This window comes from Xyrauchen texanus, chromosome 46, assembly GCF_025860055.1.
Source record: "Xyrauchen texanus isolate HMW12.3.18 chromosome 46, RBS_HiC_50CHRs, whole genome shotgun sequence".
NCBI classification, from domain to species: Eukaryota; Metazoa; Chordata; class Actinopteri; order Cypriniformes; family Catostomidae; genus Xyrauchen; species Xyrauchen texanus.
Window position 1 is genome coordinate 11,049,490 of NC_068321.1, and position 144,179 is coordinate 11,193,668.

At 38.0% G+C, this 144,179-nt stretch overlaps 7 protein-coding genes and 1 pseudogene across 8 annotated transcripts in view; 4 read left to right on the plus strand and 4 right to left on the minus strand.

The window, feature by feature from the left end:
* The first annotated feature begins 28,189 nt into the window (after window positions 1–28,189).
* LOC127638024 (transient receptor potential cation channel subfamily M member 1-like) lies at window positions 28,190–60,878 on the plus strand. Its single transcript, XM_052119372.1, has 27 exons — window positions 28,190–28,281; window positions 29,679–29,814; window positions 41,170–41,240; window positions 41,779–41,965; window positions 42,172–42,385; window positions 42,580–42,704; window positions 43,301–43,472; window positions 44,057–44,231; window positions 44,952–45,075; window positions 47,737–47,809; window positions 48,139–48,239; window positions 48,808–48,942; window positions 49,140–49,199; window positions 49,278–49,445; window positions 50,621–50,650; window positions 50,746–51,038; window positions 51,565–51,793; window positions 52,062–52,193; window positions 53,237–53,368; window positions 53,499–53,627; window positions 53,768–54,019; window positions 54,359–54,533; window positions 55,124–55,268; window positions 55,649–55,851; window positions 55,984–56,116; window positions 56,368–56,610; window positions 57,214–60,878. The coding sequence occupies exons 2-27, from the start codon at window positions 29,788–29,790 to the stop codon at window positions 57,863–57,865; spliced, it is 4,380 nt and encodes a 1,459-aa protein (XP_051975332.1). The 5' UTR covers window positions 28,190–28,281; window positions 29,679–29,787; the 3' UTR covers window positions 57,866–60,878.
* A 123-nt stretch (window positions 60,879–61,001) lies between these two features.
* On the minus strand, window positions 61,002–73,177 carry LOC127638145 (ras-related protein Rab-8B-like). The gene is made up of 7 exons (XM_052119526.1): window positions 72,990–73,177; window positions 69,899–69,959; window positions 68,807–68,867; window positions 68,476–68,553; window positions 68,173–68,262; window positions 63,176–63,292; window positions 61,002–63,074 (listed from the first exon to the last, which is right to left on the minus strand). Exons 1-7 carry the CDS (start codon window positions 73,111–73,113, stop codon window positions 62,982–62,984), a joined length of 624 nt encoding a protein of 207 aa, XP_051975486.1. The 5' UTR covers window positions 73,114–73,177; the 3' UTR covers window positions 61,002–62,981.
* Window positions 73,178–76,318: 3,141 nt separating this feature from the next.
* rps27l (ribosomal protein S27 like) lies at window positions 76,319–78,333 on the plus strand. The gene is made up of 4 exons (XM_052120095.1): window positions 76,319–76,471; window positions 77,092–77,200; window positions 77,359–77,469; window positions 77,650–78,333. The coding sequence occupies exons 1-4, from the start codon at window positions 76,466–76,468 to the stop codon at window positions 77,676–77,678; spliced, it is 255 nt and encodes an 84-aa protein (XP_051976055.1). The 5' UTR covers window positions 76,319–76,465; the 3' UTR covers window positions 77,679–78,333.
* Window positions 78,334–78,481: 148 nt separating this feature from the next.
* dnaja (DnaJ heat shock protein family (Hsp40) member A) lies at window positions 78,482–83,339 on the minus strand. The gene is made up of 8 exons (XM_052120094.1): window positions 83,226–83,339; window positions 82,816–82,963; window positions 82,334–82,511; window positions 81,605–81,709; window positions 80,121–80,348; window positions 79,809–80,039; window positions 79,597–79,697; window positions 78,482–79,508 (listed from the first exon to the last, which is right to left on the minus strand). The coding sequence occupies exons 2-8, from the start codon at window positions 82,945–82,947 to the stop codon at window positions 79,293–79,295; spliced, it is 1,191 nt and encodes a 396-aa protein (XP_051976054.1). The 5' UTR covers window positions 82,948–82,963; window positions 83,226–83,339; the 3' UTR covers window positions 78,482–79,292.
* A 4,689-nt stretch (window positions 83,340–88,028) lies between these two features.
* On the plus strand, window positions 88,029–94,020 carry LOC127638025 (long-chain-fatty-acid--CoA ligase ACSBG2-like; annotated as a pseudogene).
* A 4,499-nt stretch (window positions 94,021–98,519) lies between these two features.
* On the minus strand, window positions 98,520–109,941 carry LOC127638388 (isocitrate dehydrogenase [NAD] subunit alpha, mitochondrial-like). Its single transcript, XM_052119884.1, has 11 exons — window positions 109,845–109,941; window positions 106,064–106,126; window positions 103,967–104,050; window positions 103,600–103,714; window positions 103,315–103,502; window positions 101,530–101,663; window positions 101,076–101,178; window positions 100,298–100,362; window positions 100,088–100,172; window positions 99,152–99,304; window positions 98,520–98,872 (listed from the first exon to the last, which is right to left on the minus strand). The coding sequence occupies exons 1-11, from the start codon at window positions 109,869–109,871 to the stop codon at window positions 98,789–98,791; spliced, it is 1,101 nt and encodes a 366-aa protein (XP_051975844.1). The 5' UTR covers window positions 109,872–109,941; the 3' UTR covers window positions 98,520–98,788.
* Window positions 109,942–111,535: 1,594 nt separating this feature from the next.
* Window positions 111,536–117,155, minus strand: LOC127638582 (leucine-rich repeat-containing protein 61-like). 2 transcript variants are annotated; one of them, XM_052120162.1, is made up of 9 exons: window positions 116,960–117,155; window positions 115,601–115,696; window positions 115,370–115,516; window positions 115,219–115,279; window positions 115,025–115,110; window positions 114,871–114,936; window positions 114,670–114,738; window positions 112,559–112,681; window positions 111,536–112,261 (listed from the first exon to the last, which is right to left on the minus strand). In XM_052120162.1, exons 1-9 carry the CDS (start codon window positions 116,985–116,987, stop codon window positions 112,155–112,157), a joined length of 783 nt encoding a protein of 260 aa, XP_051976122.1. In that variant the 5' UTR covers window positions 116,988–117,155; the 3' UTR covers window positions 111,536–112,154. The 2 variants fall into 2 exon arrangements, with proteins under 2 accessions (XP_051976122.1, XP_051976121.1); XM_052120161.1 differs by having other exon boundaries at window positions 112,559–112,684.
* A 2,090-nt stretch (window positions 117,156–119,245) lies between these two features.
* The window catches only part of LOC127638572 (calcium and integrin-binding family member 2-like), a 35,523-nt gene continuing 10,589 nt past the window's right edge, over window positions 119,246–144,179 (plus strand). The window contains exons 1-3 of the mRNA XM_052120150.1: window positions 119,246–119,559; window positions 123,680–123,714; window positions 141,480–141,591. Of these exons, the coding sequence (XP_051976110.1) occupies window positions 119,509–119,559; window positions 123,680–123,714; window positions 141,480–141,591 (198 nt within the window). The 5' untranslated portion in view covers window positions 119,246–119,508. The remainder of the gene's footprint in view (window positions 119,560–123,679; window positions 123,715–141,479; window positions 141,592–144,179) is intronic.

Consider the following 144,179-nt stretch of genomic DNA (forward strand, 5'->3'; position numbering starts at 1 on the left):
AAGGAGCTCCAAACGGGAGCTCCTAACCAAACCCTTTCCCTAACCTTGACCATGAATAGAAGTGACGCCCCATTTCGGAGTTGGTGTAACCCCCTTTTTGAATAACCACACACCTTATGGAGTAACTCCGCCCACTTTGAGAGATTCTGCCCCATTTGGAGGTCTCAGGCCTGCAGCTATACCTTCTTGACTTAAATGCAAAGCCCCTTTAAATGCAGTATTATCTCACCTAGGGAACCAAGTGAGTCAGTACTGCCACCAGTATGGGATGTCACCTAAAAAAATATTTATATCTATATCTATGTTGTGTCCTTGATTAATTGGAACACAATTGTATATACTAAAAAAATGGATTTTAACCACTTATTAAGATGCAAATGAAACAATAAGGTGTATTCTACTCAGTTTGAAAATAAAGCCCTCCCCCTTGTCTGCACATTCTTTGTGTGGTGTGCAGCGAGTCAACGGGTTCATAAGTGGGCGAGGCTCATCGGCTGCGCATAATTCAACTCTTTTCTTTTCCTCTAACCCAGATGGCTCGAGACAGGTTCGCGTGTGCTTCGTCTGTTTCTCACTAAACACTCAGTCGCGCCGAACGCATGTGATTCCTGCAAGGAATCGTATATCTTTTCTCGCAACCTGCCTGAATGTTGTTCACTTGACTTGTCCTCAAGTGACCCGGTGCAGAAGAGAGTACATTCCGTTCTTGTGATATTAATAGCTCCCTTGCGTCACCAAATTGTGCTAGACTGCTCTTCTAGACACGCGATGGTACCCGTATGCGTAGCCAGCAAAGATAGAACAAGATAGCGATCGGTCTTCAGATGACTCGGATGCGCGAACGTATCGCCCATGCACAAACGTGATAAGCAATGATTCGACCGGGGGCTTAATGTTAAGGGGTTATCATAATTTTAATATTATTTAACAGGCATCTTTGAAGATAAGTTTTAAAAAGCATTTGAAAAAGAATGCATCTGGATAAATTGTAAACGTTTAGGCTACTGATAAAAACCCTATATAGTTTATATTTTATACATAAAAAAATATATTTTATATATAAAAAATATATATGTTTGTTATGTTATATTTTAATATATATAAATGGTCCGGTGGGAAAAAAAAAAGCAACTTAATTTACTTTACAAAAAATTTCATTTCTTATTCTTTTTCTTTCTATTTTGGTGTGAAATGTGACTTGGACATGTTCTGGACAGGTTTCACGAGATCCACTTAGGTAAACAGGATTATGCATGAAATGTTTTTTCCATAACATCCCACATGAGAGGAGTCCAAAATATAAATTCATACTTGACACTTAAGAATTACTTATGTCATTGTAAATTACTTTTCTTAGCCCTCTTTGGCATCGGTCTTGATCTTTGGCATGATTCACAACTACACCTGTTGTTTTCAGGAAACTGATTTACCATCACACCACACAGTTTACAATTACGTAGGAAAATGCACTGCAGATGCAGCATTGCATAATGTGTATCTGGTGACATTATTAGAATGACCATAGAAATCAACCATTAGCTTATTATAACAATTTGATTCAAAGTAATGTTGACTTGATCACCCTTCACAGTCTTCTGCTGGAGTTTAACACTGGGTTGCATTGGGAGTTTGGCCCAACCCCAGGGGAAAGGGGGAGGATAGCAGACAGAAAGGAGGAGGGAGAGAGAGACAGACGGAGGAGGGTGGTGGATCTTTCAATTGCTGGGTTCAGTATTCTAGTCTGCAGGGAGGTAGAGGGTGTTGATGCATAGAGACAAACCTGACCGAGCTCCCTTGTGTGTACTGCATGCAGACAAACCTTGGCTAGATATTTTCATTTGACTTCAATACAAAGTTTGGAGACTGAATTGTATGTTGCTTTTTAATAAGGGCAACCACAAATTGGGGTTTTGTGTGCTGCTAACCACTTCTTCAAAGATCAAAATCATAGTGACATTATGTGAACAATCTAGCCTTGAAATTTAAAGGTAAAGTGAATCATTTAAGTGCCACCAGCATCACCAAATGGAGTTGCAAAATAATGACTGTTTTCAAACAAGTTTCCCAAACACTCCCACCATCTGTTATCGTTCGGCAAACAGATAGGCCCACCCCATAATCATGCCATTGGGGACCATGTTGCTATATTGGGTGGCTCAAACAAATAAACCAATGTTTTGATAGCGTGAAGCCTTATTCACACCAAATCCAAGACTAATTTGTGAGAAGAACTGCCGATGAAAGATCTACTGTATTCCCACCAAGGCAGAGACGATTTTTTCTCAGGCAAAATGAAAAGCAAATTCACTCCCGAACAATATATGGCACTTAACGAAAATAAATTTTATTCCAGTACACTAGGTGGTGGTGGAACACCCCATTCTGCTGGTGTGACATCCTTCTATCAAGCAGGGGTGGAGAAGTAGAAAACCAAAACACTACTTGCCAGAAATAACAGGTTCTAAACACAAGTACGTTTATTTGAGAATTGTTCTACAAAGAAAATCAAATGGAGTTAGTCAGATGCAGCAACAGCAACAAGGATGAGTATGTTATGGTTCTGATCAGCAAAGAAAAACGAGAAAAAGTTGGCGATACTGGGTACATCCCATAGTGGGGAGTTCCACAAACTTATACAAGTTTTACCACAAAGGTTTTCCTCGGTTCCTAGTTGTTCTTCTTAATATGTTTAATGTCGGTTTGCTGAGAAACTTTTGGTGTCGCCACCAACACACTGGATTTTGTAGTTGCAGCAGATATTTGCACCTTATTGGTGAGTCCATTTTCTTTGCAGTCCGAAGAAAAAAACATTCAGACTGCTTTCCTTTAAGAAAATCTATGGATTTTCCAAATTGTGAATAAGCTTGTTCGCAACAAAAATTCACATGTAAATTTCAGGCTTGGTGTGAATAGGCCTTTACAGAACGACACTTTTCAGGGGGGAAAACAACAAATGGTTTACTTATATTTGTAACTGCATATATAAGATGGGAAATTGCACACTGCAGCTTTAATAAGGAAGTAAAATAGGTGTATTATTACAGTCTATTTATTTCACATTGTTTGAATCACCATTTTCAAGGTTAGCTGCACAAGTTAGCCTAAGTGATTCAGAGTCACCTTTACTTAATCATCCGTAATATCATAGATTCTGTTACTATTATACTAATATTGGGGGAGGTTTTACTTGCTTGTTTTGAATATTGGGGGTTACTCCCCCATTCTATGCCCCTGTACTGCAGTGTAAAATAAGTGTGGAGGAGACCCCTGCATTTCCCCACAAACCCCACATCTACCTCTAGAAACATCCCATGTCAGTTTTGCAGTAGCAAATCAGTAATTACGAGACCCAAGTGACCAACATCACTGACTTTCAGTTCAGTCAGAGCCTCACCCAGACACCAGGCACCATGCAAATTACAGCGCAACCCCAACACACACCCATTTACAATTACCAGTGAGACACCAGCCCATATGGAAGGAGCTTGTTTCCTCTGAAGCAAAGCCAGACAGACAGTAGTACAGGCCTCTTAGTGCGAAGATGAGCCATTAAAGTCATAAAAAGTGGAGGCTCTGCCTATTGGGCCTCACATTTTATTGCCCGTGTCGGGGGCGTTTCAACTGTCATTATATACTCAGGATCTTAGTTGAGCAATATTTAGTCATATCGAAACACGAAACACGACAGGCCGAATGTGCATTGTATTCAAAACATTTTAACATGAAAAACAAAACCGAAAAACTGTGCGGGTAACACAGGAATTTTCATTTTTATAGTGGACTTCTTTTCTAAGGTGTTACAATGTTTGAGGAACTGAAATGATCACTAGAATGCAAACTGGATGTGTTGTGCTATTTAACCAATTTGTTTCAGACACATTACAGTAAAAGGGTCAATTCAGTACTGCTTAGATTTCTTTTTCACTCAGCAAAAGCACACTTTCATTTCCATTCTCTAAACGTGAAGTGAGTATTAGCACATTGTGTTGCACAAGACGTCTGAGAGAGTGGATTTTTAGAGGTTGTGCAAATCTTGTAGCCATAATATTAGGGTATTGTGAGTGGTTGCTATGCATTACTAGGTGGTGTCTTGGGTGTTCTGGGTTATGTTTTCTGGCCCAAGTAAAAAGAGTCCACCCCAAATCTCTTTGATATTCTGGCCTCTAAATATTTCTCGGGTATATTTTATCATCTGACAGGTGAAAGTTGTAAGTCTGATTGCTTAAATAAGTAATAGTAACCTCTCTTCAATAGGCCACATGATTTGATGATATCATTCATGTGTGTAGCACAAACGGTGTGGGAAAATTTATGCACCATAGTTTAATACTTGGGCTAGCTATTTGCTGCAAACCCTAACCCTAAGGTCAGAAACATATGTGTACGCAAATGCGCAGTTGGGTTGAACCAAAACACTCTCACAGTGAAATCGTCAGGATTCATATGACTTTTCTAAATTTGGCTAATTTGTATGATATTGTGTGACTCAACTCATTTGAATTCCACCAACTTTCACTACAGCCGATGACATCGCTGGACATTGTCTAATACGTGACAATTGCTTCTGTCACACACAACAGTTTCCTGTCACGTTTACACACTCTACTGATTTGTTAAGTTTAGATAAGGGGTTTGGGTAAGGGCCTAATAGTAATAAGTATGTTCTTAATGCCTCATGTGCGGAACTCGCGCTTACTTCCACGTTAGACATTAGATCATGGGTCTTTGCCATTAATCTCCTGAGACCCGAACATGACTACTGTGTGCATTTTCCACTTTATTTTTTGATTTGTAACTAGTAGCACCTAATAAACATTTTCTAGAGGAAATGGTTTTCCTAAAAATGTATGTCCACATATGTGGTCAATGAGACTAAGTCGTGAAATGTTAATAATACCAAGCTATAGAAAGTAGAGTTTTTAATCAAATTAGTTGTGTTTCCAGGAGTGATGGTTATTCATGTTGTTGAGATGTTACAGACATTACATCATAATGTTAAAATAACATTCTTAGGGCTGTCAATCAATTTAAAATGTTATCGAATTAATTACATTAATTAATTACATTTATACAGTAATTATTACAATTTGAGGGGCTTATTACATTACTATTAAATAGAGTTCAGAGCTATCCATTTTGTAATTGAATTCATCAATCAGTCTGAAATAGATTTAATATCATGACTTTTCATAGGATGCATCAGTGTACACCTGCATCAGACAGATGCTTTTGGATTGTCTCACTTTGGTTGCATTGTGTCATAAGCATACCATTTTTAGGTCGCTGTGTCAAGTTAAACTTAGATTAATTCAAACAGTTTGAACGCATTGTTATCTTATGTTGTCTGCTCTCGGTATTGTTGGTAAGTGTAGTTTGTTCTCTGTCTGTATAAGCTGTGTGTTGCCCATAGAGCTGGAGTTTTGCTTACTGCCCCCTGAAGAAAACAGGTGGTACTTCAAGCTAGAATTGCTCCAATTGTAGGAATATTCCTTATTACGTTCTGGGGACATGATTAATTGCGTTATTTTTTGAACACATTATCATTATTATATTTTTTTCTATTAATCAAACTAAATTAATGCTTTAAATCAACAGCCCTAACCATTTTATATTATGAATTCTGAATCCATGTACTGATTATTATTGTCATTGTCCCATGTCTGCCAAACATGTTGAGTGGTCCAAACATCATCTGCAGCCTGAAACTGAACTTGTGATAAGAAGTTTGTATTGAATGCATTTTGCTGCAAAGAGAGCTATTTGATGCTCCCTTGCTCCCTATTTAGTGAATGACTTAACCTCCATTGTGCTGTCTATCTGCAGTGGTCTCAGAACAGTATGAAATGCGCCTTATTTTCATCCTACAGGGCTCCAGTCTAAAAACAAATTACTTAGGAGCCATTGGCTCCTTAACTGAAACATTAAGGAGCCAAATGGCTGTTTTTAGTCACCAAATCATATAACTGCTTGATTGTCATTGTTCAGAAACAAGATAGAAAGCAGAAGTAAAGGAAGACAGCTGATAACCCATTAATCTTAGGTTTAATAAACAGTATATATAGTTGAGAAGATATGCAAGCTTGCATTCCCCTTTTGTCTCATCAATGTTCACAGGTTTAGCTATACTTGTGAGGACAAAATTTGTGTGTGTGTGTGTGTGTGTGTGTGTGCTATTGATTTTCTTTTTTTTTTACATGAATGCAAGCTTTAGGTTTGAGGACAAGGCTAGAATATTCAAGTACACAGAGTCTCCATTAAACATACCACATGGCACACACTAATCTTATTTAGCCTTTGCCTATGGTTGAGCAGGTATATGCTGTCCACTCTGCTGAAGCATAGCCAATTACATTTCCTTCCTATTTATGAGCCCCCTTCCCATTTTTGAGCCCCCTCCCAACAGACATACCATCTGTGCCTCATATTGCCTAAATAATAGATCTACAGATAAGATCCCATAATTACAAGACGGCTATCATCAGCAAGATTAAATGAATGCTAATAGGATGACTTTGAGAGGGGCTTTCTCAGACCACTCAATGACTTTGGTGAAAAATACTCTTGAAACCAAGTTTACGCTGACTGTTGTTCACGAATAGAAGAATGAACAACATGATCACACAGGAAGTCGGCAATTTGTTTCCTAAAGTTCTAGTACACTAGGATCAGAAGCATTATGCAGACTTACTGATAAGTGCCACCTCGCATCAGCTATGCGTGTTTACCTTCCCTTGTGGCTCGTCCTGAAACCAAGAAGATTTTGCGTTCGCATAATCCGTGACGAGTGCTATTTGGAGGTTGCATTTTTCCCTCTAGCATAACATTTTTACCACATTGATTTTTAGGTTTTGTGTTTGGGTTGGGGGCTTCAGTTTATAATATATGCGTTCCTCTACACTGTATAACAGCCTGTACATCTGAAAAGAAATAGCTTTACAACTTGATTTTGGCATCCCTCCTTGGATATTTCACCCCTAAAATGGAGCTCATGCGTGCCCATATGGCCAACAACAGTTACGCTTTTTCCACTGGGGGCAGTGGTTCCAATTTTGGGAAGCACTGACCAATTTTAGCCAAAGAAAAGTCAACCTACTGTTTCCAATTTCACTGTGCGATCAGCCTTGAATGTTTAAAAACATTAAGGTAGTAGAGGTACGTAGAGATAAGTATGTTATGCCCCAAGTTGCTCTCATACAAAAGAAAAATCATAAATTAGATCACTTTAATATCTCAGTTGTTTCTCCCAGAAAGCAATAAGATTAAATATAGAGCAAATTTTTCTTGATGCGTCGATCCACGCATCTTATCACGTGGCTTGTTGAGTGCTTTACTGCGGAGATGTAGCATGTGTGGAGGCTTCACAATATTCTCTGCGGCATCCACGCACAACTCACCACGCACCCCACTGAGAGTTGGGGCATTATAGCGACCACGAGGAGGTTTCCCCATGTGACTCTACCCTCCCTAGCAACTGGGCCAAGTGGTTGCATAGGAAGCCTGTTCAGCAAGCCCTGGATTCAAACTTGCGACTCCAGGTGTGGTAGTCAGCGTCTTCACTTGCTGAACTCCCATGATATGTATCTTTTACCACATGTGGTCATATACAACAGTAAGTAATTACACTGATTTAAGAATCACAAGCCCTAAGTATACATAAAACACTGTTGGTTCTCATTTTAAGTTGTACATGACATAAGTATAAAATGAATTTTAGTAACTGCTCCGACTGATACATAGGCCTTGTTATGACTCACTACAAAGAACCAGCTCTTAAGAGTTGTTTGTTTGTCAATCAGACTGCAATCAGACTTCACTGGTTGTGCTGTGTATTTTTGCTTTATAAAAAAGAACGGGCTCATAAGAGTCATTTGTCCGGGAAACAGACTACACTAGTTTCTCTTTTTATTTTTTAATCATTACAACAAAAAAACAGCTATAAGAGTCATTTGTTAGGAAATGGGACTACAGTGATCGCGCTTTATGTTTTGCATTGATTCAGTAATGGTTATGTGACTCCACTGAATAGGACACACTGTCAGTGTATTTAAGTAAAATGTTTTGTGTCTCTCTATCAAAGAATCCACATATAGGAACATAAGGTTCCCTGATTAAAAAAAAAAGGTTGTCAGTTCCCAACCCTAGCTGTAAGAGGACACTCAACTGAGAAATGTTCAGAGATCTACCACTCTGCAACTCTTATCTCTTATCATTACATCTCAACTGTTGCTTGGCGAGTCTGTGCCTGTGTTCCTGTGATAAACAGTAATTGTCTTCACTGTCGTCTCCACAGCAATGTTCTTGCATTGTTCCGTTGACGTCTAGATAATAAGCCTCTTGCATCCATCTTGACAGCAGGCATATTTGGTTTGTGTCTTTTTTCCAGCGGGCCCACAATTACTTGCATGTCCCTGCAGTCGCAAGTGGTAACATCAAGCTTTTAAATTCAATTGCAGGTCATGTCATTGTCAAAAAGTGACAAACGTAACAAGCTGTGAAATGGAAAAATGGCATGTGTAAACAAGAGTGGGTGAAATTGAAATACAACTGAACCAGGACTGTATTTCTGATTTGTTCTGTTAATTTCTGCTGTATTCTGCCGAATGGTGCTGAGGTTCACCACAAATCACCCTGAATTTGGGCTGGGCTATGTGGTTTACATACTCAACACACTGACCCACATTCATCCCCTCCATTTTGCAAATAGGATCTTTGGCTCAACTACCAAAGACCTCTCCAGTTGTAATTTGCTTATGGCATATACAATCAGGACACAAATATATCTACTGTATATTATACTGTTTATATATAAACATATCCTGTATGTTTGTTTGTGTGTGTGTGTTATTAAAGGCACATTCATTTGACATATATTTACATATATACTCTACATAATGAGATGTTCTGAGTAATGGTTTTATTCAGTCATGTCCAGAATGCTAAGTAGCTGACAACAAATACACAAATATTGTATTACAGAATGATCCTGTTCTTGTCCGTCTTTGTCTTGTGGGCCAATCAAGCAATCACAGAGAATGATACAGATCTGAGGTGATTATATTCTATTGTTGACATATAATAGTTGCTTATACCCCCTTTTTACCATTGTAAAATCACCATAATGCATTGCCTCTAGGCTTATTGCTTTTATAAAACGGCAGCAAAATCAATTTGATTAAATTGACCAATTTTCAGTAATCAATGAACTATATGGATTGGTGGTGGTGCAGTGGTCTAAAGCACTAAACTGTTAATCAGTAAGTTGCTGGTTTGATCCCCACAGCCACCACCATTGTGTCCTTGAGCAAGGCACTTAACTCCAGGTTGCTCCGGGGGGGATTGTCCCTGTAACAAGGGCTCTGTAAGTTGCTTTGGATATAAGCGTCTGCCAAATGCATAAATGTAAATGTATTGAACTTTGGCCTATAGCTTGTCCTGCACTGTTATGCACATCTGGTTAGTGTAAACATGTGCACTGTAGACATATGCTTGTCTTCTGAGGAGCAGATAGCAGACTATGTTCTCCATGTCTATTTTTGTACCTGTTGTTTTGCAGACTTGGAAATGGCCCATACAGCAATTTTGTTGTTCCTCTCAGTGAAGTGGTGACGCAAATATCCAGCAAGTAGTTACATAGAAATGCTGATGTGTATTTAACAAGAAATGAGAAATAGTTTAACCATGAATGAAAATTATGCTATCATTTACTCACCCATATGCTGTTCCAAACCCATATGAAACCCAAAGGGAGATATGTTGAAGAATATACTGGCCACTCTTTTCCATATAGTGAAAGTGAATAGCGGCTTGTGCTGCCAAGCTCCGAAATGACAAAAAAGCATAATAAAAGTAATCATAAAATGTTCAATTTCACTCATGCGCTTTATTCCAAGTCGTGTGATAGCTTTCTAAGCCATTTAATAGCTCTCTGAGTAAAATGTTTATTGTTATTCACAGAAAATCTTCCCCTCTGCTGAAGCTCTGAAATGGGCTGCAAAAATAATATGGACTACAAAATGGGACATTGATGTCATTTGATGGCAAACATCATTGGTGCTTGCATGTCCCTTGGCCAAACGTCATTGACAAAAATGGTGCCCTATTTGATTTAAGAGCTATGGTGGAGGGGAAGATGTTCAGAGAACAACTGCTTAAATTTCATTCTGTTTGCTATTCAAAGCTAACGTATGGCTCCTGGAATGTAGTGAAATATATGTCATATGAACTACTTGTTTTTTTTAATATTAGGGCTTGAAAGCCTGAATCTGCTTTGATTTTAATAATATGGAGAAGAGTTGCTTGCACATTCTTCAACATTTCTCCTTTTGTGTTTCACAGAAGAGAGAACATCATATGGGTTTGAAACAACATGAGGGTGAGTAAATGATGACATCATTTTCATTATTGTGTGAATCATCCCATTAACAGGACGTTTGAGAGATTCACAATGGTTGTTTCCCTGGAAGTAACAGCACAAAGAGGAACATCTATAGCTGTTATTTTGATACTTGGAGTTTACACAGCTGACTTGGAGATGAAAAGCCTTAGAGTTTTCTCCTCCCAACTTTGCAAGGCACCTCACCCCCAGTTGAACCTTGGGAGTAGAGTTAGTTAGCACAGAATCTAATACCAAAAAGGCCTCTTCCCAAAGAAAATAGAGAGGCTTCATGAAAACCTTCACTTTGAGGAGAGAAGTCTAGATTAATTCTCCAGTTGAGTTCAGATGAGACAGAATGTCTTCTTAGTTAATAGCCATGGGCACTTATGCCAAAACAACTAATCTGACAGTTTTTTGTTTACTTAAATAACTATTGGGGTCGCCAAAGTTGATCCCTGTACTGAATTTAAGGGCACCCAAAACTCACTAGCCATCAAATCCATCACTAGCCATCAGTTCCAATCTAGTGAGCAGGAGGAAGCCTCTTCAGAGGGATTTCCACTCGCTTGTCCGTGTGTCCTGTTTGGGGGCGCAACCTTTTGTCCAACTTTGTTCTCAGAATAGAAAGGGATTGGAACACACAATTACACGGCTCACCAGGGTTCCCTCTCAGCCCTTTCTACAGGACTCGAAAAGGGGGATTCGTGGAATTTGCTAACCCTGGGAGGGTTTCTAAGAAGTGTTTACCCTGATCGTGAGCCCTGTGCACTGTGGAGGATGGACTCCCTCACTCTGCGGGTAAGAGAGAGAGTGGAAGAGAGGGAAAGAGGAGAAGGGGAAAAAAGTGGGTGGAGTAAGTAGAGTATTTGGTGCGGATCTCAGTGTGTTTGAGGATAAACCAATTGAAAGTTGTGGAAGTGAACTGCTATTCTGCCCTTCAAAGGCAAAATGCAGTAACTACACCAAATGTACTAATTTATAGCGTAGATTTTGTTATTAATGTAAATTTCGAAATCTGTTTTCTTTGAATCTGTACATAGGTGAGTCAAACCAGTCTGTCACCAACATAATTACTGTTGACAGGATCAGACACATTATGCTGACTCACCCACAAGAGTCATCTCCCATTAGACATTTTTGCAACGGCTCCAGTGTGTTTACCTTACCCTGTTGTGCGACTGGAAGCTTTTTGCACCAGCAGCGTGGAAGACCTGGGTTCGGATCCCGCGTTGAAACCAGGAAATAGTTGCATTAGCATAATCAGTTAAAAGAGGGCAATTAGGAATTAGTATGTTTACTCCACTGATGGTTTGGTTTAGGTTTGGGTTGGGGTTGGGGGGTTCAGTTTATAATATATGCATTCCTCTTCGCTATATTACAGCCAGTACAGCTGAAAACAACTCGCTTCACAACTCGCATTTGGTGCCCCTCAGTGGACATTTCACTTGGAAAATGGAGCTCACATGTGCCCATATGCCCATTAACGCTTACTGCTTTTGCCACTGGGGGCAGTCTTTTTGCATTTCGGTAAGCATAGACTTATTTTAGCTATAGAAAAGTCAACTTACTGTTCCTGATTTCACTGTGAGATCAGTCTTCTGTCACAGGATAGATCATACAGTACGTTTACATGCACAGTTAGAATCAAGCTACAGCAGGTTTTTGCATTGTCAAGCTACAGTCCATATATATATGTGGGTTTATATATATATATATATATATATGTTTTTTTTTTTATGACCGAAATTATACTTTTAAAGTGCATGAAAATGTCAGGGGTCTTCGAACTGAGGTCTTGGGATCCTCATGAGGTAAGTGTTCCGATGAACGATGTTCTCAAGTTGGAGTGGTGGTGGTGAAGTGGTCTAAAGCACATAACTGGTAATCTGGTAAATCAGAAGGATGCTGGTTCAAGCCCCACAGCCACCACTATTGTGTCAAGGCACTTAACTCCAGGTTGCTCCAGTGGGATTGTCCCTGTAATAAGGACTCTGTAAGTCGCTTTGGTTAAAAGCGTCTGCCAAATGCATAAATATAGATGTCAAGTTTATCCACGTGTAACCACATGCGTGGACGTTGTATTTTGTCTTTGCTATATGCAATGCATAATTTAAATAAATAAAAGCTGACTGAATACTCTTCACAAGACTCTAGGCTGTCATTTAAAGGGTTAACTTCTGCCGCATTGAACAACACGTGACAACGGCATGTCGTCGATTTCCTTGAAGTGCTCCTACAGATGTAGCACAAACAAAAGTGCCTCAGGTAACAAATCTATTTAAGATTTTTTCATTGAGCCTTGTTTGGTTGAAAGGAGTAGAGTCTCTAGTTTCCTTTGATATGCCACTATAAAAAATCTGTTAATCTGTTCACACCAGAGTGCTGATAAACATGATGTCTACTTATGTGGACACTGGCACTGCATTTCCTCAAAAGAAGAAAAAACCTGTTAGTTATTTAACGTTAAACTCATCATTGGGGCATTTAGCTTTATTTTAATATACATTTTGTAAAGTTTTATTTTGTTATCACTGTAAAATACGGTTCTTTTCATTAACATTAGTTAATGCATTCCTACCGTAATAAACAATTTGATGAAAAAATCTACTAGTTTCAAATCAAAAAGGGAAATGTAAAATGCAAACAGCAGTCACATTTGGGTCTCAAGAGGTTATACAGTACATATGACATTAATAGTGGTAGCAATAAAATAATTTCTCATGATCTTAAAAATCTTTTGATCTGAAGGCGTATGCTTAAATGTTTGAAATTAGTTTTGTAGTCAAAAATATAATTGTGCCACCATATTCATTTATTTCATTATAAAACTAAAATGTAATAAAAAAAAAAGTTTTTGAAATTGATGACCAAATAATCAAGAAAAGCAGCCAATAAGTGCACTACATAGATGAGAACGCCTTCAATACTGTAAAAAAAAGCATCCCAGGGTGATACTTCAAGAAGTTGGTTGAGAAAATGTCAAGAGTACATGTCTGCAAATTCTTGGCAAAGGGTGACTACTATGAAGATGCAAAAATATAACAGTTTTGGATTCTGTTTAGTCACAACATAATTCCCATTGTTCCATTTATGTTATTCCATAGTTTCGATGACTTTACATTATTCTAAAATGTGAAGAAAAAAAAAAAAAAGTAAGTGTTTCAAAAATTTTGACCGGTAGTAAATATATATATTTATATATTTACACACACAGTATATATATATATATATATATATATATATATATATACAGTACATATTCACCGATCAGCCTCAAAATAAAAACCACCTGCCTAATATTGTGTAGGTCCTCCTCATGCCGCCATAACAGCACCAACCCGCATCTCAAAATAGCATTCTGAGAAGATATTCTTCTCACCACAATTGTACAGTCTGTTGTTGCCAGATGGGCTGGTTTGAGTATTTCTGTAAATGCTGATCTCCTGGGATTTTCACGCACAACAGTCTCTAGAGTTTACTCAGAATGGTGCCAAAAACAAAAAATATCCAGTGAGCGGCAGTTCTGTGGACGGAAATGCCTTGTTGATGAGAGAGTTCAACAGAGAATATCCAGACTGGTTCAAACTGTCAAACTCTACAGTAACTCAGATAACCACTCTGTACAATTGTAGTAAGAAGAATATAATCTCAGAATGCTTTTCTAAGATGTGGGTTGACACTGTTTTGGCAGCATGAGGGGGACCTACACAATATTAGACCAGTGGTTTTAATCTTGTGGCTGATCGGTGTACGTGTATATACTGTATATATACCTTCTGTGCTTCTCTTGCAATACATCAAACATTTTCTCCTCCTGAGTCGTTACATAGAAACTGCTGCAGGTAAACAGCAAATTCTAGTACTCAAGATAGTTTTCACGTTGAGGCTGTAAATATAACGTAGTGTCGACTGAAAAGTACAATGTGAAAAGAGACCAGTGAGGGCACGGTGAGAAGGATGGAATCAAACTTAGGTTTGGACCAGGCAATCAAACCAAGTGTGAAAACAGCTTTACACTGTTCGGCCCATTAGGTTTCATGCTTTAGCGCATGGTTGCAGGGGCACACCCCCTCTTTCCTGAGACCCGGAAACAGATGGTGCACTGGGCTGCTCCTCCTCCACAGGCACTTTGCTGTCGTGCCACCAGCCCCCACCATATCTGGGGCATGTAGTGTGGGGGAGTGGGAGAGATACATGGAAGCCTCTACAACTTAAAAGCAGCATAGAAACAAACACCTGCTCAGTTCTGATGCTTCAGCCCTCATCAAGAGTTAGAAACAAAGAAGTGTTTTTACATGTAAATAAAACTGTACCTTTCAACATATTTGAAGAATGTTTTTTTCATCTTTTCCTGACTCGTGAATAACTCATTATTGTTTTATTTACGAAGGTAAGCATCACTACTATTGCTTATACTTTATATTTAGTCTTATGTATTGACTGATGAAGTGATCTTGGTGTAGTGGGCTAAAGCACATAAATGTTAATCAGAAGGTCACTGGTTTGATCCCCACAGCCACCACCATTGTGTCCTTGAGCAAGGCACATAACTCCAGGTTGTTCCTGGGGGATTGTCCCTGTAATAAGTGCACTGTAAGTCACTTTAGATAAAAGCGTCTGCCAAATGCATAAATGTAAATGTATTGAACTTTGGCCTATAGCTTGTCCTGCACTGTTATGCACATCTGAATGATACCTAACATAATGTAGTTTGTAAAGGAGAGTGCTATTACTTTTCCCATAGACTTACATTGAATGGCCATGAACATGCATTCACTGAGCACTTTATTTGGAACACATGTACACCTACTTATTCAGATTATCAGCTAATCATGTGGCAGCAGTGCAATACATAAAATCACGCAGAAACGGGTCAGAAGTTTCAGTAACACCCTAAAAATCATAGCAAACACCATTCATTTCTCAGAAAATTATCAAATATTTGCCTTGTTTTACAAGGCATCTGAGAAGTAAAGCAGGTTGTTTTAACTAGCTGCATAATTTTCAGTTTTTTAATCCTCTTTATTGGCAAATGGATATTTATGAATTATTTAAATTGATAATGACATCATTGTATATCACAATGAACAGCTGAAGTTTCATTGGAAGGAACACATTTTTATATTTATTAACATAGAGTGTATTAGAAAAAAATATATAAAAAAACAAACAGGAAAACACTGTTAACAGCATGGAAACCGCACCACTCATATGTTTATACTTAACATCCTGTGTAATTACAGTAGATCTCTCACGAGAGTAATATGACACCTCGCTCTCTCTCTCTGTGTCTCTGTTTCTCTCCCCTCTCACGCCATCCCCCACAAATCCACACAGGAAACAAGCTGTAATCCTCATTACTGTTGTTTTTACTGCTTTGTTAGGGCTTGATGTGTTGTAGCCAGTCAACACAAAAAATAAATGTAACATCTCACCCTTAAAAAACGAGGACCCTCCCACTAATTGCACAGACATAAACACAACTGTGAGGAAAGATGGGTTGAATTTAGTTAAAGGGGTAGTTCATCTATAAATGAAAAATGAAAGTAATTCCTAAGACTCCGGTGGCTTAATCCATGTCCTCTGAAGTGATCCTAATGGTTTTTTCTTTTTTTGGGGGGGGGTCAAAACAGACTAAAATATAAATCTTTTTACACTGTACATCTCGCCATTGCAGTCTTTAGGCATGATCATGATAATTTCAAGCTCGATTACACTTCCTAGTGCTTGACGCATGAGCAGAGCACTAGATGGCACTAAGAAGTGTAATCAAGCTTGAAATAAACATGATCGCCAAGGAGACTGCTAATGTCAAGATTTATTGTGAAAATAAATTATATTTTTGTCTGTTCTCACCCAAGACCAATTGGATCGCTTCAGAGGACATGGATTAAACCACTAGAGTCTCATATTTACTTTTATGCTGCCTTTATATGCTTTTTTGAGCTTCAAAGTTTTGGTCACCGTTCACTTGCATTGTATGGACCAACGTGGAGATATTCTTATTAAAATCTTTGTTTGTCTTCAGCAGAAGAAAGAAAGTCATACACATTTTGGATGACACGAGGGTGAGTAAATGATGAGAGAATTTTCATTCTTGGGTGAACTATCCCTTTAAGCATTTCATATCTCATATTCATTTGAGGAGAAAAGCCAGTATTAAGCATTTGTTTTATAGTAAACTCTGTTGAGCATCATCCAACACGAGCCTTTGATGAAACATTCCCATCACCCCATTCTTAAATTCGTGAAATCCTCTCAATCAATGATGATTTGTGCCCAGACAACATCAAACAGTGGTAAATGCTGATGTTTTCCACATGCCTTGAGAAATGTGCGTGAGTGTAAACCATCAACAGAAGTACTGACGCACTGGGCTATAGCGGCCTTGTCCAGATCTCTGCTGTTTCATAACCAAATGTCAGTAATAATAATAATATTTCAGAGAGTAAGCATTGGGGTGGAATTATAAGTTATACTGTATATTAGATTTGCATGCTCTAAAGTCATGCAAGTTACAGTTAGACTGTAATGCAATAAAAGAGATGTGTTTAGGGTCAAGTGCCTATGTTCTTTTCCTGTTCATGCCAGTTAGGATTAAGTATTTTCAGGGCAAAAGGATCTCCATAGAATTTCTCTTTGATCCCAAAGTATGTATAAGTACATGCGGGCCATTTCACATGCTTTAGGTTGCAGTCTGTCTCTTCTTTAGATATTGAATATTAAAAAATATGCTCCATTAAAAATTTGCTCATGGCTTTATACAGGTAGGTAACATAAAAAGCAGCATAATTAATATGAAACAAAGCCTGAATGTACATTAAATAAATGGATCTGAAATATGGATTTGAGTTATTCCAATTAATAAAAGTTAATATTTAAAGTTATTAACATTATTTATTATGTGAGAACAAAGAGACCATTAAGTGATACAAAAGACATGAAAGTATCACCTGTATAAAGGAAACTGTTTGCCTGGGACAACATTTATTTAGACAGTTTAACCGTCAGTGTACAAAAATATTGGACTAAAGTATGCCATGATTGACCAATCAGAATCAAGTATCAGAGAGTCGTGTAATAATGGACCAGAGGTTGTTTCTACATCTAAGGGCGTGACAGATTTCCTAAATGTTACTTAATGTCCTAACAAACAATTTAGCAATCTGAAGTATCACTTTAATATCTCAACTGTTTCTTAAGTCTCCCGCTTCTCTTGGGATAAAGGCCACGTTAATATCATGTGTCTTCTTTAGATTACAGAAAATATCTCAACAATGTTAAGGGATATGAAATTCTGCTATCAAAACTCAAGAACTCAAATATTTCTAATTCAAATCTTCCATAACCTAATTTACCTGAACTATGCTATCCACATTAAGTTTACAACTATAGATTCTGTGCAACTATATAGCTGTGAAAGAGCCTTTCCCAGAATCTAGTGCTGAAGGAAAAGACTAAAGGCCACTGACCTCGACTTCACCAGCAGAGAACAGTGAAAGTACAGGTTATATTATGTTTTTCTGAAGGTGTAGGGTGATTAAGAGAGGCACGTGCCTGTGATGGCCTCATGCTGAAAGTATGTAGATGTGGTAATCAACAGGTGGCTCTCTCTCTCTCTCTCTCTCTCTCTCTCTCTCTCTCTCTCTCTCTCTCTCTCTCTCTCTCTCTCTCCACGAGATACTGTAACATTGTTATGGCTCACACTAAAAAGAGATTAATTGTGTATTGTACACTTGTTTTCAGTGTAAGTCATAAAGATAATTTTTATTGAGATCAAATTCAAGGAAATTAAATACAGGGGAAAAGTGTCATGGATGAAGCTTACAGAACCTGTGAGGAAAATGTCCTGATCATTTTTCACTCCTGTTAATCGAAATAAATAAATAATACATTTTAGAAGTAAATACAGCATTATATAATTGTCATGAAAATAATGTCAGCATTGTACAGTAATGAGAATCACATCTGAGAATAAAGTAAAAAAAAAAAATAAGTCCAGTGATGAGAATTTAGGGCGAAATTAGCTTCATTGTTATGAAAACCATATTTACATTTTTACATTTTATGCATTTGGCAGATATTATAGTTTTATTAGCACTTAGAGCTTGCAATTTCACCAAACCCACTTGCGACTAGACTTAGCGCAATCATGAACGAAAACACCAAACTTCATGTTCATGCCCAATGACTTTGCTTGTATGACTAATGGCTTAATGCTGCACTTTTAAAATAGGGCCAAAAGTCACAGTGCTAAAAATGGTAAAGGTCCTACAATAGGCTGTTTGCATATCTTCAGCATATCTATATACTAATATCTTTATTTTTTCTTTTAATTTTTAGGTTGAAATATAACCTGGACATGCTTTTGTGCAATTTCCCCATAAATCCACATGACAGCTTCAAGTCTTAATGACTTGACTAAAATTGTACAAGTGAAATGCACCAGTTTAGCGATTCTAAAGTGCACAAGCAGTGTCTCCCCAGTGTGTTTTGACATATCCAGTACAGTCTGCTGCATTTCATTCAAGATTGGCTTGTTGAACTTGAGCCACAGGTTCACCAAAAGCCCTCCTTTCTCTGCAGGGAGAGAGTTAACATGCCCGATATCAGCTCCGTGTTAAGTTTTTCCTTTCTCTTTGCATTTCTCTCTTTCTCACCCTGCTGTTCAGTCTGGTTGACATGAATTTTGAATGACCCTCTAGGAAAACCCAAACAAAGGCAGACTTGAATCCTCCCACCTGTCTATACTGTTGTACTGAGCTGACATTCTTTTTAAGAATATTCAGAAGACAAAGCGTCTCTGGTGTGCGTGATCTGAAGTTTGTCAAATTCAACAAAGTCCACCTTCCACCCCCCTTTACCAAACACACACACACACACACACACACACAAAGTAAAGAGAGGAAACGCACAACCTTTGTGTCTGCTCTCTCTATAGAAACCAGGTGGGGCTGTGAGCTTCCAGGTAGAGCAGACACCTGCTGCATTATTCATCTGTGCAATGTGTAATCTGACTACACATATATTTACACATTTTCTGCCATGTTCACTGTTATTATACAGTCTTCCAAGTGACTTAACTCCTTTAAACTCTAGGGAACCCTTAAACTTCTTTTCTTTGTTTTGTTGGTTTCTTTGTTTTTAACTTTAACAAAGTTTGGCCTGTTGGAATCTATTAAACTGAACGTTTAGTACATTTCTAAGAAGTGTTTTCCATAGTTTATCACATATGGAGGTAATTTGGGGAATTTGAACCTGCCGGACAGCTGTTTTCTATATTTTCCCTCTTTTTGGTAATGAAACATGTCACAGGGCAAAACATTTGGAGATTAACAAGTAGAAAACAAAACAATGCATGCATGACAGCTGTTGAACATCTCACAAATGGTTCAATGAACAACGAACATGCTTTTTTAGACAGATCGATAATTGGCTGCTCTGATTAATATTCTCCCTGTAGACTGATTAATGATTCGAAAGGATTTTCATAAAGCTTATCCCATATTAACATGAGTTTCACAGTGGTTCTCGTAGACTCCATGAGACAGTTAAGAACCCTGTCTCAACCATTAGCAGTTTACCTTGGCATCTCTTGATAGGAGAGGTTACTTTAATGCCAGCACTTAAAACAGTCACACATGGCAATGTGAGAATTGAAATAAAACTAAAGGAATGACCACTGGCAAGATGCATGTGGTAACTGGTTCCGCAAAGATACCTGATGTAATTTTTCACAATGTTTCCGGACAAATAGAGTTTCTTATGACATGGAGCTACGAAAGGAGGAGGCGTCCAAGTAGGAAGCATTTTCATTTAGTCAGTAGCTAGCACTGGTTGTACTAAAATTTGTCTCTTATGCAAAACTTCCAGACAAAGAGAGCAGGAAAGGCACGTTGACACAAGCTCTTTCTAGCATCAGCAATGAGGGAGAAACAATGCCGTGTGAACGCCCTCTAGTGGTGAAAATATAGTACAACACCAAACACTGAGAGAACGTTGAAGACACCTGTAAGACAGTGACAATAACCTGATTTGAATAAAAAACACAAACAAACAGACATAAAACATAATTAATACAGAAACAAATAATGCAACAATAAATTAAATGTTTACCTTAATGGATAACTAAAACCATATATGTTTAAAAATTAAAATTCGGTCATCATTTACTCACCCTCATGCAATCCCAGATGTGCATGACTTTCTTTCTTCTGCTGAACACAAATGGAGATTTTTAGAAAATTTTGTAAGTTCTGTAGGTCTATCCAATGCAAGTAAATGCTGACCAGAACATTTAAGCGACAAAATGCATATAAAGGCAGCATAAAAGTGATCCACATGACTCCAGTGGTTAAATCCATGTCTTCATAAGAGATTTGACAAGTGTGGTTGAAAAAAAGATCAATATTATTTATATTATTTAGTATTTTTTGCTACATATATGCTTTATATGTTGCAATTTAAACAAAAAAAATGTAAGGAATGTTCTGTCTTCATAGAAGTTAAGCTCAGTCAACAGCATTAGTGTCATAATGTTCTCAGTAAGGCACTTACAATCATTGCTGTGTAAGTTAATAAAAAAGTAATCCACTACTAATGTAAAATGTAATCACATGACTAATTACTTCACTTACTGCACCTTTCATATCCTTCCTGCCCAGTAGGTGGCGAGACGAAGACTGCCAATCATCAAAAATAAAAAAGGTCCTTAGAGTGGGAGAGGATGGTGAGGATTCATTAACATAGACTGTTATAATGTAGTCTGTACAATAAATACAAAAGAGGGCATAATCAAAATATAATGCATAATATTTTGTTATTATGTGAAGTCTTGCTGGTCAGTTCAATTTTCATTTTTGCGTGAACTATTCCTTTAAATACAGCCATTATGTGCTTTTAGGACCTTAAAAATGTTGGTACCCATATTCTTCTAAAAATCTTTGTTTGTGTTCAGTAGAAGAAAGTCATACACATCAGTTAATCAAAAAAGTGATTCACTACTAATGGAAAATGTAATCACATGACTAATTACTTCACTTACACTAACTCAACAAATTCAAAATAATGTTCGTTGTTGCACACAAGTCATACTCAGAACTACATGTTTCTCCCTTACAATTACTTCATACTTCAATGCAACTGTCACCGAAACAAACAGGCGGACATAGATTTTGAACATAATTCATGTTTTAAATGCTTTCTACATACATACTATTATTTTAGAAATTCAGTATGTGTAACCCTACTATGTACTTAAACGTAATTAACTGAAAATCGGTAACTGTAATCTGATTACACAAATTTTAAATGTAGTATGTTGCACTACTTTTTTTTTACTTAAAAGTAATACGATTACAGTGACTAATTACTTTGACATCAGATTACACTGCTTACAATGCAAATCAATGGGGCCAGTCCATAAAGGTCAAAGGAATGTTCTGGGTTCAGGACAATTTAAGCTAAATTAACAGCATTTGTGGAATGATGTTGATTACCACAAATAATTACTTCAACTCATCCATTCTTTTCTTAAAATATGGGTTGCAGTAATGCACTTATGATGGAAGTGAATGGAGCAATCCGTTAACATTAAAATATTCACTGTTTCAAAAGCATAGCCAAATGACATAAACAATATTTGTGTTAACATGATTTTAGTGTCATAAGATTACTAAATAACTGTAACCCGGACACACACACACAAGATGAGACAGTCACAATGTAAGTCAAAAAACTGCTTTTATTGTTAACAATAAAAGCAGGCAAAAGTACAAACGGGCAAATCCAGTGAAGAGTTGTCGAGGGAAGCGTAGGGTCAAAAGCCGGGGAATTAAAGAGAGTAAAGGGGCAAATCCGGGAGAGTAGTCGAGGGGAGCGAGGGTCAAAGCCGGGGTAAACAGGATCGAGAGGCGGGTAAACTAACAAAGGGAGTAGACAGGGGTACTAGGGGAACGAGGAGCTGGCAAGCTAAGAGGGTAATCAAGAGGAGTTCAAGAGGTAATTAAAACTAGACGAGACTAGCGGGGACAAAGACACGGGAAACTAAATACAATAACCAACACCCGTGAAACGGATGTGCTGTGGTATTTATAGGGGAAGGTGCAGGTGTAAACAATGAAAGGTGATGAGACGAGTGCAGGTGAAACGAATAAAGGGGTGATAGAGACGAGTGCAGGTGGTCATAATGTTCTGGCCATTGGAAGCGGGCATGTGAGCCTGAGGAGGGAGACCTGCTACGAGCATGAGAGCTCGTAGGAGCAAAACGAGCGTGGAAGCTCGAGGGAGCAAAACGAGCGTGCAAGCTCGAGGGGGCGGAACGAGCGTGGAAGCTCGAGGGGGCGGAGCGAGGAAGCGGGGTTCGTGACAGTACTAAGCCCTCTAAAATGGACGGCTCCTGAGGGCCGCGCTCGGTTGCGAGGAAGTGGTGCTGGACGAACCCAACAAACAAAAAACCCTGAACAGACAACCCACAAAACACACAAACAAAATTGAGGGCAGTCCAAGGGGCATAGAGGGAAATGAGACAGTCCATGGGGTCAATGGGCAGTATCAAGGCAAGGTCTGGGGGAACATAGCGGACAGGCGGGTGGTCGGGAGATCTAGGGGGCAGCCGTAGGGCAGAGACAGGGTCAGGGGGTCTGGAAGGCAACTGGAGGACAGGGACTGGGTCCGGGGGTCTGGAAGGTGACCACCGGACAGGAATAGGGTCCGGAGGCCAGGGAAGAGGCCACAGGACAGGGAGAGGGTCAGGAAGTCCGGGCTGAGCCGTGAAAGGCGGTGCCGTCAGAGGCGGCACTGTAGGCGGCTCTGGAGGTGGGGTTCTGGAAGGCTCTGGAGGTGGAGCCGAAGGAGGCTTTAGGGGCGAAGGCCTGAAAGGCTCCGGAGGTGGAGCCAATGACGGTGGCACCGTGGGAGGCTCTAGAGGCGGAGGCCTGGAAGGCTCTGGAGGTGGAGCCAAAGGAGGCTTTAGGGGCGAAGGCCTGGAAGGCTCTGGAGGTGGAGCCGAAGGAGGCTCTAGTGGCAGAGTCCTGGAGGGCTCGAGAGGCTTGGGGGGCGGAGCCCTGAGAGGCTCGAGAGGAGGAGGAGCCCTGAGAGACTCGAGAGACGAAGCCGTGAGAGGCTTGAGGGGTGGAGCCTTGAAAGACTCGAGGGACGGAGCCCTGAGAGGCTCGAGGGGAGGAGGAGCCCTGAAAGACTTGAGAGGGGAAGCCCTGAGAGGCTTGAGAGGGGGAGGAGCCCTGAAAGACTCGAGAGGAGAAGCCCTGGGAGGCTTGAGAGGCGGAGCTCTGGGAGGCTCGAGGGGTAGAGCTCTGGGAGGCTCGAGAGACTTGAAAGGCAGAACCCTGGGGGGCTTGGGAGGTAGAGCTCTGGGAGGCTCGAGAAACGGAGCCCTAGGAGGCTCAAGAGGAGGAGCCCTGGGAGGCTCGAGAGGAGGAGCCCTGGGAGGCTTGGGAGGAGGAGCCTTGGGAGGCTCGTGAGGCGGAGGCCGCAAGGGCTCTGAGGGGCGAGCAGAGGCTGGCAGAGCCGTGGAAGACTCTGAGGGCGGAGCAGAGGCTGGCAGAGCCGTGGAAGACTCTGGGGGCGGAGCAGAACCCGGCAGAGCCGTGGAAGACTCTGGGGGCGGAGCAGAACCCGGCAGAGCCGTGGAAGACTCTGGGGGCGGAGCAGAACCCGGCAGAGCCGTGTAAGACTCTGGGGGCGGAGCAGAACCCGGCAGAGCCGTGGAAGACTCTGGGGGCGGAGCAGAACCTGGCAGAGCCGTGGAAGACTCTGAGGGCGGAGCAGAGGTCGGTAGAGCTGTGGAAGACTCTGAGGGAACCTCTGCGGTCTTGAGCACAAGACGAGACTGGGGAGAAGGGGCCCTCTTCCTTCTCCTACGTCTTCGGCCAACAGGGGACGCTGGCGCTGGCTCTGGGGCGGTCGAGGCTACAGGCGCTGGCTCGCTGACCGTGGCAGACATGGGCGCTGGCTCGTTGGCCGTGGCGGGCATGGGCGCTGGCTTGTTGGCCGTGGCGGGCATGGGCGCTGGCTCGTTGGCCGTGGCGGGCATGGGCGTTGACTCGCTGGCCGTGCCAGGCTTCGGGACTGGGGCCGTGACAGGCCTCGGGACTGGGGCCGTGTCAGGCTTCGGGGCTGGGGCCGTGTCAGGCTTCGGGGCTAGGGCCGTGTCAGGCTTCGGGACTAGGGCCGTGACAGGCTTCGGGACGAGGGCCGTGACAGGCTTCGGGACGAGGGCCGTGACAGGCCTCGGGACTGGGGCCGTGACAGGCCTCGGGACTGGGCCGTGTCAGGCTTCAGGACTAGGGCCGTGGTAGGCTTCAAGACAGGGGCCGTGGTAGGCTTCAAGACGGGGGCCGTGGTAGGCTTCAAGACAGGGGCCGTGGTAGGCTTCAAGACGGGGGCCGTGGTAGGCTTCAAGACGGGGGCCGTGGTAGGCTTCAAGACGGGGGCCGTGGTATGGAACGCTGGTTCAGTTTCTGCCTCCCCCACAGTAAACGAGGAACCAGCGTACAGTAGGGCGAGGTCAATAAACTGAGCCAGGTTGAGAGAGCAGCAACCACCTGGCATGAATGATGAGGTTGGCTCATTCAGTCCACATTGAAAAATGTCTTTCAGAGCCACCTCATCAAAATTCACCTGGTACGCCAGGGCACAAAAATCCATAACAAAAACCTCCAAGGGTTGACTCCCTGACGCTAACCCCAAGAGTCGGGCCGCTGGCTCCTTAATGTCGAGGGCGGGGTTATGAGTTACACAACTGCTGCCTCGCATAAAAACCCCTTGGTCAGCGTCCGAAGAGCCAAAAAACCTCTCCGGGGGTGGAGAGTTCACGGCGCTCAAAAATGCATGGGAAGCATAAACGGGCTCAGGGGCAGACACAGGTGATACAGGGTGACAAAAATCAAAAATCGCACGTACCTGCTGTCCCTGGGCTGTGAGCGCGCGATCATGACTCCCATCGGTAGATCCTGTGGCAGAGTGCGCTGAAAACATCCGCTCTAGTGAGCTGCGCGAATTCTCCGCGTGATGCATTGTGACTGTCTTCGGTGAGGTTGGTTATTCTGTAACCCGGACACACACACACAAGATGAGACAGTCACAATGTAAGTCAAAAAACTGCTTTTATTGTTAACAATAAAAGCAGGCAAAAGTACAAACGGGCAAATCCAGTGAAGAGTTGTCGAGGGAAGCGTAGGGTCAAAAGCCGGGGAATCAAAGAGAGTAAAGGGGGCAAATCCGGGACAGTAGTCGAGGGGAGCGAGGGTCAAAGCCGGGGTAAACAGGATCGAGAGACGGGTAAACTAACAAAGGGAGTAGACAGGGGTACTAGGGGAACGAGGAGCTGGCAAGCTAAGGGGGTAATCAAGAGGAGTTCAAGAGGTGATCAAAACTAGACGAGACTAGCGGGGGCAAAGACACGGAAACTAAATACAATAACCAACACCCGTGAAACGGATGTGCTGTGGTATTTATAGGGGAAGGTGCAGGTGTAAACAATGAAAGGTGATGAGACGAGTGCAGGTGAAACAAATAAAGGGGTGATAGAGACGAGTGCAGGTGGTCATAATGTTCTGGCCATTGGGAGCGGGCATGTGAGCCCGAGGAGGGAGACCTGCTACGAGCATGAGAGCTCGTAGGAGCAAAACGAGCGTGGAAGCTCGAGGGAGCAAAACGAGCGTGCAAGCTCAAGGGGGCAAAACGAGCGTGCGAGCTCGAGGGGGCGGAACGAGCATGGAAGCTCGAGGGGGCGGAGCGAGGGAGCGGGGTTCGTGACAATAACCTTTTCTGTGTAAAGTTAAAGGCAATTTTACAACTTCATTGCTATGATGATTTAATGTCAACAAACCCTAAAACGACAGTAAAAATGACGATTTAAAGAACTTTACAGCTCAAATAATAAAAGAGTTTTAACAGAAAAATTAATATAAGTGCTTTTATAAAATTATAATCTTCACATTTCTGTCTTTAAACCTTCCAAATTGGCCCTATTCACTTCAATTATGAGTGCCTTAATGTACTGTATCCACATTTTATTTATTTATTTTGTAATATCTCGGACGAGTAGAAAATATTTGCTGATGTTTATCCACATTATGCCACAAATCCGGTCGACAAAGCTTAACATGTATTGAGCTTGCAAATTTATTGGATTTACATTTCTGTTGGCAAAACCATGATTTGATATTTTTCTTTCATTAATCTGTTTTAGAATTTTACTTTAATTAAAATGTATAAAAATGTTACTGTTTAAATCAGCAAAGTCATTAAATAGCATATAATAGTCTACTTAATGGCAGGCTCCTATTGTACCAACATGCAAAAAAGGCATGTTAAATGGTCTGTAGATTTGTTTTTCATAGTTAATAATGGTGGAAATGTTCAAACGTTTTTATAGCCAAGACAAAAATAAACCTACCATAAGAAATATCGGACCCACTTTATATGAGGTGTCTTCAACCATCATATGCATATGCAAGCATTTGATACAATGCACCTGTAAATAATATGTACTTATGTGCAGGGTTATATATATATATATATATATATATATATATATATATATATATATATATATATATATATATATATATATTCTTTTTTTCTAGTAAGACCTTTGATATTAGAGCAAAAATCATATTCTTGATAATAATTTTTGTATTGTGTTCTTGTAAAAATATCTAAAAATCCAAGATCAGTTTGATTAATCTTGTTTTAGAAACAACACTGCATAAGATATTTATGTTTTTCAGAGAATGCATTTTTAACATCTATATTTTGTCTTACTGTACTGGTAGAGTTTTTATAATCAAAACAATTGAAAAAATCAACCAATACTGAAGAAGTAATCCAAAGTATTTAGAATATGTTACTGACCTTGAGTAATCTAACTGAATACGTTAAAAATTACATTTTACGGCATGTATTCTGTAATCTGGAGTGGAATACATTTCAAAAGTAACCCTCCCTACCCTGCATATGTGTTGTTGCATTGTACTTACATTTAAAGTACCTGCATTTATTACATCTAGTTACACTGTTAACCCCTAATCTTAACCCTACCCCTAAATTTACTCATACTACAACCTCAGTAGCAGCAAATGTAAATCTTGTGAGAATTTTGAAGAAGAACATGCAGTTACACAATAAGTATATTGTATTGTACGTATTTTAATGTTAGTGCATAGTAGTTAAAGACACCAAATATAAAGTGACTGAACTATTCACTGTAAAAATAATCTCCCCTATTTTTGACTGACTATATAGAATGTAAAATGTTATATGAAACAACTCATCAATCTGGAATCTTGAAATTGGATGTGTCACTTGATAATATCCAACTAGCACAGAACATGAAATAATGTTCTTGTTTATAATCCTGCCTTGTCAATTAAGTTCTGCTAAGCTCTATGAAGTAATGTTAGTGTATGGAAATCCATCTTAAAATAATGGGCTGAGTTTCAACACATTCCTAAGAGAGAAGATCATGTGTTATCCCCGTTGATTTGCTGCTTATCTTTACATATCAAATATATTCTTAACTATTTAGACACAAGCCAATGCCGTCTGGGGTAATATGCTCACTGGATTTGTGTATACTCCAAAATAGGGAGTAAAATAAGGGCATACAGTTGAATGCTGTATAACGGGAGCCCTCAGGGTTTTCCGGAGTGCTCTAGTGACCACAGCACTCTAGTAAGGGAATTACAATGTGCGCCTGACAATTCCAGAACCATCTGCGCCCATAAAGCTCATTTGTGCCTGCTTACGAGGAGAAATTATCCATTATCTGTTCTTAAAGCAATGGGAACACTTAGATTGCTTAATATTAGGTAAGCATGAACACTTCTGCTTAAGTCTTTCCACAGCCACATCAGCTCCAAAGTTTACTGAATTCCATACAGGTAAGAGCTTGTGTTTTTGAAGCTATAGACTCTGTAAGACAGACATTCTGATGTGGTCAAGCACAGCTTTGAAGTCTTTAGGTATTTCAAACGTTTGTTGTACTGTAATTGAATTGGGGTTTATACAGTAATAATGCCACAATTAGCAAATGCACTCATCTGTGGTATTTAATCAAAAGTGTTATTAGTAGATGTTTTCCTTTTAGCAAACAAATCAATGTTTGTCCTGGCTTGTTTTAAATCCACTCATGCACAAAGCCATTTTTAGATTGAGTAATATGAATTCTGGTATTACTATATTAGAGGCTATCATGTGTCCGAAGCTTTCTATTATTATTGAATATTAAAAATTGTTTCATCATAGTAACAGGGGCTTTAATCAGGTAAACAGTTCCAAATCTGACCCCTCTGACATTCTGTTAATACTTTTTATACTTTAAATGAGAAATCCGTACTGCAGCACATGTGATTTGTAATATGCCATTTTTGTGTGTATTACGATGTGTGCTTGAGTTCATCAGCTTTATAAAAGTTATTGATATGACATGGATTACTTTACGTTTATCCTCTTATAATGAGATGAAGAGATGTGAGTGTCCATGTGTGGCTCCTTCGGTTGTCATGCACTTGTATCGTTGAAATCGTCAACACATTGAATGCTTTCCAGGAATGTGCATATTTATCAATCTCAATTGTATAACAAATAAAGACATTTGTAATAAAATTGAAACCTGCAAATATTACACATATGTATGATCAAATTACTAACAGCAAGTAACAATTACTAGTTACAAACAGCAACAAAACAAATACAATAAATCACACTTTACATTACAGATCAGATGTAACTGTTTATTGAAGTACTGAGTAATACAAATGAATAATAATGAACTATGGTAATAATACTGTAAAAAGGAATGTCATAAAATGTAATAATGAATGAACTTAAAGGGTTAAGTCTCTCATCATTTCCTCACCCTCATGCCATCCCAGATATGTATGACTTTCTTCTTCTTTAGAACACATTTTCTAAAGAATATTTTTAGAAGAAATTCTCAGCTATGTAGGTCCATAATATGCAAGTGAATGGTGACCAGAACTCCAAACATTCAAAAAAGTAGATAAAGTCAGCATTAAAGTAATCCATGAGACTCCAGTGGTTTAATCAATTTCTTCTAAATTTATTCGGTTGGTATTGGGTGAGAAAAGACCACAATCTAAATGCTTTAACACCATAAATCTTGACAACATCAGTCTTTCTGGCAATCATGATTTCAAGCTCGATTACACTTCCTAGCACTTCACGAATATGCAGAGCACTAGATGGCACTATAGGAAGTGTAATCCAATGTACAGTGAAAAAGGAGTTACATTTTGGTCTGTTTGACTTGTTTAAGATGGTGAGGACGAGAGGTGTCCCACTTTACAAATACTGCCAACAACAACAAACAAAAATCTGAGATTTGGATCTTCTTCCCAGTCTTTAGTAGGCCTATCTCTGAGACAATGAGACATCCTCAGTTTTCTATAAAGGTATTATGTCATGTTTTATCGCATTTGGGTCATAATTAAAAATGCCTTGTTATTATTGATTGTAGTGTTATGCAATTTGCACAACATGGTCACTGTAATGTAAAGTGACACTGTGCAACACTTGTGCAATTACAACCTTAAACATAAGAGGGCGGCATTCTTCAAACTTTCAGACTGTATTGACACAAAATGGTTCATCTCAATGTAATTGAGCTGAAAGGTTTGGCGCATCTGTTTCAGGTTTAATTTGATTGTTGCTTTTATTTCTGTGTGCATGTATTTTGAGAAATTAATTTAATTCTTGTCCGGATTTCAATTAATCCATTGGTTGTTTGTGCTTAACTTTGTTTATTGGACTACTAAGATGGGTCATTTACCTAAAAGATCAAAAGGCACCCCCAAAGATCGCATCTTATTACCAGCCCTGGTAGGATCCCCATGACCTAAGCAGGAAATGATTGTTATGTTTTGCAAAACTGTATGTCTCATCCCATATTTTCTCAGACAGACTTTTAACCTATATCAAAAGTCTGTATCCAATGTATGGCACCTGTCTCCCTCTCCAAAGTCTTCAAAGTCCAAGTGACACCCCATCCCAAAGTTTGCATGTTTTCAAAGCCTTTTTGGGCCACAGTGTCCCAAAGTAGATTTACCTTCAATAACCATTTATTAAATCTCTCCCCCATTAAAGTCGCAAGCTCCCAAGAGCTGGCTGCATTAATCCTGATTACAGCCTGTCAAGCGGAGGAAATGGGGTCTATGTGTCAAGCGTGTCATCGAGAGATGTTTTATCCCTCGTTTGCATCTTTCTATCTTGTCAGTTAAGGGCGGGAGACCTCGGAAACAGATCAGCAGAATGAGATGAGCTTGCATGTGGCTACGTAGGATCGAGACCACTTTAGTAGAAGTTGAACTTTGGGTGACTGAGACAGGGAGAAAGAGAGTGTTAGCAGGTTAGAGAAATCCATGAGTCTGTGAGGAGCTGAGTGGATCGGACACATGGAGCGGGGAGGAAGGAGAGCCAGTGGCTCCATCAAACGGTCCTCCATTAAACGGTCACCATCTGGGTCTCAGCAGGTAAGTCTCATGTTTGGGTCTCATGTTTTAGGGATGATTTACAGTGCCTAACACAGTGATCAACAGGTGAATGAAAAATGTGTTGTTTGAGCATTGTGGGAACTCGATGTCTGTACTAAGGTCAAGGGTATGTGACATTCACAGTACAAGGGTTTCAGAGTTTTCACAGATTTGTGCCACAACTGATGACTCTGTCCAATCAGCTTGAGAGAACGGGAAAGAGTAGAGAAGAAAACAGCCAATCAGACTGGGATTCAAGTTACTTAGTCTTTCGTATTACATTCATATCCGGCTTCTCTGCTGCGGTTAGAGCTATTTCTACCTGATTTAACACTTAAAAAGTTTTTATCCTAATGTAGTTAGGTTAATTCAGTTATATGTTTTTTAATTGTGTCAAACCAGTATATTTAAGCACATTTTTAGTTTTTAGTTTTTATGTTTAAAGAAATGTTTTGTCAGGTAACCAAAAATGTAAATTGGCTTTATTCTAGGCAAAATTACTATTTAATATATCTAAAGCAACCTGACTTAATTAGGTTACACCATTAAAGTAAATTTAAGGGTCAGATCAGTTAGAACTAACTCTTACACAATTGCTTTTTTTTTTCAAAAATAGTTTTTGTGTGTGTGGTTTGTCAGGTTTTGTGCTTTGTAAAAAATAGTATTTTATACTACTTTAATAGAAGCCTGTTAGAGAAGCTCTAACCACTTTTCCAATCATTGTAAAAAGTGGTAACCTGCCATTGTTACCTTAAGGAGCTTCTAACTGATCTAATCAATGAAACCATTTTTGTGTGTGTGTGTGTGTGTGTGTGTATCTTAATTCAGTCTTGTTAAAGAATATTTTAGACTTGAATAAAACCATATGATTTAGATGTTACCACAAAGAAAGCATTTTTCCCATGTATGATGCTGAAACTTAAAGAAACCTTGACTTGTTGCAATGTTGCAAAACTATAAGATAGAGATGCATTTAATAAAACAGTTTTGTATTTTTAAAAACGCTTACTAATCCTCTGGCAGAATCAAAATGCTTGCTCCTATTTCTGTGTATGTGCTTTTTAACTTTTCTTTGTGTTTGTGAGGCTTTGTAAAAACATTGTTTAATGCCATTTGGATAATTTATAAATTGACATTGTGGTATAGTTATTAGATTTTTGTTTTATTCTAAATAATAGCAGTTTTAGTTCCATATTATGCACATCTCTACACCTCAATGTGACGTAATTGCAAAAATAACTGTCAATATAGTCCAAAATCATTTATTTAATGAAAAATGGCTTTCTTTCTTTAACAAGTTTCTATAAACCTGATGCGGCAACTATTGCAAGCCGTTTCAACATTTAATAGAGTGCAATATTTGAATTATAGATGTAAACAATCCAATTTTCACTAGCTAAAATGCTCATTTTCACTTGTAGAATTTCACAATGATCTGTCATTCACTTTATTCAAAACACAATTATCTACAGACTAGGGATGTAGTGGTATCAAGGTATACAGCTGTTTTAAAAAGAGACTGTTATCAAAACATTGACATATATAATTCATGGTATTGCATTCACGGTATTCGATTTTTTATCTGTTTGTTTAAAATCCAATTAAAGGAATAAATGTTGCCATTGTAAATATCAGTTAAATTAAGAGAGAATCAACAAAATGTACACAGCATTATATAAACTTAATTTCTAACTATCTACATCCTCCTGTTTCACTAAAGCATCACTTCATTTTAAAATGCGTGAACTGCACGGCCGAGAGATAAATGTCAAAGTCTGAACCTTAAATTTCCCCGCTAAGAGGCTAAAGTTTTGGTCAGTTAAAAGACCAACAAGGCACCATCAGTGATGGTTAGCCAGTCAGTAAACTTTGTCGAAAAAGTGTTGGCTCAAGCAGGGAACACCTTCATTTATTTACTAAACTTTATTTCTGGAAAAACAGCACATCATAAATAAATATTAAACTGCTAAAAATATTAGCAAGACACTTTAATACAGTGATATCGTAATACCTGTGAAGGTTTTCATACTGTGAACTAGGGGTGTAACCAGGGCCGTTTCTAGGCATAGGCAAACTAGGCGGTCACCTAGGGCACCACCTGCTGAGAGGTCACCAAAGAGGAGGCCTCTGCCCATAGGGATCTCTCACCTAGGGCTCCAGAATTATCTGAAACAGTACTGGGTTTAACAGTATGAAATGTTCACAGTACGATAACCTACACAAAAAACTATGCGTATCAAGGTATTAAAGTGCCTTGCTAAAATTATTAGCAGTTAAATGTTTAGGCTATTTATGATTCCATTTTTCCGGAAATAAAGTTGCACATGAAAATAAGTCACACCTGGTCAAAATCGAGCTGCTCAGAGAAAAAAACCCACAGATAAGACACATCTCTGTGTAAGTCATACTGAAAGAGATTGTATTCGACAGGCACTAGGTCCCGGGAGCATCCGCCACAGTCCCAACATCCCTTTATTCAATCTAAAGTCAGACATGCTCCATTATGAAGATTTAATTACCTCAGGAAATACAGATCGCTATGCTTTGTAACTCTATGCTATTTAGAAATAAGCAGCTTTTAGTCTGTGACTAAAACAGTATGCCTGTTTTATTCTATTCATTCATTACCGTTAGAGACTGTCCATCTGTGAATATTTCTGATATTTGAACCCTCTATGCTGCTCATTAATTATCCAGTTCACTGACTGAATGTTTTTCCTATGAGTGTGATGAAACATAGAGTTTGTTAGAAAAATAATGCTGAACTATGATGGACAGAATATTAAAAGTATTCTGAATTGGCCACTTTAAAACGCTTCTACCATTTCTATGACAGATGTTTTCTGTTTGAGTGTAAGCATATGTGCTTTGGAAGACCAACATTAATTATGTATAAATTATGTAGGTTATATAAGTCGCTTCAGGCTATAGGACCTTTCAGATGATGAAAAATATGTGGGAGTCTTATGAAAAGGGGTTTATCATTTATTAGACTAGATACAGTATTTAACTGATATTTACAATGGAAACTTCTATTCCTTTAGTCTTCTTGGATTTTAAACCAAAAAAAAAGTCTAAGTAATACCATGAATGCAATACTGTGAATTATAAATGTCAAAGATTTGTTAACCATCCCTTTTTAAAACCGTGATAATGTTACATCCCTACTGTGAACATCTCATAAAGTTACACCCCTACTACAGACATCTTTTATTAATTTATAACTAGTTGGAATTCTCAATATGCATATCAGTGTACCTCTTATCAAATATTATACTGTTTCAAGTACAAATATCCATTCCATTTTTTTCTCCCCTTTTCTCCCAAATTTGGAATGCCCAATTTCCAATGTGCTCTAAGTCCTGGTGGTGGTGTAGTGACACGCCTCAATCCGGGTGTCAGAGGACGAATCTCAGTTGCCTCCGCATCTGAGACCGTCAATCCACGCATCTTATCACGTGGCTTGTTGAGCATGTTACCGCAGAGACCTAGCACGTGGGGAGGCTTCACACTATTCTCTGAGGCATCCACGCACAACTCACCACACGCCCCACCGAGAGCGAGACCCACATTATGGCGACCACAAGCAGGTTAACCCAATGGGACACACCCTAGCAACCGGCCAGTTGGTTGCTCAGGAAGCCTGGCTGTAGTCACTCAGCACGCCCTGGATTCGAACTTGCGACTCCAGGTGTTGTAGTCAGCATCTTTACTTGCTGAGCTACCCAGGCCCCCACAAATATACATTCCTAATATTTGCAAATTAATTTCAACATGTTAGATATCTGGAAATGGATTTCAGGTATCAATAAATTGTAGAGTAATTAAAGATATCTTAAGGCTTTCTGACTAGTTACAATCAAATGACACATTTCAGTGAAAACCAAATCAAAGATATAAAAAATGAATGATTTTTACAAGTTGCAATACAATTGTTTATATCAGGTATGGACATTAACAACTGTTCATATTAGTGAAGCTGAAGCACATTCAACTTGCTGCAATGTTGCAAAACATACATTTAGAGATACATTTTAAAAAACATTTTTGTGGCTTTGAAATGATTTAAATCTCCCACTAATCCAAATCCTAATCTTAACTATCACAAGAGGAACCAAAGGGCTGGTTTCATGCCAGCATATTCGACACAACTTTCTCCAGTGCCAGACTGGAGCAGCACCTCTGTGGTTTGTTGCTCCACCACTGCCTCTAATCCCCCATAATGCCCAGTATGAACACCAGCAGTTGGGCAAGATTAAGCAGTCTACCTCCCTACTTTCAAATGTCTGCTTTCATGTGATTAAGACTCTAAAAATACAGCCTTTAAAACTACCCAAGGAAGCAAACACATGTCTCAGCAATGGTGGACTCCCCTTGTGCGTGTTATGTGGCGCACATTGGACTGATGTAGTTCAGGCATCGGACACATTGCTAAATCGTCAAAGTAAGTGAATATAACCTAAGCAATTGTGCAGATTTTGTTTTTAATTGTTAAATTGTAACAGGACTTAAAACATACACTTTCCCTTTAAAAATATTCCCTATCTGTCCATGGACACATTATGCATCAACTCTGTTTCCTCTGCTCAGACATTCCATTCAACTACAATTTTAAATTTGTATTGTTTATCCTCTAAAGTTTACAGTAACAATTTCTCTTTCTTTGTCTCTGCCCCTTCCCCCTCTAACAGATGGAGAGAAAAACCCCTCTCACAAAAATACTTGTCTAAAAGAAATTATCTTGTGACTAAGAAATCTCAAGGCTAATCAGTGACATGTTACTCTCATGTGATGGTGGCTAACTGAATTTTCAAACCCACAGGAGACAATGAGTCTTTTTAGAGGCAGGCAAAGAGGGAGAAAGTGGCTTTTAAAAAGGTTAAGCATTTTAAAATAATCATGCCCAGTGGTGCAGAGACCCAATGTCTCATCAAACCTCCATAAAAATGAAAACTCTGAATCAAAATGGCAAATACTGCTTTGACAAGCCTCAGAGCAACTTAACACTCTAACAGTCAACTTTTAAATTTCCATTTTCTAGAATTAGGATAGTTAATGAGTAAAAAGTTCATTAAAGGCCAAATATTTTCTCTCTTTTGATAGATGTTCACTTCATAAATACTATGTAGAAATGGATAGATGGATGAATGAATGAAAACTTTATTGAACAACTACAACAATCAACACGAAGTGTTCAAAAGGATAAAAACACAAAAAAGCCCAAAGGCTTGTTTCCATTGTGGTCCTTAAGATGGAAGATGAGTAACAGTACATGGACTAAAAACATTGAGGACAATGAAGAAAGGGGGCATAAAAAGATACAAATAAAACAGATAAAAACACAATAAAAAGAATGAAAGAAGGGCTAAATTCCCAGATAAACAAGCAGACACACAAGCAGACAATATCATATTCCTACTACTTCAAGGATTTCTATTTCATTTTTTTAATTTTTTTATAGGTTTAATAACCAATTTTTTATTGAAGATTTAAAATGATAATAGGAAGAGCTCAACAGTTTAAGGTTTAAAGGTAAACCATTCCACAAGACAGCTTCAGAGTATAGGAAAGTGTACTTTCCCACACAGCTCTTAAAACGGCAGGGCCTGTAATCTGTGGAACTCCCCTGGTGCAGTAGTTGTGCGTATCACTAATTTGTGATTGATGGATAGATGGATGGATGGATGGATGGATGGATGGATGGATGGATGCATGGATGGATGGAAGGATGGATGGAGAGATTGGATAGGTGATGGATGGATGGATGGATGCATGGATGGATGGATGGAAGGATGGATGGAGAGATTGGATAGGTGATGGATGGATGGATGGATGCATGGATGGATGGAAGGATGGATGGAGAGATTGGATAGGTGATGGATGGATGGATGGATGGAGAGATCGGATAGATTGATGGAAGAAAGGAAGGAAAAATTGATTGATGGAAATATTGGATCAATGGATGGATGAATGCTGGCTGGTTGGCTGGACGGACGGACGGACGGATGGATGGAGAGATTGGATAGGTGATGGATGGATGGATGGATGGATGGATGGATGGATGGATGGATGGATGGATGGATGGATGGATTGAGAGATTGGATAGGTGATGGATGGATGGATGGATGGAAGAAAGGAAGGACAAATTGATTGATGAAATATTGGATCAATGAATGGATGAATGCTGTCTGGCTGGCTGGCTGGACGGACGTGCGGTTGGACGGATGGATGGATGGATGGATGGAGAGATTGGATAGGTGATGGATGGATGGATGGATGGATGGATGGATGGATGGATGGATGGATGGATGGATGGATGGATTGAGAGATTGGATAGGTGATGGATGGATGGATGGATGGAAGAAAGGAAGGACAAATTGATTGATGAAATATTGGATCAATGAATGGATGAATGCTGTCTGGCTGGCTGGCTGGACGGACGTGCGGTTGGACGAATGGATGGATGGATGGATGGAGAGATTGGATAGGTGATGGATGGATGGATGGATGGAAGAAAGGAAGGACAAATTGATTGATGGAAATATTGGATCAATGGATGGATGAATGCTGGCTGGCTGGACAGACGGACGGACGGATGGATGGATGGATGGATAGATAGATATGTATGCCCTCATAAAAGTTACAAAACATGCCCCAGAAAATCTAATCTAAATTTGGGGGATAAATATTTTTTGGTAATGGACATATTACTGGATCATATATAATTATTGTACATATTCCTTTACATTCAACTTTGAAAAGATGTTCATTCAAAAGAGGTTCATTCAATTATTTTTAAGCTAAGGTCCTAAAATAAGAAAAGTATTAGTAAAGATGGCCCATTTGGAATATAAATAAGAGGAGTCTGGATTTGTTAATTCATCATGATTTGTCAATATCTCAATGGAGAACAAGCGTAAAGGCTAGACAAAATTTTTCAAGGTTGTGAGTCGAGAACAAATTGAATCCCACTCTGTACATCATTTCTGAGAAATAGGTCATCAGACTTCTGTCATTTGATCCTCAATATCTATTTTTGACTCAAAGAGCGTCAAAAAGGCTACACAGTTAACACCTACAATATTTCAATGCAAATTTCAGAAAATATGCATTTACCGTGTCATTTTGGGTTTCGCCTTTACAGTGTGAAAAGCCTTAAATTTTAATCTATTTTACCCTTTACAAATTCCCTCACAAATCCGACTTATGAACAAATGCCGTTTTAGCTGAGCAACAATGTTCAGGAAGATGTGGAATGACTCAATGGCATTGATTGTTGCTAGGTTTGCCATGAGCCTTGTTAGTTTGTAAAATCAGATTTTACCTCCTACAGTAGAGAGCTTTTGTAAATTTTCTGTGGAAACTCTAACAAGGCTGATGAGTGCTCAACGGATTTGAGTTTTAATTACTGTGGATAATGAGTTTAAATAAGCCGAAATAAGTGCGTCACATTGGCTGAAACACAGCGGTAGCAAAAGCCCTTTGTTTTCAAAGGCTTTAATTACCAGTAGTCCACGTGCGTTTTTTCGACAGCAGCCCTAAACTGCTGAAAGAGGGAGAGGGTCAGGCAAAGAACTCACTGAAAAGCACTTTTAACCAATGATCTCACTATCTCTATCTAACCCATAAAAGGTGAAATTGGACATCTTCATTTTGGATGTTAATCTATCCATGTTTGTAGTACCTGACCAGTCAGTCCAAATATTCAACAGCCCCTTACATCTGTCCAACTACTGTCCTTGTGCTGCTGTCTTTAAATTGTTTTATTTAAATTTAGCCTGGCTTAACTAAACATGGTGACTTTTTAACATATTTATAAAGTCAAAATAATTATAAATATAGTCATAACCATTTGTGTTGTGAAAATCAATTTCAATCTTCTATTCGAATGGTTCGCTATAATTGAGAAAGACACTTTTTTTTCTTGTATGAAGGAGGTGTCTTATAAAGGACTGTTCCCTAAAAGATGAATGTCAACAGCATCATAAATGTTAAAATGTGATTATTATTTCTTCAGAACCATTTTCCCTTCACAATATGGTTGGTGGAAATAGAGATTAACAACAATTAGAGTGGGGTGACCTTTGCCCCCAACTGGAGTCCAGTCATGTCTTAACTAGGCCTCTTTCAAAAGACTCCCAGGGCCCAATTCTCTCAATTATGCAAATTGGGCTTGAAATCAAAGTGGTTGGAGGCGGGTGACACTTTCAAATGAAAAGCTTTGGTGCTCGCCATGCTTTTTTGCTGCCCCTGCTCTAGATTTGCCATTCCTGTCTTCTTCTAGATACAAACATGACTCTCCATGAAGAACCTAGATGAATGTAGATGAGCTTTTTCTAAGGCAAAATATCAGTCTTTAAAATATTTAGAGCTTAAAGAGTGCATTTTAAAGGGCAGAATGGGGTTGTGAGGCTATTAAAGTAGATTTGAGTGCCTTGCTGCAGCAAGGGATGAAAATACCCTGTGGGCAAGGAGAGAGGGGTCATGGGACTCCCAAAAGGATTACCTTGAACTGGAGTCATGGGACTTGCCCCGAACAAAGAGCTTGCTCACATGCTCATCATATGAACAGCCCCTCATAAAGTGGTGAAGTTTCATGTCTTGTGGGATTCAGTGGGCAGCAACACTGTTGGAGAGAGCACCCCTCACCAGTGAGCTCCAGGAGGGACATTGATGCAGAAAGTTTCCCTGTTGAACCTTTTTAAGTCGACTAGTGGCTCCACAGGTAGGACCCCTGCTAGCTAAGGCTTGGTGACCAGGAGGAATCCATGGATCCATGCTTTACTGATGATGCAGTTAAGGGGGTGATGGGGATAGGAAGGATTACTGTTGGAACTGTTTTGTAGTGGGACTGTTTGCTAATTTTCCATTATATGATCAGACAGCTGTACTTGTTTCCAAGGTTGTCGTTTGGGAGTATTTAGACATTTGTTAAAATGTTTATATTTAGTATTATTTTTCCCTTAATTTTACATTAATAGCAGTATTTAAGTCTTTTGTAAATTTGCTTTCACAAATTTGTATGGAAGCCAGATCCCGTCTTGGAATAAAAAAATGAAAACAGGGAATCTCTTGAAATTGCGACTTTTAATCTCACAATTGCAACGTAAAATTATGTAAAATATCTTGCAATTGCAACTTTATGTCCCACAATTGCAATTTAATATCTTGCAAATCTGAGTTTATATTTCCGAATTGCAAGTTTACAGCTCAGAAATGTGTTTATATCTTACAATTGGGACTTTATTCCTCGCAATTGTGAGATATAAAGTCACAGTTATTAAAAATAAAGTTGCAATTGCAAGAAATAGTCACAACTGTGAGACATAAAGTCAGAATTACCCTTTTTTCATTCTGAGGAGGAATCAAGACAATAAACGTATTTCCTCGAGTCAATAAACAAAATTGTGAAACAATAACAAAAAAAGAATTTTTTTTTTTTTTTGGCAAAACCTCTTTAAAATTTCAGAACTATGTGAATTTGAAATTCTTGAAAGTGCTAATTCTCTTAAAAGGTATAACAACAGTAGGTCATGGATTTCTTGGTGAACTTGTTCTATCTTAGTTTCTTGGCCACTGTCCTGTGACTGATTTTTGAGGTGATTTGGCTAAAAGCTTTTGTCTTATTTAGGACTGATCCAATACCACAAAACAGATATTGCTTGGAACCAAAGGCTATTTTTGTACAACGCTGGAGCAAAATCAAAACTCTGGTGCAGTAGAATCGGTTCTTTTGGGAAAGCAAAATTTGTTAGTGGGTTTCCTAGGTGCTTTCTCAGAACAAAAAAAGTATTGAATGGTTTGGAGCTAGGTTTGAAGCACACTCATAGCGGTTTAATCACTTAAGACATTAGGCATGTACATATTTTCTCAACCATGTGTGCCGGTATATCTACAGCTTGAACATACTGTACCACTCATACTTTAGTAAGGATTAGCATTGCAAAGAGGATTTACTGTATTCACTCTAGGCAAACTAAAAGCAGTTCTCGCTGTAAATTATGTTAAACATATATAAATTAGTGACCCAACAGTATACTAAGTGTATGTTTTACATGTAGTGGTTTATGCATATAGAATGGCTTCCATAACTTATCTGAAATGTTTTAGGTATAATTTTTCTTAAGCTTAACCTATGATTTTATGCAAACAATAAATTAGTTTTCTGATTTTCAGTGCTGTGAACTAACTATGCCATGACTATCCATTTGAAAGCCTATGTACAAAGACTTTTCCATCTTACTATACTGCCTTTTCTTTTGTGTTTCTTATGGCCAGAAAACTTGGATTGAGAAAACCTTTTACAAACGAGAATGTATCCATATATCTCCTGCCAAGGACCCAACCCGGTGAGCAATTTTTAACAATTTTAAAAGGACATGCCACTACGTATAATGACACCATTGTGCAAGACAAATTACCTCTATGACTCATTTTGTTTTTAGGCATTTTAAACCCTTATGTAATCAGGGGTGATGTGTGGCATCGTAAGCCCTTTTACAGATCATTGTGTGAGCATGTAGAGTGGCAGGGCTGCATCAGGGCTGAAAGTGAGGGGGACGGTGTAGTCCAGTCCATCACACTTCCTGTAGGTGGAGGGATGCCAGGGTGTGCACTGGTGCATATACCAATTGAACACTGGCTGCAGTTTAGACAGAGCCCTGATAGGTGGACTAAATACAAAGAAACCAACAGCAAAAATGTTTTTTGCGAATAAATGTCAACTAATCGTGTTATGTAAGCAAAATCCTGTTGCGTGCAATAAAACAAAACCTCAACTAAGACATGCCGAGGTTATGGGAATTCTAAATCCTCTGAACATCAATATAGTACTTCAATATTTGCCAACATTACTCACAAACTCACTTTTGCTTTGTGCATCCTCAGGTGCGTATGTGGTTATCTCATGACTCAGCACCAACAAGTCACCAACAAGCCCTCAGAAGAGAACAAGCTTGTTCAAGTGGACCCACCTCAAGAGAAATGGTTGGTGGTCAGACATACCCAGACCGCCCCTACAGACGCATATGGTACCATTGAATTTCAGGGGGGAGGATTTGTCAACAAGGCCATGGTACGTATTCTAAAAATTAAGAGTTGAATTGTAGTTCATGCAAACACTGACTAAACCATTAAAACAAGTTTGTGGTTGCATAATTGTGTATCTTGAAAAGATGGATAACCCTACTAGTATAGTTTGCTTGGTGAGGACGTAAACATGATTTAGTTTGAGAATAAGTCAAAGCTGACATTAACCTTAAACTTTAATCTCTCCTACAGTATATCCGGGTGTCATATGATACCAAACCAGACAGCTTGCTGCATCTCATGGTGAAAGAATGGCAGCTGGAGTTGCCCACTTTGCTTATATCCGTTCATGGTGGCCTCCAGAACTTTGACTTGCCACCCAAAATAAAGCAGGTATTTGGGAAAGGACTGATCAAGGCTGCCGTGACTACTGGAGCCTGGATCTTCACTGGTGGAGTTAGCACTGGTGGGTATTTTTGGTATACAAGTATGCTTTTATACAGCACTATGACCAATCCAAAAGGTTGGAATCTTGCTTTATGCACATCATTTGGAACAATCAAACTCTAATCTGATCTGCATTCCTCTTGAGATATGTGATCAGTTTGATGTATCAGATGTAGTTAAGAGAGTTTTATGTTGCTTTCAATCATAATTTAGGAGTTATCCGGCACGTTGGAGATGCTTTGAAGGACCACTCCTCTAAATCCCGTGGGAAAGTCTGTGCCATAGGCATCGCTCCATGGGGAATCCTGGAGAGCAAAGAGGATCTATTAGGGAAAGATGTAAGCACGATCCATCAGCATGTAATATGTATATTACTGGTGCTCATAAACTACATGAGCTACATTGGCTATAGTGTTCTAATTGTGTCAGAGCTGTGTAGCGCCCCCAACCCCTTTCAGAAGTAGACCAGGGGTTGAAAAAATGCAAATAAAATAAAATAAAAAATGAATAAATAAAGAAAATGTATGAATATGATCAGAAAAGGATGTTGTTGTGTACACTCTGTAGGGTTTTGAAGTTTGGAGCAGCAAAAATAGTTTTAACATTTAGCTTTATGCTAAGCTAAAATTTTATTTCGTGCCTTTACATCCACCTGTTACCAGGTGCGATTATATTATATAATGAATTCTATGAAGTAGATTAGAGGATAACTTTTTTCTCTAGTAAGACCATTGAAATTAGTGTAAATGTTAGGGTCACCACCATTTTTTCTTTCTTTCAATAAATAAATGAGGGACGATTCCCAATTATTTTTTGTGGTTATCAACATTATGACACATATGCTGTTGATTAAGCTTAACTTGTATCGAACCCGGAATATTCCTATCTGCACAAGTTCTGTTGTGTTCATCTGCAATGTCTTATTTCTCTCCAGGTGACCAAACCATACCAGGCTATTTCAAACCCTTTGAGCAAGCTTGCCGTTCTCAACAATAGCCACTCGCACTTCATACTGTCCGATAACGGCACATGTGGGAAATACGGTGCAGAGGTCAAACTGCGCAGACAGTTGGAGAAACACATTTCCCTGCAGAAGATTAACACCCGTAAGTGCCCTTACATCAGCCTCATCTTATCTGCATTAGGTTTTAATGTATCTCTGATCTGCAAAGAGAGCACATTTAAAGCTTCCTAAGTGTTTGAATGATACAATATATGTCCTGATTTATCAGTAATAGTGTTAATGTGGCTGTGGTCAGAGACTAGTAGACAGATTCTCCATGCTATTCCAGCTATGAAACTCAAGACCTTGCTCTCTGTGACCTGTGGGTTTCCCTTTGTCATCCTATGCCTGGAGTTCGTGATAAGGCAGGGACAGCAAAGGGAGGCTCAGCTGTCATCACTCACATCGGCTGATCTGGGATCTGACCCAGGAGTGACAAATTAAATTAATAATACTGATTTTAAAATACCTCTGTTTGTTAATCACAAAAGGGCTTTTTGATTTTGTATTAACGTGAATGCATTTTCTCTAATTGAAAATAAGATTTAAAACACAGAACATTTAAAAGGCTCAAACATTATTTTTAATGTTTTGTAATATTATTACATTAATATGTGCTCAATCCCTATATTAAGAAATCAAACATTTAGGTAAATTAATTTCTTCTTGTGTGTGTGTCTGTGTTAGGTTTGGGGCAGGGTGTACCGGTGGTTTGTTTGATTGTGGAGGGAGGTCCAAATGTGATCTCCATTGCTCTGGAGAGTCTGCGTGAAGAACCACCCGTGCCTGTAGTGGTTTGCGATGGCAGTGGCCGAGCCTCAGACATCATGTCCTTTGCTCACAAGTACTCAGAGGTGGAAGGGTGAGTGTTTATAGCAATATAATCACCCAACCTACAACTCTAGCTTTCAAAAAAAATTCTTAAAGGGATAGTTCACCAAACATAGAAATTATTTCATAATGTACTCACCAAACCCATATTGCTTTCATTCAAATGCAGAATACAATACCTCACTTTAAAACTTAAAAAAGTACCTAAAAGTTTCATAAAAGTAGTCCATGCATTTACTGTAAGTCTTCTGAAGGCATACGATAGGTTTGCCAACCCAAAATGTAAGTAATTCTTTCAATATTGACGTCCATTGCACATCCACGAGTTTGCGCGAGAACTTGTGTTGTTGTAAGCGCTAAGTTCTCACGTGAACAGACAAGCCAATGTAAACAACTTGTCTCATAGTGCTCGCAACGGATGTTAAGATTTTCACTGAAAAATTACAAACTTTTATGATACTTTTGAATACTTTTTTAAGCTTTGAAGGAATATTGCAGGCTCAATACTTGTTAAGCTCAATCTACAGCATTTGTGGCATAATGTTGATTTACACAAAAATTTGGTATTGCAACACTGCTGATATTTTTGGCTCTTTTATGATACAATGCTTGTGTTTTTCCTCATCTTGTGAGCTACTTTGAATAAAAATGCCTGCAAAATGAATAAATGTAAATAAAAGGTACCCAACATGCAGTTAATAGCAATGACATTTCTTATCTGTTCATTTTTGTAATTGAATAACATTTTTAGACTTGTAAATGAAGACGTAAAAGAGCAGCTGTTAGTCACCATCCAGAAAACATTTAACTACAACAAGACCCAGTCAGGGCAGATTCTGCTCATGGTCATTGAATGCATGAAGAAGAGAGAGCTGGTAAGTATCTACAATGATATAAGATCGTATAACAATGTGAAGACCAACCACTGAAGGAATAGTTAAAATACAATAAAATATGATAAAATACAAAAATAGAAATCATAACTGGTTCTGCCATGAATATACAATACTCACAATACTGTGAAAGAGCTTGTATCGTTCATGTGCATGCCACGGATGTCAAGATTTTCACCTAAAATGTTGTGTTGTTTCTCACCGAAACCTATTACTATTTGGGTAAACTATTCCTTTAATATAAAAGTTTTCTGTAAAAATTAAGATGTATATTGCTATTCCTGTTTGATTGTGTGGCAAAGAATTATCATCAATAAACATTTCCATTCATTATTCATTTTCTCCTTTGTCTGTATTCATCAGTATTTGCCCCCTTGTTGTACTTACTTGCTATACATGACCACTTTTCAGTTTACATTATCATATTAAATCATACCCATCATTCCCAAGTGACTTGTGAAGCATGACTTAATTGAACAAACCATCCATCTCTTTAAGATAATCTGTTAGAGAAAGTACATCTGAAAAGACTGATGCCATAAGTATCATAATAGAGCGACATCCTCTACTTTCAGAAATGTCAAAATTGTTCCTCGGAGAAAATTGTTACTTTTTAAAGACCCACACATGTGTTTTCAAATCGTCCCCATGTCCCTGTATTACCTATGGACTGGAAGATTAACCTTTGGGCTGTCCTGTGAACTCTGGGAGCTCGGTTAATAGCAATATTTGTGCTGTTGCAGCAGCTTTAACTGTTGGTAAGTGATGTGATAAGAGTTTAGTAATACTGCCTCAGGACAGGAGATAAGCTCCAGCTATGTACATCTGGACTAGGATCAGTGTTGTACCACCTGTTCTTGACAAACAGCCACGTTCATTCATACTGGTCCTGAGCAGATTAATCCACATATCTCTTCTATTTATTTTAGTGATATCATATCACGTTGTCTGGCTTCAGCGTTTTTACATTAATAGAGATATTAATGTATGTTAAGACATAAAGATGTGGAAAAGCCTTCAGTTATTATGGACACATAAATAAACACATTCCAATTCAACCTAAATTGCAATTGCTCCAACTAGTAATCATAATATTGATAGCTTTGATGTTTTAAGTATGAAAGCCTGCTTAACCTTCTAGCATCTTCATAAAGCATGTACCTTCTTTGCATTTACTTATAAGTAAAGTTTAAATAAAAAGTTAAGCTATGCGCCAATTCTATCAGTAGATTCTTTCATAAAGCATTTAGTGTTAGATTTGTTTCTTTAATGTTTTGTGCAATAAAATAGTTTCATAGCATTGTTCTTTGCTGTTTCCTTTGCTAATTGCAAAGTCACTTAATTTCACTACAAATATTTAAAGGGATATTTCTCCTAAAAATGAAAATTCTGTCATCATTTACTCACTCTCATGCCATGCCAGATGTAAATCACTTTCTTTCTTCTGCAAAACACAAACAAAGATTTTAGAAGAATATCTCATCTCTGTAGGTCCATACAATGCAAGTGAATTGTGGCCACAGCTTTGAAGTTCAAATTGGCTATTTGTCTTATCCAATCGATTTTGGGTGAGAACAGACCAAAATGTAACAACATTTTCACTATAAATCTTGACATTGGCGATCATGATTTCAATCTCAATTGAAAAAGATTGAAATGATAAGCTTGAAATGAACGACTGCAATGGCAAGATTTTTAGTGAAAATTACATCTTGGTCTGTTCTCACCCAAAACAGATTGTATTGCTTCAGAAGACATGAATTAAACAACTGGAGTTGAATGGATACATTTTCTGCTGCCTTTATGTGCTTTTTGGAGCTTTAAAGTTTTAGTCACCATTCACTTGCATTGTATGGACCTTCAGAGTTGAGATATTCTACTAAAAATCTTCGTTTGTGTTCTGCAGAATAAAGAAAGTCATACACATCTGGGATGCCATGAGGGTGAGTACATTTATGGGTGAACTTTAATTAAATAAAAATGTATGTACTTCCAGGCAACATACCTAAAAAAACAGTATATATAATTTATTAGAAATAAATATATTATATATCTTTGAAATTACATTGTGAAGTATATTTTTCTAAAGTATTTGAGGGCCATTTTATACAAGAAAAGGGAATCAAAAATCTTTTTAGCAATGTTGATTGCTGCATTACTATTAAGAGTTCAAGTTAAGTTGGCGACCCCCCTTTGCCCACCCTCAGTCCATTGAAATCATGAGATATCAATCTAACCAACCAGCCCATAAGTCCCTCATTAGCAATGCACGCTAAAACTCAGGAATGTCTTGGAACAGTGCCACTCATCCTTGCCAACGTGACTGCATTTAACATTGATACACATGTGACTGCGGCTCAAAGGTAATAGCATTTGATACCAGCCATCTCAAAACAAGGAAAGCAGTATTAGTTCATTTCAGAGGGGAATTAGTTGCTTATGTGGGGTGTGATTGTGTGAATATTGGAGATGCTAGAAGAGGAATTAAATATTCATCCACATTTTCTCCACATTAGTTCATTCCTTCTACACCTTTCCCCCCAGAGTTCACATCCTCGCCCAGGGCAAAAGAAAATGCATGAAATTTTAAATGTGTTAAAGTTCCAAATGGTTGGCTGCCTCGGTCTAACTTGTTATATGTAGATAACAGTCTTTCGAATGGGTGCTGAGGGACAAGATGACATTGAAATGGCCATCCTCACTGCGTTACTGAAAGGTATCCTAAATATGCATACCTGGGTCATTCCACGAAGATGTGCCTTTTCAATTTAAAATAATATGTATAATTACACATAAAATTTGATTTTATTTCTTTAAAATATTACTTGTTTGGTTTGCATGGGTTTTATATTGAAAAGAGAAGAAGTAGTACCATTATATTTAAAAATGAAGAGTTTATCTGTCCATTATTTATGCTAGTTTTATTAATGATTCTTTCTTGGGGACACAAAAGGCACCAATTTCATGGAATGACCCATATCATATACTGGAAATATGATTTGTGGTTGGAAAATAACAAATTTATGTGTGTGTTTGGGGTCTCAGGCACAAATGCATCCGCTCCAGATCAGCTGAGTCTGGCTTTGGCTTGGAATAGAGTGGACATAGCACGCAATCAAATATTTGTGTATGGACACAACCTACCGGTGAGTCAAATAGTGCCTTGTTTCAAAACTACATTTAATATTCCCAGGAAATAACATAATCAACAAAAGATTGTTGTCACAGCCTGCAAGTGCGCTTGCAAGTGCCGTCTCAACCAGCACAGCCCCAACCCAAGACAAGCAGAAAGGAGCAACTCAACGAAACAAAGGAAAGGCCAGAGGAAAAAAGGGCAAAGGAGGCAAAGCCAAAGTAGAACAACCAGAGGAAAAAGACCCCAGGAAGTTAGAACTGCTTAACTGGGTGAGACAACATGGCAATGTCAAAGTGCCAAATATCTACAATGCCCTGTCCCAAAAGCAGCCCTTAGACCTAGTGGTCCTACTTGAAGTTCACACTTGGTGACATAATGCTACATACTGTAGCAGTCCATAGTGTGGACCATTCTGAAATCCTAATATGACAAATCGGACACCCTTCAATCCAAGCAACACCATTACAACAGACGTAACAGATTTGATACTAGTATTTAACTTGTATCATGAAGTTTAGTGCTTCAGTATCCTTGAGTTGGCTTCACTGACAGTTCTTGCTCTCTGTCGCCCTCTTCAGGTGAACTCTCTTGAGCAGGCCATGATGGATGCTATAGTTCTAGACAGAGTGGACTTTGTCAAACTACTCATAGAAAACGGTGTAAACATTCATCATTTTCTAACCATCCCTCGATTAGAAGAGTTATACAACACTGTAAGCAACGCAACCATTATCACGTTGGAGCTTATCAAGTACAATAGAGAATGAGAGCAATTAATTAATCCTCAGGAGAAAAAAATTATTAAATTCAAAAAATGAAGAGGCCCTACTGTCACACTTTTTAATGTTACTCATAATACTATTACTCAATTTGACATAGTCTCGTGTAACTTGTGTTATATTTTTGACAGAAACTTGGACCTGCCAACACTTTACATATAGTAGTCAGAGATGTTAAAAAGGTAAAGCTGGTTAATTGAGAGTTGTTGTTGTTGTTGTTGTTGTTGTTTTGGTACATTCTGTCATTTCTTAAAATATATTCAGGAGAGCTAACATTTGTTCTTTTGATTTCAAAGGGGAACCTCCCACCAGATTACCAAATCACATTGATTGACATTGGACTGGTGGTGGAGTACCTAATGGGAGGGGCATATCGCTGTAACTACACAAGGAAAAACTTCAGAGCTCTCTACAACAACCTCTATGGACTGAAGAGAGTAAGAAGAACTGATTACTCAATTCATAACAGGTTTTAAAGGGACAGTTCACTAAAAAATGTAAATTCTCTCTCGTTTACTTTCCCTCATGCCTTCCCAGATGAATTGTTGGGAGTAATGCATTGCTAAGTAATTAATTACTGTAATTAAATTACTAATCATTGGAAAAATACTTACTTTTTCAGTAATTTAATTACAGTTTTGGCTGATGTAATTGTGTTAATTACTGTATAGACTATACAACAATTCTATATAAAACAATAGTGAATTTAAAATCAAAATATAATGTCTAAAGATAAAATGTATGTTTTTGAATTTAACGCAGCCCCTTAAATTGTTTGGCCAGTTCATGTATAATTTATTAGGTTTTATATGATTTAGTTGAAAGAATTAAAAGAACAGTTTCATGTCTATCATTGTATTTTTCATCTGACTGAGATTGATCAGGGTTTTAGAAAGTAATTAGTAATAAGTAATGCATTTACTTTTCACACAGAGTAATTAGTATACTAATCTAATTACACTAGATGTAATTAGTAGTTAGTAATTAATTAACTAACTATTAGAGTAACTTACCCAACACTGCCCAGATGTGTACAACTTTCTTTCTTCTGCAGAACACAAACAAAGATTTTTAGAAGAATATTTCAGCTCAGTAGGTCCATACAGTGCAAGCGAATGGTGACCAGAACTTTGAAGCTCCAAAAAGCACATAAAGGCAGCATATAGGTAATACATGTGACTCCAGTGGTTTAATATATGTCTTCAGAAATGATATGATATGTGTGGGTGAGAAACAGTTCAATATTTAAGATTTATTTTTTACTGTAAATCTCTACTTTGACATTCTGAAAGTGAAAGTGGAGATTTATTGTTGAAAAAAAAAAAAAGTATTTCAATATCGATCTGTTTCTAACCCAAAGCAACTGGATAACTTCAGAAGACATGGATTAAAACACTGGAGTTGTATGGATTACTTTTATACTGCCTTTATGTGCTTTTGGAGCTTCAAAGTTTTGTCGCCATTAAGTAGCATTGAAAGGACCTACAGAGCTTAAATATTCTTCTAAAAATCTTGAGTGAGCAAATGATGAGAGAATTTTCATTTTTGGGAGAACTATCCCAATTCAGTGTGTACACAGATCTTAAATACTCTAATGTCCCCTTTTTTGCAGCCAAAAGCCCTGAAGCTTCTTGGAATGGAGGTATGGGCCAAATATTTCCCCATCTTTTAATTACATTCTTAAACATTTGGCATAACATCTTTTATAAATCAATCACTCATGACTCACCTTATTAGGATGACGAGCCCAGACCAAAAGGTAAGAAGAAGCAGAAGAAGAAAAAAGAAGAGGAGGAGGATATTGACGTTGATGATCCCGAGGTCAGCCGCTTCCCCTACCCATTTCATGAGCTAATGATGTGGGCAGTGTTGATGAAGAGGCAGAAGATGGCTCTGTTCCTGTGGCAGAGGGGTGAGGAGGGCATGGCTAAAGCTCTGGTGGCCTGTAAGCTCTACAAAGCCATGGCTCACGAGTCTTCTCAAAGTGAGATGGTGGATGACATCTCCCAGGACCTCGATAACAACTCCAAGTGAGTTTATACAAAGTCCATTTAAAGAAATAGTTCAACCAAAACGAAAATTCTCATCATTTACTCACCCTCAAGCCATCCCAGATGTGTAAGACTTTCTTTATGCTGCAGAACACAACAAAGATTATTAGAAGACTATCTCAGCTCTGCAGGTCCATACAATGCAAGTGAATGGTGACCAAAACTTTAGAGCTTCAATAAGTACATAAAGACAGCATAAAAGTAATCCTTAAGACTCCAGTGGTTAAATCTATATCGTCAGAAGCAATACGATCTCGATTTACACTTTCACATTCTTCTTTTATTTTTGGCTATTTGCATTCTTCATGCATATCGCCACCTACTGGGCAGGGAGGAGAATTAATAGTAACTGTAAAGCCTAAATTGTCTAAATAAAGAGGCAAAAAAGAAATAAAGAAATAAATAAACATTAAAGTGGTACAACATTTTACAAAATGGTTCTGCTTAACATATATTTCGAAAATATTTTTTTTCAATCCATAGTAAAAATACTTCTCTCCTTCAGGGAGTTTGGAACCTTGGCTTATGAGCTTCTGGATCAGTCTTACAAACATGATGAGCAGCTGGCCATGAAGTTGTTGACCTACGAGTTAAAGAACTGGAGTAACTCCACATGTCTGAAGCTGGCAGTGGCTGCAAAGCACAGAGACTTCATCGCTCACACCTGCAGTCAAATGCTCCTCACTGACATGTGGATGGGCAGCCTGAGAATGGGCAAAAACCCTGGACTTAAGGTGTGTTATTTTTGTTGTAATTAAGTGAAATTTAGAATATTGGGTGGTTTGGAATTAAGCAACGGTGAGTAAATAATGACAACATTTTCATTATTGTAAGAACTACCACTTTAATTTAACAGTGCACCATTTTACAGTTATTATTGCTGCTTCATTGGTGAAGAGCATCTTTAATTTATCATTATTATTATTATTATTATTATTTGCTTTAAGAACATTAACTGTTGTAGTAGTCCATGCAGTCTCATCAAACTCTTCTTGTGTCCAGGTGATACTTAGTCTCATTTTCCCGCCTCTTATCCTGCTGTTGGATTTCCGTCTGGGTGATGACATGTCACATCAAGTCTCAGCAGATACTGAGGACAGGATGGCCAAGGATGATGATAACAAGTCCAGCCGGGTAACTGCATCACTCTCATTCTAGGTCTGACAAAACCGTCCTCTATTAGATCACTGTAGCGTACAAAACTGAAAGCTTTTGACCTAATATGACATAATATGACCTTAATCCATTAGTAAATGTACAGGTCTTACAGTATGTGGCACAGTCGAATATGCATGCTTTATATTGGGGTTTTAAAACTGGGTTTAAAAAAATGTAAAGTGGATTTTAAATGTAACTAATAAATTAGCCCAATTTAAAGTATATACAGTATATAAAGGGCTCCAGACTAAAAAAATGACTTAGGAGCCTATAGATTGGAGGAGGGCGGGACCGGGCTGGAACGGCACGTGCCCGGTCCCCAATCAGCCTGATGTGGCACGCGAGGGATAAAGGCAGCTGGTGACGACAGTTTGAGAGAGAGAGAATTACGGGCAGCTGCCCTGTATGTGTTTGTGTGTGTCTTTTTATTTCGTTAAATATTATTTATATTATCAAGCCGGTTCTCGCCTCCTCCTTTCCATTATTCCCTTTACACTGGTGCCAAAATCCGGGAAGGAGGAGGGATGCGCCGTAGTAGAGTCCTTGCCACTACCACCCCCCCAACAGAGCTGCCATGGCCATCCACCGGAGGACGGAGGAGCCCGGACACCTGGAAGCAGAGGAACGGCCGCCGACCGCGAGGGGAGGGGCAGAGGAGACCCCTACCGTCCACAAAAAATGCTGCGGGGCGTTCTGTCCACCAGGGGCTGGAGGTCTGCCTCCGATCCTTCGAGGGTGGAGGAGTGGCCAAGGACCGAGCTACGACACATCCCTCCTCCTTACCGGGTTTCAGCACCAGTGTAAAGGGATTAATGGAAAGGAGGAGGTTAGAACTGGCTTGACAATATAAATAATATTTTATAAAATAAAAAGACACACACACAAACACATACAGGGCAACTGCCAGTTTTGGTCTGGTGAAAAATTTGTGAGGATTTCGTTCTATACATTTGATTTTAGGGGTGTTGATGTTTCTATGAATTCAACCTGTTTTAAAACGGTACCCAATTTCCTTTTAGGATGCCAATGCAGATGCAGTTTCTAAGAAAGGAGATGAGGAAGAGGGCACTAAAAACATGAGGCGGATTCCTATTGGCAGGAAAATCTTTGAGTTCTATAATGCCCCTTTCACCAAATTTTGGTTCAACACTGTGAGTACATATGTACAATATTGCATATATTTGCATAAACTTATTTATTATAGATTTTATTGATCGATAGTAAAGCTACTAGAGTTATTGACCAACATACACTGAACGCATTGTCTTCATGTTTGGACAGATTTCCTACCTTGGTTATCTAATGCTTTATAATTATATAGTCCTGGTGAAGATGGAGCGCTGGCCCTCGTTACAAGAGTGGATCGTCATTTCATACATAATCACTCTGGGCCTAGAGAAAGTCAGACAGGTATCGATGAAAATATCTCTCTAAAATTGGACTTAATTGCAGAAACAAAATGGTTGTAGCTGGTTTGCTGTTCCAAAAAACAAAATAATTAATAGAAAACCCAACAGCAAAGAATCAGTTTGGTCCCATTTCTTTCACAGATCCTGATGTCAGAGCCAGGAAAGCTCAAACAAAAGATAAATGTGTGGTTAGAAGAGTACTGGAATATCACAGACCTGGTGGCCATCTCCACCTTCCTGCTCGGGCTACTGCTTAGGCTGCAGAATGAACCCTACATGGGCTACGGCCGTGTGATCTACTGCGTGGGCATCATCTTCTGGTATATCCGGGTGCTGGACATTTTTGGGGTCAACAAGTACCTTGGACCCTATGTCATGATGATTGGAAAAATGGTAAATGCGATTTGTTGCCCTAAAGCTGTTCTGCACATTAGATTTAAAGGGATAGTTCACACAAAAATGAAAATTCTGTCACCTTATTATGTTCCAAACCAGTATGACTGTGGACAGTATACAATGAAAGTGAATGGAGACTTAGGCTGTTTGTCCCTAAATTCTGCTTAACATCTCCTTTTATGTTCTACAAAAAAGAAAGACAGGAAAAAGTAATACTGTATGAAATAAAAGGAAAGGAAAAGGAAATGATTCAATTTGCATTTTTAGGTGAGCTATCCCTTTAAATATGAACATAAAACGATTTACTGAAATGTTTACCTGCTGCCTGTTTTGCAGATGATTGACATGCTGTACTTCGTGGTGATCATGTTGGTGGTACTGATGAGTTTCGGTGTGGCACGACAGGCCATCCTCCACCCAGATGAGGTACCAACGTGGCGCTTGGCCCGCAACATCTTCTACATGCCCTATTGGATGATCTACGGAGAGGTGTTTGCGGATTCGATAGACCGTAAGACTAGAATTCATAGTAAGATTTTGTTTCCTGCCTCCAGGGTAGATAGTCAGGCTTAAACATTTAGATCCACCCTCCTAACGCCTCACCAATGTCTCTATTTCCACTCTGGTCCTTGTGTTGGGTGCAGTAATACCCTTTTTTGTGCTAGGAAACCATTAGATAATTTAAATTTTAAAGTCTTGTATAAATTTAAAACTTGGAGACAGAAAAATGTGTTGTCAAATTGTGGTTGTTATTATGATCATATGTGGCTGTCTGCCACAGCTTTGTGGTTGGAAAAGTTGTAGTAAAGGTTTAGTAGAATTACTTTCTATTTGATAGTCCAGCCTATCTCTTGATTAAGATGTTGGGTTTGATTATGTCTTGATGTAAACTTTCTCTTGGAGTTCTGTTGCACTAATGCTTCTTCTTTTCCATTATTCTTCCCTTCTGGAATTCGCTAAAGTTTACGCAATGGAAATAAACCGTAAGCCAAATGCTAAACATTTTTAAATTAAGATAAACTGTGATAAGATCAATAGTATTGAACTAAACAAATTCTTGGCTAATCCTATATGGTAACAAGGAAGCTCTTTTCTAAACAGCCCCCTGTGGAGAAAATTTATATGATGAAGATGGGAAAAAACTTCCACCCTGCATTCCTGGAGCCTGGCTCACCCCTGCCATCATGGCCTGCTATTTATTAGTAGCCAACATCCTCCTCGTCAACTTGCTCATTGCTGTCTTCAAGTAAGAATGCTATTAATTATTTAATAAATGATTCATAATAACATTTTTAGCTAAATTAAGCAGGATGAGCAGCAAGTTTAGAAAAGTGTTTGAAAATAGATCATAGGGATGCATGATATATCGTTGACTATATATTAATTCATTTTTACGTTTGTTTTTAATTATTAGGATCATTATAGATTCAGATTATGTTTTTATGATGGATTTCTGCAAGGTTTAAAATCAAAACAAAACAAAATAAAAAATCAGTTATTGGCTGAAACATACAATTTATTATCAGATATTGGTATTGGCCAACATTTCTACATTGGTGCATTCCAAGTCACAATTTCATAGTTCATTCACTTAACTAGTTTTATATATGTTCCCTTCCATTCTAGCAACACCTTCTTTGAGGTGAAGTCCATCTCCAACCAGGTGTGGAAGTTCCAGCGATATCAGCTAATTATGACCTTCCATGACAGACCTGTGCTGCCTCCACCTATGATTATCTTCAGCCACCTCTACATCCTGTTCCGCAGACTCTGCTGCCGCTGTAGCAAGAAAAAAGAGGGAGAATTGGATGAGAAGGATAAAGGATTAAGTGAGTCTCATAATCTCATGGAGAATATAAGTAATAAATAAAGTAATAAAATGTAAAGTCCAAATGTTACTAACATACAGACTAAAAAGAACATTCTGAGATTGTCTTGTATTTTTTGTGTTGTTCATAAAGAGCTCATTCTTACCCCCGAGGAGCTGAAGATGCTTTATGAGTTTGAAGAGCAATGTGTGGAGGAATATTTCAGGGAGAAAGAAGATGAACAACTGTCCTCAAATGATGAGCGTATAAGGGTTACAAATGAAAGGTAATTTGAATGAGGAACATTAGTAAAACTTTCCCCATTGATTGATTTAAAACCCTGTTTTCATTCTTTATAGTTAGTTAGTTACATTTATAATGGCATTACCTTAAAAGGGTAACAGTTAATCAGCAAAAATGGTAAACTCAAAACTGAATAAAAAAAGGTAATCTAGTAAAATGACCTCAGTTTTCATCAAAGACCTTAATTTTTCTGATTCATAAAAAAATTTACATTTTCCTCTTGTTCCTTTTCAGGGTGGAAAACATGTCCATGCGCCTTGAGGAGGTAAATGAGAGAGAGAACACAATGAAGGCCTCCCTTCAGACGGTTGATCTCCGTTTGTCCCAACTGGAAGACATCCATGGCCGAATGGTGAATGCCCTGGAGAGACTGGTGGGAATAGACCACGCTGAACTGACCCGGGAACGGTCAACGGCCTCCTCTATTTGTGACCCCTCCTCTCTCCAACGTCACAGCAGCATAAACAGTGCTGATGGGTACAGCCTCTATCGCTACTACCTGGGTGTTGATGACCGCCCACCTGAGGAAAAAGAGGTGGATCAGGGTAAAACAATAAGCACAATGAACATCAACACAAAAGAATATGGGCAGAACCTGGAGGTAGATGTTCCAGGGATAAAAAGACGTCTTGGCTCATGTGTGGACATCCGGATCTTCCCTTGTGAGAAGGGAGTCGATAACGTTAATCAGGTTGAAGTGACACAACCACAATCACCAAAATATCCAGTTCCTGACATTCAGAGTTCTTTGGATTGTGCCAAACCAAAAGATTTGATGATGGGGAGGGCTAAACTTGAGGCAACTATGTCCTTCCCTCTTGAAAAGGCTAAAGCATTCAGATACTATCCAGAAGAATTAAAAAGTACATCGACGTCCACTGTACAAAGGTGTAGCAGCACAATCTTGTTTGATCAAACAAATAGAAGGGAAGAGACTCGATCGGGCGGAGGCATGGATGGGTCTCCAGATATGAGACGTTGGAGTGCTGGCTATGAATATAAGGTACATCCCAGTCTTTTTGGTCAGACACCAGATGTATCAATGGTTACACCCTTGTTAGATCAAATTGACAAGTTTAGCAATGGTTTCAAGGTAGAGCAGCATACAGACGAGTTAGGGCTGCAGAGGCCAATAGTTTCTTCTAGATACAATAAGGAGGAAATGGGCTTGGAAGATGGCGAGAAGACAGCAGACAATACAGATAGACTGATGAGTAACAAAGGTAATCAGTTAATAATTGAAGATGGGATAACAAAGGAAAGAGAGCAAAACTCAGAAGGGACAACTGGCAAAGAGGGACAGCAAGATGTAGATCAGGTAAAACAGGAAGTCTGTAGCGAGACTGTTGAGGAATGGGACAAATGTGTGAATACTGAATTAGAGGGGACAAAGGAACCAGAAGGTGATCCTGAAGGAGGTCTCGGAAAAGAAGAAAGACACGAGAAGAAGAATGAAAAGGATGAGATGGCTATGTATGCAGGTGCCAGTGGTTGTGAAGTCCAAGATGAGCAAAGTCATCTGCTTCAGCCCAAAGATACAGTATTCCTCCATGGAAGATCTAAGAGCTGGTCCACAAAACCTTGCAAGTCCATAGAAAACAGCTTGAAAAGGACCTATGGATCCAGCAGTGAGAGAGACCTTGTTGGAGCATGTGGAGACTCTATTGACTCTATTGAACCTGGAAAGCCAACAGAGAAGACAACAGAGCACACATCTTCACATAAGCCATAGAGTACAAAGAGCAAGTCCTAGAGTGAGTCCAATATAGCCCAACAGTGCCAGTCCACTTTTTCAGCCACCTTGGCTCCGGAAGTATTTTTCCCATTAATTTCTTCCACAGGGATTTTATAAAATCCTTCATAAAAAGAGTTTTAAGCCATGAACCAAACCAACCAGCTCATCCCATTTTTAATAATTGGCGGTATGGAATATTTTACAGCCACAACCACACACACACATACCTCTTTCCACCATGTTGGTTATGTCAGAGCCGCTTACCGGGGAAACTTTAGAAGCGATCTCAATACCGGCCAGCTTTTCCGAACAGTGATCAAACTAACAACATTAATCCATAACAAGCCCACAAACACACACAGCACATTTTTGCTTACTAAAAGGCTGGAGCCATTGTGCAAGTCCAATGCAGATGAATGAGAAACAAGATCATATATACATGTTTTGAATCACAATACACTAAGCCTAAGGAATAAAGAACACTTACTCAAGCTGTTTATGCCAAGAAATGTCAGACTGCACAAAACATATAAATAAACTTTGCTTAAGTCCAGCTCCCATGACGGTGTATCTTATTCAAAAGTGATCAACCCTATTCCCTTCGGAGACCATTACCCCCCACTGTGAGAGCTTTAGATTGCTGAAAGGTGATAACAGTCAACTCACTTTTTGAGTGAATTTTATTGGCAAAACTGTTTGGAATGACCCTACGGCATGGATTATGTTCCCTTCGACGTTCCCAGAGATGGTATGATTAGTGATAGTTAGATCACAGCCGGATGTGCTGAACAGTTGTAGGGTGTGTTCTCGTTCTAGAAAGCATTTGATTGAACAAGGTTTCTCAACCTCTTTGTGATGTCATGGATGGTCTTTTTAGCCGGAAGAGAGAGACTGCATATCTTAAAGGGGTCATATAATGCCATTTTTGTACAAGTAAATATGAATCTTTAGGGTCTAAATGAAAACTTTGTAATATACTTTTATTAAAAATTCTCATTAGTATTTTAAGAAAACACTAATTTTACCTGCTCAAAAACAGCTCTATTTTCAGCACGCTGTTTCAGTGCTTATGACTTTAAATGATAATGAGCTTTGGTCACCCCGCCCCTCCGTTCTGGAGTTATTCTCCGTATAACTGTTTTTTTTGACATTAGTTCTTAATCAGTAACATACAAGTAAACCAGGTGTAACTTAGTGTTACCATGTTAACTTAACACCTGCGTACACAGTTTTTAATAACACAATAACCATAACGCGTTGTTCATTATAAACGTGGGATTATGAATTATATTGAGAACGTCGTAACGTTATGGAAAACATGCCGTAATGTACCCTGAGTGTAAACATTAGCCACATTCATTGTGAAGCGTGCAAGCGATTTGCAAAGATTAATATAAAGGTTAATAAAACATTACACTTACTTCTTCTGGAGGTGCAGAGGGAATATAAATAGTTGGTACCGAATCTTTTTTTCAGCAGCAGCTTCTTAAAACCAGCTTTATACTGACCCTCGTTTATAAAGCAGTCTGGTGAAAAATCATTCGCGCAAACATGAAGGCATTGACGTTGCTCGTGGGGAATATTCCCATCGTAAACAAAACTCAGCCACTGCGTCTTCAGCGGTTCAGATTTAGGAACATCAAAATGACTGCTGTGTTCGTTATTACACCGAAGAACAGAACACCACAATCGCTTAGGCGCCATTCTGCTCCAGTGTTTCAACAATGATGACGGACTATGATTGACAGCTCGCTCACGAGCGAGGGCGGGTCTGTGTTGAAACACTGCTGTCAATCAACAATCCTGGGAGGGGCGTCCGACCGTGTGACGTCACACGGTCGAACGGTTCGATTTGAGGCAGGGGAAAATATATAAGGAGATTAAAACAAAAACACTGGATGGATTTTTATCATAATAGGATGGTTGTGTACAGGCACAGCCAACACACATTTCAGTACAATCAACTTGAAAAAGTGCATGTACCATTATATGACCCCTTTAAGTGCTTATATCTTCGTCTTTGAAAGGTTTCTACACTTTGATTGGAGTACACCAGTTGCAAATTCAATTGATTGGACGTGATTTGGAAAGGCACACACCTGCCTATATAAGGTCTCATGGCTGAAAATGCATATCAGAGCAAAAACCAAGCCATGAGGTCAACGGAACTGCCTGCAGAGCACAGAAATAGGTTTGTGTCAAGGCACAGATGTGGGGAGGGCTAAAAAAAATGGTCAGTTCCCAAGAATACAGTAAACTCAATAATTCATAAATGGAAGAAGTTTTGAACAACCAGGACTCTTCCTAGAGCTGGCCGCCTGGCAAAACTGAGCAATCGGTGGAGAAGGGCCTTGGTTGAGCTCGACCCAATTCGAACACTGCTAGTGCCTACAGTGAATTGCTGATGTGCCAACAGCGATAGAGTCATCATAATTAGCTCTGTATATAAGTGCAACAGTCTACCATGAACTCTGAGGTTGTTCATCGATGGAATATGCATTTTTTGAAGCGAACAGTCTGTTATTTCAACTTCATTGTTTAAAAATCCTGTTTAATAATGGAATTCCTGGTGAAGAACTACAATACCTATGACCCAGCAGAGAAAGATGCACCAATCAGAGATCCTTGCCCAACAAAGCCTGCCAAACAAGTCCAGCAGCGTGCCCACTTCCATTAAGCACTCAGCAACCTAAAATCAATAGTTTTTTATATTTCCTTCATTTTTTGTTTGTCATTTTCAATTACATCATTAGCAATGCATAATGGGATTGTAGTTCCTATCATGTGCAGAACATCAGGAACACAGTCTTGTAACTTTGTCCTTTTGTCCTATTTTCAAATACTTTTTTGCTTCAAATCCAAGTTTGTAATGTTGTGATTCACTTCTGAGCTGGTTGGTTTGTTTCATGGCTTATAACTATTTTATGAAGGATTTTATGAAAAGGCTTCTGTAGAAAATACTTCTATAACCAAAACGACTGAAAAGGTGGGTAAGCCTAAAACTGTACAACAGCACTATCTTCTGTTCTGGATGATGAACTGCAAAGCAAGAAATTAATCAAGACAGGCAAAAATGTTGTACACAGTCTTTCCTTTAGTTATTATATGTAGTATAACATTTACAGTTAATAAAACCACACTTCAAATTCTTGTTCAAAAATTGTTTATGCTTATAAAACAAGCTTTATATTATTTTTGTCATATAGCAGGCTGCATTATATAGAGAGTCCAGTAACACAAGTCCAGTTATCTCTTAAAAGTTAGGTCATACAATCACAAATATTAAATAATACATGCATAACAATGGTCCCATTTGAATATGAGAAGTATGGCAGTTCCAGGATTCAAAAAGTCCAACTCATATAAATGGATATGGATCTAAGGCATTAAGGTTCCCATCAGCACAAGTAGTTGGAAAAGGCAATCCCAGAATGGGACATTTTATTGCTGTTACCTACTTCATTTACTTCCTCTTCTGAAGTATAAATGGCAGACCAAAATGTCTCAAACAAAAACAAAAGTGCAGATATAACCAGTGTCAACACCTATAATATTCACCCTGTGTCCTTTGACTAATACAACTATGCACATAACATTACAAGCACAAAAAACACATAATACCACTTTTTGGCAACAGCACGCTTCTTTAAGAGCTTAAGGTGTAACGAGTTATGTAAACAGTAAGAAAGGCTGTACATAGAACATTTAACATTTTGCGCTGACTACTTCCAATAAAACAATAAGAGCTCAAAGAGTGAGAAATATCAAATTGATATGCAAAAATATCGCTCAAAGGCAGTTTTATTAATGACTCATAAGAATGCATTAGTGGCTTGTTTATTCAAGCATAAGTAATTCACACATGACCTAATGGTTTGAGTATCTACACTTGCTTGTATGCGGCTAAGCAGCCTGTAATTATCAAATGAATTCATTAATTTAAATGTATGCAAATTAAGCGGCTGATTATTAGTCTTTATTATGAAATATCTCCAAAAATGACTCAAGGTTCAAGTGATTATAGATATTCACATACATTTGCCTGTGATTTTGCCAAGTAAATTGTGCTCCCTATCATACACGGCCTAAAGATGTTCCTCTATCCATCAAGCAGCCATCAGGTTCTATCTTTGTAACCATCCAGTGGGTGGATTGATGTCAGTCTGTGATATATATGGACATTTGGCTGTAAGAAGAGCTCACTAAAAACACATGTAAAGAGCTTTTAACCCATGGGTGTTCCAAAATAAAAAACACACTATATATATACATATAAAACAGTGCATTTGTAGTTTTTAAAGACACTTGGTAACATATTACAACAAAACAAACTATAATACTGACAAAATTCTAACTCTCACTAATTTAGAAATACTAAATGTATATCTAAGCCTTCAGCAGCAAATGTTTTAAGACAGCGTATGCATTATTTGTATAGAATATTTAACAAAACACATTAAAGGAATAGTTGAAAACAATGTCATCATTTACTCACTCTCATGCGCTCCAAACCTGTATGACTATGTTTCGTCTGAGAAACACATAAGGGAGTTATTTATAGCAGAATGTCCGAGCTGCTCTTTTCCATACAATGAAAGTAAATGGTGACCACGCTTGTCAAGAAAGATTTTCAGTGAATAATTACTTAATTTTCACACTGTTCCTCATGCAAAGCTGTCATATGGCTTAAGAAGACTTGGAATATAATTAACAAGCGGTGTGGACTACTTTTCACAAGTATTTATGATTTCTTTTTTTGCTGTTTTTTGTGTTCGAAAAAAAGGTATTTTCCTTTTTGGGTGAACTATACCTTTAAACAATCCCTTTCATTTTTGATCCATTATCTTATGACCAGAACAGACACGATCATGATCACAATTATCACCAGACAACAAACAAAACACTTCTTATTTTTCGAGTCTACCACGAATGAAATAAAACTGCATCATTCCTCAGTTCCAATTTGACTTTAAAGGCTTTGAAACACAAACGTTTGTCTGCTCTTGAGCCTGATATTGCAGATCTTTGCAGGGGCTTATGTGATATGTTATACCAGCATTTGTGGCTGCCACCGTGACACAGCGGGTAAATGTATCCACTCGCTGCAGAAGAGTTACAGCAGAGAACATTTGAAGAAGTTGTGCTTTTTGGAGCGCTTTTCTGAGATCTTCACCGGCCCCCCACCATCAGCATGACCGCCATCATTCTGGTGAATAGAGAGAGGGATATGAGAGAATATATATACAGTAATTATAACACAGGAAAGAGCACATATGACTTTATGATACACTATGAAATGTGGCTCACCATTTTCCTGTTGAGTCTGTCCATGATGTCTCTGGCTAGGGTGAAAAAAGACTCCTCCACATTTACGCTGGATTTTGCACTTGTTTCCAGAAATTTTATTCCATAATCGATTGCCAACTAAAGAAAAAATAAAGAATTTTATCATGCAAAAACTCAATTAAAGGAAGAAAGCAGAAAATTACATAATCGCACTTAAAATTCAGGTAAACAGATAATGTTCCATATTTTATGTGTTAAATGGGCCATTAACAAGTAAGGTTGTCCGAGATAATAAAAATGAAAAATCTATAAATAAAAAAAAATCATATTTAAAACATCTGTCAAGTTTGTGTCATACATTCTGAAAAACATAATGGAATTTTCTACAAAATGTTGGACTATTCTCCTATTTTGTAAAGATAATAAAATACTTTCCTTGCACATTAATACATGTGCGTGTACGCAACGAATAATTCAATTAAAGAAAATGTCTTGTTTTTTGGGCAAATGACGAAAAGACAGCTTTGAATAACTTAATAGATTCAGACCAAAAATAATTATCATCACGCCACTGACCTATATACAATTACTGTGCAAACTTGATATATTACAATGTTTACGTATATATGTATATTTATAGGACTGGGTATTGATACAGATTTCCCGATTCGATTCCGATTCACAAGCTCTCAATTAGATTCCGATCTCAATTTTATATCGATTCATATGGGTACATTTCTGTACAATTTTGTGATAAGTCACTTGTTCAGGTAGAAAGGAGGAAGTGGGAGCCGGATAAACAATTCACGTAAGTTTCTACATTTACATTACTTTTCAGTATACCACACACTGTTTTCATTTCAGCAGTGCACACAGACACACACTCTCTCTCCTCAGGCCCTTTTTACCCTTTCCAGCTCTCACTGCAGCACAAAGCCACAGGTGTCAATCCTTAACCGCTCTTCCTCTCCCGGCCTCACTCCATACAGACGTCGCTCAGTCACACCCACATCACCACAAATGTCAACTTTGCTTACATATAAATATATCTCTCTCAACTAATGCTCTTAATTAAAAAAGATTAATTTAAGTACAATTTGAAAATATTAATTTGACAAATTATTTTATCATTAGTTTTGCATCAAATTGGTCACATTTTATCATCAATTAATGTCTTGAAATGGCATATACTATGTTGCATTTATATTTTTGTTACATTTTTATTGTTTACATAATTTGTACTATTTACAGGTATTTACATTGATATGAAGAACAAGTGCTTAATCGGTACTGTCTCTTTAAGACTAACGTCATCAGCCCGTTAACACATATATCAAGAGAAGATGTGGCAGTTTCTTTATTGTTTTTAATCAATTTACTGACTGTGAAAAACAGAAAGGGTATTAAAAGAGACATTAATCAATTACATATGGATCCGTGGATCTCATGTTTGGAAATACAGAATTATATAAACTAGGGCTGTCAAACAATTAAAATATTTAATCACGATTAATCACATATTAGTTAATCATGATTAATCGCAATGTCTTTATAAACATGAGTGGACAAAATATGCTTCATTCAGATGTATTTTTCAGTCATCCACACAAAACCTACCCCACCAACAGAGTTGAACAACAGAAAATCAACAACACATTTATTTGTGTACAAAATATAGTAGTTGTAACTGTATTATGACAGGATTTATTCGCTTTAATCTTTCCAGGAACTTTCACAGTGGAATTAAATAGCTCTGGTCATGTGACTATTTGCACCATTGAGGCAAAAAAATCATTATTTAAAATTGACAACTCTGGGCAAAATACATCAAAAACTCCTTTTAGACCCCGAACACAATTGTAACCGTTGGGATTAAATGGGTTTTGACAGTGTAGATTACCTGCAGGGTTCCAAATATGTCTCAAATTTCTGCATTGGCTAGTGCACTATCAAACAGAGACACTATGACAGAACCTTGGAGACAGCAGCGGTGTTTCCATTAGCCGGTAATCAGTATCGCCGCTCCAGGCCTGCTTCAACAGGGCTGCTAAGCACCCTCAAATCAATGTTAGAGCACCTGACTTGCAGACCAGGGCAAATTTATCCTGAATGTTTTTTTTTAATAGATCACTGGGACCTAACGTACTTCCACAAGCATTTAATATACTCAGGGTTGCCAGATAATATATGTGACCCCTCCAATCAGAGATTTATTCTTGCACAAATTTGAAATATTATGCCTAATGTTATACTTATTTTGTGCAATCTTGCATGCATGCATGCAAGTCTGTCCTCCTTGAAAAACACTTCAGAAACGATTCAGAAATCGGTCATGTGATTTTCAGCTCAACGAAATGTGTGATAAAGCCACTTAAAGGATGATGTGGCCCCTGTACCAAAATATATGCACACCCCTGCTCAGTTGAACAGGCTATGTATGCCTGTATATTAGCAAAGCAGATTTCCCTGAATCCCAGTGAACACACAAAATCTCTGCATCAAAACTAATAAACGTGTATGATTTTGAAAATCAGTATGTACTCATTTTCAGCAACAGATCGTGCACTGAAAAAACAAAGCAAAAAAAGTGTGTACATTTAAAATTATTTTCTTTACGTTGATTTAGTAGCATTTAAACAATTTCATCTTTAAAAAAAAAAGTGTAATACGATACATCTCCACTTTATAAGAGCACTCCCACTATTTTCAGAAGCACCCTCATATCACTTTTCCACCGACATGGTTCGAGTTCCTGTGCCGGTGTGAATTCTCAAACTGTTCTGCACATTGCCACCGCAGAAAAGGCCGTTCCGGGCCCAAAAACCTAGTTCCGCACCAGCCCCAAAAGCTTACTGGTCTCTACACTGGAACCGATTACGTCAGGGGACTGAGGGCAGGATAATGTTTAGTCGCTATGGTAAAGTTTTCCCAAACAACAACAGTATCTACCGTCTGCAGCAAGGAGTACTTCTTCACAAAATGCCACAAAATTATCAGACATCAAAAGCTTTCAGGTAACATAACGAAACAAGTTCTCTACTTGCGATATGGTATTTATGAGGACCTGAGATAAACTAGAGATATCAAAGGAAAAAATACTCTTGAGAATGAAGATACATCACGAAATGATGCACGCTGCCTTCACTCAGACAATAGACCAAATCATAAACCAATTGAAAAACACTTAAGGGAGTACAGGGATCATAAGAAGGACATAAGCAAAAGTGACAGTGGACAGAGCAACAATGTTTTGGACTTGGACACCGACCAGCATGCTAACTAAACGAGGCATTGAATTCAGCCATTAACGCTCATGATTTTCTTACACTGTTGTCATATTATTTTGTGCATTGTTTTGTTCTGTAAGGCGATTTTTGACCAGCTACTCACTAAGTTTGGAAGATCACAGCTATTTGTTAAGTAAAACAATGGTATTCTCAGTCAATAATATTATACGCTATGGCAAAAATCCAAATACAACCATCTGTTACACCAATGTTATTAATGATTCCACTGTAACAGTTTACAGAACTTAGCAAGTTAAGCCATAGTTCATACAATATAATGTACATTATTTGTCATCTCTAGCGTAGATGTCTTCTCTGACAATCTTGTTGAGCAATGTAATAACTATGGATTGCTTTAATCTGTATGTTTAAATATGTCCTCAAAAACAAGAGTAAAAACTGTATACAAACACATTGTGATGCGCCATGTATGTTTGAGTTAGTCACCTGAAACAACCACGTAGACAGTAACATGTTACGTCACTGTTCGGCTCTCAGGTCAGTGGAAAAGCAAGTCCGGTTTATATTAGGCTCCAGCTTGCGTGAACCAGAGGACCACAGGCTCAGCACAAGAAATATTGCAATTTCGGTGGAAAAGGGCTACCAGTGATTTTGATCTCGAGCCGAGGGGGTAACACGCCTTGCAGTGCAAGGCAGGTGTTTAAACTGTCTTGCCACTGCAATCATGTTCCGAGCTCTATCTGTGCTACATTGAACACATTTTTGATGAAGGTATCAGCATAATATCTCCAACCATCTGTTTTCCAGACAGTCAATGCACGCGACACTGTTTTTGCAAACGACTTGCTTCTCATGAACTATGGTTAATTCAAAGGGTCATATTACGTGTTAACGGCGTAAAAAAAATAGTGCCGCTAATTGAATTTTGCGTTAACGTGTTATTAACACATTAACTTCGACAGCACTAATTTAAACCAAACTTTTACTCGCAACATGCAGTGAAAGCACCACTGTGTTAATAACGTCTGCACTACCAGGGCGTGCTGAGTGACTCCAGCCAGGTCTCCAAGCAAACAAATTGGCCCAGTTGCTAGGGAGGGTAGAGTCACATGGGGTAACCTCCTTATGGTCGCTATAATGTGGTTCGTTCTCGATGGGGCACGTGGTGAGTTGAGCGTGGATGCCGTGGTGGATGGGGTGAAGCCTCTACACCGCTACGTCTCCGTGACAACGCGCTCAACAAGCCACGTGATAAGATGCGCTAGTTGACAGTCTCAGACGTGGAGGATTTGTCCAGTTGAGGCGAGTCACTACAACACCATGAGGACTTAAAAGCACATTGGGAATTGTTTCTTGAGTATAAACCCATTATTTAGACAAATAAATAAATAAATTACGTTTGCACTATACAACTTAATCACCGGTGAGTGAAATCTGAACATTTACTAGCCAGTGGCTAATCATAGACATTTTTAGTTGCACAGCACGAGATTTGATTGCACATGAGAGTGATTTACTTGCATTAAAGGGGGATGCCACATAGAGAGAAAGAATCGATATCGAGATCATTAAAACAAAGATCAGTATGCATCGGAAAATCAATAGTTTACCCTGCCCTATATATTTATATTGACAAATACAGTATATTATATATAAAAAAACATACAATATATTATGTTATAATCTATGCAATAATGACATTTTAGGATAAACACATTATGTATCTGAGCATGAGAAAACTGCAGAGAGCTTGTAAGAAGCAGGCCTCACTTTCTCTCCTCTCTCTTTGGATACCTGTCTCCTGTCATTCATGTCACATTTGTTTCCGAGGATCATCCTCTCAACGTCAGATGACGCATGCTAAAAAAAAGTAATAGAGACGTTCTTCAAGTTAAATGGAAAATGTATTTAAAAATGTAAAAATATATGATCTTAAATGATTTAAATAAACAATAAAATAATAAATTTTTGGAGCGAGTGCGTAACGTAGATTAGCGTATTTACATGTTATGCCATATCTGAGCATAATACTGAGCAGACATATGAACGTAATTTTGTATTGTAGTGAATTACCTCCTCGATATTGCGGATCCAGTTTTTTATGTTCTCAAATGACTTTTCACTGGTGATGTCAAATACTAACATAATCCCCTGAAAAGAAAGCAAGCTAGATAAGAAACATTGAATGTGCTCAAAAACTCATCTACAGTAAACAGACCATTTCAAAGAATATTCATTGTCTTTGTTCCAAGAACATTTCCGGCTAGTGGTCAAATACATTCAAAACAACAGTGGGAGATGCTTCTGCTTTATTCACATTGCAATTCCTTTGTTATAGTTTACGTCATTAAAATGGTTTATATATCATTCCATGAAAATAGTGTGAGTGTTAGTATGGTCTTACCATAGCGCCTCTGTAATATGCTGTGGTGATAGTCCGAAATCTTTCCTGTCCTGCTGTGTCCCTGTTAAACAACCAGACAGAGTTCTTTAAACACAAATATACATCCTCGTCTCATGTATTCCTTCATTTGTCACCCTGCATAATCAAAACACTTACAATCAAAACTCATTCACTTACAGTGAATCCCACCCTGCTTTTTGGAGCTTGTTGTCCCATCCTTTCTTAAAGCCCTATTCGTACGGCATTTGTTTCTCAGGGTGACGTCTGTAAAAGTACATTTTCATGGCTCCTCTGTGCTAAAACTCATGCGTTCAGATGACGATTAAATCATGGCTTTTTGTCGATCACATGATTGCAGTAGCACTTGTTATAAGGAAAATCCATCAATCTACGAAGTCTCTGTATTTGCGTTTAAATATGTTTGGAATTATGTTAAATTGAAAATAAATGAAACAAATTTCCAAAACGGCTTTTGGATTATAAACTCAGTGATGTGGATTCAGACAGTACTTATTAAATTACCACATGACCTTTGTGTTTGTCAGAAAAGCAGTCAGTAATTTGGCCGGTAATTTTCTCATGGGATGTTGGAGAAAAACACAGACATTTCTGATTCGGACGGCAATAAAATCACTGACTACCCCCTGTAAATGCTGGAATTACCTCACGTCCCCATGTAAAATATTTGCTGTCCAAATAAGGCGTCACCTAAGTTCTCAATAAACTGATAAAACGAAGGTCTGATGTAATTTACCTTTTACCAAAAAAAAACCATAAAGCATTATATATCAAGACCTCTAAACTCTCTGCAGTGCTTTGAAATACATTAACAGACATATTGCTGTAAGCAGCCATTTTTCACCTTTTAAGTAATTGTTTTCCTTGTAAAGAGCACACAGAAGCACACAGAACTCATATGTGTTGAAGAAGTCTTCTAAGGGATGTGAACATCTCTTTCGGTACATCAACAGTTTACACAGTTCTAAATATATCGGCTTGTGTGAATGGTGCCATAAATAAAGTAAAAAGTAAAAAAAAAAAAATAATAAACTCAACAATACATTTAGTAGTTGTGACAAATAAATTGTTTACCATATCTGCAGCTTGATTTTCTTCCCGTTGAGCTCAATAGTTCTGATTTTGAAATCAATTCCTGGCAATTGAGAAAAACAGAAACATCAACAGTTGTACAAGGGATCACCATAATTGTAGCTCTGCAATGGTCGAGCATAATGAGCCATTATCAGCTTCTTTTGAAACTTTTTGACCTGGTTAATGGTTATTAAATTACTCTTTTCCAATTTGGTATAAGGTTACCATTTTCTGAAACTGCTTTTACACAAACATTCACTACGCAACATAAAGACAACATCATAGATTATTTTCTGTATATCTGACATCTCAAGGCTATTTAAGTTGCTGAGAGATAGGTGGTTTCCTGCTGCCCTGTTAGCTGTTCTGTCTGACTGGACTTTGCTCAAATTCCTCATTACATTAGGTCATGTTTGAAAAGAAATCAATCGGACAAATGATATGGGAATTCTAGGTTGAATAGTGATATAAAAACAATATGTTCCATTAATGGTGCAGTCTGTAATTTGTCCCTTCCTAAAAATCTTTATGCATAAAAATATAGTGCTGAAACAAACAATAATTCTGATACTCATTTAATCTTCAATTATTTCTTCTATTATTCGATTAATCTCTAACAAAAAATCATGCAATTAATTGGGATTAAATATTTTAATCGACTAACTGCACTACTAAAAAGCTTTACGCATTCAAAAATGGTGCTGCAACTAAAGATTATTTAATAAATAAATACAGTTTGGCTCGAATTATCAATTAATCTTTGAATATTTCTTCAATTAATCAATTAAGGCTAAAAAAAAAAAAAATAAATCTAGATTACGCACTTTCACATTCAAACCCTACATGGGTTGATCCACGAGTTAGCAACACCATCATGCCCTTAAGGTCGGTCCAGGGGTATTGTCCCTGTATTAAACAGTAGATAAAAGCTGACTTCCATACAGGAAGTGTGCATACAGTACAGATGAGACTCCGGAATCCAGTCACTTTTCAATGACCCATAGCAGCATGATCAACACAACAGACCCTCCTGGGACAGTTTCAGATCAGCCACCTGCATTCAGATGGCCTTCCAGATGACCCCCTCACAGACCCTCTACTTGCATCCCTAGAAATTACACCTACATGCTACTATGGAAAGTCACAGAGGTTTGGAATGACATGAGGGTGAGTAAATGATAACAGAATGTATACGTGAATGTGAACTATCACTTTAAGTATCACAACCCTTAGAGAAACACACATTTAGAGCTACAGGAAGTAGAGAAGGACAGCTCAGAGAAGTATGAGGAAGCAGGCAGAGTGCTCACCACTTGGGTCACAGACATCCAGGAACAAGAACACAGATGCCAGTCAAATGCATTGGCGTAGGAATGCTGAGATTGTGTGAACTTCACCCTTTTTTCATGGTCAAGTGTACTACTATGAGAATGCTGTTCTGACCCCGCATCACTCACTTTATCACCACAAAGAAACTGTACTTTCCCAATCACTCACACTTTTATTTATGCAAAGTTACTGAGATGAAGGATGCCAGTCTATGCAGGCAGATGAGTTGCAAACACAACTAAACTCTGAAAGAAATCAAGGCCCAAAGACTCTACTACAAGACACCATTGCAAAAAAAAAGGCAGAGGGTGTGTTAAGGTTATAATCAGATGGAAAAACTGGCAAAGGAAATGACTAAACTCTCTGTGCAGGCAAACTCAAGATACACCCATGCAGCATTCACACATTTACACACTTAGCTATCTATATGGGGACATACAATATACGTCTTGTAATGTATATTATGCTAATTATAATAGACTATCCCTAACCCTAATAATTATTTTATGCATGTTCTTTTTTTTTCAAATGAGGAAGTCCTAAAATGTCCGTAAATGGAGGTTTGGTTTATATATGGTCACTTCTATTCTATTATTGTATTTGCATTACTGGTTTTCTGAAAATATTCTAGCTGTTGTATTTCTGTGAGTACTGGAAGAATCTGTTATCAAGTCAAATTTCCTTAAATATGTGAATCAACAAAAGAAAATGTGAAAGTGAAATTGGATAACATCACTTCTGAATATATAGATTTAACCACTGGAGTCTTATGGGTTAATTTTATGCTGCCTTTATATGCTTTATGGCGATTCAAAGTTCTGGTCCCCCATTCACTTGCATTGTATGGACCTACAGAACTGTTTTTGTTCAGCAGAAGAAAGAAAGCGGGTGAGTAAATGAGAGAAATTTCATTTTGGAGTGAACTGTTTCTTTAACTGATTAGCCTATAATGGTCAGCCATCAAGAGAGAATACTTGCATTACATTGTAACTCATTGCTAAATTGATAACAGCTGTCATCATATGGCAAACAACACCTGGTCATGACCAACAGCCTGCCATCTTTTCAAACAAATACTTCTATAAACCAGCAAACTGTAACATATCAGCTGGCTTGGGTTCATTAGCACGTTAGGGCACTGAATGAGAACACAGAATGCATATACATAGCCCATTAAAATGTTATATTTGTCTTGTGTGGACTCCTGTATGAACTTGCAAAAGGTCATTACTGAACAGGGTTTTGACAAGTTAAAATTAGATAAAGCTGTCATCAGCAAAAGATGACTCTCACACCTTTAAAGAGCCAACAGCATTGTTTCTTGAGTATATATAATTTTCATACATGCATTATATAGGATGTACATTATATCTGAATGATATCTATCTATCTATCTATCTATCTATCTATCTATCTATCTATCTATCTATCTATCGAATGCCTACAATAAATTATCTATCAATAATCAATATTTATTTATCTGTCTGTATGTTTACATTTGGATAAATAAGCAAGCTGAATAGTATTTACTCCTAGGCCAGAATTTCTATATACATCCAGATGTTTTAATGTTCCATAAATGACATGTAACCACATGATTGATTGAGGGGGGAAATAGGTGCTTTTTCTAATTACTTTATATAAGCAAAAGGAAATAGTAACTTATTTATTACAGTTTCAACTGAATGATTTCTAGGACACTAATGTCCTTCCTTGCATATAACGGACACTATCACTATACCCAGATGACCGGTGAACTGACCGATTGTGGAGATGAAGGTGGTGTTGAACGCATTCTCGCTGAATCTGAACAGGAGACATGTCTTTCCCACTCCGCTGTCCCCTATGAGCAAGAGCTTGAACAGATAATCGTAGGTCTTCGCCATTTACCAAGCCGGTATATTCCTCTTTGGACTGACAGTGCACAGTTTCCCTTGTTCATGGCATCGACAGAAAATCATGCGGTCCGGAGAGGAGGCGGGGCCTCTTTAGTGACGTCAACGCTATGCCATCTGCGTGACTGGTCAATGTAGTTTCTAGGAGGACCCTGGTACACAGTAACATAGTTGTCAAATATTTGCATTAACGTTATGTCACCCATCATATAGCCGTGTAATAAACTGTATCTAAACCTCCGGTGTGCACTGCAAGGCATGGAAAATATTAAATAAACAGATGCGTTTTAAAACATCAATTTTGATTTGGTATTTGTGGAGCATTTCAAACAAAACTTTTGTGAAAATGTGTCTGGATGACCTGTTATTTAGTAGATTCTAATGAAAAGACCATGAATATAGTAAGTAGCACACTTATGTGCTCACACGTAAATCGCAGTTCCCAGCCATTTTAGCATTTATTTAACGCGTTCACGTAAAATGGACTTAATGGGAAAACAAGTCAAGTCAATTTTATTTGTATAGCACCTTTCATAACACACATCATTTCATAGTTGTCATGTGAACTCATTTGTTGGATTTTTGCAATCTGTTTGAATGGAAAATTTGTATGTAATCACAATACATACATTTTACACACAATACATACATTTTACATACTGAACACGCTCAAAACGGTGGAGATGATTGTGGACTTTAGGAGGAACACCCCAACATTGTCCCCCCTCACCATTCTGAACAGCACTGTGGCAGCAGTGGAGTCATTCAGGTTCCTGGGCACTACCATCTCACAGAACCTGAAGTGGGAGATACACATCGACTCCATTGTGAAAAAGGCCCAGCAGAGGTTGAACTTCCTCACCAGTGCTGCTGAAACAGTTCTACTCAGCAGTCATTGAGTCTGTCCTCTGCACTTCAATAACTGTCTGGTTTGGTGCAGCTACGAAATCAGACATCAGAAGACTACAAAGGACAGTTCTGTCTGCTGAGAGGATTATTGGTTGCCCCCTGCCCCCCCTTCAAGAACTATACACTTCCAGAGTGAGGAAAAAGGCTGTAAAAGTCACTCTGGACACCACTCACCCTGCCCACTACCTTTTTGAACTGTTGCCTTCTGGCCGGCGCTTCAGAGCTCTGAACACCAGAACCGTCAGACAACAGTTTTTTCCCTCAGGCCATCCATCTAATGAACAATTAAATTGCCCCATTGAGCAATAATTATGTGCAATACACAGTTTAATTTTAATTTTAATTTATATTATCCAACATATCCACTTCTGCCATTACTTACTCTGTATATAATATACTGTTTTTTGTTCTTATATAACAGATTGTATTAGATTTGCACTACGTGTGTGTATGTGGGTACATATGAAGGTGAGTGTATGTACATTTATGTATAATTATTTATATTGTGTTCTTTTTTGTTTTTAATTACCTATGTCTTGCTGCTGTTTTTGGTATTGTTTGTATTGTTGTTGACTGGAAGCTCCTGTCACCAAGACAAATTCCTTGTATGTGTAAGCATACTTGGCAATAAAGCTGATTCTGATTCTGATTTATTTTGGGAGGGTAAATGTGTTATAGAATATATAAATATATATATATATATTTCTATATTTCTATCAAAATTTGATATCAATCACATTCACACTTTCATCCAAGTGGAGGAAATGTATGAGAAATGATATTCGTATATATTTTTTTTTGTTTGTTTGCATGTTGAAAATGTAAAAATGCAGAAAGTTTTCTGTGAGGGTTAGGTTTAGGGGTAGGGTTAGGTTTAGGGGATAGAATATAAAGTTTGTACAGTATAAAAACCATTATGTCTATGGAAAGTCCCCATAAAACATGGAAACACACTACATAGGTGTGTGTGTGTGTGTGTGTGTGTGTGTGTGTGTGTGTGTGTGTGTGTGTGTGTGCGTGTGTGTGTTTGTATTTCAGTGGTGTCACTTTATCCTGCAACCGCCACATTTATCAGGGGAGGAAGCATCGGCGTACAGTAGGGTATATATAAGAGAAAAGCTGCTCAGAATGGTTGCCACCCGTCCGTAAAAATACGGGATGGTCCCGTATTTAAAGATAAAATGACGCGTCTCGTATTGCGATTTGTCCCGTATTTAAGCTGGTCATATGGCGTCACGGTGAAATCGTTCCTGATCGCCAATTTAACATTGATACAAGTTGGAAAATTTGCTTTTAGTGGGTTAGGGACCGTCTGAAAAGTCCACAAATGGTGGTAAAACTTTGTTTTATGACTTTTTTTCTATATAAATGTCCAATAAGATCAAACAATGTATGAATACAATCATAAAGACAATTGCAGGTTAAGGAAAAATTTTACAAATAAAATAAATTAAAATTATTTAAAAAAAAATATATATATATATAAACCATCCAAAATGTAGCCTATACATAAATAAGATAAAGACATTTTAGCATATAATAAATTATATAAAATGTTTTATTATTAACTTATATTAACTCAATGCATTTATTGCTAAAACTGTGGATAATGTGGCTTTACTTATCTACTATATAATAATTTTCAATGCTTTTATTTTGAATTAAGAGAAAGCACAAGGTATATACAGTATAAAGCCAGCCAGATACATTAAATAAACAAGTGAATAAAGCACATAAATAAAACAACAACAAATAAATAAACCTCCTGGTAATGAACATGGATCTGTGTTGTAGCGATGCAGCAACTAAATAAACCACTAGGAGGAGTTGAGATGACATTTTTTTTTTTATGCTTTAATAAAAAAAAAAATATTAATAAAAGTTAATTAAAAAATAACAATAGATTAATTCAAATAAACAATTACATTTGGGTTAGAAGTGTATTTAGTGGCTACGATAAACAGCAAAAATCGTCTCTACTTCCTAATCAGAGCTGCAGTCAAGGTTGCCAGTACGCAAAATATGAATGTTCAGAAGGTTTATTTTATTATATTTTGTAACTTTACTGTATTATTTTTAGTATTATTATTAGTAGTAGTAGTAGTAGTAATAGTAGTAGTAGTCGTCGTCGTCGTCGTCATTGTCGTCGTAGTAGTAGAGATTATTATAATGCTCTTTTCTGAGATATGGGGCTAATTATATCATTTCGCCAATGCAAGATCATTTACTGTTGCCCTTTAACAATGTTAATGGTGTTCGGGAAGTTTTGATACGGACTAATGCATTAAGGCGTGTTTTATGGTGGAGCATGCCTGGGCATGTCTTGTGTTCAGATGTCCCAAATGAAGCTGCGCTTGGCAACACTGCAGTCTCAGAGATTCAGTTTCGAGGATAGCAGCAGTTAGATGAATGCAAACATCTTTAGCGCCCGACAATGCCTGTAAGTGTATTTTTCTCAATTAGACACCGATTCCAGCGTTTGTCAGCTTTTAGTATATATTCTTTCGCCTGTTGTCTTAATAATAATCCAGTTATTGATCATTTTTAGCCGTGCAGTAAACACGAGGAAGTTTGCGATTTCACTGTTTCGCATGGCGATGGTTCAGTTAGGGCCTAACGATTTTCTTCGCACGTGTGACATTAAAACTGTTGCATCGCGACAGATTAAAGACAGATTGATGTTTAATTAATTTTGTATTCATTTATTTTGCAAGTAAGCATTTCGATTTTCTCCCCCTGATCGATTTAACATGTAATGATGATGAAAGTGCTCAGAAAATGGCTATTCTTTTGATCAACATTGTTTCTTTTTGGTCTAAGAAAACATGTTGTCAGTTAGGCCTATTAAAATAATTTTTGAGTGCTTTTAATTGTTGTCATATGTAATATAGTTTCTGCACATGAGGCATTTAGTGACATTTGGTGTTTATTTTGTTGTTGCGTAGCTAATGTGGGTAATTTAATTTCCTGTAAACTAAATAATTTTCACATTATAAACGACAAGTCATGTTGTTGATATGATGCATTTATGTATATTTGCTGTTGTTTTGTTTGTAACAGCTGTCCACAGATCTGCTCAACCCTTCCTTTGATTTCGAGAGAAGACAGCATAAGAAGAAGAGACTTGTGCAAAGCCCCAACTCTTACTTCATGGATGTGAAATGTCCAGGTATGAAATCTACATAAGAAATATTCGGATAGTGTATTACTGGTTATATTTCATTGTGCATTGATTGTAGAACTTATGTAATAAATTATATTTTTAATTATTCTTATTTATTTTTTTAGATAATATAATGCTAAATATGTGTTTTCTTCTCTGTTTAGGTTGTTATAAGATCACAACTGTGTTTAGTCATGCACAGACAGTTGTGTTGTGTGTTGGGTGTTCAACAGTGCTGTGCCAGCCCACAGGAGGGAAAGCCAGGCTCACTGAGGGTGTGTATTTGTGGTTTTAAATATCTAGTCTATCTGGAGAACCACATAGGTCTTTGATTTACAGTTACAGCATCAGAAGTAACTACAAATGGTCATTATTACATCTGCAGCAATGTATCTTACTGCTGTAGTTCATAGGTGATAAAGACTAAGTGACATTTTCTTTTCTATTTGGAATAGGATGCTCTTTCAGAAGAAAGCAACACTGAGAAGAATGGACAAGGAATAATGCTTTGAATGCAAAGAAATTGTGCCGTCTTAATACCTTACCTTTTCATTGATTACAATGAATGAACTTTAAATGTGATTATGAATGGTACATGGCAGGTTCTTTCTACCATGTTATCAGTTCAATTTTCTGAATAAAATCAAATTTAGCATGACACAACTACATCAAAGAACATTGTCACTTTGACCTTTGCACTTGCATTTAAATAAGTGGCCTCTTTTAGCCACATATGCAATTTGTAACATGTCACTATTTTATGGATATAAAGTTTTAGAATGTCAATGTTGTTGAGGCTATTGTTGTCCTATCTTTAATTGGGTTTCTGATGTGAAATGACATGTATAAAAATTAAAATAAATCTGGTGATTTGCATTTAGATGGTTGCACCCAGAGCTCTTCTGTACATAGAAATGCAACGGTTAGAAAATTATAATATGTACTAACAATAACCAGGAAGAAAATCTAACGAGAAGTTATATTTGTGGAAAACACTTTTAGGTGAATAAAACTTAACATATGTTTAATGTTTGTTAAGCCAATACCTTCTAAGAAAGTGTACAAATATACATTTTCAACTGTGATTTTTCATGTGACCAACAAAAAAATAAAAACAGCAGTTTCTGCTCTTGACACACTGTTGCACATCTACTTGAACGTTTAAAAGTTACTGCATTTTGTACTCACAAACTAAATAATTTAATGCAAAAATTAACAAGTTACTATTAAAGTAGCAATATGTAACAATGGCATAAAACATTTAAAATGGGTACTGCAGCCCAAATTCAAAATATTGGAGAGTTGTCTTCCCCAGACTCCAAGCTCACTGGGTTGCCAGGTTGAGGCACACAACAGGAAAGAGTAAACTGACAATGGCAAGCAACAAGACTTATGCTGTAAGTTGATCCGCTAATGTATACGTTTGTAAAGTTTTGTAAATGATATACCAGCTCGTGGATTTTTTTATAACTCTGTCAATTTTATCTAGATGTATTGCTGGCTTCCATGGCTGTAGCATGCTCTGTTTGCTCACAAACTTGTTTTAAATCTGCAAACCCGGGTGTTGAACTACTATTGGGAAAAAGGGTTAGTAGTGTGCTGGATCGCACAGGCCAAAACACAAACTGAAATTCCGCCCCGGAACGGCTACTTCAAAGTTGAATATACTGGCTGTAGCATTGTTTTCTGAGAAGCCAGTGTTTCAACTTAGCATGTTTCCTAAATCTCTGATAACATATGATAATTGTATCATTTAGTACAGTAAATATATTAAATATTGCAACTTTAAATTCAGATCATAAGTGGATAACAGTTCAGATTTTCATCCAAAAACTGCATCAATCCAATGTACTCTTTAATACTCATTAATTGCAGTAGCTGCTGGATATCCTAGGTTCTTCCTTGCAAGATGCTTCAGAACATATGTGGCAAGAAATTGGTCCATCTTATAAGGCTTTGGTTTGAAGGAATTCCTCGCTGTAATGTACATACAGTAGTGCTTGCCAATAATTACATTTAACTATCCTATCTTTCAGTGTACATTTGCAGTCATTTTAGAAAAATGCTGTTGAACCAATGATCCCATTATTTGTGACATTCACTGAGTCTGGCATTGAACGCCACTGTGCCTGGGGCCTCCATCTTCTTCATAGGCTTCACTACTGTAGCTTCTCTTTTGGCTTTCAAAGTCTATTTCACAGAGGTCAACCTCTTCCATATCATCCGACACCATGACGTGATCTCTCATTGGGAGTAGCTTCTCCAGGTCTGGCAGCATGTGCTCAGGTAGCCAATGTTTATCGGGGAACTCAATCTGAGGGAACAGAAATGGTTCTGTGAGATGTGACATTCCCAACACAAGACTACTTAAGCATCAAACACAAGTATTGTCAAAACTTTACCTCAAACTGTATGATGAGAAGACCTTTCTCATAAGGGTCTCTCTCCACAGGCATGCCCTCTTTATAAATACATTTAAAACTATTTGGTTTTATTACTTGACCTATAATAAAAAGGCAACATATAATATGTTATAAACAGAACATTAATTCAGTTATTAAGCATGCAAATTAAACAAAGTATTCTACATGAATAACTAATGCATTGAAAATACCTGGAGATGACTCGATGAGGAGTGTTCTTTTATCTAGGGTAAGGACTGTCTTCTTAAACCCACAGAGTGCCTCTACCAGCTTGATTTTCATCTTCATGATCAGGTTGTCATCCTGTATTTGGAAGACAGGGTGCTCTTTCAGATCCAGTACGATTATGACATCACCAGGCTCTAGTCCAGGCTCTTGATCTCCTTCTCCGTGGAATGAGATTTTCTGGCCATCCTTCATACCTGTGACAAAGATAATAATTAGTATACTCCTAGAACACTAACCTTGAAGCAGTGGAACCTGAAGTTTCTAGGCCTACCTACCTTTGTCAATGTGGACTTCTAGAATCTTCTTTTTGCGTTCTACTTTGTGTCCATTGCAGTTCTTGCAGCGGTCCTTGGAGCTGAACTTCTCTCCCTGTCCTTGGCAGTCTGAACACATGCTCTGAATCTGCTGGATCATTCCAGGTCCAATCTGTTGTACCTGGACCTGCACCCCTCTTCCTTTGCAGGTTGAGCATTTTTCAAGTGTGCCCTTTTTGCCTCCATAACCTGCAAGATGGATCAGTTATGTCTTAGATGGACAAAAATATGATGCTAGTTTTCCATATTCCCAAGGAATATTCAAAACAATTTAAGCTTAAACAACAGCATTTGTGGCATAACGTTCACAACCATTTAGACTAATTTCGACTTGTCTAGGGATGTCACGATTAAACATTTTCACTAAATATGAAAATCGCTTGTGCCTGGGTGGTTAGAGCAGTTGTTGCTATGATTATGGTCAGTGTCTGTGTGGTGATTGGCTAGGTATAGTGCATGAACTTTCATTCCACGTGAAACCAGGCTACACAAATACAGAGGAATAATATTACAGAGAAACAATGTACTGGACAATAATTTGCACCTGATTAATGATACTGATAAACTTTACTAAAAACTGATCTTTCCTCCATCATTTACTCCTCATTACACCCTCGCCGTTCAAAATCAGTATTACTTTTTTCATCCATGAAACACAAGATTCAGGGAAGAGAGGATCAGCTAATGCTGTTATTCATTATACAGGGGACCTCTTAACTTTACCAATGTTATTTTCTCATTTGTTTTTCATCATTTTGGTGACATTTTAATTTGTATGTATTGCATCAATAAATGTGGTGTCTTGAAATTGCATATATTATATTATATTGCATAAATACAGAGATATTAATACATGTTTGTTGTTTACATGCCTAATTTGTATTAAAAGTGCTAAAATGGTACAGTCTCTTAAAGACCTGTGGCAGGAACAACAGTAGTGTTTGGTTGATTGGATTCTTTACAGCATCTGTGTGTTGTATAATTAGAATTACATTTTAATTTTGTTGTTTTTGTTAAATAACTGTAGAGAACAGAAATAAATGAAGATTAAGTAGAAAATCTATATTGTAAATATCACGATATATCACGATACATGGATCTAAGTAACGATACAATATCATGAGGAAAAATTATCAGAATATATAGATATTTGACTGTATCGACACAGCCCTACTTTATACTGATAAGGTTAGTTAGTGATTTTATCACACTAATATTATGTTAACATGTATAATGTTTATGTCCTGTGGCTATACTTGGTAAAAAAAAAAGGTGTGAATTTAAACATTTATGGACTTGCCCATTTCACTTACACTGTAAGTGTCTCACTGTTACTGCATTTTTTTCCTTTTGGAAATCAACATTATGACGCAAATGCTATTAATTGAGCTTACCTTGTTTTGAACCCATAATCTTATCAATAATGACCTAGTAGCTGCTCTTACCATCACATTTCTCACAAATCACATTCTTCTGAAGACCAAGTTTCCTTGTTGAGCCATTGTACAATTCTTCCAGTGTGACTCCAAGCTGGTGAACCACATTCTTACCTGAATAAGAGAAAGGAAAAACATATAGAATGTGTGGATCTGGCAAACACATTAGCATAGTTCCAAAATTTTGCTCATTTTTAGGAAAGTCATAGTGTCATGAGATTTGGGGGGGTTGTCCGACCCAGGAGGGTACATAAGTTACAACTTAGCCTAGTTGTGGCGTAAATGGGAACTAAGTCACAATTTACATACTACTAAATATTTGAGCGTTGTACCAAACTTAGGTAGATCGTAACCCTAAGTATGAACTAAATATTTACAGAAGCCCTCCGACCAGGAGTAACGGATGGAATAAAAAAGCAGACTGATATTTTATGACATGTGTCATAAAATATTTTATGACATGTTCCCTACCCATGTGTTGCAACCTGTCAGGTGTATTTAGTTATATAAAATAATTATATTGATTTGAATAAAATATTTTTTACAGAGTGTGTATACCAAAAAAGATCAGCATTTAAGAACTCTACTGATTATGTAACATATTAAACTCTAGTTTCTCCTTTTGGATGACCCCAAGTTGCAAAAGTGTGCTATTTTTATTAAGACAGCAGTGTTTGTCATCTCATGACCTTGGGCAGTAGGCCAAATGCCACCTGGTGCTATTAACATGTGGCTCACCTCTTCTTTCTCTCTGCATTCTGCCCCCACCACCAAAGAACATGTTGAAAATGTCCATGGGCGATGAGCCCCCTCCTCCAATGCCTCCCTCCTTGATAGCTTGTTCTCCACCTTGGTCATACAATTCCCGCTTTTTAGGATCTGACAGGACCTCATAGGCTTGAGATATGAGTTTGAACTGGGAAACAGAGAAGATATAATGCATGCATAAAAAGAAAACAAGCATTTCCCAGCACTTCCTTTAAATTATTTATTGAAAATAAAAAATAAAAATTCATGCATGAACTAAATCATCTCACATGGATGTAATAAATTTAGCAAAATCTCAAAGTGAGGCTTAGAAATGCCTCCAGTTATACGCTTCAGCTCAGCGGAGCGCTCGAGACACTTCTAGAAAGTTCTTCTCATTTCTGTCGCTGCCATTTACAAGGCAACGCGAAACATAATATGCATACACTAGCCTCAGCAGAACCTCCACTTACTTTCTCGCCTTCATTCGGGTTCTTATCCGGATGATATTTCAACGCCAGTTTCCTATATGCTTTTTTAAGCTCGTCCAGATGGGCTTTGGGACTAACGCCGAGAAGATCGTAGTAACCGGTTTCTCGAACCATCTTTGATTGGACTCAACTACAGTAAACAGAAACAACATATCAACAGAGAGTCCTGCCCTACAACATGCACATGCACACACACACACACACAATGAATTAAACAATGTTACAGTAGGTTTGTTATGGACAGCGCTCACTAATCAATAACGACAGAGCATTAGATGGCGTAGAGACAGCTTTTCACACAACGTTCCGTATATGTGTTTTAGGTCTAGATAACACTTCAAATAACCTATCATAAATGTTTAAGTAAGTGTCAGGAGTGTGATAATACTCACACAACTAAACGGAGAGGAAAAGCCGGTTCGCTGTATTCTTGAGTTAGTAACTCTGTTTGCCTGTTGTTCTGCTGACTGAATGTGAGCGCTCTGTGAGCTGTCTGGCTGTCTTATATAAGCTGCGGCGCTCTAGAACGTTCTCGAACTCGAGTGCAGGAAATTTCGACTCTCAGGGACTGACTGGGGGGACCTACAATAGAGAATATTGATGGGATTAAATAAAGAGTAGAGGCGTGGAGCCACTTCTCATGGAATTTGAAACACATCTGACACTTGTTTACACTTTATCTACGCGGTGTGTGTTGTTGCCACATTTGTAATATGTATTAGGCATGGATACTATTGAATTACATTGATATATATATATATATATATATATATATATATATATATATATATATATATATATATATATATATATATATATATATATATAATGTGAGTGTGTTGGTCTAACCATGTTTTCCATTATTTCTTATGTCTATTTGATATTATGGTGCCTAGCTATGGCTGGGCGGACTGCAAACTGCCCTAAGTGAAATTAGCCCACCTCCATTATATTTTTTAATGTCTACATTTGGCTTGAGTGCCTCGTTCGAAGTAGGTATGAAACCAGGCTGAAATCATAAATCTCATGTCTTAGAAAAGAAATGGCACACCTCTCCTCAACAAGCCACCCAATTCATGTCCATAGAATAGTGTGGAATAAGTTTTTTGAAATGCAATACTTAGGATTAAGGGTTTGTTCAAATACCAAACCATAAGTATGGGCAATAGCATTAGCAAGCACTAAATAAAGATTATCAATACAAAATAATAATAGTAATAATAATAAAACCTGCCACAAAATTTATTTATTTCTTTTTCAAAATATTTGCTGCTATTTGCCAGAGAGTCATTTAATGTGTCCACATACATCTAATGGAGATGTACAGCGTAGAACATAAGGAGGGCATCCAAGACTTAGAAAATAGGTGTAATTTAAGGTCTTTAAAAATGAATATGTGTAATTAACTAAATAGCTTATGATTGAAGATTAAACCTTTATGATGATGCCCTCAATATCTCCATAATGATCTGTTCTTTAGGTCCAGTAAAAAGAGTAACAAATTTGGGGCAAGCTTGTCTGACACCTCAGTTGGTGTTTAACTGAAGTAGCTTGACTGGAAGTAAAGTATATTGCGTATGCATTTTAGGTATTAATGAGGAGTGACCAACATTTGTTGTATAATTCAAGAAATCCATCTGCTCTAAAAAAAAATATTTCAGTAGGGTACTGAGGTTTGGTTGTGATTTGGTTCAGCAGGGGGCGTTCCTTGACAAGGTAAAAGGCATGTGTCAGATTTGAGAGACGTAGTGTCTTGAGGTAGAAAAGGATCACATGTAGTATTGGATAATGCAGTGAGAGATGACTGAAATGCTAATTTCAATTGATGTATAGCAAGTATATACTATATGTGCTAAGAAGGCACAAAAATATGTTTTTGTGACTTGAAAGCACACATTAAATTTGTACCTATTATATTTGAGAGAAATGTACATTTGATAAAACTGGTGACAGCCAGCTTATACAGTAACCTACTGAGAGTGCTGTGACACCACAAATAAGTGGTGCTTTCATACAGCCTGTTTTCAATGTGAATCAGCCTTTAAGGAAATTCAGTCGGAGCCAGTTAAAGATGATATTGTAGATTCCCACTCAGAATTCAGGATACTTCACTGCTTGTGGCTTCAAGGTCACTCTCCTTATTATAAATTAGTCCACTCACTAAGACACTAAAGCTTTAAACAGTTTCTGTATATTTTTATACACAGGCTCATTTTTCTGCTCAGAACCCCACTGTGCTGAAATAATTTTAATCTGAATAGAACTGATCAGCTACATTGTGAAGGCATGTTCAATTGTCAAACATATTTTGTATTGTTATTATTATTATTAACCAACAATACAAAATAATGCAATAAGCATGGAAGTATTGTTCATCATGTGTCATTTTTTCCTGGAAATATGCAAGTCTCTATGACTTGGTCGGTCAACATGACCTCAAAATCTGTTTCATCTGTGCCAAGCTTGGTATGAACTGACTAATGATTACTACATACTGTGGACAATAAAATTATTTTTTATGGTATGATGAAATACAGACTTTAAATATGTTTTGTTCACCACTTTTCATCAGAATTATTTTTCAGTAAACTGGTAGACATTCTGTTATTTTATATTCTGGCAGGGTTCAACCCCAGGAGGCTTACTAGTATCTACCAAAGCACTCAGTGTATTTACTAGCTGTTAATGCAAGCTCTTTGTTCATGTATGAATAAGTATGTTATAAAGTTTATAAAAAAGTGACAGAACATATGATTGCTGATATCCTACCCTTTTGACATTTAAAATAGTACTTGTTTGCTTGGCTCAGTCATAGTTTCCTTCCTCTTTAATGAAGATACTTTATTCTTGAGAGTTCTATTGTCTTCACTGGAACAAGACAGGGTTAATGTCTGTAAAATGGTCTCTATGCAGAAAGAAATATATACAAAAACATACTTGCGTAGAGACATCAGGATTTAAAGTGTTGGTCCATTTTCTGTAGATATTTCAAGCCAATTTAAAGGCCCAAAAACCCACAAATTACACCTGTGATGGTTGAGTCAAGAGTTTTTGTTTTATATCAGTTCTTTAGTCTCATTTAGTGCTGGTGGCATATAAATGAGAACCATCCCCTGACACCAGGCTTTCGCCCTTTCCAAATGATAAACATTCATGAGAAAGATTTTGTGTTGTTTAGAGAGTTTAGAGGAGTTAATAATCACAGTAACATTATTTATGCAGTGATTTAAAGTCACAAAACAGTGGAATTAACATATGAAATTTGAACATACAGTAGTTCACAACATCGGGATAGGAAGAGGACATGAAAATCCAGGGGATGCAACACAATGTGCTGTGGGTTCCTCATTGCTGGTCTTGAAGATCCAGCTCAAAGTAGCCCAGCAATGTCAAACTGTTCCTGGACCTCAAAGAAACTGTTTATGTCCAGGGCAAATCAGTTCAGTTTAGAGAAGACACAATCACCAGGCCTAGGATAAAAATCGTTTGAACGCTCCACCAAATTGTTTACTTAAAGGATGGTGTGGTGTCTTGAGGTCTCAAGCTCTTCAGTCAGAAGTCGTCCATATAACTCAGTGAATTTGTTGTTGGAACTTAGAATAATTTTTGTATCATGCAATCCAGCAGTGATTGGCAAACATGTAGAAGCACTTGTTCAAGGATCCTCCCTATGTTCCAGTCAGTTGTGGAACAGCCATACGACGTCCACGCATGTGGACGCGGGGCTCGCACGAGATTAAGATCCTAATATACATATTGTTAAAAGTGAATAAAACAAACAAGAATAGAAAAATCATTTGTTTTGACATTAAGTTATTTGGTGTTCTAAACACAATACAGCACACATATGTTCAACTCTGCAATGGATGACAAACACAGAAGCTACAATTGTGGTGACCAGGTCCAGAGAATACATTTGTGTCAGAATTTAGAAGAACGTACCACCTCACCAGTATTGTACTTAAATTTGTATGCAAAGTTAGTTTTATTATGGAACAGGGAGAAAACCTGTGTATGGAAAAATTGCTCTGGAAAATGTCCTTTTTGCTGCTAAAAAGCCTTAATTGATTTCCTCACACAAAGCTATTGCATGACTACAGAAGACTTGGAATGTGGTGCATAAGCTCTGTCAACTGCTAGATGTTTTTAGATGTTTGTTTGTATGTGGTTTTATGTCCTTTTTGGAGCTTGACAGCCCTTGGTCCCCATCCACCTTCACTGAACAGAAGCATTATATTATATTATATTATATTATATTATATTATATTATATTATATTATATTATATTATATTATATTATATTACATTATATGATATGTGTGGCAGGGCGGAGGGCGGGCCGGGTCATGATTCTACACACCCGGTCCCTTATCAGGCTAATCAAGCCTCTGAGAGGAATAAAGGCAGACTGTGGAAGATGGTGCGATGAGAGAGAGATCGTTTACTGGCATGTCCATCATGTGTGTTTGTGTCTTTTGTTTAAGTTTATCATTAAAATATTATTTAGATTGCCAAGCCGGTTCTCGCCTCCTCCTTTCCATTGAACTGCGTTACACTGGTGCCGAAACCCGGGAAGGAGGAGGGATGCCCGTCGCGGATGCCACAATATGATATTATATTTTGCCCAAAAATGAATCAATTACTATTGAACTATTGGGTGGAACTATTGGGGCTCTAAACAAAACTTTGAAAATAACGCCTTAAATTGAAAATAAGGAAGTTAAATGTCTAGTTTGAAAGGAGTTTGGCAGATTTCTAATGGGAAAAACTATTTTGGTGTTTGTGTTTCCCACTCTGAATGAAAATGAGAAACGGAAATTAAATCAACTCAGCTGTCAGTTCTCACACTTTTGTTGACAAGAGCATCAAGCCCGTTATTTTGTCTTGATGCCAATTTTTAAAGCAGTCTGATGTACCCACTCACTTGTGGTTTCTGCATGAAGTACTAAGAGAAGAAAATAAAAGTTTCCATGATGGGAACTAGAGCTTCTCACATGTTTTGTGAACTCAGTCAACAAAACCACAGGGGATTTAGTACCTGGCAACCAATACCTGCCATTGTCTGAGCTCACAATGCTGCTGAGCAGTTGTGCCATGTGATTCATAGGTACAGAGAACATGGGGAGTTTTTTGTCCACTAATGAGCCAGTGTCCCCATTCTGTGTTTCAGTTCTGACTGCCCATCTCTGGGGACCATGACAGACACTTTAGAGCAGGCCGTGGACGATGGACCATGTAAGTAGAGTACAGTATGTTGCATAATTTGTGTTTAATATGTTTAGAGTTTGGATACAGGACAGATGGAAACTAGAAAATGATAGTCTGTGTAACACGTTCAAGCTTGGAGATGGAAGGGAGGAGATGGAGCAGTGATACAGTGAAGTAAGGCTCTTTATTTTTCTGTCTTCAACACTCTGTGCACCCTGTGCACGCTTCTCGGTGCTTTTCTCAGTTTAATCAGATGAGCGTAACACAATTTATTTTTTTCAGCTTCACAACAGGTACTTTGTCAACATAAACTTCTCTGAGTCTACAGATAACATGATATGTTTTATGTTACTTCACAATAACACAAAACCCTCAATAAGACATGCAAGTCACAGGTCGCTCATGTCGTTCTCTCTCCCCCGTCTGGCGGTGGCATGGCCGTTTATATGCTGCTCTCCCCATGTTCATTGGAATTAGAGACACGTGTTAGACATAATTTAGCTTATGGTGCAAGCACACTTACCGCTTTCTCTCTCCGGGTGGGTGCTCGACCACGCCCCCGCTGCCACAGTCTGTCAAGACAAACTATATATGGCAAAGCATTGAGGGATATATATAGGCCTTGCAGATATGAATGGATGGATGGATGAATGATAGAAGTGTATGGCTGTTGTCATTGTCATCAATTTCCTAGTTTAAGTATTTAGCTTTATTATGTGCATACAACTGTGCATATCTCCTATTCAATGCAGCACAGAAAAAGAGTGTTGATGAGTTTCTGGTAGGTGCAGAGTTGGCTCCAGCCCAATCCGGACTACAGAAGCCAGCAGATCTGTTCAGCTGAGAATGGATGAACTATGTCCAGTACAGCCTATTACTGTCCATCAGATGTGTATTGCCTCGATTCAGTAGTATTGGAATCTGTCTGCTCTGGCAATCAAAAGGGGAAACAAATGGGGAAACTTTCATTTTTGGAATATTATCAGCTCTGTTGTATAGCTGCTAAAAGGTTTCTCAGGGTGATCTGGGTGACAAGTGTTTTAAGCACTTCTTCATATACCATACACCTGTACACCTACCTATTCATACATTATCTAATCAGCCAATCGTGTGGCAGCAGTGCAGTATATAATGCAGATAAATGTCAGGACCTTTAAGGTAAATGTTCACACCAACCATCAGAATGGGGTAAAATGTGATCTCAGTGATTTCGACCATGGCATGATTGTTGGTGACAGACAGGCTGGTTTGAGTATTTTTTTTAAATAAAAATAAAAAGAATGCTGATCTCCTGGGATTTACACACCCAACAGTCTCTAGCGTTTACTCAGAATGTAAAGTCTCATAATGGACAACATTTCAAACCTTGAGGCGGTTGAGCTACAGCAGTAGAAGAACCATAGTATTCCTAATAAAGTGCTCAGATAGTGTATAAAGGCAAGTCTTTTCAATGTTATATCCACACTATTCTCTTAGTTTGGTTTGGAGCTGTTCCACAGTGTAGCCATCCTGGGATTCAATTCAGCTGAGTGGTTTATCTCAGCTTTTGGAACCATCTTTGCAGGGTGAGAAAAAACATTTCTAGGCTTTTCACACTTCGCTTACAGGAACAGTTTACTCAAAAATACACAATTCTCTTGTACAACATGTGTACAGCGCTCTGTGTATGCGTCAAGTGCGAGGAATTGTAATCAAGCTTCAATAATGATCGCGCCTACAATGTGGTGTAGTAAATATAGCCGAAAAGATTAAAAACTTTTTACATTGAATAAGATATTTTAAGTGTGAACTTGAAAATATTCTACATTCAAACATGTAAAAATGTATGCTCTAGCTTCTGATGCTCTGAGTAAATATTATTTATGATTGTTTGCTATTTTAACAGTGTGTGATCATGTATTAATCCTAAAGTAGGAAACGATTGCTAATTTGAGTCAATTTCACTGGTCAATAAAACAAGTACATTTAGTTAACTTATTGAATAATTAATAAGCTTACATGGTTTCACTGTTTGCAAGTTTATTTACACAATTTGTATTGTTAATTTTGTTGTTTGGTGACTTATTTTTTTTTGTGCAGTCTTAAGTTCATATTCTCCTCAAAATTACTTGTTCATGATAAAACTGAATATTAAATATAAAACTATATTCATTGTTACTGAATATACAAAAATGTTTAAGTTAAATGTACTCACTCACTTTAATCAATATTATGTCATAAGGTTAAATAGATTTTATACCATTAATATTTATAAAAACAAAACTGTGCAAAAACATTTGTTCAGTGTAGGAGACTACAATGATCAGTTGGGTGTAATATGATTACAAAGTAATTAATAATTGCTAGTAATTACTCTTTTTTACAAAAAGTATTGAATTTTAATACTTGTAATCAGATAATGTTACTAATAACCAGTTACTAATTACTTTTAAGTACATTAATTGGGTTACATTAGATATTTCTAAAATAAAATATGTATTTATAATCAAATTTAAACATTTATTATGTTCATATGTACGTCTGATTGTGTTTCTGTGGCAGCTGAAGTGACAACAACAATGATCAAGGAGGAACATGATTTTGAATTTGTTCAGTGGAAAAACAACACTATTCTGAGAAGTTCCTTTGGAAAGAAACTTCAAAATATAGTAATTAGTAAGGTGATTGCCTTCCCCATAAATGAATCGGTAAATGAATCTGATTACAATTTAGAGAAGCAATTTGTCATTTGTAGTAGATTACTCTTGTTGAGTGATTTACCCAACACTAATCAGGATTCATAATAAAAAAAGTTACAAAATGAGTTACATTTTGGTCTGTTCTCACCAAAAACCGATCGTATATCTTCATAAGGCATAGATTAAACCACTTGAGCCATTTGGTTTACCTTTATGCTTCCCTTATGTCCTTTATGGAGCTTGGAAGTGTTGGTCCCCATTGACTTTCATTGCATGGATATATATTCAGGTTATCAAAATATTGTAATTTGTGTTTCACAGAAGAAAAAAAGCCATACGAGTCTGTGACTGCATAATGGTGAGTAAATGATGAGAGAATCATAATTTTTGGGTGAACTATTCCTTTAACCCAGGGTCAAGTATGACCAGTGTTAAACACGAAACAAACAACAAAAAAAATGTCCTCAAAGTTGGAAGAGAGTATTCACTGTCCTCACATCTATGTTTGTGTTTGTGCTAGAGGTATAATGCCACAAACTCATCAGACGTCTGCTGCTACGTTGCAAGTGACTCAAGAGCCAATATTTTTGTTGTGGAAAATCAAAAGCAGCTGGGAAAGATTTTTCAGGTACATTTGGTATTCCTTATTTTCTCATGGAACATACTATGAACACCTGATTTGTAGGTACATTTTCTTCTTTTTTTTTCCCTCTTCTTGTTAGGATAAACTGCCACATTTGAAAGGCTACAATATTCTGGATCTTTGCAGGAAAAGTTGCCCAATCTCTATTCGGTGAGTGTATCCATATGTAGAGGGTTGTTTAAATTACCACTGATTCCACAAAAGTTACCAGAACAGCTGTTGTCTTTGGACAGTGGGAGGAGTTCATGGAACTAGAGCTGGAAGTTTCTGACCAAGAACTAGATAACTTCATTATTAGCCAGAAAGCCAATATTTCATAACTGGAAATGGAAGGTTAAGTGCATTGCATTGTAGGATACAGTACTCCACGCAGTGTGCTTGTTGTATACTGCAAAGAGTATTTTGACAAATGTAGTACTGTAGGTCTTCCGGGTATTCTGTGCATACAGAAAATTTGCAAACTGCGGTACAATGTTATTTTTAGAGCAAATAGATTTTCAAAACATTGATGTCCACATATGTGGACAGAGGGACTAAGTTGAGTAATGTTAAATAATATCAAGCTATAGAAAGTCAATTTTTTTTATCATATTGCTTATTTTTCCAGGAGTGTTGTTTATTCATGTTTTTAAAATGTTACCGACAATACATCAGAAATTTGCATAAATAATTCTGATTCAAAGTAATGGCAAGCATCATCCAATCAATGCCAACCATGTTAAAATAAAATCATTCATTATACAATTCTGAATCTATGTACTGATTACCATTGTCAAATGTCTACCAAACATGTTGAGTGATCCAAACATCATCTGAAGTCTGAAACTGAACTTTTGGTTGGATGTTAGGAGTAAATGCGCTTGGCTGCATAAGAAAGCTATAGGATGCTCTCTTGATCCCTAATTAGTGAATGACTTAACCTCCAGTGTGCTGTCTGTTTACACTGGTCTCAGTTTGAAATGCACCTTATTTTCATCCTAAAGCCATATAGAGAAACATTTTCCAGCTTTTGATGCATCCGTTAATTCTCATTGTGATAATATTATGTGATAATAAAGCCTATAGTCCACATATGTGGTAATTGTGTTTAACAGTGTGTGGTTTCACAATAAATCGATGACATTTTTTAAATGGCATATCGGATGAAACCAGAGGCTCTTCTCTTTTGACTCAAAGAGGTTTCAATGTATACACTTAATTAGGTTTCTTACCAGATTTTGTTGTCATTTCTCCCTAAAACCAACTCAGCTGAGATTGGCGCCATGTTGTGTTATCACATGACTCGTAAAGTTTAGCCCTTTAATGGCAGCTTAGAGTATCCTGAACTAAGATCAGTCAGTTTAAATGAAATGAAATTATGCACAGCCTATAGCGAAGCCTAAATGTAATGTCCATGCATGTGGACGCAGGTTTTCAGGAGGTTAAAGGTGTTCTAATCAATTAGTGTGTAGAATTACTGTGTACACTGCCTTACTCTGATAAGTGTATGTAAATATGTTGACATGGAGTTTTTACATACCTGTTCAGGAAAGTTTAATGGACAAGAGAGGCGACCCCCTCTTCCCACATGGGCATTCTATGAATTTTGGAGAAAATTATGGAAAAAAATCAAGAAAGGAATTTCACAGTTTGGATACATGAAGAGGAAACTGGTGGCATGGGCCATGTCTGTTAGCCTGGAAGCTAATCAAAGGCTTACAAAGTAAGGCTTTCTCAACCTGGAGGATAAAACAAGAGGCTTTGGATGAATATGGGTGGCTCCACTCTGGAGACTTGGGAAAGGTAGATAAAGACGGCATTTTTATACCACCGGAAGAATACAAGGTAATAAAATAGAACACTATTTCAATCCCTATATACAATGGGATATACAATATATATATATATATATATATATATATATATATATATATATATATATATATATATATATATATATAAATGTTTGAGACCACGTGTGAAATGCTTTAAATCTAATAATCAGCATAGCCATTTGATTCAAAAGTTGATTTTAAAAATTTACTTTCAAAATGTTTTAGTATATGGTAAGTTCCACTTTTTCTGCAATGTAAATTTTTTCATGCACACCTATATGATACATTTGAAAAGTCCAACACCTTGCGGCTTCAAAATGGCACCATTGTGAAGCACACTTTTAGGCCATTGTGTCGTTGTCTCTTTCCATTCAGAGCTCATAATCACTGCTGGAGGAGAGACTATTCCCCCTCTTTGCATAGAAGATGCTGTAAAAAAAAAAAAAGCATCGGCAATGCAATTCTCATAGGAGACTAGATAAAATGTATTTCCACGCTGCTAACATTAAAGGTGAACTATGCCTATAGAGAATATCGGAAACCAAAACCTCAAAAACCCATTCAAACTGATTTTTTCCTTGGCTAGTGCACAACCAATCCAGAAACTATGAAGCCCACTAACATTCTAAGTTTAGAGGCTGTGGAACACTGTCAGCGGCTCGGTAGCCAAGCAACAAAAGTGTCAGACATCATCAGAGGAAAAGACAAGCTGGTGTCTATTGAAGGTTTAGCACTAGTCAACTCAAGAACAATGTCAAACGCCCAGCGTGTTCAGAAATTTACCATATTAGGAAAGGATTTCTCAATTGTTGGAGGAGAAATTAGTGAGTACTGTGAACACTGAACACTTCTATAGAGATTTAAAATAATGTTCCAGGTTCGATACAAGTGAAGCACTATCAACTGCTGTTGCACCGGAATAAATGTTAAAATACACACTGTTTCGAAAGTATGGCCACAAGACTTAAACATATCATTTAATAACCTTGTCTGTATAAAGTTAAATCCAATCTTTCAACTCCTGTCATGACCATGTGAAGACGGTAAATGCTGCAAAATTATGTACAGCTATTCATTATGGCTGCCACGATTATGTAATCATGAAAACTGATGATTTAAAAAAAAAAATTACGGGGGCAGCTTTTAATGTATTGTAAATTCCTCTGTACTTGGCGTGTTTGATTTATTTGAATGTATTGTATTTTCATCTGTACAGCACTTCGGTCAGTTTTGCTGTGTTTGAGTGTGCTTTAGAAATAAATTGTATTTACTTTTACTTTACTTTTTACAGCATTCAATTTAAATCTGCTCCTGTTGTGTCAATAGTTTCTATTTACAGCGTGTTTTTGCAGCGGAGGATTCTAACCAATCACTAACATGTCCATTGAGCAATGAAACTGCAATGGCCAATCAGAGCCGCTTACATTAGTCCAACTGATCCTAATCCGCAAGTTTTAAATCATCTGAATGCCCAGATACTTGCTTTATGTTCCATCTCTGTTCGCGCGGCACATGTAAATTAATACTGAAGAAACATATTCTGACAATTGAAAAGAAGCTGTAGAACAAGAGCGAAAAGCACTTTTTAATTATTTTGGGATTCATTGCATATTGCACATCTCGCTTTGAACGTAGATGCTAAATACATTACAAATGAGCCACACGACAAAACTAAAACGATCCCGTTCTAATCAAGGCACAGATGCGGTGTAAATAATTGATTTATTATGCTAAATAGACAGTTTTGTTTTGAATGAGAGCATTCGTGAGAGTGCAGAACATTGTGCGGCGCGTCACTGATCTCACGTCGACCAGATCTTTACTCTCGCAAGGATCCTGGAGGGGGCCTGGGAGTATGCCCATCCGGCCTACATGTGTTTTGTGGATCTGGAGAAGGCGTATGACCAGGTCCCCCGGGAGAGACTGTGGGAGGTGCTGCAGGAGTACGGGGTGGGGGGGGTCCCTTCTTAGGGCGATCCAATCCCTGTACGTCCAAAGCGAGAGCTGTGTCTGGGTCCTCGGCACGAAGTCGAGTTCATTCCATGTGGGGGTTGGTCTCCGCCAAGGCTGCGCTTTGTCACCAATCCTGTTTGTGATATTCATGGACAGGATATCGAGGCGTAGTCGGTGTGGGGAAGGTGTGCGGTTCGGTGGGCTGGGGATCTCATCGCTGCTTTTTGCAGATGATGTTGTCTTCATGTCATCATCGGTCCGTGACCTTCAGCTCTCACTGGATCGCTTGGCAGTCGAGTGTGAAGCAGCTGGGATGAGGATTAGCACCTCTAAATCTGAGGCCATGGTTCTCAGCAGGAAACCGATGGAGTGCGTACTCCAGGTAGGGAATGAGGTTTTGCCCCAAGTGAAGGAGTTCAAGTACCTCAGGGTCTTGTTCACAAGTGAGGGGACAATGGAGCGGGAGGTTGGCCGGAGAATCGGGGCAGCGGGGGCGGTATTGCATTCGCTCTATCGCACCGTTGTCACGAAAAGAGAGCTGAGCCGAAAGGCAAAGCTCTCGATCTACCGGTCAATTTTTGTTCCACCCCTCACCTATGGTCCATGAAGGTTGGGTCATGACCGAAAGAACTAGGTCGCGAGTACAAGCGGCCGAAATGGGCTTCCTCAGAAGGGTGGCTGGCTTCTCCCTTAGAGATGGGGTGAGGAGCTCAGTCATCCGTGAGGAGCTCGGAGTAGAGCCGCTGCTCCTTGCGTCGAAAGGAGTCAGTTGAGGTTGTTTGGGCATCTGGTAAGGATGCCCCCTGGCCGCCTCCCTAGGGAGGTGTTTCAGGCACGTCCAGCTGGGAGGAGGCCTCGGGGAAGACCCAGGACTAGGTGGAGAGATTACATCTCCACACTGGCCTGGGAACGCCTCGGGGTTCCCCAGTCAGAGCTGGTTAATGTGGCTTGGGATAGGGAAGTTTTGGGCCCCCTGCTGGAGCAGCTGCCCCCGCGACCCGACTTCGGATAAGCGGTTGAAGATGGATGGATGGAGTAATAATCGCGATTAAAATATCAAGAGCAATAATCGACTGTTATGATTTTTGCTATAAACGTTCAGCCCTAATGGAAAGCATTTTTTCTACTCTTTTAACAGTTGATACGCCCATTTTGCTTTCCTAACTATACACCTAACTATGCACGATGAGCCAAAACATTATGATCACTCACATGTGAAGCGATTAATGCTAATAATCTCCTAACAAGGCCACATATCAAGATCTGGGCAGATTAGATGGTAAGTGAACAAATCATTCTTGTAGTCAACGTGTTGAATGCACAAGAAATGGGCAGGAGTAAAGACCTGAGTGACTTTGACAAGGGCCAAATTGTTATGGCCAGATGACTGGGTCAGAGCATCTCTGAAACAGCAAGGCTTGTGTGGTACTCCCAGTCAGCAATGTTGAGTACCTGCCAACAGTGGTCCGAGCAGAGGAGGGAGAACCCACAAACCGGCGACATGGTGTTGGGCGCCTAAGGCTCATCGATGCGCGAGGGCAACGAAGGCTATACTGTCCGGTCCAAACTGACAGAAGGTCTACTGTGGCACAAGTCACAGAAAAAGTGATTGATGTTATGGGAGAAATGTGTCACAACACTCAGTGCATTGTCCACTGCTGGTAAGGGGCTGCAGAGATGCAGACCGGTAAGAGTGCCCATGATGACCCCTGTCCACCATGACATCCTACAATGGGCACTTGAACATTGGAACTGGACCTTGGAGCAGTGAAAGAAGGTCAGCTGGTCCGATGAGTCCGGTTTTTCTTTTACATCACGTGGATGTCTGTGTATATGTGCACCAGTTACCTGGGGAAGTGATGGAACCAGGATGCACCGTGGAAAGATGACAAGCCGGTGGAGGGAGTGTGATGCTCTGGGCAATGTTGTGCTGGGAAACCCTGAGTCTGACCATTCATGTGGATGTCAATTTGACACGTGCCACCTACCTAAACATCATTGCAGACCAGGTACACCCCTTCATGGCAATGGTATTCCCTGATGGCAGTGACCTCTTTCAGCAGGATAATGCACCCTGCCACACCGCATACATTGTTCGGGGATGGTTTAAGGAACATGATGAACAGTTCCAGGTGTTGCCCTGGCCTCCAAATTTCCCAGATCTCAATCTGATTGAGCATCTGTGGGATGTGCTGGACCAACAAGTCCAATCTACCGCAGCTCCACCTGGCAACTTACAGGACTTGAAGGGTCTGCTATTAATGTCTTGGAGCCAGATACAACAGAACACCTTCAGGGGTCTTGTAGAGTCCATGCCTTGTCGGGTCGATACTGTTTTGGTGGCACACTGAAGACAAACAGCATATTAGGCAGGTGGTCATAATGCTTTGGCTCATTAGTCAATATGATTATATTGGTTGCATTAAATTATTTGCTTACATTTAGCATTGTATTTCCCTGCCATCAGTGACCCTATCAAATCGAATTTACAACCCACCAGTTCAGAGCAACTAATTTAGACTTCACCTCAGCTAAACACACATTCGTGTAAGGAATAATTAATACATTATTTTATATAAAAGTATAAGCTGTGCATTTCTGCTTTTAAACCCTCCAGAAGGCCTTGCCCCATTTTAAGTGCATTTTATAAAATGTGGGATGAACAAAAATAATTTTCTTAGCTGATATAAAGCATAACTTGTATTGAACCCGGATCATTCCTTCAACTGATTAGTATAAACCTCCTTGACTCCAAGAAACATGATTTACCTATCTCTTTTCAGAACCTACCATGAACACCGCCAAGTGGTACTGCAGATGTATTAGAGTAAAATAGAGAATTTTACAGAGAATAGAATATATCCAAACCCATTACATCTCCATGTAAAAGATACAGCTGCCTTTATATGCTTTTCCATCCAATTATACTAAGTGCCTTACATTTTTGAACTGCTATCACAAAACATACAGTAAAGTCAGAATGTGTCACTGGGTTTTAAAATTATAGCCGATGTTACATGTGTAATATTTCTGTATGTTTTGATCAAGTCAATTACTTTAAGAAAATGAATTGCGTTTTGTCTGGATGCTTCCAGCTGATTGATGTAGAACTATGACATATGACACAGTGCTGTGTGAAAATAAAAAGACATAGATTGCTTTCCCCATGAAAATAGATGTATATATTCAAACCACAGTGATGTCTAAATAGTATCAATCATTTTAAAAGTTATTTTGATCATGCTAAACCAAAATGCTAACTTTTTAGCTGATGTAAAAGCTCTTTAAAGCATACATGAAAATGACAATCGTATGTTTACTTTGTAATGAGATTGATCACTCTTTCAACCAAAACACAAAATCAATGTCTATCATTAACCACATAACCAATTTTCCAGTCAATAAACACAGTATATTTTAGATTATGTGTTTCTTTCGTGACAGATTAAAACAGCTCACAAATACAATCACCATAGGGTAAGAGGTTAAGACCGTGCTTTGTTATTTTACAGAAAAAATACATAGACATTTATAGTAGAATTGTGCGTAGATATGAGAATGATACACATGTTAATTTAATATTTTTGAGTGTCTGTTCTTTTGGCATGAGATTCCAATTAACATTAATGTTTCAATTAACATTAGAAACAGCCATAACATCACTCCATGTCCTGCACTCTTTTGCAGATATCAGCTGTAAACTCGGAGCACTTTGAGTTTCCACCAAGGTCTTTGGTCAAAACCTGAAATACAGGAAGACAGATGTATTGTTAGTCTCATTCAGTAACAATGAATATGCATGTATTTGTGTAAAACCTGTGTGCAATCATTTACAGTAAAATGTAAAACCAAGTGTATGCAATAAATATACACACACACACACACACACACACACACACACACACACACACACACACACACACACACACACACACACACACACAAGCACACTGAAAGCCAGTATCACACTTGCCTCCTAATTACTGTCCAAACATGGCCGTGTGTGATTTAGCACATCTTACCTTCTTGTCCCGTATGGTGTCAAAGCAGGCAGTCTCAATCTTTTTAGCGTAACTGTGGAGTCCCATGTGGCGCAGCATCATAACGGCACTTAACAAAAGAGCGGTGGGGTTTGCCAGATCTTTGCCTGCAATATCAGGGGCAGTTCCATGTACCTGACACAACAAGGTGCAAGGTTATTTGAATGACTCACATAATACATGTGCAAAATAAAAAATAAAAACTTTAATTATTCTATATGGAAATGCCATAAGACTCAGAGACCTTAAGGGTGCTTTCACACTTGGTTCGGTTGCTTGGAACGAACCCGAGTTCGTCTCCTCCCCCCTCCCGCTGCTCAGGCTGGTCTTTGTTCACATATTATTATTTAGGTCCGAACCGCAATCCGATTACATCATCAACGTGAGTAAAAGCAGCAGCTGTTTACCACTGCAACTAGGTAGGAACTCGAGAAAACCTCACTGTGTTAAGTGAAGTATTACTCATCAAAGTTTGTCTCTTTGGATATACCACGAAAACTTGCCATGCACAGAACAACACTTGTGTTTGTCTCCCACGGATGCATTGTAAGAGATGTGAAGAATGTGAACTGCTCTCTAAAAGGGATTTATTTGGACACAAGTAGGAATGAGAAATCCATCATACCATAATAATTGCGAATGGGAGCCGGCAAAGATCACGTCGTCACAAGCGGTTCACTTCTGCGGTTTGGTATGATTGCATTCATATCAGTAGCGAAATGTATCAGAGTTCACATGGAACGTACCCTAGACCACGTTTTCAAGAGAACCCAGGTGCTGTTCACAGTTGCACACCCGAGTTCTGAAAACAGCGTTCACATTATCCAAACGAAACGGACTTTGATGTCATTCGAACCCGGATGCACACTAAAAGTGCTAGTGTGAGAGCAACCTAAAGTAACAGGGTCCAACACACACCGATTCAAATATGGCAACACCATTGGCTCCGATGTTCCCACTGGGAGTGACCCCAAGACCACCAATCAATCCAGCACATAAATCACTGAAACACAAACATCCCGGTCCAAATCAATGGATGGTGAGAGTTGGACCTTAAAGATAACCAAATCACATATAATTGTGCTCTAACATTATTAGTGTTGCTTTATAGACAGATTATAAACTCACCTCAAGATGTCACCATAAAGGTTTGGCATTACAAGCACATCAAACTGAGAGGGATCTTGCACCATCTAGTGGATAAATTGCAACACAAGGACACAAGTTAAAGGGATAGAACCCAAAAAAGTCTCTTATAATTTACTCACCTTAATGCCATCCCAGATGTGTATGACTTTCTTTCTTCTGCAGAACACAAATGAAGATTTTTAAAAGAATACCTCAGCTCTGTCGGTCCATACAATGCAAGTGAATCAGAAAGCACATAAAGGCAGCATAAAAGTAATCCACACGACTCCAGTGGTTTACTCAATGTCTTCAGAAGTGATATGATAATTGTGGGTGAGAAGAAGATCAATATTTAAGTCCTTATTTAATATCAATCTCCACTTTCACTTTCACATTCTTCTTTTGTTTTTGGCGATTCACATTCTTTGTACATACACCCCGTACTGGCTGGGAGGAGAATTTATAGTAAAAAAGGACTTAAATATTAATATCTGATTCTCATCCACATCTACAATATTGCTACTGAATATATAGATTTAACCACTGGAGTCATCTGGATTACTTTTATGTGCTTTTTGGACATTCACATTTTTGGTCACCATTCAGTTGCATTGTATGGACCTACAGAACTGAGATATTCTTCTAAAAATCTTTGTTTGTCAGTTGGTATGGCATAAGGGTAAGTAAATGATGAGTACGTAATTGTTTTGTTATGAGATTCTAGTTTAGATACCATCTATTTTCATCATGTGGTAAATGAATAAAGATGGATAAGTACATTGAGACAAACTGTATCCAGGTACATCTCTGTGAATTTGACATCCTTGAAATTCTCAGCAACCTCTCTGCACTTCCGCAGGAACAGACCATCAGACATGCGCCTATGGGACAGGTAATCACTGAGTTTAGCCTTGTTCTTTCTTCAAACAAACCTGAATGTGAATTCTATTCTCTATTAGATCCAACAAGACATTTGTTGCCAGAACAAACTCCTGTTTCAACATCTCTGGACCAAGCAAATCAATTATAGTGTTTACATTTTACGTTTTTTTTTTTTTTTTGAAGTTTAAAACCATAATAAACATGACAAAAATGTATTATTGCATGGCCTCTGAAGAAAATGACACTAATACATTTCTCAGTCCCTTAAGGATATACAAATATTATACATATAGGTTATAAGTAGCTACCAAGAAAATAATTTATGATGTGCTTTACAGAAAGAATCTCACATGATGTTGGCTTTGTGGACTGCCGTGACACTGTTTCTTTGGTTATTCTTGGCGTACTCGAATGCGTACTCAGCGATGCGTCGGCTGGCGTCCTCTGTGATCAGCTTAATACTTTGCACCACTCCATCCACGATCTGATAGAAAGCAACAGAGGAAACACAATTAAGATAATACACCATATAGATGAAAAAAACCAAAAACATTTTCTGACAGCTAAATTGTTATCAAGACAGGATCATGTGTAGTTTCAGCAAATAGGAATGGGTTAGTTCACACATAGGGGCAAGATATGATCATTTCTACAGATTCAGAAAGTTTCATGTTGTGCACTTGATCTATATTCATAAAGCAGCTCACAGCTGTACATACAGACAAAGGGAAGATCGCATGAATGGAATGTGATGACCTGAATGTCTTTCCACATAATGCTATGAAACACTATGGAGTGGGACCACAGACAACTGATTTATGGCAGTAGTGGGGCACCTACCTACAGAATAAACAGCACTGAAATAAGAGCTGTGTGCCCACTGAATTTCCGCTATCACTGCGTGAGAAACTGGTCAAGACAGCATTAGATAGCACAGGTGCTGATGGCAATAGAACAAACTTTGTGCCGCCTCTATCCAGCAGCTGAATGGATTACTGCACAAAGGTCTTCCTATTGACCTTTAGAGCAAGGGGTCAGAGTTTGGCTGGTTAGCATGGTCCAGTTCGCCCCTGCTAGTAGATGCTGTAACTACATCATTCTGGGGGCAAAAAGCATCTTTCTTTATTGACGGCCATTTATATGTATATATCTATTCTGACAAAAATAGCATACAAATAGCTAATATTTAATTATATTATACATTAGGGCTGTCAATCTATTAAAATTGTATATGCCAAATAATAAATCGCAATTAATCGCATATATAAATATTTGGAATATATATATTATATTTATAAATAAATATAAATGGTTACATTAAAAAAAAATTAGGAACATAATATATTTTATAAATATAATAATTCAGAAAATGTAAATGCATTACATTATTGTAGCAGACGAGTCAAACATTGATAAGACTACACAAAAAGTGGCTTTAGAAGGCAATGTGTTGATTATTTCCATTGAACAGAAGCATATCATTGGCGTAGTTCACAGCGATCAATTTTGCAATTGAATATTAATCTGTCCAAGATAGATTCATTATAAGGGCTTTTCAAAGGACATGTCAATGAACATCGTCCAGCTGTTTTTGAACGCGAAAACGTGTCATCATCTTGTGCTGTCTCAAGTGTCAAGCAAGCCTGAATGCGGTTTGTTCCAATTACATTTATGCGTTGCCTGCACGATTGGAGTTTCACTTACTGCCCCCTGCTGGTACTCCAAGCTTGAATTGCTCTGATGGTGGGAATATTCCTTCCTTATTATAGTCCGTGGACATGATTAATTGTGTAAAAAGATTTTACGCTTTATTTCTTGTATAATTAAAATCACACTAAATGAACACGTTAAATCGACAGCCCTAATTATAGCACATGTTTTTCCATTGACCAATTTTTTGAATGGGTCTTTGAAGCGTGAAATTGACTTATAAACTGCAACTGAGATGTATGGGAATCCTAACATAAGTTTTCTCCAGGTATTACAGACCTCCTTGCTTTATAGGGCTTGGTGGTCTAAAAACATCTAGATCTCTAAAGAAGAAATCTGAATCAGAATGATTAACCCTGGTTTGAAAGGTTGGATAAGTGTTACTGGTTAACTAGTATAAAATATAGATGGCTACGAATACATACCAAATGTTCAATGCCACTGTATTCTCCTTCTGTGTTTTCTCGGATAGTGACCAGGTCCACATCAGTGTACGGTGTCTTATAGCCCTCAATGGACACGCAAGGACGCACGTTAGCATAAAGGTCAAAGGTCTTCCTTAGCAGCAGGTTCATGGACGGGTGGCCAGCAGCAATTGGTGTTTTTAAAGGTCCTGGAAAATAACACATTTTAATGTAATTGCTGGACATAATACACTATGAATTTATAAGGTCTATGGTAAATTGATGTGGCAAAGTCGTCAGATTTACCTTTTAATCCAATTTTGTTTTTGTCCATTGACTCTTTTGCCTCGGGAGGAATCATCCACTTGCCTCCAGGTCCTTTGATGGCAGTGACATTCCTCTCTTCCCACTGAATAGGGGCCTGGGTATGAGGGGAAAAAAGGGTTAAAGTAGCTTAATACATCTGCATTATTTACATTTTGGGTAAATATTAACACAAATGTAATACTAAGGCTGAAAGCAGCACATAGGAGGGTTTGGAACATACAGTAATGGTAGCTTAATATTAACATTGATGCATGTCCTTTCTGAAAACCTGCATGAAGCACTTGTTGAAACTTGCACCCTAAGCTGCATTCCGGGTAGTAAAAAGAATAATAGAATAGATACTTACCTTAGCTGCTTCAAATATTTTCATTACTGCAGTGGAGATCTCTGGGCCAATTCCATCTCCAGGAATTAACGTTACTGTTTGAATCTGTGATAATAAAAACAAAATAAGATTTAAATGGACTCTTGATAACAGGTATTAAATCACAAGTATCACAATCTGGTAACATTTAGCTGAGGCTTTCGTTATGGAACACAGTGCTTAGACAAGAACTTGAGGATTTTACAATAAATGTTGACTGCAAAAAGTTCTACAAAGGTCATCCATGTTTGTTGGTTGCTATAACAAATGTCTCCAGAATGGCAAAGAGAAACAAAGGCATCCAGTTTAAGTTCTTGCAGTGCATACTGTACGTTGTGAATGTTGTGCCTAAAGACCAACGCCTTCAAGTGAGCAACATTGAGGAAGTAATTATGCTTCAAACCCACACAACCACAACGTTTTCTGCAGGTTGCAAGAGTGTTTGAGACTCCTACAAAATATGCGATTAGGTCTTTTGATTTTGTTGAATAAATATTAAGAGAGCATTTCTGGCAATATAGTGATCCACTGTATCTTTTTACAAAAAAGTACTGGGTAGTACTATGGTCATACTATGGTAGAGTGATGGTATCAGATGGGAATACCATGGTACTTTCATGTTTATCATTGTACTGAATAACCATACCATTTTAATGTACCAATGTACAGTATTTACATAGTGTTTTACTTTAAGTTACTTAAAAGAAAACTGGTATAGAGCACAAAAGTGCAAAATCACTTTCCCACTGTCTTGAAAGTATTTTTCCCATAGGGATTTCATAAGATCTTTCATAAAAGAGTCATGAACCAAACCATCCAGCTCTGAGGCGAATCACAACATAAACTTTTATTAAAAGCAAAAACGTTGTCAAAAAAGACAAAGGTAAAATAATTTTTACTTGACATCTTCCATGAGGGAATGTACTGCAGTCCCATGCAGCACTGTGAATAATGTTATCGAACTAAAAAAGATGGAAAAATATAAAACTACTAAAGCCACGTCCACACTAAATACATTTTCATTTGAAAATGCATTAATTTCGACACACTTTGGCCTTCCGTCCAAACTGAGGAGGCGTTTTTGTCCAGTGAGAACGCAGCTTTTCGAAAGCGCTCTCCCTAAGTGGATACATTTGAAAACACCGTATTCGCATACAGACATTTTAGAAAATTATTATGTATTTATTGTCATCTGAACCAGTAATGTTATCCATTCAAACCAAAACAATAAAGATGGCGGACCATGTTGTAGCGGCGTTGTTGTGCCTGCTATCCATGTTGATATCGTTGGTAAAGATAAATGCTACTTTGAACAACCTTCACATTGCATTCCTTTAAAGGTGACAAAAGTTTTACTCAAAATTGCTATTTTTTTCAAATGCGCAATAAAGGGATTTAAGCATTTTCAATGTTTCGGTGTGAACGACCAACTTCTTGAAACGATTGAAAATGGCAGTGTCGCTGGAAAGTGTTTTCAAATGTATCTGAATTAATGTGGACATAGTCAAAATTGCTTATTTTTATAGAATCAATATGTATAAAGCACATTGCAAAATATTACAAATAAGTAGTTTGAGTGTGCAGAGAGTGCTGTATAGCTCTTTTGCCACACATTGTTTGCTGCAATTTTCTAATTGGTTGATCGTTTTCCTACAGAATCATGGGTAGTGTAGCTCTTCGCCAGAAATTCTGCTATTATACTTTAATTTTATTTTATAAAGAAGTTAAAATAACAACCTAATTAACAACCTTGGTGCTAACAGTAGTTCTGTCTTTAAAGCTTTATAGGTAATCGTTAAAAATAAATTCCAAAAATAGAAAACATGAATGAGATTTTTACTTCTGGAACCAGACTGTTGCACACTATTATCATGGTACATGTCCAAAATAACTCCCTGGTACTACCAAGGAAATGTCCAAAAAACATGGTAAAACATTGTACTTTATTTGCTAGTGTTGTCCATAAAGTTTAGCCAGCTGAGTTTCTGGTTCATGGCTATAGGCCCTTATACATGACAATTTGTAACTTCATGCCACCAACTTTGGTACAGCAGTGAGTCTCCATGCATTTCAACTTACCCCTCGGGAGAAGGTTCTGGGCTGTGGCGTCTGAGTCTTTATGGCTCCCATTACACGGGGCACCTGCAGAAACAAACCCAAAGGGGCATACAGATCAATAACGCTGGAACTCAAACTTTTACACATTTCTGAAAAAGTCTAAAAACATTTAACTTCAAATATACAAGTCTAAAATGATAAGGCACTAATTATGAAGCCTCACTTAAATGTATGAATTAAACAAAGTCTGTCTCAAAAACATAAAGACAACAGATATACTCTTCAAAGTTCAGTTAAAATTGCAAAAATGGCTAGAAAAGTTACGTTGATTCTGGAAAAGGTCTAACATCAATTGTTTACGGCTGTCACTTATGATATTGTGCTTGATATTGTGTTATGTAATACAATTAAATTAATACATTTTAAGTATGGCTTACACTGATTGTTTTTCGTTTTTTTTGCTGTTTGTTAAATGCACCAAGTTAAAATAAACTAAAGCAACACTATTCTAGAACATGATTTCATTGCGTTCTATCCATTTAAAATTAGTCAAATGGAAGTTTACTTAATCTGTTTGAGTTGGGACTACATTAATAATTTTATGTGGCGTTAATGTGGCATTGACGAAACTGGGCAGGGGATTTCCATTTCCCAGCTGGTTTGCATGGGACTGGATAGGGAAAGTAAATTATCAAAATAAAGGGGGATACTTGTTACGTCGACGTATATTATATCATTGTGATGGTGATATTTAAATGTGGTTTATTGTGTGTTGTGTCTTCCTGTGTATTTCCTTGTCACTTTCGCTCTCCATTTAAGCAGGATAATGAGGCCCACCTGTTGCTCATCACCCATGATTGGCTCAGCCCAGAAATGGAGAGTATAAGAGGCCAACAACTCTTCACCAGTGAGAGAGAGACACACAGAAAATACTTTCTAATGCATTAGTTATTCTATCTCTTGGTCTCAGTGTTACAATTGTTGTGTTAATGTGAATAGGATAACAGTCTTGTTAGTTGTCTTTAAGTGTGAGTTGATTAACCAAATTGTCATTTGCAGTTGTTTACAGTTTACACAAGTTTATTATCCCAGTTTTACTTTACTTTGAATCTATTTAGGTTGGTTATGTTGTGGGATCATTTAGTAGGGAGGTGGACGCCATTTATTTTGAAGGATTCTGTTTTCTCTTGGTTATTTATAGAGAGGGAGTTAGGGAAGTGATTTGTGTTTCCTTTTTAATAGGTAAGTCACTTTCTAAATCCCCATAGGAAGAATGTATTTTGTGTTATTTTGGCCGGTTCCTCTCCTGAAGTTTTCCATTTATCCCACTGATTTCTTTAATAAATGTGTTATATTTTACTACATCACACGTTGTTGTGATCTGTGGTTACTTGGGGAGGATCACTTTTGCACTCTCTCCAACATATTTGTTACCCAACTTCCCATACCCCCTAGACCAAGGAAGGCGTGCTGTAACACTTGTTGGTGTTTAATAGTTTAAGTTGAGATTTAGAAATGTCTGTTATGTTGGTGTTTTGGGGGTTACCATTATAAAGAGTGGAGCTTGAGCTAACGATGAGGACAGGTAGATGTCGCACATAAAATTGATTGATCGTTTAATTGAGCATATGCAGTGCTAACCACTGCAAAGTTACTAAACTATCTCTTATAGCATACAAATATCACAGATGTCTTTTAAGTGCATGTTTACATCTGGTAAATGTATTTCTTTAGGTTGTTTGCACATCTGCAAAGATGTTTCCTCTCGGATGTCAATAAGACATTCAGCAGATGTCTTTGAGATGTTTATGATTTAGAATGTTTGTAAATCTGATTTTTTAAGATGTTTAGCAGATGTTCATTAGAATGTGATGCTTTCCAGATAAAAATATTTAAAACATCTTGGAGATGTACTTGTGCTCTACTTCCAACCAGCATGTATTGTTGGAAGTAGAGCACAAGTAGCATGCTAACATTCATTTTCACTAGCTAGTCCATAAAGAAATATAAAAGAATTGAATAACATTCTAATTCTGTTGGGTTTACCCAATTCAACTAGGTTCTTTCTGCACAAAGTGTTTGTGTTGAGATTACGGAATAATTTTAAGTTAAAGCTACACTATGTAACTTTTGGCCCTCTAGCGGTTAAAAAATAAAACTGCATGTGTCTTGTGGAAGAACATTGTTTAGGTAATCACGCAAGTTAAGCTTCAGCTCCTCTGATGATGAATGTAGTTAGAGGAACCGGTGTACACATGGATACAGGAAATCTTATCAGAGTGAATGGACAAATAAATAAAAGAGATTACATTTTTTCAGATATCCATCTTTTGGATCAAGAGTCGTCGCCACCTCTGAAAAGCCAAGCCAATGTTGAATCGGGTTTTATTACGGACTCTGTCGCTTTCCCTTTCTGCTTGTAGACTCTGATCTGTTTGGGGTTTCTTTGTTTTTACAACTGGTGATTCCTCTGAGGTTTGCCGTTTTTAATGATCCATGGGCAATTTTTCTCATTCGTTGTGACAACAAACTTTCAGCTTCACGCTACTCCCTCACCATGCACGCGCTATAGTGAATTTATTTTCACTGCGTCACAGGATATGACGTCAACACGCATGGGCGAATGACATATGTATGCAAATTCCCGCTAAATCCGTCCCGACAGCTCTCAAATTTAAATCATTATTATTGGTTTATCAGTGTGTATTTGGGTAAAGACAAGGTTTGGAAGATGGATTTTTGTTGAACTCTCTCATTAATAACATTTTGTTATGTTTTAACAAAAAATTAAATACATAGTGTAGCTTTAAGAAAATGTATTTCAAACACATGGAGCCACTCTCCATGATTGAATAAAATGTTTTGTACTACAAACATTATTTTAAAATTAAGTCACTTACAATAAATAATAATAATATATATCTCTTTGGCTTTAGAGTGTAAGTGACGTTTTAAAAGAACGTGTGTAGTAGGCCTACAAAACACTTTTTGGGCCATTCAAATTTTTTATTTTTTTTTGCTGTCCTCATCACTTGTATCAGCTCGGACAAATATATTATATGTGCTGGAAGAATTGCCATAATCTAGCCTACAAACCAAAAGCTACGGTAAAACTGACATGTCAGCATGCCGAAGAGGTGACCTTCATTCAGCGGGCGATAGTTGGTTGGTTGGAGTTAAATGTTCTCCTAGCACTTACAAATCACTGTTTTACCGCTGTATCACGAAATTAATTTATTAACGTCCACGTCAGATTTGCCATCTTTTGGGACCATCACCCCGGCAGCTAAACGCGTAAACGGACCGCAGTGATGGGATTCTTCCTTCCAGAGATTTGCTCGCCTCACTTATCCGCACACCGCATCTCTCAAGAAGAATTTACAGACCTCCGAGATTAGTTAGCTGACTTTTTGTTTATGAAACACTGTAATGTGTGGATGAGGGTGACTGCAGAGCTGTTAAACATCTGCGACGTTTGACACGCGCAGGCATGAATCACTAATTAATGAGATTTGTCGAAACCAGTGCGCCTTTAACATGCCATTTTATATCTGTCATTCATATGTGTTAATATACTAGTACATAATTTGATTTAGGGCTGTTAAAGTCATTTTTAAAAAATGTAAGTGCTGGTGTTGAAGGGCAAGCTGTCCATGGCCGCTGTCGCATCTCTATCGCAGCGCAACGTTTTCGTCTCTTATATAGTTACATTCATACAGGAAACTCATATAAGGAATAATAGAGCATGGACTGATATGATCTTAATGCATGTCATACATATATATATATAAAACTTCCTTACCGTTGACCTCCACACGTTTCCAGCCATCCTGTGCTAACCGTGTTCCTGCGACTACCAACTGAACGCAGCTATGTCTCATCCTCCACTACGAGCATCTGATGTTGCCAGATATTACACAAGAAGACGGGCTACGAAACCGCGTTACTTTAGTAGAGTACATTTTATTGTGTATCTCTGTCAGTGCATGCTTAGATTAAAGTTATTCAGAAGTATAGAGAATTTAATTTACAGCTGGTAATCTATATGCAACATATGTAATGTGTATTCAATAATGTTTTAAATCAACTAAATAAGGTGTGTTACAAAGTCTGACGAATAATGCTTTTCCCAGTTTTGAAGATGTAATTAATAGCATACTTTGAATGCTATAAGTTGAATATATAGTTCCAGCAATTCCGTCTAAAGGATGTTTCTTAAACTTAAGGCACTTTTAGCATTGTAGACTTCACACCTTCATTAACTTTGTGTACTAACAATGTCCAACAACGTATGTTTGATACAGTGGAATTTCCACCACATCTCAAACATGGTCGGGTTAAAGGATTATTCCTAAGTCCCATCGAAACTGATGATGAGGTCAGACGAAGAGAATACCTATTTCCCACCCTAAAATGATTGTTACAGCTTGATTGGAAATAATGACCAATTAAAATACTCTGCACACTGGTGATATTTACCTTGATTTTTTTGTTTAATTGATGTACTTGTCTCATATTTAATATTAAGCATGCTCTTCAATAACACTTTTGTGAACTTTGTTAACAAGTGCAGTCACTTACAAAAAAAGAGTTATTAGGGGCAGAAAATGCCATTTTTAAAAAATAATAATTTTATTGATTCTTGAATAATTTTGACTAAATAAAAATATTCAAATGGCTTATGTTTATTTTACTCTTTGTTTAGATTGGCATAGTTTTAAACAAGTAATAATTTTTATTAGTATTACAGAATTTTAATATAGAAAGTCTGTGTCTAGGAAAAGGCTCAAATGTAATATAAAAGGCATTTTAAAAGCACCAAAATTAAAAATGAAGGCCTAGTAAATCGATTACAGGTCAGTTTTAATATGACCTATATATAACAAAAGAAAAAAGTTGAAATCTGTTTGTTTTTATAAAAATCAAGCCCTTGAATAACTTTCTTTTAGAACTGAAAGCACACGTTTTTAAAACTCTCCAAAATTCTATTACAACTGGCAACCCTGAGTACTAGCACACTGCTTTTCATGCAGCTGCAAAGTTGAGAAGCTCTGACAAGTTGAGCACACATGCTTTAGTCACACTTCCCCTACTGGACTGGATGTCAAGTGCACTTTTACAGTAGCGTCACAAACGTGCAAATACATTTTTCCTCTTTTTTTTTCAGTCTGACTTTTTCTCAAATATTAACAAACATTTTTAGTTCTAGAGGATGCATTTTTTAAGGGTTTGCTGGATGTTACATGTTGTACATTTACTGACCACGCTTACTAACACTAGTCCAAGGCACAAACAGACCACAAGACGGCAATGTTTTCTTGAAAGTCTTGGTCAGATCAATGTGTTCTAGTGTACCTTATTTGGACAACACTGGCATGCAAAGATGCAAGGCTTTCATTATATTGTACCACTATAGTACTGTTTAAATATTCTGAATATTATAGTCAAAACAGCTTTATTACATACTGTAAAGACACAGGGACATTTTCTGGTGAGTGTTCTTCTTTATCCAACATAATGTAAATGCAAAGATGCAAAGCTGATCATATATATTTAAAGTATAGATGTCATTTTAAGCAAAAGGATATTTTAGAAAATGTAAGGGAAAATTTTTATATGAAACAAACAGCTACACAAACTGCTGTATTCAATTACAAAAGTTTGTCCACATTGGGTTTACAATAAAAAAGCAAAATGCAAAAGCATTAATCAAAAATAGCAAATAAGAAGTACAACATGGAAAAAGCCCCAGAAAGGGTTAATAAACAAAAGAAGGGCTTCACTATTATGAAATATACAAATAGCAGCATTTTAAGTGTAATTTAAAACATAATGTTATACAGTATTGTGTTAGGAGTGCAAAGAGGATTCTTTTGATTTGAAACATCCTGAGACAGTGATCAAAATGGATTCAGGGTAACTACAGAATCAGAAAGGTCTCTTAAAGGTTAAAAGGTTACTAAAACTAAACCCTCACACTGCAGGTAACACGGAGCATTTTGGATTTCTGGAACCGGTGATGCATCAAGCATATGAGACACAGAAAGCTGTGGTAAACATATGCGTTCTTTGCAAATGGAAACAAATATTCAGTGTGACTCAATCAACAGATTCAAACAGCATACTGCTTTGGTTGACCCTTGAGGCTGAGGTTCCTTTCATTTTGTGAGATCACATGAACTGCTCTACTGTTCAGCAGTCTGCATTCATGAAGAACATCTGTAAAGAAAACAGAGTCAGTTTCCCAAAAAGGAATTAGAGCATTTCAGCAAATGAATTGTTTGGTGCCTTGATCCCACCAAAGAATAAAAAATAAATAAATACAATTGTAATTACGACTTCGTAATTACAATGTTAGAATTGTGAGAAATAAAGTCACATTTGTGAGGTTTAAAGTTAGAAGTACCATTTTGATTCCATGGCGGGATCTAGCTTCCATAGGAATTGTGCCAGTTTATGTATGTAATTGACGTTTTAAGAAATAAAATATTAAAAAAACAATGATTTAGACAATACCACTAAAATGTTTATAGGCTTCATCTATGATGGCGTTGTTTGATCTTTTTATCTCCCAAAAACCATCATCTACCCAAGGTTTACATTCTGCTAGCTCCGACAGATGGCCATTTTTATACAAGCCTGCTACGATCGAAAGAGAAGAAACAATAATTACAGAACACATAGACAAACATAAAGTTGGTCTCATAACAATAAACAATAAACAGACAATAAAAAGGGACATTGTTTAGGAAAAAAGATTAAATGCTAACTGTAAACAAATGTGATTTATTACTCAAAACAAGTAATCCACTACAAATTACTTATTACTTCTTAAAAAAAAATCTAATTACTTTACTGATTACTTAATGGGAAAGAAATGACATTACAAATGACTTTACTTTTAAGCTACTTTTCAAAACAATTATCTCAGAATAGTGGTGTTTTTCTGCTCAACAATTTCAAAATAATGACTAAATTTCATAATTGTTCATTGTTGTTGTACTTTCAGCTGTCACAGAAACACAAACAGATGTATATATGAAAATAATCCCTGCTTTAAATGTTTTCTACATAAATAATATTATTTTAGAAAAATGTGTAACCGGATGTCTTTAAAGTAGGGCTGTTTATTTAATGCATTATTTTAGTATGGTTAATTATATAAAAATAACGTATAAAATACATTTTATTACGCAATTATTCAGTCCCCCTGAAGTGTACAGTACTTAAGTCCGTAATAAATTTACGGATTTTCCTACCATACGAGCCGCAAGTGGGCAGAGACATCTTCCAATGTTTATAACGTACATGAGATAGTTGTGGAGGCGATGTCAGCAAGCGAAAAAGCTGACTTTTTCAAGCTTGAAGAACATTTGTTTTTACTAGCTGTGTCAAAAGTTGACAGGACGCCTCGACAAACTTCATTGACACAACAGAAAACAGGAACCTTGAGATGCACTTTTCAAAGTTTCCACTACTTTTAACTTGACACTGCTGAATACCAGTGAGACGCCCCAAATGTGACCATCTGAGGCACACACATGTAAATAGAGCAACAATTAAATACAGCACAGACAGAACGCAAGAACATGTACTGTGAGAACTGGACACATTGATAAACTCAATGCAAAATAGACTGGTCAACTGTAGGCTTGGTTCAATGATATCAGAATAAAACAAAACAATATAATTCGTTCTTAAGTATTGTCTAATCAATGCTTTATGCATCTACCACAATAATGCAATTTATTTCAAACTGAATTTCCATCCGTATTATATATTTATTTTAGGCCCTAAATATTTATAAATATTTTAATTACTATGCGACCCCCTCCCTTTTCTCCCCAATTTGGAATGCCCAATTCCCAATGCACTCTAAGTCCTCATGGTGGTGTAGTGACTCGCCTCAATCTGGGTAGCGGAGGACGACCTCAGTTGCCTCCTTGTCTGAGACCATCAATCCATGCATCTTATCACGTGGCTTGTTGAGCGCGTTACCATGGAGACATAGCATGTGTAGAGGCTTCATGCTATTCTCTGCGGCATCCACGCACAACTCACCACGCGCCTCACCGAGAGCGAGAACCACGTCATAGCAACCACGAGGAGGTTACCCCATGTAACTCTACCCTCCCTAGCAACCGGGCCAATTTGGTTGCTTATGAGACATCTCTCAACACACCCTGGATTTTAACTCGTGTCTGCAGGTGTGATAGTCAGCTTCTTTACTCGCTGAGCTACCCAGGCCCATTATTATGCATTATTTATATTAATAACCTTTATTCAGAGTGCCTTTCTCTGTAAATAATAATGTATGCGATTAATTCGATTAATTTATTGCATGTAATTCAGTCTATTAAAATTGTTAATCAATTGACAGCCCTACTTAAAAGTAATTAAAGGAACTGTAAGCGATAGGATTTCCACAAGGTGAGCCATTGGATTAGCAACGTCCCTTCTTTCCAAATCCCTGTACTTCAAATATACCAAATAAGCTAATAACTAATTACTTTGTTATCAGATTACACCCAACACTGGTAATAGGTTACCGTAATACCCATGCAAGTACATTGTTTTCATGCTACAATCAATCAATTCAATAACAGGGTTAAACTTCCAACAAATACCTTTGATTGTATCATCAATGTCTTTGCATAGTTGGTATAGGTTACTTCCACGTCCCACCACCCTTTCACCTAAAGTTACACAATAAAAGAGAATAGGTTAACTTGCTTGCCTTGCTGTAGTGTTGCAAATGAAAAAAACATATCCTTTTAATCATGTTGCATATGGATCCAAATTGAGCAACCTAACATAAAACATCTCACCATCCAACACTTTGATGTTTGAGAACATTTCAAGAAGAAGGGTGCGGTATGAAGAATTCTTGCAGACTACAACAAAATAAATGAGTACAAATATTGGAAATGGTTTACAGTACCAAAAAGATCTAAATAAACAAAGACCCAGACAAACGCTAACCTGGATTGGTATAATTATACATGTTGTCCTTCAATCTAATGCTTTCCAGTTTCCATAAAGACTTGAGTGCATGGAGATTATCAACACTGTTGGTGCAAGGCAACAAATTTGACATGGGCGATAGGGGATTAGAAAAGAAAAAAGTGATCCGTCATTTTTAAAGTGGCTATATTGTATCACATTGTTTCGCTTACCTCGGTATCACATTGCCTGACAAATTTAGACTCTGTAAACTTTCGCAGCTTGAAAGGGGTTCTGAGAAAAGACATATTGACATTAAATATTACTCAGCTGCATTGATAAGAATCCATATTCAGATTATAATATGGTTGTAATAACCATTACCTAAATTGGAGATTCTGTTGGCTGACAAGTTAAGGACAAGAAGTCTTCGTAGAGGCGAAAGAGGCCCCAGATTCGTGATGTTATTTCCCGAGAGGTCCAGCCTCTCCAGGTTTATACACTCTCCTACACATCCAAGGTCATAAATTCCTGCAAAACACAAGTTGGATTGTGTTTATGTGAAATACGTTGTACCAACTATTCAGAAGCCACAAAACTCTTTAGTTTGCTTACCTAAATTAATCAGTTTAAGAAATAAAATAGATTCCAGATCGAACTCCCCTGTGGAGGACTTCAGAAGTACGGTGGTAATCTTTGCACATTCGGTTTCTGGAAGATGATGAGACACTCTTTTACTAAAAAACACATGTTCATATGTCTGCTGACAATATTGACAACATACTGTACATCACACAATACCCACTTACAGGGTTGGACTGGGAAGAGAAATCAGCCCGGGATTTTTCATGGCATCTGGCCCAAAAGTGTGTGTGTGTGCCGATGGTCAGTCGGCCCCAAAGTGCGTCAGCACACCGGGAAAATGCCTGGAATGCCAGATTATCAGTCCAGCCCTGCCCACTTAACAGGATAGTTTGCCCAAAAATGAAAATTCTCTCATCATTTACTCACTCTCATGCCATCCCAGATGTGCATGACTTTCTTTATACTGCTGAACACAAAGATTTTAGAAGAATATTTCAGCTCTGTAATTCCATTCAATGCAAGTGAATGGTGACCAAAACTTTGAAGGTCCAAAAAGCATTTCAAGAAAACCAAAAAGTTCTCCATATGACTCCAGTGGTTAAATCCATCTTCAGAAGAGATATGATAAGTGTGGGTGAGAAACAGATCAACATTTAAGTCCTTTTTACTATACTGTTTTCAGTGATTATTCATGCATATCCACCAGAGAGGAGAATTTAAAGTAAAAAAGAACTTAAATATTGATCTGTTTCTCACCCACACTTATCATATCTCTTCTGAAGACATTGATTTAACCACTGGATCATGTGGATTACTTTTATGCTGCCTTTACATGCATTTTGGAGCTCCACATTTCTGGCCACCATTCACTTGCATTGTATGGACCGACAGAGCTGAACTATTCTCCTAAAAATCTTCATTTGTGTTCAGCAGAAGAAAGAAAGTCCTACACATCTGGGATGGCATGAGCGTGAGTAAATGATGAGAGAATTTTCATTTTTGGGTGAACTATCCCTTTAAAATAGTTTTCAAAGCTATAATAAAATAACTGAGTATATATGGATATAATAAAAGTCGTAATTAGCTAACAGTTGGTTTAAACGCTGAATTTATGTTTAAAAGAAACCCAATTCAGCACACATGCGAAGCAACAAGCGATTAATGAATGACCTTAAGGAAATGGCATGCTGGTTTTATTGCAATGACAGTGCACGACTACATTTATTAGCCTGCCAAAGAGATTAACTTCTTGCAAAAATATCATTATAAAAATATATATGTAATATTTAGTAGTAGTGTTTTTGTCGGTCAGCACCACGGTGTGTGGACAGCTACCGCTGCTAGCACACACGTTTAATACATATTGTTTCTTGGTTACAAGTAACTCACCATTTTCTTTTCCCCTCTTAGAGTCCATTATCGATCAGATGTATGAAATCATTTGCAGATTACAGCATGAGATTAATGTTTTGTGAATAAATACCGGTGGACAGACAGCATGCAGTGAGCACTGGCAGGAGTGATGTTAGCTCCGCTGCTAGCCTCGCTGTAGCCTAATGTTTACCCTACCTACTGAAGATTTGAATGATTATTTGCACCCTGTTGTTTTGCTGGTTTGATGTATTGTTCTTTTATCGGCTGGTTTAATTAACATAAATTTAGAGCAGCCGGAAGTCGGACTTTACTTCAAGCCACCCTTCTTGCGTTTTTTGTGTACGAATATATGTTCCTAGAATAGCCTAGAAAAAAAATAAATCTGTATATATATATATATATATATATATATATATATATATATATATATATATATATATATATATATATATATATATATATGGGGTGCATAGTTTAAACTTATGCATATACTTTTGACACAACAAGATGCTTTTTTGAGTAACACATTTTGATAATGCTTATTCAAAATAACCACTTAGGAAAGAGTTAACCACTTTCTCTTAATTTCAGTCGTATTTGGCTTTTCATAACATCTCAAGTAGTTTTAGTTAATCAAATTAATCTCCATTGTTACTGAATCAGTCCCGAGCCCACTTAAATCATTTTTCATAATAAATCTTTTCGCCCCACTTAAGAAAAACAATGTGACTTATAGGGGCCTTTGCAACAGGGGGGCTTTTTTTAAATATTTATTTTTACCCCAAATACTATCCTTTCACTTATTGGATTGTTATTAAAAATCTTTTGATTGAATCACCTTGAACAAAACTGAAAATGACCAATAAATCTTTTGTCTCAAAATAAACATGATCATTTCAGGGATTTTCATTAGTTACATAAATTTGCATACTTTTTTTTTAAATTATAACACTTAATACCTTGGATCTTTAATGACCTGAGACATCATTCCATCCCATGTACCTCATCCATTTTTTTAAAGTTGTGCCCACACCTCTTTATTATTCCTGAATCTATCTATCTAACAATTTCTTTTATATAACGGTTTAAGCATCACAAGCATATAGGATCATTAGAGACCCGAGGCATGTTTGAGTGTGTTTTTTTTTTTTTTTTTGTGCTTTATTTTTTCTTTTCGTTGTTGCACTTTCATAAATTATATATTTTTTTAATCATTTCATATCTGTTTAAGTTTACTCTCACAGACTATCTATTACTTTGTGTATTACAAGAGAAGTTAGTATTATATTCATACAAATATATACTATATCACGCTGACTTTCTGTGCAACAATGAACTATCAACAATAGAGAATTATCTGTATTTTATATAAGTGTATACATAAACATAATATACATGTTATTTCTTACTCAAGGTGGCACTGTTGTTTCAGTGATTGACTTGATTTAAAATTGACATTGCTATTTGATGACGAAGCAACATGAAGTAAACTATAGCAAGTTTAATACATGAACAGTATGATATGAATTTGAGTGTACTACTGAAATTATATAAGTTGTGCATCTATTTAGACTCAACAAGTGCCTGAGAAAATACACATAAGGTATAAGTTAAACATGCATTACACATGTGTAGATTATGTGTAACGTGTAGCTCAATATGTGTTTGACAGCCAGTTACATCTAATTTCTTTGTGAAAATAATGAATCCTGTTCTTTATTTGTTGCATCACCTCTTTAATTTAGGAAGTATATAAACATCAAAATATATTTTATTTTATTGTTTTCTAATTGTCTTGAAAATATTTATAAAATGTTACACTAGCTGGGCATTTTGTACATTCATTTTTGATAGATATAAGTGCCAGGTCACTAAAGACACCAATATGTAAGAGAGTTTGGTAAAATTAGCATGCACTTAAGGGTTAAATATTAGATCAAATTACTTCACAATCAATCTTTAGACACCACACGCAAAGATCTCATGGATCAGGAATAATTTGCAGTGTACAAACAGGTGTTAAGGGGAATACTGTGGTTCTTTTTGTTGTGTTTAGTGTTTTGGGAGAAAATAAAAACAAAACAGCCTTTTACCCCTGTGGACCTTTAGCACCAATATATCCTATATAACATATATTTATGATATTTTTTCATGTATTTTTAATGCCCCTATTATTTATTTCATGTCGACCCAATGTGCTGTACGTCGAATGCCGCCCCCTGCTGGTATAAAATTGTTAGTTAGTTCAAGAAGCGTTTTCATTGAGGAGAATTCCGTCATAATAAGCGCGGACAGCGGGAAGAGGTCGACAACACGAGTCCATTGTAACCGTCAGGAACCGGCCTCAAAGAGTGAAAAGGTATAACGTTTCTTGAGCTGTTGAAGTATTTATGGAGAGTGTCGCCTTTACCACCAACAGGCACACTTCGAGAAGGACTGAAATTTCATGCTGGGTCCCAATTTTCTCGGCTCGCCAAACCGTGGACATAAATGCATAGACCAGAGAAGACGCCTCCAACTTCCAATGTGATGCATCTGCACGAGAGGAAAATTACTCGACTAAGATGGGTAATAAGCAAACGATATTTACTGATGAACAGCTAGACGCCTATCAGGTAAGAAGAGACTGTCGTCTTGATTATGTTTTATATCAAGACAATTTTTCATTTCAGGATTAAGCAGATTGTAGAGAACAACAACAAAATCAAGTTTTGTGTTAATATGTGGTTTTGACATATACCAATTATCTTTCTTTCATTCTTTCTTTCTTTCCAACAAGTAGTTCTAAAAGTCAAGATAATCTATTAATTTTCTGCAATATGGTGATAGCGTGTTATATTCTGCACTCATCATTTTGTGTTATAAAATAGTGAAATGTTTAAACATATTATTCTTCATTGAAACAAATTGCTCCTTTTAAGCTGAAAAAGCAATATGAATAAAACACATTTTTTTTTTGTAATAATTGACAACAGTGATTACTCACGTATGATTTTATAAGAGGCTTCATCTTGTTCTTAGTTTATTGTCTGCGGCACACAAGACCCTTTACTGTCTGACCGTGCACAATATAGGATGCACTTTTGCTTGGAAATTCTGGAGAGTTCTGGAGGTTTTTATAGAGATTTTTACACAAGCATTTGATATATGCAAACATACTGTATACATTGTGCTCATGTTCCTTAAACCATAGACTAGTCAACATCTAGTTGTTTACTTCTATGCATCTTTATGGTATTATTGAAACTTGGTACTGCATGATGATCAAACAAATTTTGAATCTCTTTGGACAATTTCAGTGTTGTACACTTAAATGTAAACACAACAGTACATTTACATTTACATTTATGCATTTGGCAGACGCTTTTATCCAAAGGGACTTACAGTGCACTTATTACAGGGACAATCCCCCCGGAGCAACCTGGAGTTAAGTGCCTTACTCAAGGACACAATGGTGGTGGCTGTGGGGATCAAACCAGTGACCTTCTGATTAACAGTTATGTGCTTTAGTCCACTACACCACCACCACTCCTTGTGGTTATTGAGGCTTATCTGAGGATATCTGGTCATATTGTTTCAAAGCGATTGTGGGAAGATCTGTCTTTTGTCTTTTGTACAGTAGTCTGTCATGCATTGGCTAAACATCATCTTAGTCTGCTGCTCAAAGAATGACTCAAGGAAGTTTAAATATTAATACCCAGTCTACTAAGATACCCAGAAACCTAATTCTAAGTAGTCAAAGGTGAGATTCTTTGGTGGCTTGTGTTGTCAGAAGCTTAACTTTCCTCACTTTTAATATATCAGAACGATAAAATTGTCTTTTTTTAATTCTGATAAACACATGTATGGAGATACAGACAAAGGAGGGGGTGTGATGTAATTGGTTCATTGAGTCAGATATTTGGGAAACTTGAATGGTAGCCATCTCAGTTTCCCATTTGCCAATCATCAAAGCACATTGTAGAGAGCATTGTACAGATCAATGACTGCTAGCAACCATGGACGCCTTTTGTTGTTGTGCTCTTTAATCATTGCGTTGTACCAGGATCAGTGGAGCTTAGCCATTTGGCTAATAGACCCATTTCTCAACCAGCCAAGTCTTACAGTTTCAAGTCATTTCACCATGCTGTGAAAGAGAATCAGTAAATTGTGGGAGAATCTTGCAGATAATTTGTTTTTATAATCCTACTTAAAAACCTGTTTTCATTTTCACTTGCATCTGCGTATGCTTTTAGCAAATCATTTTATGTTTAGCAAAAAAACATGTGGCTCCATTGTGGCGATGCTTTTCAGAGTCACAATGCTTGTCTTTTGACAGCACTTACCCATGTGGGTAGATGACATGAAGCGATGGCCTAAGATTAGTCACAATGATATCATTAACTACTTTTAATTGTTATGACAGCCAACAACTGCACAAGTTGAGCCTGAACTTATGTTTACTCCAACTAACACTCAAAATGGTTGTTGTTCTCCTTCTGGATGGCTCGTTTCAGTAGTTTTTATGTTGCAGCCCCAACATGGCACTGCCAGTGGTCTGTAAGGAAAACTGTGGATAGTGACCAGGGGCTGTCTAGCTCCAAAAAAGAGAATAAAGCACCATAGCAGTAGCCCATTCGATTTGTGCGCTATATTAAAGGTCTTTTGAAGCCAAACTATAGCTTTGTGATTTGATTTGATCGATGGTATATGATTCTGTTGAAGTATCAGTCCATATTATTTCAACTTAATAAAAAATAAGATTAAAAAAACTTTTTTTATATCGAATTTCTGGTGAGGAACTACACTACCCATAATTCTAACAGGAGATCGACCAATCAGAGAATCACAATCTAGAAAGTGCACCAGAAGATCTCTGTAGCAAGCCCTCACTCCAATGATGCACTGTGAAGGATGCAATTGAGCCTCAAACTCCTAATATATTTGTATCTGAATATTTAGCAATTCACTTATAATGTGTTGTTTCTATATTTATAATAAACTCATTTAAATAAGTAGCTTTATATTTGTCTGTCGTTTTTAATTTGATTACATCATTTACAATGCTTCAGAAGTCTTCTACCTTTGTCTTTTTTTTCTGATTTTTAAACAATGTTTTGCTTTAAATTTTGCTTTTGTTTTTTTTTTCATGTCTTCATGAACTCTTTATGAAGGGTTTTATGCAGAGATGGCCAAACTAGGGCCCGTGTGCCAATGTTGGCTCGTGATGACCTTTGATTGGCCCGCCTTGACGTATATGACAAGACAAAAAAAAAAAAACTTTTGCGCACAATTTTAATAATTCCCACAATTTCCACGTTCATAATGCGGGAAATTCCTGCACACTTTTATTCACTTTACAGTGCAGCTGTGAATTAGTAAACCAATAGATACAGATGATATGAACAAATCAAAAAACTTGTTTTTGTATCAAACTGTAATTCCAGAAGCTGCACGAGTAAAACTGCTCTGTCTTTCACTTTCTCTCTTGTGCGGCTGTCAGAAGTGTCAGAAGTGCTAGCGTGCGCAGTGAGGAAGTTCTCTGTCACATAGTTACTGAACTTAAAATATTACAGATGTATAAACTTTTCTAAGCCTGTTAATTCAACATGCAAATGGCGTTATACCACGTCTTCGTATATCAACCCTGTTTATAATCAACAAAGCTGAAAACATTGCAAGCGCGTGCGCCTTTAATATCTTGGTGCTCTCTCAAAAGTCATAATGCATCACATTTTCGCTGAACATTATTTGTTTTTTGCCATCCGTTATGCAGATGTTGCAGAGTCAGTGGCAGATACCCGCACCATAAACGAGCAGAGACGGGCACTTCGCTTCTCGCGCTCCGCATCAGTTCAGTATCGTGCTCCCACGCTAAAAATACCAAAGGCTACAATGTAGTTAATAATATTAACAAAAATAATATCTGGATGTGTGAATAGCATTGATGTTAAATAAAACCTTGATATTAAATAAAACCTTATTAATGATACAATATTAATTTTATAGAACATTAACCACTTTTGATATATGACTCATATCTCTGAATTATGTTCATCGTTTTATTAAATTAGCTTGAAGTTGGATCACATGGGAAATTGAAATGCTGGTTTCAGAATGTTCGTGTACCCTGAAATCAACCCATATTGCTGTTTCTAACAACTGGCATCTTCAATCAGAGAATTTTGCATCAATTCAAATGTTATAACTTTTCCCTGTGGTGTTACTGAAAGTGCATTCTGGTCCTCTGGAAGTAATCAGATTCACATAAATAATGGTTAGTGTAATTCGGATGCAAATTCACTCTTAAAGTACATTTTTACTCCACTGATGGTTAGGTTTAGGGTTGGGGTTTGGGTTAGGGGGAAGAGTTCATAAAATATAGGCTCCTGTTGACTGTTACATCATTTGCAACTATAAATACAACTCAGTTTTGGTGCCACCCTGTGGACATTTTACCTCAACAACAATTCCAGCTTCGGCCACTGGGGGTCATTGGTTCGAATTTAGGAAAGTACAGACCAGTTTCAGCAGCAGAATCTTCGACCTCCTGTTGTTGATTTCACAGTGTAATCACTCTGATCAATCTCAGGGTTTGAGCGAGAGATTGTTTGGCAGAATTTCTTGCCATGAAACAGTTTGGCATTGATGTTCCGAGATGTTTTCTGAGGAATTAATTATTTTCCCCTCTCTCTCTCTCTCTCTCTCTCTCTCTCTCTCTCTCTCTCTCTCTCTCTCTCTTTCTCTCTTTTCTAGGACTGCACTTTCTTCACCCGAAAGGAAATCCTTCGGTGAGTATGGTCAACCTGTGATTCTCATCATTAAAGGTGAAGCGTGTTATTTTATTATTGTTAAAAAACATCTCCTTTCCCAGCTTAATTTGACAACTATAAATAAGCCATTCATTGGTTTATTCCCATATAATGTGTAAACACAGTGGCTGTGTGGTGCTATTAAAACATAGGTTTGTTTGTTTGAGCATCCAGACCACTGACATAGCAACCTTGGCTCAACCAATGGTGTGAGTTTTGGCCGTGGCTGTCTGTTAGTCCAATTAATGGGAAAGTGTTCGGGAAAACCGTTTGAATGCAATTCATATTTTTGCAATTCTGAAATTTCACATTTCATTTTTAAAGGAGTATTCCAGGTTCAATACAAGTTGAGCTCAATCTTCATTTGTGGTGTAATGTTGATTATCACAAAAAAATTCAGCTTGCCAAAACGTGGTTACATTAAGGCACTTACAATGGAAGTGAAAGGGGACAGTCCATAAATTCATAATTGCAGACAATAAATACACAGTTTTAAGTTTTAAGTTTAGCCACACAACATAAACGTTATACTGATAACATGATTTTAGTGTGATAAAATTGGTTTGCTAATCTTTGTGTATATTTGTGTAAAGTTATATCCAATACTGGGATTATAGGGTTTCTGCTCTTGCCATGAAACTGAAGTTGTGATATTGGATATAACTTTATACAGATAAGATCAGTAAGTGGTGTTTACAATTGAAGCTGTGGAGTGCCAATTAAAAAAGTATGAAGAAATATATAATCAATCTATTAATTTGAAAATAAAATCATGGATATATAAACCAATTAATAAATGGACAAATAAATAGACACATTTAAATGTGTTTATTTAATTCACGTATAAAATTGTATTTACATTTAGCAATTAAATTGTGCAATAATAAATCATGTATTTAATTCATGTTTTAAATGCAATTAAATGTAAAAATAAAATAGTACATTAATAAGTAATTTTTAAATGCACCTTATAATTTGTGTTTTAAAAAAGCATTTGCCAGTTGCTTTTCTTCATCTTTTTGCCAATAGCTTTATTTTTCATTTTACTTTAGATTTTCTATTTCATTTTACTTTAGATTTTCTTTATCCATTTGACAATTGAGTTTAAAAATGCCATTGGAGAGATGACACATGGGAGCAACCAATGAACTTTCAGTTTTAAGCTTTAGGTCTGAGACCTACCCTATTAAAAAATTACCAATTTAACCAGCATGCAATTCCCATGCTGGTCTAGGCTGGTTTATGCTAGTTATTGCTGGTTTAGCTGGTGGACCAGCATGGTTATTCTGATGAAGCTGTTACTAAACTAGCTTAAGCTAGTTTTAAGCCTGGTGCAGACACCCGCACACTAGAATTCCATACTGGGGTACCAGCACATTGAGCTGGTGACCAGCAATGCTTTTTTTTTCTCAGCAGTCCAGGGTATATATCTCTCTGTCCTCTTCCCCCATTCATACAGTTCAGTTTGTATTTAACAGTTTGCTAGCTTCATTTGTATTCCATCCACAGCTAGTGCACCATTTGTTTTAAATTAATATGGTTGCTGAAATCAGTGCTCAGATCTAATAAAGTGAATTTTTATTCCGGACCAATATTCCGACCAACAGGAAATGCTCAAGCCCATTGTGTTTTAAGCCAGCCAGAGATTCATCCTGTTAAAGAGAGAGAGAGAGAGAGAGAGAGAGAGAGAGAGAGAGAGAGAGAGAGAGAGATTACGTCATCCAAAATTTATAGCCCTGCTCATCTGCAAGAATGTGATTTCTTTTCATTGTTTTGTGACTCTCAGAATCTTCCCCCTATAGGGCATGCAGTGAGCAGCAAAGCGTGTAATTGTCTGGCCGGCCACCAAACATGACATTGCCTCAATTACAAGCTGTTATTGCAAATTCCCACCAGTCCCTGCAAAGTCTTACCTGGGAGACAGTCTGCTGTATCAGTACATATTGTATATAAAGCAGTACGGTTGGCCCAATGCAGCAATTTTCTGTGTAGCTGTACTAATCGGTTTTCAATCAGAAAGGTTTGTTCCTACGATAAATCAGCATGAGCCCCTGGAGAAAACTAGAGCACATCACTCAATTTCTCTGCCAGCCTCAATTAGACCATGTGGCTGCCCTCCAAAACTAGAATTTTCTGTATGTAGCCATTCTTCAAGGCAGGAGTTATGGACAATGAATATTGTGCAATGTGCGACTTTATTTTTGGGATTGCACTAATGTAATTGATAAATGATAATTGAAAGAAAGAATATATTTCAGATTAAATGAAAAAATAAAATGTATAAGTGCATTGTGTTACGCATCAATGTGTTCATTGTTTATTTTTATTTTTATAAGCAAAATAATGTGCAGCATATATTAAAATTGTGTAATTCTTTTTATTATTACAGTCTTATTATTATTATATAGCTATTTGAAATGGAACTGTAATTATCTAGCATATAAACAAATTATCCCATAAATAAACAATGAAACACCAGCAAGACTGTGGAGTGATTAACAGAGTAGATTAAAACTTTATTCCATTAAATAATCTGCTACAGCTACCACAGCATGCACCCACCCACCCACACACACACACACACACACACACACACACATTCTAGTTAAAGTGCGGATCAATAAAATTTGACATTTTTCAGCCTTTCTATTAAATAGTCTAATCACATTGTTTATAAGGCAGGTTTTATGTCGTCAGGACCACTGATGTTGTCTCTAATGGAATTATTGGTCATAAAATGGCAGAGTTCCACGTTACTGTAGCCTACTCTGAATTACAATGACAAGGTCAAATTGGTAAAAGCGTTTTACCTGTTTTCCTTTTAACAGGATGTTTTCTGGATTCAGTGTAGTAAACGTTTTCTTTGCTATATCAGTTTTATTTTTAAAGGAATACTATGTTGTGTAGATGTTGTAGAGTGAATATACATTGTTGCCTGAGAAATCAGGAGAAAAGAAGACAATACACAAATTTGTGGCTTTTCACAGGCATGGCTTGTCAGCGTCTGAGTAATGAAAGTTCGCATGGCACTAACGTCCATAAGCAACGCCCCCTTGTGGCTGCAGCAGTACTGACTCATTAAAAACATAAACATACAACATACACCTATCAGCCACAACATTAAAACCACCTGCCTAATATTGTGTAGGTCCCCCTCGAGCTGTCAAAACAGCACCAACCATCATCTTAGAATAGCATTCCGAGATTATATACTTCTCACCACAATTGTACAGAGCGGTTATCTGAGTTACCGTATACTTTGTCAGTTCAAAGCAGTCTGGCCATGCTCTGTTGACCTCTCTCATCAACAAGGCGTTTTGGTCCACAGAATTGCAGCTCACTGGATGTTTTTTGTTTCTGGCACAATTCTGAGTAAATTCTAGAGACTGTTGTGTGTGAAAATCCAGACGGCCAAAATCCAACGATGCGATTATCTAATCAGCAAATCGTGTGGCAGCAGTGCAGTGCATAAAATCATGCAGATACGGGTAAGGAGCTTCAGTTAATGTTCACATCAACCATCAGAATGTGGAAAAATGTGATCTCAGTGATTATTGTTGTATAACATTATTGTTGTTGCCAGATTGGCTGATTTGAGTATTTCTGTAATCTCCTTGGGTTTTCATGCACAACAGTCTCCAGAAACAATTATTTTCTATGAATGTAAGTGCAGAGCTACAACTCTGGAGGCTGCTCAAATTTCTGCCACGCCAAGGAGCACAACTCACATAGTTTTCCATTAAATTCGACCCAAATCATTATCAAAGGACATAGATTATTTACTGTAGCCATAACTGGATAATAAATTGTGTATGCACCGATGAGCCAAAACATTATGACCAATCGCAGGTGATGCGAATAACGTTGATAATCTCCTAACAAGACCACATGTCAAGGTCTGGATAAATTGGATGGTAAATGTTCAATCAGTTCTCATAGTCAACGTGTTGAATGCAGGATAAATGGGCAGGAGTAAAGACCTGAGCGACTGGCCAGACAACTTGGTCATAGCATCTCTGAAATTGCAAGGCTTGTGGGGTGTTCCCAGTCAGCAGTGGTGACTACCGACAGTTGTCCAAGGAGGGACAATCCACAAACCGGCGACAGGGTGTTGGGCGCCTGTCTGGTCCGAACTGGAACAGCCTTTGGGTCGGAAGTGCACCTATAATGTCTTAAAATGCTATCTAGGAAGGCAGCCCACAAGAGTTCTAATCTCACTGCAATGTGGGAATACTACAAGCTGGTGAAGGATGTGTGATGCTCTGGGCAATGTTCTGATGGGAAACCCTGATTCTGTCCATTTATGTGGATGTCAATTTGACACGTGTCACCTACTTTGTAGATTTGGTTGCAGACCAGTTACACCTCTTCATGGCAATAGTATTCCCTGATGGCAGTAGCCTCATTCAGCAGGATAATGCGCCCTCCCACACTGCCTCAGGCCTCCAAATTCCCTAGGTGTCAATCTGATTGAGCATCTGTGGCATACTGGACCAACAAGTCCGATCCATGGTGGCTTCACTTCGCAACTTACAGGACTTGAAGTTTCTGCTGCTAATGACTTGGTGTCAGATACCACAGGACACCTTCAGGTGTCTTTAGGGCTGATTCTCTGTTGAACTCTCTCATAAAAGAAGCATTTCCGTCCACAGAACTGCCACTCACTGGCCTTTTTTGTTTTTTGGCACCAATCAGAGTACATTCTAGAGACTTTTGTGCATATCCCAGGAGATCAGCAGTTACTCATGCTATGGTCAAAATCACTGAGATCAAATTTTTTACCCATTCTTTGGTTTGATGTAAACATTAACTGAAGCTCCTGACAAGTGAGTTTATGCACTGCACTGCTGTCACATGATTGGCTGATTAGATGATCGTATGGATGATTGTTGGTGCCAAGCTGGTTTGAGTATTTCTGCTGATCTTTCATGCACAACAGTGATACAGTGAAAGAACAGTGCTATACTGATATGCGGGTTGGTGCGGTTTTGGCGACATGAGGGGGACATACACAATATTAGGCAGGTGGTTTTAATGTTGTGGCTAATTGGTTTAGAGAATCATGTGTGGAGATGGGAGAATATTGCAAAAGTACAACCATCACTGAAACACTCCACCGATCTGGGATTTCAGGCAGAGTGGCCAGACGGAAGCCTCTCCCCAGTGCAAGACTCCTAAAAACACCTAAAGGACTCTCAGACTGTGAGAAACAAGATTCACTGGTCTGAAGCAACGAAGATTTAACTGTTTGGCCTCAATTCCAAGCGTCATGTCTGGAGGAAACCAGGCACCGCTCATCACCTGTGCAATACCATCTCAACAGTGAAGCATGGCGGTGGTAGCATTATGCAGTCGGGGTGTTTTTCATTGGCAGGGACTGAGGGGCTGGTCAGGGTTGAAGGAAAGCTGAACTCAGCAAAATACAGAGATTTCCTTAATGAAAACTGGTCCAGAGCACTCAAGAACTCAGACTGTTCCACCTTCCAACAGGACAATGACCCTAAGCACACAGCCAAGACAATGCAAGAGTGGCTTAGGGACAACTCTGTGAATGTCGTTTAGTGGCCCTGACATAGCCCAGACTTGAACCCAATTGAAAATCTCTGGAGAGACTTGAATGGCCGTCCACCGACGGTCCCCATTGAACCTTACAGAGTTTGAAAGGATCTGCAGAGAAGAATGGCAGAAAATTCCCAAATCAATGTGCGCAAAGCATCATACCCAACTGGAAGCTGTAATCGCTGCCATTTAAGGGTTTTAATACTTATGTGATATTTCAGTTTTTTCTTTTTAATTAGTGTGCAAAGTTGTCAAAAATCTGTTTTTTGTTTTGTCATTATGGGGTATGGAGTGTAGATTGATGTGAAAAAAAAATATTTAAAGCATTTTAGCATAGGGCTGCAACATAACAAAATGTGAAATAACTTAAGGAGTCTGAATACTTTCTGAATGCACTTAACAGCGTTAGAAAGGCGTAAACTACAGCTTTGATATTTTACCACTGTTTTATGACAGAAATGTTACAGTGAGAGTAATTCCTTAATTTACTAGTTCACATCTGACATGCAAAATCAAAACGAGAGTTACGGACATAAACATGAAATTAAGACACACATGCCCATTAAAGCCAGCTCTTGTCTTTTTGTCATTGCGAGGCTTTAGCAAACAATGTCCATTAGAAGTTGTAGTCCAAATATGTTTGCATTTAGAAACAATTTAATGGATTCTCATCTGCTCAGCTGCGTTTTAAAACTTTTTGCACGGCGCAAACGTGCCCACAAAAATGCTGCTAAATGTAATTTGCATACGAAATTCTTGCTGGCCAATTCTGAGCACATGCAGAATGTGCACTTGAAAACACTGGGCATCTGGATATACAATGCCAGGTAACTACGCTCTTATCCATCATTTTAAATGATCAGTTGTTCACAAACATCTCTTTGAATAAAATTCATTTTACTGCCTACCTTTATTTGGCTGTAATAGCACAATCTAAATTACGGCTGGAAATTTCTTTGAATGAAGCGCAATCTACAATAAGTCTAATTTATATAGAAAGGAGTCGTGTTGCAGCGAAAATCAATAACAATTACTTCATTTAAATACTCAAGACGCAGCACATTTTCATTGCTGATTGCACCTGCAAAAATAGATTAAGGGTGGTTAGTGAATAAGATGCAGGTGTTTGTGCTGAAATTCCATGCGCAAAAGTGGCTTATTATTTATGTGTTTATCCTTTATCTGCAAACTGTAAGCGAATTTGCGCTGTTGGCTGGTCTGCATAATTCCTTTAGTGAATGGGGTGCTAAACCAGCACAGAATGCGCATGCTAATAAATTGCTAAGTTACCGGCTGCAAGTAATTCCTAGTGAATTCTTCCCTAAGTGTTATAGTACTGTAGGTTGTGCATTTTTTGCCTAAAGCCCCCAGATTCCCTTGAATTTGGAGGGGGGGGGATCACCAGCTGCATTAAGGACTGCAGTGCATCTCCACCTCCTTGCCAGTTCTTGCTGTGAAATGTTGCCCCACACTTCCACCAAGGCACTTGCAAGTTCCTGGACATTTCTGGCCGGAATGGCCCTATTCCTCACCCTCCAATCAAACAGGCTCTTCGCTGGCCATGGCAGAACACTGACTTTCCTGTCTTGCAGGAAATCATGCACAGAAATGAGCAGTATGGCTGGTGGCATTGCCATGCTGGAGGGTCATGTCAGGAGGAGCCTGCAGAAAGCGTTGAGATTGCCTGCATTGACAACAAGCTCAGTCCGATAATGCTGTTACACACCATAGACCATACACCAGACCATAACGGACCCTCAACCTCCAAATTGATCCCGCTCCCGAGTACAGGCCTCGGTGTAACGCTCATTCCTTAGATGATAAACGTGAGTCCAACCATCACCCCTGGTGAGACAAAACCATGACTCGTCAGTGAAGAGCATTTTCTGCCAGTCCTGTATGGTTCAGCGAAAGTGGGTTTGTGCCCATAGGCAACTATGTTGCCGGTGATGTCTGGTAAGGACCTGTCTTACAACAGGCCTACAAGCCCTCAGTCCAGCCTCTCTCAGCCTATTGCGGACAGTCTAAGCACTGATGGAGGGATTGTGCGTTCCTGGTGTAACTTGGGCAGTTGTTGTTGCCATCCCAAGGTGTGATATTCAGATGAAGCAATCCTGTGCAGGTGTTGTTACACGTGGTCTGCCACTGCGAGGACGATCGGCTGTCCTCCTGTTTCCCGTAGCACTGTCTTAGGGGTCTCACAATACGGACATTGCAATTTATTACCCTGGCCACATCTGCAGTCCTCATGCCTCCTTGAAGCATGCCTAATGCACATTCACACAGATGAGGAGGGAACCTGGGCATCTTTCTTTTGGTGTTTTTCAGAGTCAGTAGAAAGTTTTTATAACTGTGACCTTAATCGCCTACCTTCTGTAAGCTGTTAGTTTCTTAACGACCATTCCACAGGTGCATGTTCATTAATTGTTTACGGTTCACTGAACAATCATGGAAAACATTGTTTAAACCTTTTACAATAAAGATTTTTTAAAGTTATTTGTATTTTTACAAAATTATCTTATAAATACATTGTACTGAAAAAGGGACATTTCTTTTTTTTACTGAGTTTACATTTAAACATATACATATAGTGACATAAAAAATACTAATATAAGAGAAATATACAATAGCGCAATAATTTTGTTAGAATATTTTATATACAGATATACAGTGATGTGGAGGTGATGTATTGAAGAAGAGGTAGGATATGTTAAAGAATATAAATGAAATATGGATATAAGTAGGAAAGGATCGATTGAATATTGCACATGGTTGTATTGACCAAAGGAAAGTATTTGGGGCAGTTTTAACTGTTCATGAGGTGGATGGCCTGAGGAAAAAAAAACATTCTTGTGCTTGATGGTTCTGGTGCTCAGTGCTCTGTAGCGCCGGCCAGAGGGCAACAGTTTGAAAAAGAGGTGTGCTGGATGAATGGGGACAAGAGGGATTTTACCAACCCTTTTTGTCACATGTGAGTCTCCCACTTCAGGTTCTGTGAGATGGAAGTGCCCAGGAACCTGAATGACTCCACTGCTGCCACAGTGCTTTTCGGAATGGTGAGCGGGGTCAGTGTTGGGGTGTTCCTCCAAAAGTCCACTATCATCTCTACTGTTTTGAGCGTGTTCAGATCCAGGTTGGTTTGACTGCACCAGATGGCTAGCTGTTCAATCTCCCTTCTGTATCGTGGATGAGACTGATGAATGTAGTGTCATCAACAGAGGGGTCCTTGGCAGTGCAGTCATTTGTGTAGAGGGAGAAGAATAGTGGGGAGAGCACCCCCAGCACCAGTGGGGGCCACCAGTGCTGATTGTACTTGTGCTGGAGGTGAATTTCCCCATTCTCACTAGCTGTTGCCTGTCTGTCAGAACCACTGACAGATTGAGCCGGGAACAGAGAGCTAGGTTAATTTAGTCCATATGAGAGCAGGGTTGGTGTTAAAAGCCGAACTGAAGTCAACAAATAGTATCCTTGCATAAGTCCCTGGTCTGTCTAGATGTTGTCTAGATGTTACACTAACCTGCAAACCCATCAATGTCATGGTATTAGATCAGTTAGAAAAGATCTAGCACAGTCAGTCAGAACAGTCTGAATATTTGTGCCAGGTTTGGTGGATGTACACTGTAAATAAGATACTGTTAAATTTTACATTAAAATAACGGCAGCTGTGTTTAACAGAAATGTAAAGTAAAAATACGTAACTATGTTTCAGGCATTACGGGATGTAATTTTGTGCCTGTATATTTTACGGTTCACTACCATTTATATTTTTAAACGATATAAACTTGATATACCAACCTTCTGGAACTATAAAAGTCTGATTTTCACTTTAAAATGTATTGATAATCACTGTAGTAACAAAAAATGGCCACACGATGACTTAAAGTTCATCAAGAGTGGCCCCAATTCAAGGAGCAATAATTAATACAATGTAGAGACAGTGCACAGTGTTACAAACACAAAACACCATCAGGGTACCAAATGTGACAATAAAATAATGCAATAAACATGAACTAAATTACATAAAATATAACACAGAACATTCCAATGTACATACAGTAATTGATATCAAAATGAAGAAGTAATATAACTATTCCCATAAAATATAATGGAATGGGATGAGTCATGCAGGGACTTCTGGGAATACCCGATTATTATTTTTTTACAGTCATTTTTACACTAGTTTACTGTTAAAGTACATGTATTCTCTTGTTAAACATTATATACATTTTTACTGTTAATCATACAGTAAAATACATTTCATGTATCTTCTTGTTAAATATACAATCTTTTTTACTGTATGTTATGATAACTACCCGTTAAACCAATTAATGTTTTATTACTGTAGCATTTTTACATTCTTTTTAGGCCCTACCGTTAAAATTATGGATTACATTTTAACAGTGTAGCCTGAAAGCTCTAGGATGAGTTACAGACAGACATTTTGACTTGTCTATAGAAAAGTCTTTAGAATAACAGTATGTTTGCTTTATCAAGCCAACAAAATTATTGTTTTCAAACAGGTTTCCCCAACACTCTCGCCATTTATTCTGCCATTGGCCAGACAAACAGGTAGCCCCGCCCCAGACTAATGCCATTGGTTGAGAAAACATTGCTGTGTCAAGCTGGTTGGGATGCTTAATGTTTTAAAGTCACCACAGAGCCTACATTTTTTACACCTTTTAAGGAAATAGACCTACATATGTCTCAAAAATATTTTTCTGGTATACAAGCAATTATATTACACCAAAGAAATAACACACTTTAGCTTTAAGCCCTTTAAGCTCTGGACTCATTTTTTCTCATGGCGAAGTTTCACTTTCCAAACCTTATGAAAGACCTGGAACCCAATCTCTTGATTAGGCACAGACTTACAATCTCTCACATCGGGTCTGTTTCATACGTTGATTCCTATCCACGATTACAACAAGAAATGAAACCTAAAGCAAAGCAAGCATAGAGTTTGTGCTTGTTATTTGACCTGGCTGTTGTCCATTCCTTCTATGCATTAGGTATAAATAAAACAAATTGCTTGCTTGCTTTCCTAATGGGATTGACATATTGCTCTCGGGTTTCAGGATATGCTGTTAACCGCTGCCGTTTGAAGATCAAGTGACTACTTTAAGAAATTAAAAGCAGATACAGGAGAAAGGTGGTACAGGGTCAGGTTACAGTCAAATGACCCAATTACGGTAATACAAAGGCCCTGCACCCGGCTCTGATTCGTTGAGCTCTAGGTAGCGTACTTCCCCCAGTCTGACTCATGGGTAGGACATTTCCAGTTCTGTACATACTAGTTACATTTTCTGACCATAAGTCATATTCATGTGTAGGAAATTCAGTAGGTATCTGCCTACATTTCACAGCTCATTTCTTCTCATATTTGATGACTAGATTATAGAATACAATTTGGAATTGCAAGAAAGTGTTCTGTCTTAACGGCCCCTTACATTTTCAATTCCTCTCAGTGAGTTGGCTTTTAGGTTTTATGATTTTGGTATAAATTAATCATTGTTTTGAAGCTTAAAGAACAGGTCATGACAACTTTATTATGAGAAAAATTGACTGTTTTTAATCATTATCAACTAAGTGGCATTTCTCTGAACCAAAATGTTCCAATAGTTCACTTGATGTCCCCTGAGCTGCCTCAAAGCTTTCGTTAATGGATGGGGTTTGACATTTTCTGAGCGCTGTTTGTGATGATGATCTGTGCTCAGGTGTTTAAACCTTGAAAGGTTAATATGATATGATTCAGGGTGCTATGCTGCATCACAATTGATTTACTGCTGTTTTCTTGGGTATGTCTGTAAGAGTCCCTGGTTGTGAACACAGTAGCAGTTAAATTAGGTTTTATTACAGTTTTGATGGACATTTATATGGACTCTCGTTTATAATGCAGGATTTAAAAAAAATTGCATTATAGACATTATAAAATAGGAATGGTTCACCCAAAAATAAAAATTGTGTCTTAATTTATTCACACTCATGTCATTCCGAACCCTTGTGACTTTTTTTCCTCCGTAGAACACAAAAGCAGAACTTTTAAAAAAATATCCTAACAGCACTTTTCCAGATAACTTATATTGAAACGAGACTGGGTCTCTCAAGCACCAAAATGACAAAGTGTCCCTTGATTGTTTTCAAGGGGCCAGGGTGGGGGCATGTACTATTTCATTAATATGAAATTTTATAAAGATGCACTATTGATTTAGTCTGACTGAAATATAAATTTTAGTGCATGTAAACATACTTTGTGTCAGAAGACTTGAGGTGAGTATGTACTGCGTTTGTTGAAGGATGCACTTCTTGGCCGGTACAACAGTACTTACAACTTTCTTGGTATGTACACTCACTGAGCACATTATTAGGAACACCTGTACACCTATTTATTAATGTGATTATCTAATCAGCCAATAGTGTAGCAGCAGTGCAACGCAAACAGATCAGGAGCTTCAGTTAATGCTAATATCAACCATCAGAATGGTGAAAAAATATGATCACAGTGATTTCGACAGTGGCTTGATTATTGGTGCCAGACAAGCCTGAGTATTTCTGTAACTGCTGATCTCCTGGGATTTTCACGTGCAACAACCTTTAGAGTTTACTCAGAATGGTGCCAAACACAAAAAGCATCCAGTGAGTTGCTGTTCTGCAGATGGAAATGCGTTGTTGATGAGAGAAGTCAACGGTAAGCCTACGGTAACTCAGATAATCGTTCTGTACAATTTTAGTAAGCAGAACAGCATCTCAGAATGCACAACATTACAACAGCTGAAGACCACATTGGGCACTTTATTAGAACCATATAATAAAGTGCTCAGTGAGTGTATGTGTAGCACTTACAGTTGAAAGGAGCCATTCGACCCATGGTTCTCCACCATTTTAAATCCAGTGTTTTGAAAATGATGTCTCCTTAGCTCCCAAGACACAGTGGGATATAACACTGTCCAGTGGATGCACACTTTAGAATATCAGCAGAAATAGTAGGCCATCCAGGTATTTCTTGCTTACTGTTTTATGAATGCTGAGGATTCTAACTTACAGTACTACTCCATTGGCAAACAGTTTTTGGCATACTATATAGTAGATTAGTATGGATATTTGGACACAGAGTTGGACTACTTCAATCATACTTTTATAATGCTTTTTGCAGAGCTTGAAGTCCCCAATCACTTTCATTATATGTAAATGATGACAGAACGTTTTCTGAATGAATTTCATTGAGTAGCTGGTTAATAGTTTACTGGTAGTCAGCATTGGTGTTTAAAAAAAAAACATTTATCCCCTTTTCTCCCAATTTGGAATGCTCAATTCCCACTACTTAGTAGGTCCTTGTGGTGGCGTGGTTACTCACCTCAATCTGGGTGGTTGCCTCCGCTTCTAAAACAGTCAATCCGCACATCTTCTCACATGGCTTTTGTGCGTGACACCGCGGAGACTTCTCTACTTGATCCACGCACAACTTACCATGCTCCCCATTGAGAGCGAGAACCCTTAATTGTGACCTCTAGGAGGTTACCCCATGTGACTCTACCCTCTCTAGCAACCGGGCCAATTTGGTTGCTTAGGAGATTTGGCTGGAGTCACTCAGTACACCCTGGATTCGAACTTGCAACTCCAGGGGTGGTAGTCAGCGCCAGTAATCGCTGAGCTACCCAGGCCCCCCAGTATTGGTGGTTTTAATTGTTTTTGTGGCAGTAATACCCATCTATTGAGTGTGTGTGTAATGAAAGGCTTCAGTTATCATAATGAAACCCATCCTACGGTCCCCTGGTGACACATCATGGCTCATGGACTTTCCTGAGACAGTGGATGAGCTTCAGTGTGGTGTGTGGGTGTTGCACATTTAGCTCATTTGTCCTGCAGCTGACTGTGTTTGTCAGCTGCTTGTTTTAAGCAATGAAACACGACTGTCTTCTGTGGAACTCAAAAAAAGGTGTTTGGCAGTATGTTAGTCTCAGTCATCATTTACTTTCATTACATATTTTTTTCCATACAAAGAAAGTACATGTTGACTGAGGCGTCATTCCATCTTACATCTCCTTTTGTGTTCCATAGAAGAAAGTCAGTCATATGGGCTGGGAACAACATGTAAATGATGACATAATTTTAATTTTAAAGTGTATTGTCCCTTTAAGAATGAGTAGGTGTGTCCAGACTTTTGACTGGTAGTATATGTGGTTCATGTGCGATTTTGAAAAATCAATGTGTTTATTAACAGGGCTGTGTCCATGAAAGGGGTTAATGAGATGTTTAATGTTTTAGTTTCTCATGGCCATTATAGGCTCTGCTTATTCCTCAGCAATGAACCATTTCTGGCTTTTATCTCCTCTCCTCAGAGCTCTTTGTCACCCTCTGCTGCCATTACCCCCTATTAGACCATTCACTGGTGGCTGTAATGCTAGTGCTGCAACACATTTCACATAAAAATGTTCTCATACAAATTAGTGTGGGTGTTTGCCCGGGCATTGCCATGGTTTCTAAGGTGTTGCTAAGGTTGCTAGGGGGTTGTGGGTGGTTTCCATAGCATTGTTATGGTTGCTGAAGTGTTCTGAATGATTTATAGTGAATTGCGGTGGGTGTTCTGGTTGGTTGACAATGCATTGCAATGGTTTCTAAGGTGTTATTATGGTTGCTAGGGTGTTCTGGGTGTTTGCCATAGTATTGCAATGGTTGCTAAGGTGTTCTGAGGAATTTTTAGTGCATTGCTGTGCAGTTGCTAGGGTGTTGTGGGTAGTCGCCATAGTATTGCTATGATTGCTAAGGTGTTCTGAGTGATATTTAGTGCATTGCTGTGCAGTTGCTAGGGTGTTGTGGGTGGTTGCTACAGCAGGATGTTGCTACATGGTTTCTATTCTAGGGTGTTCTAGGTTCTAGGGTGTTACTACAGTGTGAGTAATAGTAAACTCATACTTGCCTTAGCAAGCTCCACCATGAGCTTGATGCTGTAAAGTGTCTGTGGCTCTGGATACCATTCTGCATCAGTGCTATAACTGGTAAACATCATTCTTTAAAGTGCATTCATGTTTATAATGTATAATTTGTCTGAATTATGTCTACAAGGGCATTGGGGGGTTGTGATTTCAGGACCCATTTTTCATATTTCCTATGCCTCGTTCAGTGATAATATTATTATTATTCATTTCTATTATACAAGCTTTCATCCTGTGCTTACTACAGTAAGTAGTTCCACCTCTTATATAAGATGTGCCAGCCAGGTTTGATTCATGTGGATGGATTATCCCTCTGAAATGACACTGAGATTGGTTTTGATAACAGGGCCAGTGGAGCACGAGAAACAAAATGGACAATCACTGGTGAACCTAATAGAGTCCATACTTTATTGCCTACATAAATCACTTTGTTTCTTCTGTTCGCAGCATACACTAGAACAATCCACCACACTCTTATGCAAGGTTAGCAAAGCCAAAGGGTTATTGCCAATAATTATGGATTGACTTTTATTTCCTTGCATCCTGATAGGATGCCTGTGGTGCAACATGAGATTTCTCTCTTTTTGTGTAACTATAGCAGGAAGATTTTGAAGTATTTAATATAGTCTTCAATTCCTGAAGTATCTCCACAGCCTCCTTTCATTCTTTAGTCACTCACATAAATGAAACAAACCCTTTTTCATATAAGTCCCCTTTAGCCATCTACTTTTACTAGTTTATTCAACACTGGAGAGCATATTGTTCATCTATATAACTGTAATCTGGAACAGAACATTGTTTTCTTTCTTACATAATGCTGCATCAGCCATCTATTTTGTCTTGTCTTCAACTGTGTCCCTGCAGCCCTGATTTTATAGAACATCTGCTATCTCATCTCTTAGTGCTAAAGTTTCTTCCTTTCTGCTGCAAAGGTCTGTTACAGTGTCTGCTTCTCTCTATCTAGTTGCCATGCTCAGAATGAGTCATCGCTTCATCATTGGCTGGCAACACTCCAAGTCTCTCTGTGCAGAACAAATGGACAAAATGGCATTGTGAAATCTTCCTGCTCAGTCAAGAGCAGTACTACTTCTCCTTTTACTGAGTGCATGATTGTGTTTAGATGGTGTTATTGATAACTGATTTTCAAAATGTTTGTGAAATCCGGTATTTTGGTGACTTGCCCAACATAGTCAAGTCAATTATTTTTTACACGTAAAATAATGCTGTAACAGAACATACTGAATGTCTTAAAGTCCTCATTGTGTGGTTTAAATGAATAAAACAATAAAATTACAATTACAATTAAAATATTGTCTTTAGGCCCCCAGTGAGCAAGCCAAAGGCAACTGTGGCAAGGAAGAAAAAACTCCATAAGATTTTATTTAATGGAAAAAAATACCTTGGGAGAAACCAGGCTCACCTGGGAGAATATAATGCAAATGTAAAGCAGTTCAATGGAAAGGAGGAGGTGAGAACCGGCCTGTCGATATAAACAATATTTTAATGATTAACTTAAACAAAAAGACAAACACACACACATGACGGACATGTCCGTAATTGATCTCTCTCTCGTCGCACCACCGTCCACAATCGGCCTTTATCCCTCTCAGAGGCTTAATTAGCCTGATAAGGGACCGGGTGTGTATAATCACGACCCGTCCCCGCCCTCCGCCCTATCACATTCCTCCCTCGTTCTCTCCCTTTCCCTGGGGGAGGGCGTGCCCTGAGCCCGGTCTGCTGGCAGGTCATCCCCGTCTACCTGGATGAGAGAGGGGATAAGGGGAGGGAAACAGAAATATAAAAAATGGGGGGTACTTCCTGTAACAGTGTAGTACCCCCAAAAAACACTGTAAAATTTAAACGAGAGGGAAAAGGCCAACGCGGATTGGCAGTGAGAGAGAGAGGAGAGAGATATGAAAAAAAAAACACTTACACGCCAGTTCTCCGATTCGCCGTAGCTTGTTTCTCGGCCACTCCTCCACCCTCTAACGGACGACAGCTGCCCCTCTCCGGGCGGATCGGAGGCAGTTCTCCAGCCCCTGGCGGATGGAACGTCACGCCGCATTCTCGGGGAATAGAAGGGGTCTCCCCCGCCCCTGGCAGCGGTTCTCCCTGCACCATTGCACCAGTGTAAAGCAGTTCAATGGGAAGGAGGAGGCGAGAACCGGCCTGGCGATATAAACAATATTTTAATGATTAACTAAAACAAAAAGACAAACACACACACATGACGGACATGTCCGTAAGTGATCTCTCTCTCCTCGCACCACCGTCCGCAATCAGCCTTTATACCTCTCAGAGGCTTAATTAGCCTGATAAGGGACCGGGTGTGTATGATCACGACCCGGCCCCGCCCTCCGCCCTGTCACAGCCAGTATTAGTTAGAATGTGTAGTACAAGTCTTGTTTTATGTGAGGAAACTGAGTAAAGGATGGTGGGCATTGTATAAAACTAAAATATTTTGTATGAACTCTAAGATTAATGATAGAGGGTCTTTTGAAGTCCATCCCGAATTGATTGCAGAAGTGCATGTTGATGATGTGCTCTTTTTTTATTTGGCTGATGAGGGTTTTAGTTCACGTTAATTTATAGTCTACATATTCCATTTTAAGAGAGTGTTGTCTATCCTATGACCAAGATGATGCTGGTGTAACTGGTCCTGCTCGACCTGCTCTGAGCGGCGTAAGCTGGCATGGGAGGTGAGCGCGATAATGAGGAGGCTAAAGGCTACAGCCTCTATTGTCAGTCAGGGAGTGCGGTTTACACAAACCACACAGCTATCCCATACCAGCTAGCTCCCGTTACACTGACAGAGGTCAGCAAGGTGTGCCTCATAGTCCGATGGACGATTTAAATGTCAGTAAATATAAACCACTGTAGATCTAAACAAAATTGTGTTTCTTGTTTAATATTTGCTTTCTTTGCTGTTTTATTTCCTTTATTTTGTTTTGTCATTGAAGGAACAAATAAACCAATGGACAAGTTGTTTAGTTTTGTTTTGTCATTGTGGGAACAAATAAACCAATGAATAAGTTATTGTTTTGTTTTGTTTTGATTTGTTATCTGTCATTGGAGTCATTGATTCTGTTGTGCTATATTGTCTTCCAAAATACTGCATCTCATCTTAAACTTAAATTGATTTCTATTCTATGTTGCATCTTTCTCATTAAGAAGTGTCTTATACATTAACAATGAAGTAATCAGAGGAACCATGAGGAACCATGGTAATCAGTTATTCCTTTTTCTGCAATACAGCTTGCATGGAAGATACCACGAGTTGGCTCCACATTTGGTTCCTATGGACTACACCAACGATCCTGATGTTAAAGTCCCTTTAGCTCTCATAGTCAACATGCCAGAACTGAAGGTAATGCTTTCAGATTATTACTTCGTTATTTGCTATTTAATAGTTGTTCGATGCAGCAATATAACAAATATTTACTTGTGTGATGCAGTGCATTTCTGAATCTAATATTAGCTTTTGTGATGCAACCATGTTCTCAGTCTAATTGATTACTTTTATCAATCAACATTTTTCTGAATTTTATTTACTACTGTGATTCAGCAATGTTCTGAATCTAAAGCTAAGCATTAGATGTGCAGAAATGTTCCCCGTCCCTTGTTAAAGCAACAGTGACCCTCACTGCACTTTTCGTTTGATATCAAATAGAATAGACAGTTGGTTTTAGAGGGCATAATTGTTTTTTAATGGGAATGCTGGCAGAGCTGTTTATATGACAAAGCACACCGGTGGGAGAGAGGCACGTTACACTGCTATACTTGTGAAAGTTAACAATCCATGAGATGGTGCATTTTCAGCAAATGATGTTAGAACTTTAGAATTTTCATGGTTGTTAAGACACATACATTTAATCCTCAAGCAAGTAAGACTAATAGCTCAAGGGGATAATTTATAGTGTTATCCAATAAGAGCATTTGTCAGTATACTATGCTAGCATTACAGTTGTAATCATATTGTTTTATAGAGAAAGTGGTTTATTAGTTCTATAGTCAAGCTGTTTCAGTTAACTCATCATAAGTCTTCATCAAGTGTAGGTCTGAGGATAATGTCCCCCAAAGATGATCCCAAACTTTGATTTAAAGAAACATTCCCTTACACAGTGCTATAATTAAATTATTAATTCACCCATATGACATTCTTTAGAATACAATTTTTGAAGAATATGCTACAATAATCACAGTATAATGGCCATGTCGCAGATACAATCTCACATTTCCTATTCTGATCCCTCCCTCATTCTGTCAAAATTCGTCTTTGTTATGGGTCTAGAGTGAGCCCCATCATTTCACCCCCTTATGCTGTCATAGTGAGCAAAGGAGCAATAAAGCTCCTCTCAGAAGTGGATGAAGGTTAAGGAGACCACTCAAGCTGGAATTGATGTTGCCACCACATTTTCCAGGTTCTAAAGGTCCTCTCAGTCTCCATAAACGTAAATCTCTGTCCCCTTTGACCGCAGTGAAGGAATTCACAACAACGGGCATCAGAGGACTGTTTACCTCATTTCTGCCAATAATGACACCTCAGAAGTGTTTCTTGTCATTACACAAGGATGAATGTTCTCTAAGAAACACACAGGCCATGGGGCAACCTTCTATCACCACTGATTCCAGGGCTTGATGCTTAGATATAATCATGTAAACCAATTGTCAGCTAACAATGTGAAGTCATGCTTGAAGTTCCTTCAAGATAAACCATTCAGTGGTGCTTGCCAGCACAACTGCCCCACTTAGAGTTCAAATAGTATGAAATGTTGGTGAAAGCTCATCCCACGCTGTTTGTTTGTCGAAAATATAAAAATGTATTTACAGTTAAAGGTGTACTCAGTAACTTTTTGCTTGTGTCATCTTGGACAGTGACACCTAGTGGTGTGGATGCAGCATCATTTAAAATCAATAGTTTTCAGTTACAGATGCCATTGTAGCAATTCACTATTCATAATCAGCCATGATTAATTTAATCCAAGAGAGAAAGTGTCCAATAATAAAACAGTTACTGAGATTAAGCAAGTAGTGTTCAGATGGTCATATGATTCTAAAATGGCAGCCCCCATTAGGGTGCCCCTGCCCCATGTAGAATAAAACAGCTTTTATTAGGTTACTGGTATGACTAGAGTCCTCATCTCATGTGTGGTGGTCATGATTTTATTTTGCACTTTTAATTAGGCACAGGATGTGAAGTGTATTAAAGGAATGTTCCTGGTTCAATACAAGTTAAGCTCAATCTAAAGCATTTGAGGCATATTGTTGATGACCACAAAAAATGTATTTAGAACTTTTTCAAAAGTATAGCCACAAGACATAGTAAACATGATTTTAGTGTCATAAAATCACTTACTATCACTACCATAAAATAACTACATTTTCTGTGTAAAGTTATAGGCAATTTTCCAACTTCATTACCATGACGATGTAATGTCAACAAACCCTAAAATGACTGCATTTTTAATTTTATTTAAACTACTTTTCAAATAATACACAAGTTTTATCAGAAGAATTAATGCAAGTGCTTTTACAAAATGAGAAGTTTCACATTTCTGTTTAAACCCTCCAAAATTGTCTGTGTTCACTTTCATTGTCCCCATTCACTTCCACTGTTAGTGCCTAATTGTAACCCAGAAAAAGAGAAATGAGTCAAAATTAATTTGGTAATCAACATTGTGCCACAAATGCTTTCGATTGAGTTTAATTTGTATTGAACCCAGAACATTCCTTTTAAGAGTTAAACTTCAGGCTGACCCTGCTCAGCTCTTTTCCTGCTACTGTTCCCAGAGCTGTTGAGTCAGCTAGTAGTGTAGGGAATAAAATCCTTTAGGCCAATAGCCTGTAACAAATATATCGGCACCAGATTGGGGAGTCAGCCTTTTTACATTTTATACATGACTCACTCAGCAAAACTGACTCTGCTGCTCACATGCTTACATTACAGCATAGGCG

What these genes read in the sequence shown, in the direction of transcription:
- LOC127638024 (XM_052119372.1), top strand. Translation starts at nt 29,788, where the DNA reads ATGAGACATCCTCAGTTTTCTATAAAG. An exon ending in CCTCACTGCGTTACTGAAAG is followed by an intron (nt 47,810 to 48,138) that starts GTATCCTAAATA and finishes TTGGGGTCTCAG; the next exon opens with GCACAAATGCATCCGCTCCA. An exon ending in TAGAAGAGTTATACAACACT is followed by an intron (nt 48,943 to 49,139) that starts GTAAGCAACGCA and finishes TATTTTTGACAG; the next exon opens with AAACTTGGACCTGCCAACAC.
- rps27l (XM_052120095.1), top strand. An exon ending in CATGGATGTGAAATGTCCAG is followed by an intron (nt 77,201 to 77,358) that starts GTATGAAATCTA and finishes TTCTCTGTTTAG; the next exon opens with GTTGTTATAAGATCACAACT. An exon ending in GAAAGCCAGGCTCACTGAGG is followed by an intron (nt 77,470 to 77,649) that starts GTGTGTATTTGT and finishes TATTTGGAATAG; the next exon opens with GATGCTCTTTCAGAAGAAAG.
- LOC127638145 (XM_052119526.1), bottom strand. Translation starts at nt 73,113, where the DNA reads ATGGCGAAGACCTACGATTATCTGTTCAAGCTCTTGCTCATAGGGGAC. An exon ending in CACCTTCATCTCCACAATCG is followed by an intron (nt 69,960 to 72,989) that starts GTCAGTTCACCG and finishes CTCAATTGCCAG; the next exon opens with GAATTGATTTCAAAATCAGA. An exon ending in AAAATCAAGCTGCAGATATG is followed by an intron (nt 68,868 to 69,898) that starts GTAAACAATTTA and finishes GTTGTTTAACAG; the next exon opens with GGACACAGCAGGACAGGAAA.
- LOC127638582 (XM_052120161.1), bottom strand. Translation starts at nt 116,987, where the DNA reads ATGGACTCTAAGAGGGGAAAAGAAAATG. An exon ending in GTATAATTATACCAATCCAG is followed by an intron (nt 114,937 to 115,024) that starts GTTAGCGTTTGT and finishes ATTTTGTTGTAG; the next exon opens with TCTGCAAGAATTCTTCATAC. An exon ending in CATTGATGATACAATCAAAG is followed by an intron (nt 112,685 to 114,669) that starts GTATTTGTTGGA and finishes TTTCGATCGTAG; the next exon opens with CAGGCTTGTATAAAAATGGC.
- dnaja (XM_052120094.1), bottom strand. Translation starts at nt 82,947, where the DNA reads ATGGTTCGAGAAACCGGTTACTACGATCTTCTCGGCGTTAGTCCCAAA. An exon ending in AATGCAGAGAGAAAGAAGAG is followed by an intron (nt 81,710 to 82,333) that starts GTGAGCCACATG and finishes TCTCTTATTCAG; the next exon opens with GTAAGAATGTGGTTCACCAG. An exon ending in TTCTCATCATACAGTTTGAG is followed by an intron (nt 79,509 to 79,596) that starts GTAAAGTTTTGA and finishes CTGTTCCCTCAG; the next exon opens with ATTGAGTTCCCCGATAAACA.
- LOC127638388 (XM_052119884.1), bottom strand. Translation starts at nt 109,871, where the DNA reads ATGGCTGGAAACGTGTGGAGGTCAACG. An exon ending in CCAGAACCTTCTCCCGAGGG is followed by an intron (nt 104,051 to 106,063) that starts GTAAGTTGAAAT and finishes TTATTATCACAG; the next exon opens with ATTCAAACAGTAACGTTAAT. An exon ending in ACACCATACGGGACAAGAAG is followed by an intron (nt 98,873 to 99,151) that starts GTAAGATGTGCT and finishes CCTGTATTTCAG; the next exon opens with GTTTTGACCAAAGACCTTGG.